The sequence below is a fragment of the Symphalangus syndactylus genome, chromosome 1 (assembly GCF_028878055.3).
Source record: "Symphalangus syndactylus isolate Jambi chromosome 1, NHGRI_mSymSyn1-v2.1_pri, whole genome shotgun sequence".
Lineage (NCBI taxonomy): Eukaryota > Metazoa > Chordata > Mammalia > Primates > Hylobatidae > Symphalangus > Symphalangus syndactylus.
The window spans coordinates 22,799,282-22,912,384 of record NC_072423.2 but is presented as its reverse complement, the minus strand read 5'-3'; the positions used below and the strand labels follow the sequence as shown (position 1 = coordinate 22,912,384).

Sequence of the window (113,103 nt, the reverse complement as noted above, 5' to 3'; positions counted from 1 at the left end):
TTTTCCATTCATACCTCAGCCTCTTCTAATCCTTGACTTTTGTCAAATTGCATTCCTCTGCAAACCAAAGCAAAAGAACATCTACAAGAGCTAATGAATACTCTACATGGTGTTTTTTCTTGTTTTTGCCAATGAATTTAAATGTGATGAATTCCTTTCTACTCTTCTTAATACTTAATCCTAGTATAAGAAAAATACCCAATCAGGTAAAGCAGTATATGTTATGTGACTGATTATTTTAAATTTATCTGGGATGTTTTACTGAGTATATATTTTTAAGCTACGTTGAATAAAACCCATTACATTTTGTAATTTCTTTCAAGTGTGCTGTGTATTATTTAATAAATATATAAGAACCATTTTATCAAATAAGATAGTTTTTATTCATTTATTTTTACTATTTTTATCTTACTTTAAGTTCTGGGCTACATGTACAGAACGTGCAGATTTGTTACACAGGTATACATGTGCCATGGTGGTTTGCTGCACCTATCAACCCATCATCTGGGTTTTAAGACCCGCATGCATTAAGTATTTGTCCTAATGCTCAAGTAAGATAGTTTTTACCATGAAATGTTTACTCATAGCACAGGCCATCTTCATTATATTTTATCTTATAAAACGATTAATGTTTTAATCTCCTATTATTAAGATCTAAGATTCTATCTAAGGTGCAGAGTCAATAATTTTAAAAAGTATTTTGCCTACCAAATTGTTGTCCTGAATGAAAGACCACAGAAAAATCTTTCTTCTCATTCACTTCATTAAGAGATGCAACTATGGTAAAAATTAGCTTTTATGCTTAATAATTATTTATCAAAATTTAAATATATGTATTTTCAATTGTATACTAACAACAAGTATAGTGATAACTAAATCCAGATGAAACTTTTTAAACATTTAAAACAATGACCATGGGCCATAAGAACATTTTGTATTTAAGTGCATGTACCTACTTTCATTTCAGAGAAATATGGCAGGGTTATCAATAAAATACTCTCAAATGTAAAAGTATATTAAATTAGAAGAAAATTCTTTGGAGGAAATGAGGTGGAAATACAACACTAGGGTAAAAGGAATGATGCAAAATATCTGAATGTTCAAGAGGTTTTTCATGTGTATTTCTTAGGTTTTTCATGTGCATTTATTAATGATGGTGGATCTCACAAGGTTAGATTTCACTGCATGCATGTAAAGAATGATGGAACTGTTTTATTTTAAAACAACAGCACTCACAATTTGCCTGAATTAAATCATCTGCAATTATTTAGATCATGGGCAACATTTTAGCTATCAGCTTGGAAATGTGCAAGGAATATATGCTTTTCATAAAATAGACAAAAGTTATAGTGTGTTCTTGCGCAAAGGTTTCAGAGATCACCGGTACCTTATTGGTGTGGTGCAGCACATTGCTGGCCACACCGCCTGTGACACTGTGTGGCAGTGACTGCAATAGCACTTCAACAGCACAAGACTTCCTGGGGACAAGAAAGGGCTCTGGCTTTTTCACTTTAAGGCAACAGCAAGGCTGAAGATTCCTCTCCTCATCCCTAAAGTTATTAAGGGGGAGAATAACATCATTCCTCAATAGCATGGGGAAGGAAGTAATTTCATTTGATTATGAAAAAGAATGTGGACTTATTTAATGATATAGTTTTTGCTTAAGTTCACCCTGGTCTTTCCGATCAGAGATTCTCTATGTGTGATCTGTGGATCCCTGAGAGTTTCTGAGACCACAAGATCACAACTAATTTTATAATAATACTAAAAAACTTTTGCCTTTTCTACTGTGTTGCGATTTGTGCTTATGGTGCAAAAGTGATGGATAGGACTACTGTAATTTAGCATGAAGCAGGGCATTTTGGCTCCAAACTGGGCTGGTAGTCATGGATTCCTCACTGCCACACATATGTGAAAATGTCATTTTTCACTTCTGAATGTTCTTGATGAAGCAATAAGTATTGAATACTCTTGAATACACATCTTCTAATATTTGGTGTGATAAAATTGGAAGTATCTATAAACATCTTTAAAAAAACTTGGAAATACTTATAAGTTAGCAGGAAATTGCCAAAAAATGTATAAGGAAATTTTCTACCAGTTTCCCCCAATAACAATATTTTGCACAACTATAATACAAATAGAAAAACCAGGAACTGACATTCGTGCAATCCAAAAGACTCTTCAGAGGAAGAGAAGACCTTCTCAGGGTTAAAGGATGAATAGGAGCTTAACAAGTGGTTAAGTCTGAGATGGCATGCATTACAGCAAAGGGAGGAGAGACGCAAATTGTGTTAGGGGAAAAGGAAATAATTCTGTTTTGCTAAAGCAAGAAATGCAGGAAGAGACACTCGCAAGGGTGATGAGACTGGGAAGGAAAAATTGCCTAATGAAGGCCTCTTGTGTCATGACGAAAGACCTGAATTTTTTTTCTGAAGGCCCTGGGGGCCTATTGAAGGGTTTTAAGCATTTGGGTGGTATGACTAGATTTGTATTTCAGGATAGTAACTCTGGACTTTTTTTTTTTTTGAGAAACGAAGGACCAGTAACAGTAATAGGAAGCCCATTAGGAAGGTTTGCAATAATGTATCTATAGGTCATGAGACTTTGAGCTAACGCAATCCACAGAGGGAGGAATATTTAAGAACATCTAGACTTCACCTGTAACAATGGGGGATTACAGTTCGACATGAGATTTGGGTGGGGACATAGAGCCAAACCATATCAGGTCCATTTCTGGGATTTTTTTTTTCTATTCTATTGATCCACTTGTCCATTCCTTCACCAATAACACACGTCTTGATTAATATAGCTATATAGTATGTTTTGAAGTCAGGTAGTATCTGCCCTCTACCAAAAACTACTTTCCTTTTTTCTATAATATTATGTTGGTTAGTCTGAGTTTTTTGCATTTGTATGTAAGTTTTAGAATTAGCTCTCAGATATCCACAAAGCAATTTGCTGGGACCTTGATTGGGAATATGTTGAATCTATAAACAAGTTGGAAAGAAATGACATCGTAACATGATTGAATGTTCTTATCCATGAACATAAAATATCATTCCATTTATTTAGATCTTCTTTGATTTCTTTGATCAGAATTTTGCAGTTTTCTTCATCTAGGTCTTTTACATATTTTGTTAGATTTGTATCTAAGTAGTTCTTTTTGGGGATGCTGATATAAACAGTACTATGTTTTCAATTTCAAATTCCAATTGTACATTGCTAGTATACAGGAAAGCAATTGACTTTTGTATATTGACAAAACATTATTTTTGACACATTCTAATGTTTAAAACAGGTAAGAACACTGCACAAGGTATAAATATTCAGAGGTTCATTGGGATCAACAAATGGAGGAGACCACCAAATTGGAGAGGTAATTTATACACACAAAACTATTAAAGAACCACAAGAACCTCCTTCCATTCATTGTTTAACTGTATGGTGCTGACTTCAGTCCTACAAGAAATATTTAAAGTAAATTTTAGTGTGAGCAGAGGGAGTCTTTCTGGATGAAATCTAAAAAGACTAGTGCCAACCCCCAAATCCTCCCCATGCTCAGACAGCTAAGACTTGCAAGCTTTTCCCCAGGAGCTTCTTGACTGTGTATCTTGACTTTGTTAATGTCAATATCCTGGTTGTGACTATGTACTACAGCTTTGCAATATGTTACCATTGTGAGAAACTGACTAAACAGTACACAGCATCTCTGTATTAATTTTCACAATGGCACCTGAGTGCATCTTCAATTTTACCTCAAAATGAAAAGCTTAATTTAAAATAAAACACCTTTCTCCATAAGATCCTCTGGAAAAAAAAGGAAAAAATAAACCCGCCATATTGACATATAATTGATTGAAATGCTCAAATCTATCACTTCAGTCAATTTTGACACTAATATATGCATGCATGTAACCCATTCCCCTACCAGCAAATGAAACATTTCTATTGCCACAGAAAGCTGATTCTAACCATTTCCAGTCAACCCTCCCCGAAGAGCAACGACCACCAATCTGGTTTTCATATTCATGCATTATTTTTGCTAAAAAGTGTCTACTTCTTTGTGTCCTGGCCTCTTTCACTCAGCATGATACTTTTTATATTTGTCTATGTTGTTGTGTGCATCAGTAGTTTGGGGCTTTTTAATGCTGTGTATGTTCCATTGTATGGATGCAACGGAGTTTATTCATGCTTTTTCCTCTTGATGGATATCCAGTGTGTGGCCCTTATGTCTATCATAATTCTTGTAGAAGGCTTATTGTGGACATGTGCCATTTCTCTCAGCCTGTGGCTTGCTTAGTTTCTTAACTGCATCTGTTGATGAGTTTTATAGTTTTTTTTTTTTTTTTTAATAAATAGCCCTTTTTCTTTTAGTTTGTTTCAACTAGCAGATTCCTCTTGACTTACCTGAGGAAAATTCTCCAACTGTGTAGACGAAAGTAACGAGGCCTATGCAAGTCTTGAAGCATCCGCCCTTCCCGTACTTAGAATTGTTCATTGTAGTTGAAAGCCTCTTTGAAGGAATTGCTAGGTCATAGGGTAGATGCATATTTCACTTTTTAAGAATCTGGGAGTTTTCTAAAGTGGTTGAACAATGTAGTAGTGTTCTGGTTGGTCCATATCTTTGTCTACATTTGGTGTAGTCAATCTTTCTTCTTTCCTCATTCTAATGGTTGTGAAGTGGAATGTCTGTGTTTTTTTTTTAATTCGCACTTCTCTGCTGACTAATGATGTTGGACACATTGTTATGTGCTTATTGGCCATTCATATGCATTCTTTAGTGAAGTGCCTGTATAAATATTTTGCCTATTTATATTTAACTTTTTGAGTTGTACTTTTTTGTGCATTCTGTATACAAATACTTTTTTTAGGCCTGCATTGTGAATGTTTTCTCCCAGCCTGTGCCTTGCTTAGTTTCTTAACTGCATCTCTTGAAGAGTTTTATAGTTTTTTTTTAAATAAATAGCTCGTTTTCTTTCAGTTTGTTTCAAGTAGCAGATTCCTCTTGACTTACCTGAGGAAAATTTTCCAAGTGAATAAAGGTCTATGCAAGGCTTGAAGCATCCACGCTTCCAGTACTTAGAATTGTTCATTGTAGTTGAAAGCCTCTCTCTCTACCTCCTGAAAAATAAAAGAGAAGCATTGTTGATGGTTTTTCTTGGGTCTGTGCTTCATATTTTCCATTTCATTGCATATCTGAGTCTCTATCAAGAGCTAGTCTGACTAATGGAAAGTGCTCTTGGTGTTGTTTTAAAAAGTCTTGGTTTTCATAGGACATGACTGCTTTTGGAAGAATTGCTTTATGTCTGGGAAAGTAAGAATTACGGCATCTTATTGAAAAATACTGTCTTTGAAAATGTCCTGTCAGAAAATTGTGAAACATTTGCAAAAAATGGAAGTTGGTTGTAGTGATCACATTCCAAGGATCTGAGAATCCTGGTAGGTGGGAATGTTGCAAATCACAGCAAAATGCAGTTGCTAGCACATCCTTCTCACTTTACATTACTGATAATGTGTGGCTGCAGCCTTTGCAGGTAGTCAGTGAAGAAACCTTTTGTCTGTTCTTTATCACTTCCTTTCGAATTTTCCACATTGCCATTCTCAATCTTCATCTCTTGCCTCATCCCAGTGTAAAACACAACCCTTAACCTCATAAAAAGATGCTCAGTTCAGTGAAGCAAATGGTAATTGAGTGCTTACTAAATGCCAGAAACTTAGCAAAAAAGCACAATACTTGTCTATGAGAAATTGACAATCCAGGCAAAACTTTGAAATCTCCTGTATAAAAATATATTTAAATATGTATCCAAACTTCTCTACTCAGTCAAATAAATCAGGCAGATAGAGAATAAAAATATGTATTGCATAATGATAGGTTTTCTAATTCTTTGATGTACAACCTAGTCACAGGGATTACTGGAGTTTCAAAATTGGGCTTGGCCCTAGGAAAACTTAGGGCAGAAGGAATAGATGAGAATCCATACTTCCTTTGGACGCTTGGCTCCCTATGAAAACAAAACAACAAAACAAAACAAAACTTGAGAGCATTTCCTCTCCAAACCCACCAACATAGGTTAGATGTGTTAGATGCCTTTTGTTAGTCACTTCATATTCTGCCACCCTACCTCTTAATCTAGCTGCTGCTGAGGCCACCAGTTCTGCATAGGCCTTAAATAACTTTGTGCATTGCAACCTGGCAGCACTTCCTCTCACACCTTGCTTCCACCTCCAGGGCTTTGTGATGATGCTTTGGTGTGGATGTGCATACTTGACACTCAAGTGCGATCTGAGTTAACACCCATGCGACCATCCTTGACCAATGGGGATACAAGCCTGTAGGTATATGCTTCCCCTCTTCTTCCTCTGGGTGGACAGCTCTGAGGCACATTTTGTAAGATTCCTCCAAAAGTCCACGGATTCAGGTACCAGTGGCCAATTTTGTAAGAATTGTATTAACTTTCTTTCCATCTCTGTTCCACCCCTCTTTCTCTTCTGCTTTTATTCCCTGACACCACTTCCTAAATAAACTACATGCATGTGAGCCTTTATCTAGGACTCTGCTTTCAGGGAATCCAGGCTAAGACATTGGGGAGCAGGAGTAAATTCGAGGATAAAGAGAGGCAAAGAGTGTTATGCTAATAGATGTCCTTCCAACTGGAAGGAAAAATCAGAAATAAGTACTTCCTCTCCGACAGGGAAAATAACAGGAATACAATCTAGATCAAAGGCATAAAAAGACCTTCTTTGATGACCCCAATGCTTAGACAGAAAAAAAAGAAAAGTTAAGAAATTCAACCCCCTTTTCGCGGAATCTAAAGAGAGATGAAAAGAAAGTCGAAAGGTAGAAGATCAGCCCTAATAGTAGAGATGAGGTTTTTAAGCCCTGAAAGCCCCCAGCTGGAATTAACTCATGTCAGAAAACATGTGCTCTGAGCAGAAAAAGACTGGACAGATTTGGGATCCCTTTTAGTTCTGTGTAATTGGTTGTGTACAGTTATTTTACCTTGTGAGCAAAATGGGTATTAGGACTATAATTTTAGAACCATGTTTTCTGGTTCTCTTGTCTTATAGAACGGTTTAGTTTGAACTAAGGGAAGAAATATTGTGCACTGAAAATGAAGAGAAAATCACTGGCGATAAAGGAATTTCTTCTATCTTAAGTGGGGTGCAGTCTGCCATCGTTGGTTGGCAGGGGTATCAACCTGGGGAGGCTGGGCTGTGGATTGCATGGTCAGGACTGGTCTTTGGGAAGCTGGGCTTTTCTCATAATATTGATTCTGCCTACTACACACCCCAGACATGATCTGTCTCTAACTCTCATTCCTACCTCTAATCTGTAATTTTTCTTCCCCACTCCTGAATCATGACTCAGCCTCTGAATTCACTTTAGGTAGGGCTAGCTTGTTGCTCCCACCAAGCTTTCAAACTGAAACCACAGAATAACTCTTGCTTGAGTTATTACTAACTCCATAACTCTTGTATTTTTTTATGGGACAGGATTTACCTGCTAGTAGATTGCTGAAGCTCCACATAAAAACATATGCTCCGTGCAAGAGAGCCCAGAAGATCTTGGGATGAGTGTTCCTCAGGCCAGGAAGCATCTGCCACAGCTGGGATCTTTCCTATTGAGTAGCTTTGCACCATGTGCACCGACACTGGAGATCCCTGGAATTTTGTGTATGGCACTGCCAACTTGTTGGGTTGATGGCAATCTCCTTGACAGGCAGCTTGTTTTTCTTGAATAGAGGCCAGGCTTGTCAATGTTTTCCCTTAGTAAAACAGAAGGAGGTTAAGAACTGGGAGCAGGGCCTGGCATGGTGGTTCACGCCTGTAATCCCAGCACTTTGGGAGGCTGAGGTGGGTGGACCACGAGGTCAGGAGTTTGAGACCAGCCTGACCAACATGATGAAACCCTGTCTCCATTAAAAATACAAAAATTAGCCGGGTGTGGTGGTGCGTGCCTATAATCCCAGCTACTCAGGAGGCTGAGGCAGGAGAATTGCTTAAACCCAGGAGGCAGAGGTTGCAGTGAGCCAAGATTGCGCCACTGCACTCCAGCCTGTGAGACTCCATCTCAAAATAAATAAATAAATAAATAGAAAAAGAACTGGGCACTTCTCTGAAAAGCACTGGCCATCTTGGCAGTCTCTGGGGATATCATGAAAAATTTTATTTTTATTTTTTAATTTTTTAAATAGAGATCAGGGTCTCACTATGTTGCCCAGGCTGGCCTCAAACTCCTAGCCTCAAGTAACCCTCCCACCTCGGCCTTCCAAAGTGCTGGGATTACAGGAATGAGCCACCATGCTGGGCTCTGCGGATTTAAAGAAGCTCTTGATGGACTTCATTTTCAGGGCTGTACTTTCTAACCAGCAGGTGAAGAGCTGAATCACTAAGGACACAAATGAAAAGGGAGGGGCAAAATCTGAAGGCTTTATATTTCCTTTTGAGGGATGCAGCTCCGGTCTAACTTGCCACACCTTGAACTTCACCACTGGAAAGCAACAAAGGTAAGAGAAATGTTTCTGTACTTTATTATCTCAGCTGTGCTTGTTGTCAAATAGGACAATAAATAAGAATAAACCGTGGCATTCGGACAGGTTGCATAATGAACCAAATGAAGGAGCAACTTACTATTTAATTGAATATGACTTTTGCTGACCCCTTGATGAATACATTAGCATATTTGGATGCCATTGATAGTGTGCATTTAAAAATCTTTGAGAGATGCTGACTTGATTTCAGATCTTTGTTTAGTAAAATGGAACTCTATTGATATTTTCTACTTACTAGTGTTCATTCAAAACACAAGCTAGTTATGCATGCTGTGGCCTCGGTGTATTGAAACACTTCTTAGCTCCTTAGAAGATCTTAACTTGCTATGATAGCCTTATTAATCACTATGTGTTGGAGACAATTTCTTTCTTTTCCTGCCTCTCAGTTTCCTCTTATAGCTTTAAAATTAGTCTCCTAGGTAATATGTGTATTCTGTACATGCAGGTAAAATATAATGGTTTATGTTTATGTGAACATTCTGAAATTCCTACTATTTTTAGGAATGAGCATATGTGAAATTCACAAAGTTGTAGGGCAGAGAGTGAGAGTAAAAGGATAGCTCTGATTTAGGGAAAGAGAGATAGGTGCTAGATAAGTGGTCACAAGAGAAGAGTCTTGTGAAAGGGGAAGAATGTACACAGGGTATGGTACAGATTGTAAGATGCTGGTGTCTTAGCCACCCTTGGAGATGTATTTCCCCCAAAAGGACAGAACCAAGCCCTCCATCTGTTGCAGTCCTTTAGTGTCAGTATCCCTTCAGATAAGATAAGATGTGTTCCCTTCCACACATATCCCAAATAGAGTTGTCTCTTCTGGAAATCCCTCTTCTCAACCTCGAACGGCTACAGTGACAGATTTCCTTCTTTTCTTCATTTCTGTCATAACAACTTCCAGATGACACACCTCATTTGCTTGAAGAAAATTTTTTTTTTCCAAGACACAGCCAACTTTCCCTTACCACGCGAATGGGCTGTTTTGGGGGTCCATATACATCTTTGATAAAATTCTGGGTGACTTGGGACTTCTGCCTTCATGAGTTCTGCTTCCCTGAAATGGACTAGGCAACATTAATTAGACTAGTTGTAAAATATCCAGAATATTGGTTTCCCTAACAAGTATTGATTCCTGGGTGAATGTGGAAGACACTGACAATTTCACAGATGAATTTTCTCTGCCCTTAAAGAATGTTCAATGTAGTGAGGAAGACCAACATATTAAATGAACCAAAATCTATAAATCCATCCATACACACCTCTGCACATGCAAAGACAATCACCCAGATGTAGAGAGAATTGTCAATAAAACTAGTTAAATGTATGGTTAACATAGATACTCCATTGTGAAAGATCTCTGCAAACAGAAAGGTAGAATTTTGGAAAATGAATGAGGAAAGCCCATGCACTTTGGCACTACATTAATAATATAGTTAAAACTCTGTCTTGCCAATAAACAAAGTTCATTTGATATTTAGCATGTCTATTGGCAAGACAGAGTTTTAACATTATTGATTAGAATTTGAATTATTCTAATTCAAACTATCATTAATACAAAGTTCATTTGAATTAATTATAATTATGTATTGCCAATGATTTTTGAGAAAAACCTGAACCTGAAGTATTCTTTCTTGGTACTATGAGCTCAATGCTTGAAGAGCTGTAAGATCCAACTGTGAAGTGAGGCGAACATCATTACTCACTCTGCAAGACTCAAGATTCTGAATAACACACATATAGTACTGGCACATACATGAACCCTGTAAGTTAGCCATTTTCTTTACAAAGAAATTCTCACACAGCTGTGTAAGGGAGTAGGTGTGCTGATGTTCATCATGGCACTGTTTGTGGTGGCATGAAGAAGGAAACCATTTGAGCATCTGTCATTGGCAAATGAATGGGCAAATTAATATGGTGGAAGCAGAAGAATGCAGCAGTTAGAAGGTACGGACTATATTCCCAGAATAACATGGATGAATCTTAAAAATATAGTACTGGGTGAAAAGTATGTGAAAACTTCTATTTTTTTGTTTTGCTTTGTTTTGTTTTGAGACAGGGTCTTACTCTGTCTCCCAGCCTGGAGTACAGTGGTACAGTCACTGCTCACAACAGCCTTGACCTCCTGGGCTGAAGCAATCCTCCCACCTTAGCCTCCTGAGTAGCTGGGACTGCAAGTGTGTCCCACCATGACTGGCTATGTTTTAAATTTTTTTGTAGAGATGGGGTTTTCGCTACGTTGCCCAGGCTGGCTTCAAACTCCTGGGCTCAAGGGATCCACCTGCCTCGGCCTCCCAAAGCTTATGTTAAGTATTATCTAACATAACTTCATTTATGAAAATTTAAAAATGCGTAAGATAAAGAAATCAATGTTTTACAGGAGCACATATAAATAAAAGAATATGCCTTAAACAAATTATAAGTGGTGTCTATGGTGGTGGAGAAGAAAGGAAATGAACTGGGTCAAAGGCCATAAGTAAAGAAGAGAATCGCCTTGTAATCCAGTGATGGCTTATGCCAAGAACCAGAGCATGTGATGACCTCAACCTTGTACGCTTGTGGTTATAAAAGAAGAAACAAACAAATAAACAGACCAATAAAAGTGTCTGGCAAACAATAAGTGGCCTATCAGTGTATTCCAAACTCTTTTCTTAGGTGCTCTAGTAACTGCAGGGCTACAATAGTTATGATATGTGAATAGGCGATTTTATAACAACAACATGACATAAATTTAAGATAAATAAATTTACATTACATTCCAGAATACAACTCCACTAGCTTACTTAATTCACTAAAATGCAGAACATAGTGTGAAGAGCAACCGACTTGGATATACTTCACGATTGGAAGTGCTTTCATTATTAAAGTACCTAAACAAAGGGCTGTCAAAGACACTATTATTACCACACATAATACAGAGAGCTGTATTAAAATCACCTTGAAGGAAAACATAGTGTCAAAGGTACATAATTGTATTTTAGCAAAACAAGATGAGTAAAACCCTTCTGTTATATTTTTTAAAAACTGTCAAGAGCAAAGAAAAGTGTGGTCCAGGCTTGGTATTGTATTTTAGCAATTGTACTTTAGCAAAATAAGATGAGTAAAACCCTTCTGTTATATTTTTTAAAAACTGTCAAGAGCAAAGGAAAGTGTGGTCCAGGCTTGGTGCTGTATAACTGCTGGGTCCTGTTACACTGTGCTGGGCTTTCTGAGAACTGGAACGCACAGCATCTACAACTTAGTGATTATTTTAGGGCAACTGGTTTTGATTACAGGATTTGTGAATTTTCCTATATAAATGTCATGGGCCATTATTTTGAAAGTCCACAAGTGACATATATTCCCTTTTGGTCTCCCTCTGCCTGATAAAGGATGAAAAGCATGACATAAATGCCTAAATCGATGACAAACAAGGACATATCCCAGAGAACACATCTCCAGAAAGCTTAGCTCAGATATGTGCTGACTGGAAATAAGAGACATTAGTAACTAGGATAAATATGCATTGGCCTTTGTTACTGTGTCCTATACCATATATGCTTAGACTTGGATTCTAAAAGAGGGCAAAGCTGTAATCTAGAAGATGGGAGGTAAAAGAATCAAACATTTCTGTATCCCAGGTGGACTAAACAAGAGAATAATGTAACTATGCTACAGAAAGGTGAATGTGGAGTAAGTGGGCTAATTGGCCCTAGTGAACAAGGGTGTATAGAAAAACCCTTGAAGTGAGTTAGAATCCTTTTAGCTGCAAGTAACAGAAGACTCAACTAAAATGGCTTAAACAATAAGAAAAAATTATTATTTCACATGAAAAGAAATCTCAAGCTAGGGCAGATCCAGGATTGGGTAATCAATACACTCAATGGTGTGTTACTCGAGGATGCAAGTTCTGTCTGTCCTTCCTCTCTGAAATCCTGGCTTATCCTCTTAGACTAGCTACCTTACGGACACAAAATAGCAGCTGCAGTAGTAGACACATGCAGATAACCCAACTGTGAGAGGAAGAAGAGGGCTTGTTTCCTCTTGTGGATCTCTTCTTATCGGAAGCCTTTTCTAGAAGCCCTCCAGTGACCTCTCCTGTCTTTCTTGTAAGAATTATGGCACTTTCTGACTCCTACACTAGAAACTTGGGACATAGAATTTCCTCAATTGGCTTAGACTAATCCAGGCTTGCTCTTGGGGCCTGAGAAGGGTGAAGCCTCCTCTGAAGCACATGGCTGCATGAAATCTGCATCAAAGCAAGTTCTCTTAGCAAAAAACAAGGCAGTGAAAGAGAAGGGCTGAATGGTGGGCAACCAACTTTTTTTAATATGCTGTCTGAGAGAAGAAGAGAAGGAGAGAGATTTAGAAATTGATTATCAGAAAGATGATATGAACTTCCGACTAGGTGACATGAAGACCCAACTCCATCATGAGCTATGTGGGGTGTGATCTCTGATTTCTCATCAAGAGGCATGCAAGGCTTCTAAGGCCACAGTCCTGCCTATCTTCGACCCCACTGCCCACCACTTTTGGACTCTTATTTCATGCATTTATAATATAAAATTTATCTTTCAGGTGTTTGAATCTCTGCTCATGCTATTCCTTCTGACAGGAGTGCTCTTCTTACATGTATATACCTAGGTGACGCTTACTTCATTCTTCTAGAAGCAGCAGGGATATTATCTCCTCCAGGAAGGCTAACTATAATTCTCAGTTTGGGCTTGTGTCTCTCCTCTCTACTTGATTATGTGCAGACCAGCAAATCACATAGTACTTATCGGATTGAAATTCTCTTCTTCATTTCTTCCTTCCGCAAACATGTACTGAGTCACTACTCTATGGATTGTCTAGATGCTGGAATAAAACATAAAAACAAAACAAAGTCCTTGGTGTAATGTACTATAGAGGGAAGGGAATCAGATAATAAATACATATTTAGTAAGCCAGGTGGTGATATGTGCTATGGTAATGGAATGGAGGGATGTGGGCTGAGATTTCAAACAGAATTAATGGTCAGGGAGAGCCTTAGTAACGAGATGCTATTAGAACAGAGATGATTAAACTGCTGGAATGAGCCATTCAAATATCTTCAGGAAGAACTTCATGGAAGAGGAATAGAAAGTACAAATGCCCTGAGGTTGAACGTACTTGTTATATTGAAGGTGTGCAAGGAGTTTACATGGCTAAATTGGAGTGAGCTTGTGGGAGAGTTGTAGGAGATGAGGTCTGACAGGTGACCAGGGCCAGATCACAGAGGGCCTTGTTGGTCACAGTAAGGACTTTGGCTTCTTCTCTGAGTAAAAGGGAAGACAGTGGAGTTTTTGAGCAGAGGAGTACCTAACTAACTGATATTTTAAAAATACTAGTCTATCAAAGATATTATAGAGGAGGATAAAGACTGCAGTAGAAAGAAGATAGGAGATTATTTCAGTAATTCAGGAACACCGTTCATGCTGTTAAAACGGGGAAGCATGAGAAATGTGCAGATGGGGAATATTTCCAAAGATGGGGTAAACAGGATTTTTTCATTGATTGAATAAGAATGAGAATAAGAATAAGAATGAGAAAGTACTTAGGGATGATCCCAAGGTTTTTAGCTTGAGAAAGAATGGAAGAATGGAATTGCCATTTACAGAGGTAAAGAAGGCTGTGAGGGACACAGGCTGGAGAGAGGAGTTAGAAAACCAAGCATTTGCTTTTGGACATGTAAGTTTGAGATATATATTAGACATCCAAGTGGGGATGTTGAGTAAGCAGTTGGATATGTGAGTTTGGAATTCAAGGGCAGCATAAATGCAGGAGCTAATAGCATCTTAGTGACGTTGGAGGAATGAGGTTGGATGAGATCACCCAGGGTATGACTGTTCATAGAGAAGAGGCTCAAGATCTGAATTCTGTTTTATTGTGGTGTCTAGAGGTTGAGAATTAAGAACAATTCTGCAAAAGAGACTGAGAAGGAGCAGTCAAGGAGGCAGGCTGTGAACCAAGAGCTAATGATGACACAGAAGTTAAAGGAAGGAAGTGTTTGATGGCAATGAGGCTCCTGAAGAATGAAGTCTTCCTGAGAGCAGAAACTATTCTTGATTGTTTTTATAGCCATAGCCCTCTACAGTTAGCGGTGCTCAAACAATGTTTGTGGAACTGAATAGAATGAACTCTTCTTTCTTGACATATTCTTGTCCTAAGATAACATATATTCCAGCATCATCTTTTCTTCTCTTGGATTTTCCTTTTCCATTTCTATTTTCATAAACATGATGGCTGTGGCCTCCAGGCTGAGATCTCTGACCACTTTCTTATGGCAGGTCCTACTTGTTAGTATTGTCCTCCTTTCATGGAGGGATACAGGGAATGAGGTCCCACTGAGGCAATAAAAATGTGCTGGAAGGCCGGGGGCGGTGGCTCACGCCTGTAATCCCAGCACTTTGGGAGGCCAAGGCGGCTGGATCACAAGGTCAGGAGATCGAGACCATCCTGGCTAACACGGTGAAACCTCGTCTCTACTAAAAAATACAAAAATTAGCCTGGCATGGTGGCGGGTGCCTGTAGTCCCAGCTACTCGGGAAGCTGAGGCAGGAGAATGGCGTGAACCAGGAGGCGGAGCTTGCAGTGAGCTGAGATCGTACCGCTGCATTCCAGCCTGGGCAACAGAGCGAGACTCTGTCTCAAAATAAAATAAAATAAAATAAAATAAAATAATATAAATAAAATAAAATAAAATAAAAATAAAAAATGTGCTGGAAATTTTGCGAGTGCTGTCAACTTGTTTGTGCAAAAATGACTGAGGTGGAGATGTTCTCCTCCTGTGACACTGCAAAAGTGGGTAGTCTAGTGGGAAAATATCTCCACTGGCTGATAGTGTGTAGCTCAAGATTTTTTTCTGCACAAATTCCAGGATGAGGAATGTCTTAAAGCATGGAAATTCAGAATACAAAGATTCAATTTCTTTTAATCTTTTGCTCCAGAACAATTATAGATTATTTAAAAATATACACAAATGATAGTAAGATAGATTTTAACCATTGGCTGAAGGAATAGTAAATCTTCTGTTCATTGGAATGTAAAACTAATGTGAATTCCCCTCTCTAGCATTTACTAATTTCTCAGAAATTGTGATAAGGGTATGTAATTTTTCATGAAGCAGTGTGCCCTGATACTTAAACTCATGAAATACAATAATTGAACTCCAGATACCATCTGTAACTTGAAGTGATGTTCTGAGAATTTTTTCCCTTCTGTCCTCAGGCAGTCAGCATAAAAATGGGTTCTCTCAGCACAGCTAATGTTGAATTTTGCCTTGATGTGTTCAAAGAGCTGAACAGCAACAACATAGGAGATAACATCTTCTTTTCTCCACTGAGTCTGCTTTATGCTCTAAGCATGGTCTTCCTTGGTGCCAGGGGAGAGACTGCAGAGCAACTGGAGAAGGTATGGAATTCCCCAGAGATTTGTTCAGGACCCAGAAGTCTTTCATGCGCCCGCTGTGGGTCAGCAAAATTAATTCTATCTTTATACCAATAAAATTGCCATCTTGAGAGAGAAAAAGCACAATGAATAAATCATATTTCTTAAAAATTGATAATGGTTTGATTAATGAAGTATGCTGTAATGCAAACAATGTAATACAAGCAACGTGTGGCCTCTTTTTTACTATCAGTGGTGTCACAAATAAATTTCTGCAGTTTACTTTTAGAGTCCCTTCATTCAGTGATTGAAATTCGACAAAGGTACTATTATTGTCCTCTAGAAGGTTAAATTTATAATAAACAATGCTATTTTAGACATCACCAAGTTAAAAAGATTTTCATGAGTATGTTTGAACTTCATAACAGTTAGGAATTGTTATCCACACTTTACAGATTGAAAACTGAGACTCAGAAAGGAAAGGTGACTTTTCAGTTTATATAGGCTAACATTAGAGATTTTCCCATTACATATATTTTCATTGCAGTGGAAAGTCTAGGAGAATATCACTTAACAACTCTTAGGATACTTGCAAATCTTATTATTGTTTGTGCTGGGAAACCATGTAAGGTCTTACACAGCCCCAGATGGGTACTATCTTAGTTAACAGCCTAAGCACAGTAGGGACAGAAGGGTCTAGGGGATAAGAGATTAGTCCCTGGAGCCTGACAATGGTCTGAGGCAAGCTGTTTGATTTCTCTTAAACTTATAGTTTCCCTAACATAAAATGAGGGCAATAGTATCTACTCATAAAGTTGTTGGGAAGGTTAAATAAGATATGTAAAGACTTAGTTCAGGACTTGGAACACAACATTATTTTTTTTTATTTTTTATTTTTATTATACTTTAGGGTTTTAGGGTACATGTGCACAATGTGCAGGTTTGTTACATATGTATCCATGTGCCATGTTGATTTCCTGCACCCATTAACTCGTCATTTAGCATTAGGTGTATCTCCTAATGCTGTCCCTCCCCCCTCCCCCCACCCCACAACAGTCCCAGGAGCGTGATGTTCCCCTTCCTGTGTCCATGAGTTCTCATTGGGAACACAACATTATTAAATGTTAGCTATCACTATTGGTCTTGATCTAAAATAGAAAAATAGATACTTACAACTGTCAACCTTTATAGACTATACATTGCTTCTGATGCCAAAAGATCCTTTTTTTCTTTTCTAGGTGCTTCATTTTAGTCATACTGTAGACTCATTAAAACCAGGGTTCAAGGACTCACCTAAGGTATGATAATATTACTGAGTTGTCAAATGCTCTTTAACCTAAGAGAAGGATGAAATAATAGTCTGGATGTTGAGTAGAAGAGCTCCTTCTTTTGCCCATGAGGGAATCAGCTATGTGTCCCCCTTTAACCTTCCTGATGATAACTACAGCCTGTGGAGTTTAATATAATAATGATAATAGTAACAATAGTAAAGTTTCTTAGATTTTATTACCTGATTTATTGCCATCCTTACTCAAACTTTTTTTGTTCCTTTATGGACGGTGCCCTATGTTGAGTCTGCCAGTCTTGTCTATGTGGTGTTAGACTTTTCTGTCTAGAGTGGGACTGAGAAAGGACCCTGATGCCTGGCCATATAATTATGTACTGGGAAAACATAGCCTGATATTGCCCAATCCACATGCTCTGGGACTATGGTCTCTAGTTTTTTCCAGTAGAAGGATTCATTTTGACATCAAAATTATATAGAACTCTTACATGAAAATAGTTCTGTTTGATTATGATTGGTTGAGACAATACATAAATGCATATAGATTCACAGAACACCAGCTTCACGGAACCCAACTTACTACTAAAAGTTCAAAGTCCATAGTTTAGGGACTGCTTTAGGGAATGCTTTAGGGAATATAGGAATATTGCCTATAATGTCCATAAATTCTTAGCCATCTTTCAAATGCAACAAAGCTGCAGCTTAGCAGAATTGCTACCACTGAGAAGCAAATTAGTGTGTGAAATCAGTTCAGTGAAGGGCTGAGGTATTTGATTAAATGACCACATGAAAAATGGAGACGTAGAAAAAAGTGTGAAAGAGAAGAGAAATGATTCTGTAAGTACAAAGGCAGCAATAACACTGGAATTATTGCCCTGAATACCTCACTAGGATCTCTTTATTTATGAAAACTGCCTTTGAATTAAATCATTAGGACCAACAAGTACACATGTATTATGCAGTAACTTGCAATTCTGCACAGAGACTGCAACTAAAGTTACAGAGTGGTGAAGTTAATGTGCTAGTGAAAATCCAAGGAAGATAATGCTTTAAACTAATTTCCTTGTATTCATAGCCCTTTTATTCAGAGGCAAACACCTTGCTCTCTAGATAGCTATCATTCTCCAATGGCAAAAATCAAGCAATTTAATACACCATTCTTTGTTTACTGATGCTTCAGTGCAGCCAAGCTGGAAGAATTCATTCTGAGTTTGGTGACTTATTCTCTCAAATCAACCAGCCAGACTCTAACTATACCCTCAGCATTGCCAATAGGCTCTACGGGACAAAGACAATGGCATTCCATCAGGTAAGTCCATTTGGAAGAGTGGCCAACAACTTTCTTGGCATCCTCTGAATTTCATACCATAAATTGATGAAGAGTGGGAAGAGTCACATGACATTTATCATTAAGAGATTGACTTTGTGCTGACTTACAGTTTCAGTGAAATGGATTTATTGAAACTCTCATGTAAAGTTCCAAAATACCACATAAAAATGACTTCTTCAAGATCCCTAATGCTGTCTAAGAACCAAGGTCAGGGATGAAGCACAAAACAAAGTAGGTAAGAATCATCCCTGTGGACCAGAAGAAAAACAAAATCAATTTTTCATATCTTTTTCAGAGGTTCTTAATAGTGGAGTATCAAGAAGTAGTTGAAATTACATTGGACTGTGAGCTGAGAGACAGGAGTTCTGTTTCCATTTAGAATATATAACTTTGGGCAAGCCACTTCTATCTTTAAAATGAGAGGATTAGGCTTAGTTCTTTGTAGCTCCAATATTCTAACACCATTTATGCCCTTTCCCAACACTATAGTCGTATGTAGTTTTACTGATTATTTACTCTGTGCCAGTCATTCTGCTTAGCTCATTACAGGCATTGTCTCCTATAATCCTCACATTGTGCTAAGATATGGCTATAAAATTTCCATTAATTCTACAGACTGTGAAGCAGATTCTGAAAAGTCAGGCTGATAAGGGTCACAGAGATATTTAAATGGCAAAACCTAGATTTGACCCCTATCCAAATCCATCTTCCTGTTTTTAATTGCTACATCATTTTGTTATGACTGAGGTAAAATGCAAGCTTTTGTTTGACCAGGGTTATTTAAATGCCATCTGGGTGAAGCTGGATGAAACCATGAGTTTCTAATGTTCTTCCCTGGCCTGGTAGATCAGGTTATGTCTTAGATGTGACAAGCTTCTGATAGTCAGAATATTTGCAACTTGGGGTAGGTATTATAGACATTCAGAGAGTATTTTCTTTTACTGCCCTGGAAGCATATAGGGAATGATGTATGGAGAGTGTCTAGAGTGGCAGGGATTAACAATCATGGTCCTTTGAGCTGGGATGCCCGCTCTCATGACTTTGCCTTCTCAAAACAGTGACCCAGACATACCAGTAGATAAATGTGGATTTGGGATGATCATGATGACATCTGTTCCAGAAGTGAGAAGGTCCTCATTAGCATCATGAAGATTGTCTTGAACTATGTCATCAGAGGGACCTTGTTATTTCAGGATTCTGGCTGGGAAAACGTCCATCTCCTGGGCTATGGAGAGTTACTTAAGGTTGTTTCAACCACAATTGGATCCAGCTCAGGACAAAATTCATTCTGAGGCCCAGACTGTGCTCTTAGTTTATCAGGGGAACCCACCCCTGATAATTCAACATAGGTTCTTTTCTGTTTTCCCTATGTGTCGGCCAGTCTGAGAAATAAAGGGAAATAATACAAAAGAGAGAAATTTTAAAGCTGGGTGTCCGGGAGAGACATCACATATCGGCAGGTTCCATGATGCCCAAGCTGCAAAACCAGCGATTTTTTATTAGTGATTTTCAAAGGGGAGGGAGTGTACGAATAGGGTGTGGGTCACAGAGATCACATGCTTCACAAGGCAATAAAATACCACAAGGCAAATGGGGGCACAGTACCAGGGTGAAATTAAAATTGCTAATGAAGTTTCGGGGATGCATTGTCATTGATAACATCTTATCAGGAGACAGGGTTTGAGAACAGACAATCGGTCTGACTAAAATTTACTAGGCAGGGATTTCTTTGTCCTGATAGGCCTGGGAGCGCTATGGGAGACTGGGGCTTATTTCATCCCTTATCTACAACTGTATAAGACAGACATTCCCAGAGCGGCCATTTCAGAGACCTCCAACTAGCAACGCATTCTCTTTCTCAGGGCTGTTCCTTGCTGAGAAAAAGAATTCAGCAATATTTCTCCTATTTGCTTTTGAAAGAAGAGAAATATGGCTCTGTTCCACCCGGCTCTCAGGCAGCCAGACCTAATAGTTATCTCCCCTGTTCCCTGAACATCGCTGTTATCCTGTTCTTTTTTCAAGTTGCCCAGATTTCATATTGTTTAAACACACAGGCTTTACGAACAGTTTGTGCAGTTAACGCAGTCATCACAGGGTCCTGAGGTGACATACATCCTCAGCTTACGAAGACGATGGGATTAAGAGATTAAAGAAGACAGGCCTAGGAAATCACAAGAGTATTGATTAGGGAAGTGATAAATGTCCATGAAATCTTCACAATTTGTGTTCAGAGATTGCAGTAAAGACAGGCATAAGAAATTATAAAAGTATTAATTTGGGGAACTAATGTCCATAAATTCTTCACAATTTATGTTCTTCTGTCATGGCTTCAGCAGGTAGGTCCCTCCGTTTGGGGTCCCTGACTTCCCACAACATTAGTTAAGCTTTGTTTTTTTTCTACGCTAGGCACATCTTCCATATTACAAAGTCTTGTATCATTCTATTCAGTTCATGTTGGGGCATTGGGTCCCACTGGGATGTGGAGGTATGCTCCTAAGGTCTCAGAAATTGCATCATGGTAAACTCATTTGGGTCCATGTAGATATCACTGTTGTCTTTGCAGAAAGACAAAGGAAAGTTTCCAGTTCTGTAGAAATCTAGAGCCATGGGTGGTATTCAATAGTTGCTCCAGAATGCTACATGGAAGGGGCTTGGGAGTAAGAATTTTTGGTTAAAAGAAAGGGTAAGTTCTTTATACTGAGTTTGCACACCACTTTCACTTAGATAATATGTTATAAGTGAGCAAAATAATAAATTCCTTAAGATATTTTTGTTCACACTTTACATAAATTTGACAGAAATGCCAACTATCTACATCAGAGAATGTTTTTATTATTAATTATCTTTATGGCAGCTTGTGAGGAGACTGATATATATCATGGGAGCAACTTTCTGTTAGACCTCAGAACAGCAAGTCACTTAACCACTCTGCTTCTCAGTTTTCCTGTCTATAATCTGTGAGCAGTAACTTCCATGTCTACTTTGAAGAGGAAAGAGTAGGAATAGAGTCAGAAGGTGCTCATGTATTGCAATTTGTTATTTTGCTTTGAACACTTTAAAACTAAGAAAGCCAATCATATGACAGAAGTAACAACAAAACATTTCTGAACATTCCTTTTGGAAGGGTTTCAGATTTTGTTAAATTTATTTGTTTTATTAAAAATAAGTACATATGGATTCTGCTTCCTCTAAGACTTGTTTGTAGGAACTGCTTTTTTCTCTGCATTAGAATTTTAGAATACATTGAGTTGTAGATTTTTGTTTTCCTTACACTGCTTTTGAATTGTTGTTCAATTATCATGTCTTTTATAGCAATATTTAAGCTGTTCTGAGAAATGGTATCAAGCCAGGTTGCAAACTGTGGATTTTGAACAGTCTACAGAAGAAACGAGGAAAACAATTAATGCTTGGGTTGAAAACAAAACTAATGGTAAGGATAAGTCAATATGTGTCTCTAAACTCTGTGTTGTGTTGATAAGCAACCTGAATCCGCTTGCTAATGAGGAAGCTGGCTGAAGTCTGCACCTGACATAGGCAGATCAGCAAGAAAGGAATGGGGCCGTATTTTGGAATACCCCTTACAATTAGTTGTTCTAGAAGCTATACAAAGTGACTTTGCAAATGAACACCATTTCTATTTCACAAATGTGTGGTGCATTCTGCAATTAAAATTAATTAAATTTAAATTTACTTTTCACGATTAAAAACCCATATATATAGCTAAATATTTCTTAAATGTTTCTTAGAAATATTTGGTTAAGGAAAAATTTAAGGATATACGAAAGTAGACAGAATATATAATGAACCTATTTACCCATCACTCAATTGCAACATTTCTCACTAATGGCTGGCCTTATTCATGTAATCTCTCACCCTTTCTCCAACACTTCTTTAAGATTATATTGCAGCAAATTCTAGATATTATATCATTTTCCTACACGTATTTCACTTTGTTTTTCTAAAAAATATGGACAATTTTAATACAACAACTACAATATTATTACATCTGAAAAATTAAAAATAATCCTTTAATGTTAACTATTCAGTGTGTTTTCATTTTTCCCCAGTTGGCTCTTTTTTTTTGTTTGAATCAGGAACCAAATAACATTGACATATCACAATTAGTTAATACATCCCTTAAATCTTGATTTTAAAAATAAACTTTATGATCTAAATATACATACATATAGAAAAGTAAATTATTGTATGTGTGCTGTTTGATAAATTATCACAAAGTGAATATACTCATGACTCAGGTCAGCAAAATAAGACATTAGTTATTAGAAAGAGGCACTGCAAGGTCCCCCTTAAATCCTCTTCTAGAAAGAAGCCCCTTTTTTCCCAAATGTTAAGGCTTCTCTGACTTCTGTTACCACTTATTAGTTCCGCCTGTTTTTAAATCTCATGTAATCGGAATCATAAATTATGTGGGTTTTTTTTAGGCCAATACTTTGTGAGAGTCATCCATGTAATTACACTTTGCATGGTTTGTTCATTTTTATTAATATGCATTTCATTCTCAGAATATTCCAAATATACTTATCCATTTTACTGTTAATAAATACTTAGGACGCTTTTAGTTTGGATTTCTTATAAATAGTGCTGCTGTGAATATTTTCGATACATATCTCTGGTACACATACGTATGCACTTTTATTGGGTGTATACCTTGGAATGGAATTGCTAGTCATAGGCATATATATATTCAACTGTAGTAGATGCCAAGCAATTTTCTTAAGTGGTTGTGTCAATTTATTTGCCCAAACAAGAAATGAGAATTTCATTTGTCCCTCCTCCTTGCCAACACTTGGTAGTGTAAGTCTTGTTAACTTTAGCCACTGTAGTTATTTTAATTTTAATTTGCATTTCCTTCATGAATTATATGGTTGAACAATTTTTCATATGCTGCATATCCTCCTTTGTGAAGTTTCTGTTTAAATCTTTTGCCTACCTGTAAGAATGGTTTGTCTGTTTTTCTTTTTTCTGATAAATTTTTAGGAGTTCTTTGCACATACTGGATACCTATGTTGCAAGTAACTTCTATTATTTTGCATCTTATCTTTCTCATCTCTCAGTGGTGTCTTAGATGAATGGAAGTTTCTAATTTCAAAAGAATAAAATTTATGATCTTTTCCTTTATAGTTAGTGTCTTTGCACACATTTTTTGGATGATTTTAAAGAAATCTTGTCATGAAAATATTTTCTAGTTCGTGAAAATATTTTCATATGTTATTTTCTAGAAGTTTAATTGTTTTATTAAAGTCAGGATTCATTTTAAAATTAGTTTCATTCCATGTGGATGTCTAATTGCTATGGCATATACTTATTGAATAAAGAATTCTTTCATTATTACACTGCAATGTAAATGTTATCATAAATTAGATGACCATATATGTGTGAATCTGCTTCTGGGTTTTCCGTTCTCTTTCATTCGTCAGTTTGTTTATTCTCATGATGATGCCACAATTATAGTAGCTTTATAATAAGTCTTGGAAGCTGGAAGTGTAATCCCTCCAACGTTGATCCTCTTCTAGGGTTGCCTTGCCAAAGCTTGGTCCTTCGTATTTCCATATACATTTTAAAATTAGCTTGTTAAATTCCATGGAATATATCAGTTGAAATTTTAATAGGATTTACATAGAATCTATAGATTTGGAGAGAAAATACATCTTTTTTCAAATTCTAATCCATGACCATGAAATTTACCTCTATACAGATCTTCTTTAATTTTTTCTTTCAGTAACATTTTGTATTTTCCTATGTTGAAGTTTTGTATATTTTTTGATAAACTGATCCTAGGTGGTATTTGAGGTGTCTGGTGAATTTTGGGTGGTATCTATTATTTTGGTTTATTTGTTGTTGATGTATAAGTATATACTTTACTTTTGTATATTAACATTGCTGAATTCACTTAATAATTCTAGTTTAGCTTTATATTATTTTAGATTTCTTTTAGCATAAAGACAATGTTTTCTAATATATTTGTCTCCCATTATATCATTTAACAGTGACAAGCTCTCAATAGTATCTTTTTGATTGAGGAACTGACAGATGTCAAGTTTAGTAATAGGTGACCAGATTAAAATATGTATTATTCTATTATTTGTATTGTCAGAAAATGCTTTGAAAGGTGTATATATTTTTTCATATCTGTTAATTTACTTAGCACAGTGGTGTAAAAATATGCCTCATCTCTTGTGCTAACTCTAATCCACTGGTAGTGGCTGTTTGGGAAATCTGTATTGAGAGTCTGAGGCTTAAACTTAGGTTATTTGAAAAAGCCCATAATTGAGCCAGTAGACACTACCTCTGTGACAGTAGAGATTTTTGTCCATTTAGTTTTGTGTTATAGTCTGAGTTTAGTGCTACAGTGCCTAGAACAGAGCCCAGCATTTAGAAAATGCCTAAAACTTTTTTGGCACGAATGAAAAGATGATTAGTGTTGTCTGTCATGGGTGTGCATTAGGGATCCACATGTTATATATTTATGTAGAATATTAATGTTATTTCATCATTTATTTATATCTTTAGTTACTCTTTCATCCAAAAATATACATTGTACGCTTAAGTTTAGGTATTGCTATCACATGCTAGGATTGTGTTAGGCCTAGAATTTCAATGAAAATTAAAACCTTCATGAAGCTTAAAGCTGTTGTTCAGATATTCCTATGTTTCATATTGTATAACAGATTACATTCCAAACAGGTTTTATAAATTGCAATGTATCAAAATGCACCAAGAGGGCTGGATGTTTAATTTTGATCAGTTTTATTTACAAAGCAATTCCTGGCATAATTTTATGAATCTTGATTTTCAGATATGTGTTTACTTCAAGTGCTTTTGTATATATATTTGTAATACACTAATTCTAGTGCATTGAAAAAATAAGTATTTTAAAATACTTAATATATTTGCATGTAGTGAAGTGCTGGTAAGTATAAAGTCTTGTAAATATTAAAAGTAAGCCACAAGAAATGATTAAATAATATCGAAATAAGCAGTAATGTATAAGAAATCACTCGATATAACTAGGCGTAAGACAAATTGATCCATCACGAATACACTGGCTACTTCCTGGATGCCGTCTTCTGACTAAATAACAAAGCATTAAATATTCCCTGAAATAAACTTCATTTGACAAAGAAGCCTCCATGGCCAGGAAATGAAAGGAGTTCTTCTGGTATCTCAAATTTACAATTAGTCTTAAAAAGAAATGGCTCTAAATTTCTCATGACTCTTCACCTCTCTATTATCAGGAGTTCAAATCCAAATACAATTATCTTATTTTTTATACAAGGAAAAGTCACAAATCTCTTTGGAAAGGGCACAATTGACCCTTCATCTGTAATGGTCCTGGTGAATGCCATATATTTCAAAGGACAATGGCAAAATAAATTTCAAGAAAGAGACACAGTTAAAAGTCTTTTTCAGCTAAATGAGGTAAGTATTTTATTTTCAGACTGATGACAAATGTTGGAGAATACAATAATCATTTAAGGACAATTTGGAAAGATTTAATGATTTAGTGAAAATATTGGTCTAGGTTTCTGTTGTTTTTTTTTTATTGTATTTTCTATACATTTTCATTTTTCCTTTATTAAGTGACAATAACTTTTATCACAGAGCACCCAACTGGAGACCTGGGATACTAAGATTCTTTGGCAGAGAAGAAAAGCCATTCTTTTCTTAATGTTCTATTGGTTTATTCTTTCCATATATACTGTGGTTATGTTCTCCAGCAGCACACTAAGGCTCTCTGTGTTATTTTTTTTTATAGAGAGTTTCTTGAGGAAAGATTAAAAAGAAAATGATTTAATGATATATCCTTTTTTTTCCACAAAAATCATGTTAGCTAGAAATCCTGACTTGTTTTTGGTAGACCAAGCTATCTCTATATATTATTAGAACAATTCAGTCTCTAACCATGACTTATTTTAAATTAAAAAAATGGATAACCCTTGCAAAGGGAAGTAATAAGGAATCTACCTTGTAGTTTTATTTTACCCGTGCCTTTAGAGTGTTCATGCAGATATCCATGTTATGCAAGGTAATCAGTATACACACGTGTACTCACATATGTAAGTATACTACCTAATTATAATCTTTTTCTTCTTAACAGGGTAAAAATGTAACTGTGGAAATGATGTATCAAATTGGAACATTTAAACTGGCCTTCGTAAAGGAGCCACAGATGCAAGTTCTTGAGCTGCCCTATGTTAACAACAAATTAAGCATGATTATTCTGCTTCCAGTAGGCACAGCTAATGTGAAACAGGTAAAATTATAAGAATGCTATAATGCAGTTAAAGCATGTGTGCATGTTAACACACACACACACACACACACAGACACACTGTGTATCTCATGACATTAGTGTAGTCATTGATTCACAATCTAAGCCTTAGGAGGATTGTCCCAGGGGGTGTGAAAGTAGCAGGGAGACATATGTCCTCTGTCTTTCAGGACAGTGTGTTTATGGAGAAGAAGCTATTCTTACACGAGAAAGGCACATGGAAGCAGAAGTGATATTTTGTACAAATACACACAAGTACTGGTTGGTTGATAGTTGGGGGACATCTTTCTATAGTAATGAAGTTATAATGCTATTTGGGCTCCTAGTGTGCAGAAATCTGATTAAGCCATTTTACTCTCAAGGGCAGTATTTCTGAGCCAATTGTAACGTACTTTCACGGGCTAACCATTTTTAACATCTCAGTTTTGTGGAGAAATGGGCACCAAACCCATTAAGAAATGGTCATGGCAGTGAAAGGAGTTTGGATCCAACCCCCTTTCCCCAGCTGCAGCCAAAGCTGCCCAGCATAGAGCAGGCTGTGCTTCTAACAGCTGAACTTCTGGGAGCCTGCAGAAGCTGACACACATATGGGTGATATGGCCCAACAGTTATGGGCTTCTAAGCCAGGGAGTGCTGGCTTGAGATGAAAACACTGTGGCACAGGTGAGCAAGGTGTGTGTGTGTGTGTTGGGTAGTAGGGAAGGAACACTGTGGCACAGGTGAGCAAAGTGTGTGTGTGTCGGGTGGTAGGGAAGGCTTCTTGAAAGAGCAGAGTCAGGACGTACGCATTTGGATTAAGAAGTGAGACAGGTGCCAATTGAGAGGGAGCTGTAGTAACAGAAGTGCAGCTGTGGCCATGAGAACAGGTATGCTTATGGTTGTGGCCAAGTCAGAGGCAATCAGGTCCCTAAGGGCCTGTGGTTGACTGGAGTGAAAGACATTTGGAGGCATAATGCAGTTTGGGAGCAGTTTAGACTCTGCAGAAAGTTTTCTGGAAGTAGACTATGGGATTAGAATGAAGGGGTCAGAAAGGATTTCCTAGTACAGCAATTTCAGTCTGAGCCTTGCTGGATAAATAGGAGAATCACAGGGGCCCTGCTAAACCGAGCAGAGCAAAGAGCAGTGCAAATGCCTTAGAAGCAGGGCAGCATGAGCTGTGGCATGAAGTCATGGTCTCTTGGATGCGGGCAGAAAAGGGCAAAAGGAAAAGATACTTTGGAAGAAAAGCCACCTTTATTTTATGGTGGATTTTATATTGTCATGGTAGGCAGTAGTTGTCAAAACTGTTTTAAATTCTCAGATTAAAAAGATGGGATGTGACACAACATGGTGGTTTGGAGCTGTGGATAGGGCTGGCTGGAGAGTTCAATGCCCGAGGGGGGCGATGGAAAGGTTTACAAACAAATGATGAAACTGGACGGAGAATGAGAAGTCAGCATGCTGAGGCTGCTTTGGGAAAGCTGAGCATTGATGTGGGAGCTGACATGCTGGGCAGAGGCAGGGGTGGCCCGGAGTTCAGCTTCAGGAGCAGCTACCAGAACAGTGACAGAGAAGGGCACAAGAGGATGAAAGCTGTCAGAGTGCACGGGGATCCTGGCATCAGGGATGCCAAACAAGAATCACGCTCATAAAGGAGGGTGTCGTGAAATGTTTCAGATATGAGAACCCAGAAGAAATGGTTGAGTCCATCCATGAAACAGGACCATGACAACTTCACGGGCGATAGTGGGAGAAGTGGAGTGAAGCATGTATGCTGAGGGAATTGAGGGAAAAGACCGTAGGATACCTACTTGAGAAGCTTAATTATGAAATTTAGATGAGAAACAGACGACAGAAAAGGGAAAATGTGGCTAATGGTATGATTTCATTCCCAGGTAAGTAGACTGTATTAAAGGTAGAAAAAGTGATGAAGTTGAACCACTCACACTGAGAGTTATAAAAACATACGACATTTAATGTAGAGGTCATGTGTTTGACTCATGTGGGCTTGTCTGTGTTTTATCTCTTAGATAGAAAAGCAGTTGAATTCGGGGACGTTTCATGAGTGGACCAGCTCTTCTAACATGATGGAAAGAGAAGTTGAAGTACATCTCCCCCGATTCAAACTTGAAATTAAGTATGAGCTAAATTCCCTGTTAAAATCTCTAGGGGTGACAGATATCTTCAACCAGGTCAAAGCTGATCTTTCTGGAATGTCACCAACCAAAGGCCTATATTTATCAAAAGTCATCCACAAGTCATACCTGGATGTCAGCGAAGAGGGCACGGAGGCAGCAGCAGCCACTGGGGACAGCATCGCTGTAAAAAGCCTACCCATGCGAGCTCAGTTCAAGGCGAACCACCCCTTCCTGTTCTTTATAAGGCACACTCATACCAACACGATCCTATTCTGTGGCAAGCTTGCCTCTCCCTAATCAGATGGCGTTGAGCAAGGCTCAGAGTTGCAGATGAGGTGCAGAGACAATCCTGTGACTTTCCCATGGCCAAAAAGCTGTTCACACCTCACACACCTCTGTGCCTCAGTTTCCTCATCTGCAAAATATGTCTAGGATCTCTTCCAACCATTTCATGAGTTGTGAAGCTAAGGCTTTGTTAATCATGGAAGAAGGTAGATTTACGCAGAAAGCCTTTCTGGCTTTCTTATCTGTGGTGTCTCATTTGAGTGTTGTCCAGTGACATGATCAAGTCAATGAGCAAAATTTTAAGGGATTAGATTTTCTTGACTTGTATGTATCTGTGAGATCTTGAATAAGTGACCTGACATCTCTGCTTAAAGAAAACCAGCTGAAGGGCTTCAACTTTGCTTGGATTTTAAAATATTTTCCTTGCATATATGTAAATAGAATGTGGTGAGTTTTAGTTCAAAATTCTGTGTTGAGAATAATAAATGCATGAAATACCTCAAAGCTCTGTGAAGACTTGTAACATATGGCAGCGATCAAATGGCTTATAAAAGGATACTTTGAATGTGGAGAAATCTAATTCAGTCAATATTTCAGTGGAATTTTTGGCCAATTGCTTGAATTGAATTGAATTACACTACTGAATTGAATAATAGATTTTCTCCTCCTCCTTCTCCCCTTCCTTCTTCCTTCTCCTCCTCCTGCTCCTCTTCCTCCTCCTCCTCTTCTTCTTCTTCCTCTTCTCCTCCTCTTCCTCCTTCTCTTCTTCTTCTTCTTCTCCTCCTCCTCTTCCTCTTCCTCCTTTTTCTTCTTCTCCTCCTCCTCCTCTTCCTCCTCCTTCTCTCCCTCCTCCTCCTCCTTCTTCTTCTGCTTCTGCTTCTTCTTCCTCTTCTTCCCAATCCTCCTTGTCCTTCTGCTCTTCCTTCTCTCCCTCCTTCTCCTACCCATCTTCTTCTTCAGCAAGTAAAGGTTCAAAACAGAAAAAGGCATAAGTCAATCAGAAGATTTTTGTTTTAAAGGAAGCCTCCTTTTATACTCAGGATAACATGGAGCAGTAATCAGATAAGAGTGGCTATTAAACATTTACTGCTTTCTCAGTGCCTTCTTGGTGAATATTTTCTCCTGGAGCTTCCTCGGAAGTCTGAGTAGAGTGGAAGTCTCCCACTTCTAACTTCCCTAGCCCCATCTTAGAAGAGGTGGCTGGAGGTCAGCCACTTCTTCCCTCCTAGGTGGCAGGCAACATTCTTTTAGGATAGACAGTGGTGGCAGCTAATGAAATATTTTCCTTTCTCCTTGGGGCATTGAAGAATATGGCTTACTTTAATCTTCAATAAAAATATTATAAAATTGCAAGCAAGCAACAATCTCAGCAAAGTGTAAGACTGAAGAGTACCTACTTATAATAGCATGCAACTTCCTTGCTGCACTGAATGGCTGTCTTGTTGCACGTGGTTGTCCCAGTGATTGTCCACCAGGCCCATTTGTCACATGGCATAAAGACAAGAAGCTGTCCTGGCCAACATCACAGGATAATCCAAGAGTCCACAGGCACAGTGGGTTTAACTGTGGTAACATGGAGAGACATGAAGCAACAATGATGGGTGTAGGAAAAATAAGAATGGTTTTTGGTATCTACTTTTCACCCTAAACATTGTGAGGATGTCACCTGGAAGTGTGGGGGGTCCTCCGTTTCTGTCTTTTTTGAGAGAAAGGATTTGGCCAAGAGACAATTTAGCTAAGACACTAGAGAGTTTATTAAATGAGAGTACTCGCTAAGAGAGATGTGGGTTGTCCTGACTGGAAAACAGCCCATAGAGTCCTGTGTTGTGGTTTTTATTATGTCAGACTTTTTCTTGAAGTTCCCACTATATGTGTTCACCACTGTCAATTATAAAACATATATATATATCTTTATATAATCTATGTCTATATATCTTTATCTATCTATCTATCTATCTATCTATCTATCTATCTATCTATCATCTATCTATCTATCTATCTATCATCTGTCTATCTATCTATATCTCTCCATATATTAGGGGTGGGGAGAGACAGAGAGAGAGAGAGAGAGAGAGAGTTTAATTAAAGGAAATGGCTCATGCAATTGTGGAGGTTGGCAAGCGCAAAATCTGCAGAGCAGGCTTGATACCCAGGGAAGAATTGATCCTGCAGCTTGAGTCTGAAGGCAGTCTGGAGGCGGAGTGCCCTCTTCCTCATGAGACCTTAATCTATCTTCTCTTAAGGCCTTCAACTGATTAAATGAGGTCTACCCACACTATGGAGGGTAATCTGCTTTACTCAAAGTGTACTGATTTAAATGTTAATTTTATCTAAAATTGCCTTCGCAGCAACATCCAGACTGGTGTTTGACCAAATACCTGTGGATCTAGCCAAGTTGACACATGGAATTAACCATCACAGGCACCAAGGGGGTAGGGAGGTGAATTTTCACCCTTCAAAGAGCTAACAGAAACTCTGCCTCTGCCAGTATAAACAATGTAACAAACCAGCAAGGCCCATGGAAATAAGCCACAAAAGCAACCCTGCATTCCTCTCCTATTGTCCCTATAAAGCTGCTTAGAGGGAGACCCATCCCTAGCCCCAGCATGAAAACTCTGGCAGTCCTCATGGCTTTCTGGTTACACCTAAAATCTAGAAAATCTGTGATTGTTCCACATCACAAACATAACGAGAGATTCAGGAATTAAAAGATTTGGGCCCAGATAGTAATCTAAACCTTTACCATTCCCCGGGTGGTCTGGGGACCATAATGCTGGTCTCATGGGAGCTTGTTAGAAATGGAAGGGCAAAATCTCTGGCTCCAACCCAAACTCACAGAAGGAATCAGAGCCTGCAGTTTAACAAGCTCCCCAGTTGATTTGTGTGCACATGACAGTTTGAGAAGCACTGATCCTAACTGCAAGCCTAATTTAATGGTGCATCATTTTTCCCCCCACCAGCTGCAACAGGTGCAGGGAGAAGCCTGGGATCTAGAAGAGAGGGGTGGTTGTTCCCTCACCCACCTGCTATTTCTGACTCCTAAGGAGAAGCAGTAAGGGAGAAATTGACAAGGGAATGAGACAGCCCTGCAGATTTACAAGCTGGTGTCATGCTCTGGACCTGACATTTTGCCTGTAGGAGCTGTTGTGGGTTCCCTGGACAGAGGGCCTCTCTGCTCTCTTCCTGCTGGTGAGCTGCTGGCCCCAGTAACATTCCCCACAACCGTAATGATTAAGTTCCCTTCCCTTTTTGGCAGGATCTCTTCCTCTTGCTTGAGGTTTTTTGAATTTCTTGGCATTATTGGTTAATATTTTTCATCAGATTTATAGAGTGTTCAGTCATTATTTCTTTAAATATATTCATGTGTGTGTATGTACATATATTTTTGCTAAAGTCAAAAACTGAGATTACTTTTGCACCAACTTAAATACATTTTTCTTTTTAAAAATATTTTACTGGCGACAGAGCCTGATCCCATGGAAGCATGGTTCTGGGGCTTTGCTAGGATGGATCTAGATTAGCGTTATTTGAGGGCCGTGGCCAGCACACTGCAGCCTGAGGGCCAAGTCCTGCCTTCCACCTAGTTTTGAATAGTTTTGAAGCTACCACTGGTTTTGTGTGGCCAGTGGTCAGCTCTTGGAAGGAATAGCACTGTGAGCCGCTAAGACACACTCTGGTGTTCCCTCCACTCTCAGTTCTCCTCTCTGCTCCCCATCCCCAGTGCCTGCTTCCTCAGGAACCACATTATGTGGCAGAATCTCAGTCTATGAACTGGTGACTTACCAGAGACAGCCACACCCTCCAGAAGGAGAAAAGATCTGAATGTTGTTGGGGCTGAGAGAGAAACTGACCCAGGTGGTCGCACCCCTTCCCACCTGCCTACCTGGCCCACCTGGTCCCTACTCCTTGGGCAGGTCATTCTTCATTCCAAAAATGTTTCCAACTGGTGGCAGCTGGGCACAAAGTGGGTCACCTCCCAAGATAGCCTATGGGCAAACGGGGAGGGACAAGGTAAGAGTTTATTGAAGTATGTTTTGCCTTATGACCTGCACAAGTTTTAAAGAGTCTCATACCAAGTTTTGTTGGATTACCTACATATAGTCTAATGTCTCATTTGGAAGCCAGCACCTAATTTATTTTGGTGCCTCACTTAAACTTAATTTGTCATCATATTAGACTTGGCATTAGGTTGCATAATGCCGTTTACTTTCGTGGCAGACATATCAAAATCGTCAGTAACAATGATATCTCATGCTGATTGGAATCTCTGACCAGAAGTTATAGATATCTTTGATAAAGCAAATCTGTGAAACAAAGGCAGTTTTGTGGATAAAATCTTTTAAAATATGGAAGAAAAATGATAGAAATGGGGAAAAAATTAAGAAATCACTCATGTGTACAGATGCCACTGGCCTGAGTTTATGACAAGAGAAGTGGAGGGCTGAGAAAAGAGACTCCTAAGTATCCTCACTTGTGTTATTGAGTTAAAAGGAAGCTGGGAAAGATTCAGAATAGCCCGCACAATATTGAAGAAGAAGAATAAAGTCAGAGGATGGCTACCACCTGATTTCAAGACTTACATAAAACCACAGTAATCAAGACAGTGTCATATTGTTGAAAGAATAACAGATAGGTCAGTGGAACAGAATAAAGGACCCAGAAAGAGACCCACACAAATAAAATCAATTGGTCTTTGGTAAAGGTGCAAAGCCAATTCAATGGAGAAAGAATAATCTTTTCAACAAATGGTGGTAGAACAACTGGATATCCACATGCCATGAATAATCTAGAATCTGATTTTACATGCATCAGAAAAATTATCTCAAAATTGATCATACACCTAAGTATAACATGCAAAACTACAAAACTTCTAGAAGATGACATGGGAGAAAATCTAGGTGACCTTTGGTTTAGCAATGGCTTTTTAGATACAATGCCAAAGGTATGATTCATAAAAAAATGGGTAATTTGGACTTAATTAAAATTAAAAACTTCTGCTCTCAAAAGACACTGTTAGAATAAAAACACGAGCAACAGAGTGGAAAAAATATTTACAAAACACGTGTCTAATAAAAACAAAGCTGGTATTTAAAATATACAAACAATTCTTAAAATTCAACAATAAGAGGCCAGGCATGGTGGCTTATGCCTATAATCTCAGCACTTTGGGAGGTTAAGACAGGCAAATTGCTTGAGCTCAGGAGTTTGAGACCAGCCTGGGCAAGCAGAAAAACGCTGTCTCCCATCCCCCGCCCCCCACCAAAAAAAATTAGCCAGGCATTGTGACACCTGACTTAGTCCTAGCTGCTTGGGGGACTGAGGTGGGAGGATGAGTTGAGCCCAGGAGGTAGGGGCTGCAGTGAACTAAGATCACAGCACTGCACTTCAGCCCAGGAGATGGAGAAAGACCCTGTCCCCTCAACCACACACCCACACACACACACACAAAATTAACAATAAGAAAACAGCTAGTTAAAAATGGGCAAAATATATGGACACTGTACTAGAGAAGGTATATGGATGGCAAATAAACAAATGAAAATATGATGTACATTATTGGTCATTAAAGAATTGCAAATTAAAACCTATTAGGATGGCTAAAATCCAAAGCACTGACAACATCAAATGCTGGTGAGCATGTGGAGCAACCGAAACTATGTCACTCATTGCTTATGGGTATAAAAGGTGGAATTTTGGGTCAGTATCTTATAAAACTAAACATGCTATTGCCATACAATCCAGCAGTTGCACTCCTTGGTATTTACCCAAATGACCTGAAAATTTATGTCCACACAAAAACCTGCATACAAATGTTTATAGCAGCTTTATTCATTATTGCCAAAAACTTGGAAGCAACCAAATGTCCTTCAATACTTGAATGATTAAAAAACTGTGGTACATTTATGTAATGGAATATTATTCAGCAGTAAAAAGAAATGAACTACCTAGCCATGAAAAGACATGGAGGAACTTAAATGCATATTACTAAGTAAAAGAAGCCAGTCTGAAAAGCTGCATACTGTATGATCCCAACTTAGAACATTCGGGAAGGACAAAACTATGGAGACAATATAAAGATTAGTGATTGTCAGGGGACTGGGGAGAGGAAGGGAGGGATGAATAGGTGAAGCACAGAGGATTTATAGGGCAGTGAAACTATTTTCTATGACACTGTAATGGAAAATGCATAACATTGTACAGTTGTTAAAACCCATAGGATATACAACACAAAGATTGAACTCTAATGTAAACCATAGAATTTAGTCAACAATACTGTATTTAGTTAATAGCTATCTAAATTACTAGTAATATTAGTTCATCAATTATAACAAATGTACAACACTAATGCAAAATGTTAATAGTAGGAAAAAGTGGGAGGGAGGGACTAAGGGAGTATATGGGAACCCTATATTCTCTGCTCTATTTTTCTTTAAACCTAAAACTTCTTCAAAAAAATTAAGAATATTAATTTTTTTGGCCGAGCGTGGTGGCTCACGCCTGTAATCCCAGCACTTTGGGAGGCCGAGGCGGGCAGATCACGAGGTCAGGAGATCTAGACCATCCTGGCTAACACGGTGAAACCCCAGCTCTACTAAAAATACAAAAAATTAGCCAGGTGAGGTGGCAGGCGCCTATAGTCCCAGCTACATGGGAGGCTGAGGCAGGAGAATGGCGTGAACCCCGGGGTGGAGCCTGCAGTGAGCCGAGATGTGCCACTGCACTCCAGCCTGGGTGAAAGAGCAAGACTCCTTCTCAAAAAAAAAAAAAAAGAATATTAATTTTTTCTTTTCTTTTCATTTCTTTTCTTTTCTTTTCTTTTCTTTTTTTTTTTTTTTTTTGAGATGGAGTCTCATTCTGTCACCCAGACTGGAGTGCAGTGGTGTGATTCTTGGCTCACTGCAACCTCCACCTCCCAGGTTCAAGTGATTCTCCTGCCTCAGCCTCCAAGTAGCTGGGATTTCAGGAGTGTGCCACCATGCTTGGCTAATTTTTCTGTATTTTTAGTAGAGATGGGCTTTCACCATGTTGGTCAGGCTGATCTCAAACTCCTGACCTCAAATGATCCACTCTTCTCGGCCTCCCAAAGTGCTGGGATTACAGGCATGAGCCACCGTGCCTGGCCAAGAATATTGATTTTTAAAGAAGGAAATTGGGAATTTTGTGTGGGCAGAGCGAGATGGCAGAATAGAAGCCTATACCACTTGTTTCCCCTGCTGGAACACCAAATTTTAATAACTATCTGCACATAGAAAAGCACTGTCATGCCTGGGCACGGTGGCTCACAACTGTAATCCCAGTACTTTGGGAGGCTGACGCTGGTGGATCACCAGAGGTCAGGAGTTTGAGACCAGCCTGGCCAATACGGTGAAACCCCCATCTCTACTAAAAATACACAAAATTAGCCGGGTATAGTAGTGGGCACCTGTAATCCCAGCTACTCGGGAGGCTGAGGCAGTAGAATCGCTTGAATCTGGGAGGTGGAGGTTGCAGTTAGCCAAGATTGTGCCATTACACTCCAGCCTGGGTGACATGAGTGAAACTTAGTCTAAAAAAAAAAAGCACTGTCACAAGAACCAAAAATCAGGTGAGCAATCACGGTAACTGGTTTTAACTTTGTATCCTGGAAAGAGGAATTGAGGGGGGCAGGAGAGACAATCTTGAATCGCTGATGCCACCCTTTCCCCATGCAACATGGAGAAAGAGTCTATGCCCTTGAGGGAGGGAGAAGGCAGCAACTTGGGATTTTACATTGAATTCAGTACTGCTCTATCACAATAGAGAATAAAGCTTAGCAGAGAATAAGGCCTTGCTGGGCTCAGCCAGCTCACCCTTGCACGAAGTGAGCATTTGGACCAGCCCTAGCCAGAGGGGATTCGCCCATCCCAGTGGTTGGAACTTGAGTTTCTTGGCAAAGCCTTGCCACCACAGGCTGAAGTGCTTTGGGGTTTTAGGTAAGCTTGAAAGACAATGTAGGACACAAGGACTGCAATCCCTAGGAAATTCCTCGTGCTAGGCTGGGCTCACAGCCAGAGGTCTAGGATGGCACGTGACCTAGGGAGACACTAGCTTCTAAAGGAGTGCCGGTGTCACCCCTCCCCTGACCCCAGGCAGTGCAGCTCACAGCAACAAAAGTGATTCTTTCCTTCTATTTAACAAGAGGAGAACAGAGAGCAAAGAGGACTTTGTCTTGCATCTTGGATACCAGCTCAGCCACAGTAAGATAGGGCACCAGGCAGAGCTGTGAGGCCCCCATTCCAGGACCTGGCTCCTGGACATTTCTAGAGACAACCTGAGCCGAAAGGAAACCTGCTACCTTGAAGGGAAGGACCCACTCCTGTCAGAATTCATAATCTGCTGACTAAGGAGCCCTTGGTTCCTGAATAACCAGCAGCAATACTCAGGTAGTACGCTGTGGGCCTTGGGCTCTGAAATGTGCTGACTTTAGGTGAGCCCAAGCGCATCCAGCTGTGATGGCTATAGTGAAAGTCTCCATCTTTTTGAGAAGCAGAGGGAAAAGTAAAGGGGGACTTTGTCTTGCACCTTAGGTACCAGCTTGGCCACAGTGGAGCAGAACAACAAGTAGGCTCTTGGGGTCCCTGAATCCAGAACTAAGCTCTTGGACACCATTTCTGGATCTACCCTAGGACAGACAGGAGTTGACTGCCCTGAAAGGTGAGTCCCAGGCTTGGCAGCATTTATCACAAGTGGACAAATGAGCCCTTGGGTTTTAAGTGAACATCAGCAGTGGCCTTGAAGAACCTGTGTGGATCAGTGGTGGTGATGACCACAGGGAGAGGCTCCTCCTCTGCCTGTGGAAAGGGGAGGGAAGAGAAAGGAAGTCTTTGTATTGTGATTTGAATGACAGCTTAGTGGCAGTAGAATATCAAGTAAGTTGCTAAGGTTTTTCACTCCAATCTCTGGCTCTCAGACAGCATCCATGGACATGCCTGCAGCTTGGAGGAACTTGTTGCTGTGAAGGAAAGGGCCTTGGGCAATACCCAGTGCTATGTTGGCTTCAGGTGCTGACCCACCACGGTCTCAGTGGTGGTGGCCACAAGGATGCTTGCATCACCACACCCTCAGTTTAAGATGGCTCAGTACAGAGAGAGAGAAAGAGAGACAGAGAGAGAGAGACAGATAGATAGAGAGAGATGGACAGAGAGAGAGAGACAGAGAGACACACACACACACAGACTTTGTTTGTTTGGGAGAACGTAAGAGAAAAGAACAAGAGCCTCTGTCTGGTAATTCAGAGAATTCTTTCAGGTCTTATCCAAGACTGCCAGAGTGGTACCTCTATGAGTCTGCAAAACTGACAGCATTATGGGGCTTCAGGTCCAATCCCTTCAAATACCCTGAAAGCTTCCTCAAGGATAGCCACAAATAAGCTCAGACTGTAAAGACTACAGTAAATACCTAGCTGTTCATTTCTTAGACACTGACAACTATCTATAAGCATCAAGACCATCCAGGAAAGCGTAACTTCACCAAATGAATGAAATAATAAACCAGGGACCAATTCTAGAGAAAGAGACATATGTGAACTTTCAGAGAGATAATTCAAAATAGTTGTTTTGAGGAAACTCAAAGAAATTCAAGATAGCCTAGAAAAGAAATTAAGAATTCTATCCAATAAATTTAACAAAGAGATTGAAATAATGAAAAAGAATCAAGCAGAAATTCTTGAGTTGAAAAATGCAATTGCCATCATGAAGAATGCATCAGAGCCTTTTAATAGAAGAAAGAATTGGTGAGCTTGAAGACAGACTGCTTGAAAATACACAGTCAGAGGAGACAAAAGAAAAAAAGAGTAAAAAAGAATAAAGCATGCATACCAATCTAGAAAATAGCCTCAAAAGGGCAAATCTATGAGTTATTAACCTTAAAGAAAAGGTAGAGAAAGAGATAGGGGTTTATTCAAAGGGATAATATCAGAAAACTTCCCAAATCTACTGAAAGATATCAACATTCAAGTACAAAGTTATAGAACACCAAGCAGATTTAACCCAAAGGAAACTATCTCAAAGCATTTAATAACCAAACTCCCAAATGTCGAGGATAAAGAATCTTTTTTCTTCCTTCTTTCCCTTCAACCCTTTTTTTTTTATTATACTTTAAGTTCTAGGGTACATGTGCACAACGTGCAGGTTTGTTACGTATGTATACATGTGCCATGTTGGTGTGCTGCACCCATTAACTTGTCATTTAGCATTAGGTATATCTCCTAATGCTATCCCTCCCCCCTCCCCCCACCCCACAACAGGGCCTGGTGTGTGATGTTCCCCTTCCTGTGTCCATGTGTTCTCATTGTTCAATTCCCACCTATGAGTAAGAACATGTGGTGTTTGGTTTTTTGTCCTTGCAATAGTTTGCTGAGAATGATAGTTTCCAGCTTCATCCATGTCCCTACAAAGGACATGAACTCATCCTTTTTTATGGCTGCATAGTATTCCATGGTGTATATGTGCCACATTTTCTTAATCCAGATCCTAAAAGCAGCAAGAGTAAAGAAACAAATAACATACAATGGAGCTCCAAAATGTCTGGCAGCAGAGTTTTCAATGGAAACATTACAGGCCAGGAGAGAGTGGCATGACATATTTAAAGTGCTGAAGGAAAAAAATCTTTTATTCTAGAATAATATATCCAATTAAAATGTCCTTCAAGCATGAAGGAGAAATAAAGACCTACCTAGGCAAACAAAAGCTGAGGGATTTCATCAAGACCCAACCTGTTCTACAAGAAATACTAAAGGGAGTTCTTCAGTCTGAAAGAAATGGATGTTAATGAGCAAGAAGAAATCATCTGAAGGCACAAAACTCACTGCTGATAGTAACCACAAAGAAAAACAGAATAGTGCCCTGCATAGTGGCTCACGCCTGTAATCCCACCACTTTGGGGGGCTGAGGTAGGAAGATCACAAGGTCAGGAGATTGAGACCATCCTGGCTAACACAGTGAAACCCTGTCTCTACTAAAAATATAAAAAGTCAGTCGGGCGTGGTGGCACATGCCTGTAGTCCCAGCTACTTGGGAGGCTGAGGCAAAACAATCACTTGAATCTTGGAGGCAGAGGTTGCAGTGAGCTGAGATTGTGCCACTGCACTCCAGCCTGGGCAACAGAGCAAGACTCTGTCTCAAAAAAGAAAAGAAAGAAAAAAAAAGAAAAAAATAACAGAATAGTAAAGCTCTGTAATTGTGGTGTGTATACCACTTTTCTCTTAAGTAGAAAGATCAAATGATCAAACAATCAAAAATAATAACTTTTCAAGACATAGATGGTATAATAAGACATAACTAGAAACAACAAAAAGTTAAAAAGCAGGAGGACAAAGTGAAAGTGTAGAGTTTTATTAGTTTTCTTTGTGGGTGTTTGTTTATGCAACCAGTGTTGACTTGTCATCAATTTAAAATAATGAGTTATAAGATAGTATTTGCAAGCCTCATGGTAACCTCAAAAAAAATACAACAAATACACAAAAAATAAAAATCAGGAAATTAAAGCATACCACAAGAGAAAATCATCTTCACTAAAAGAAGACAGGAAGGAAGGAAAGAAGGAAGAGAAGAGCACAAAACAACCCAAAAAGTAACAAAATGGGGGGAGTTAAGTCTCTACTTATCAATAATAACATTGAATGTAAAAGAACCAAACTCTTCAATCAAAAGACGTAGAGTGGATGAATGGATGAAAAACAAGACCCAATGATCTGTTACCTACAAGAAACACACTTCACCTATAAAGATACATATAGACCGAAAATAAAGGAATGGAAAAAGATATTCCATGCCAATGAAAACCAAGAAAGAGCAGGAGTAGCTCTACTTATATCAGACAAAATAAACTTCAAGACAAAAACTGTAAGAAGAGACAAAGAAGCTTATTATATAATGCTAAAATGGTCAATTCAGCAAGAAGATATAGCAACTGTAAATATATATATGCATTCAATACTGGAGCACCCAGATATATAAAGCTGAAGAGAAACATAGACTCCAATACAATAATAGCTGGAGACTTCAACACCCCACTTTCAGCACTGGACAGACTATCAGACAGGAAATCAACAAAGAAATATCTGACTTAATCTGCACTGCAGACCAAATGGACCTAATAAATATTTAGGGAACACTTTTTCCAATGGCTTCAGGACATTTTTCTTCTTCTCAGCATGTGGATTATTCTCAAGGACAGACCATATGTTAGGTCACAAAACAAGTCTTAAAACATTCAAAAAAATTGAAATAATATCAAGCAACTCCTCTGACCACAATGGAATAAAACTAGAAATCAATAATAAGAGAAATGTTGGAAACTATTCAAACACATGGAAATTAAACAATGGGCTCCTATGAAACTACTACAAGAAAACATTGGGGAAATGTTCCAGGACATTTGTGTGGGCAAAAATTTCTTGATGAATACTCCACAACTACAGGCAACCAAAGCAAAAATGGACAAATGGAATCATATCAACTTAAAAAAAACTACTGCACAGCGAGGGAAACAATCAACAAAGTGAAGAGATAACCTACAGAATGGGAGAAAATGTTTGCAAACTACCCGCCTGACAAGGGATTAATAACCAGAATATATAAGAAGCTCCAACAGCTCTATAGGAAAAAAATCTAATACTCTGATTAAAAATGGGTAAAAGAGGCAAGGTGCAGTGGCTCACGCCTGTAATCCCAGCACTTTGGGAGGCGAAAGCGGGTGGATCACGAGGTCAGGAGACCGAGACCATCCTGGCTAACACAATGAAACTCCGTCTCTACTAAAAATACAAAAAATTAGCTGGGCGTGGTGGCGGGTGCCTGTAGTCCCAACTACTTGGGAGGCTGAGGCAGGCGAATGGCGTGAACCTGGGAGGCAGAGATCGTAGTGAGCCGAGATAGCGCCACTGCACTCCAGCCTGGGTGACAGAGTGAGACTCTATCTCAAAAAAAAGAGAAAAAAATGGGTAAAAGAAATGAACAGATATTTCTCAAAAGAAGACATACAAATGGCAAACAGACATATGAAAATGTGCTCAACATCACTGATCATCAGGGAAATGCAAATCAAATCTCATTCCAGTTAAAATTGCTTGTATTAAAAATTCAGGCAATAACAAATGCTGGCAAGGATATGGAGAAAAGGGAATCCTCATACACTGTTGGTGGGAATGTAAGTTAGTACAACAATGGAGAACAGTTTGGAGGTTCCTCAAAAAACTAAAAATTGAGCTACCATATGACTCAACAATTCCACTACTGGATATTTACCCAAAAGAAAGGAGATCAATGTATCTAAGAGGTATCTCCACTCTCATGTTTGTTGCAGTACTGTTCACAATAGCCAAGATTTGGAAGCTACCTAAGCATTCATCAACAGATAAATGGATAAAGAAAATGTGATACTTATACACAATGGAGTACCATTCAGCTATAAAAAAGAATGAGTCTGTCACTTGCAACAACTTGAATGGAACCGGAGGTTACTGTGTGAAGTGAAATAAGCCAGGCACAGAAAGACAAATATTGCATGTTCTCAATTATTTGTGGAATCTAAAAGTCAAAACAATTGAACTTATGGAGATAGAGAATAGAAGGATAGTGACCAGAGGCTGGGAAGGGTAGTGGGGGGTTGGGGAGGAGGTGGAATGGTTAATAGGTACAAAAATATATAGTTAGAAGAAACAGATAGGACCTAGTATTTGAAAGCACAACAGGGGTACTATATTCAATAATAATTGCATTGTTTATTTTATAATAACTAAAATAATATAACTGGATTTTTTTGTAGTGCATTTGTCCATTATGCATTGAGGGTATAAATGCTTGAGGGGACAGATACCCAATTTTTCATGATGTGATTTTTACACACTGCATGCCTGTACCAAAATATTACATGTACCCTATAAATACATATGACTACTGTGTACCCACAATTTTGGGTTGGAGAGGAAGTGGAGAGAAGCTCTCCTTGATCTGGATTTCAAAAAACAAAAGACAAGTCTTTATTTTTTTCCTCATTGTTCATGAATAGTATTTGTTTTTATCTCTATTGTTCTTATTTCTTCTGACATCTAAAGTTTTTGAGTCTATTAATAAATGTTTTTCCTTCTTACCGGACAAACACTGAGCCCCCAAATCCATGTTTGGTACCTATGATATTATAGTGACTCAGGAAAATTGCCGCTTCCCTGTGACAGCACTCATACCCACACCTCTAATGGACAGGAAGCACGGTGTTTTCCCACAGGCAGTCAGCAGCATCAAACCAGATTCTTAGTCACAGGGCACCAGTGGGGCATGGAAAGGGCATAGTGCACACAAAAGGTAACTTTAATGAGGTGTTTCTGCTCAGAGGCTCCTCCAGGGTAACTTGATGTAAATTTAAAAGACAAAGTGAAAAGAAGTCACCATTTGAGCAGTGGCACAGTAAGTGTCTGTGTACTTACTGCTCAGTCTAAATTTTTCCTTCTACTTCTAGATCTGTCATCTTTTTTTTCTTTTCTCAGAAATTTTCAGGAGCAGAATAGAATGGCAAAAGTGAGGACTTAATGGGGAGCACTTTCTGGGGACTAAAACCTCAGAAACTCCTGCCTTTGGAAAATCTATTTCCTTCCCCACATGTTGTCCCTTGAAATATCTGAATTAACAGGTGACTATATGCCTGGGATTCCTGCCTCGGTCCTGGTCTACTCCTGTTGTCCTGGTGTAATGATCAATAGCTTCCCATTTCACTCTCAAAAGTGAAATTCAGGCAATAACAAATGCTGGCAAGGATATGGAGAAAAGGGAATCCTCATACACTGTTGGTGGGAATGTAAGTTAGTACGACAATGGAGAACAGTTTGGAGGTTCCTCAAAGAACTAAAAATTGAGCTACCATATGACTCAACAATTCCACTACTGGGTATTTACCCAAAAGAAAGGAGATCAATATATTTGGAGGAGATCAATATTTGGAGGATAAATGATATGGTCACCTTACCTAAATACTACTGGATATTATGCCATGGTTGGAGGCTGCAGTATCTATTGGCCATTGGTTACAAAAGGCAGTAGGAAAAAGGGCTGCTAGTTAGAAGCCCTAGTTATCTTGGCAACAGCAACCCCCTGACACTCTACTAGTCACCCAATTGTGCGCCAGTGTTTATAGTAAGTTTTGAAATCAGGTCGTGGCATCCTCTGACTTGACTCTTCTTCAATGTTATCTTGGCTGTTCTGAATCTTTTCCAACTTCCCTTTAACTCAATAACACAAGTGAGGATATTTAGGAGTCTTTATTTTCTCAGATCTCCACCTCATTTTGTCATAAACTCAGGCCAGTGGCATCTATACACATGAGTGATTTTCTAATTTTTCTCCACTTTTATTATTTTCTTCCATGTTTTGAAACACTTTATGCAGAAAACTGATGTAGTTTTACACATCATACTCTCTTGACCTCTGTCTTCTTCCTGTGGTACCTTAGTTTTGTAGAGGAAGCTTCCTGTTTTATCCTATCCACTGATGGCACTTGTTCCTTCTTTGTGTCAACAGAGAAAGCAGAGATCAATGAGGTACCCGGCTCGGCCTCAACAGGACCCAAAAAGGAACATACACCTCCAGCTAACAATAGATTTACTGCTCAAGAGTAAATAACTTTTAAAGATTCTCATTTTAAAAATTCATTGACACCCTTGTTCAATTTCATTTATTTTTTGAGACAAGAGCTCACTATTTTGTTAAGGCTGATCTTAAACTACTGGGCTCAAGCTATCCTCCTGCTTCATTCTCCCAAGTAGCTGTGATTACAGGTGTACACCACCCTACCCAGCAGATTAATTTCTTCAACAAACATTTATTGAGCCCCAATTATGGCCCAGATACCATTTTAAGTCACAGAGATAAACAGTGAATAACATAAAGCCTCAGTCCTTGTCTTCATAAGGCAAGGACTTATATTTTGGCAGAGAAGACAGCTTTAGGGTAGTAATGACAATTGGGTAATCGGTGTCATGAGAAGACTGTTATAGGCAGGGTCCCTTTTAGTGGACCCAATTTCAAAGAGTGAGGGTTCTCTTCCTAAGATAGGGACCTGGTCAGATTTGTATTCTAGAAAAGTCATTTGGGCTTCCAGATGCTCGTATTTATAATGGGAAAGGTGCATTATAAACTGCATGAAATAAATCACAGAGGAGCATTTTACATGCTAGTAATCACTTTGGCAGAACTAGAACATTTTGAAGGTGGGGATAAAATACCTGTTCATGGTTTATTTTGGTTATGTGCAGACAGCATCTGTGATAATTTGGGTGTCACAGTGACAGGCACCATTAGATGTTTAACTGGGTGATGGAATTGTCCAGTAATTTGGATGTGAGTCATAGTCACCCACAATAACCATGACAAGACCATGCCAAGAAATCCCCAGCACGGTCTCCAAGCATCTTTGACCATCATTGTTGAAAAGTCTCATTGTTAAGAGGTAATAAGACTGTTGGGGGGCCAGGCGCGGCGGTTCACACCTGTAATCCCAGCACTTTGGGAGGCTGAGGCGGGTGGATCACGAGGTCAGGAGATCAAGATGATCCTGGCTAACACGGTGAAACCCTGTCTCTACTAAAAATACAAAAAATTAGCCAGGGTGGTGGCGGGTGCCTGTAGTCCCATCTAATCAAGAGGCTGAGGCAGGAGAATGGTGTGAACCTGGGAGGTGGGGCTTGCAGTGAGCCGAGATCACGCCACTGCACTCCAGCCTGGGTGACAGAGCCAGACTCCATCTCAAAACAAACAAACAAACAAAAATCAAAACAAAAAAGCAAACTGTTGGGTGGGAATTTACCAGACTGGGATTTGGCAGGGTTTCCAGGTTTTTTCTCTTAAAAATTTATTTTAGATCCAGGGGTTAAAAGAGTATATTGCCAATTGTTGCGGATTGGGCTTCTAATGTACCCATGACCCATACAGTGAACATTGTACCTGATAGGTAATTTTTCAATCGTTGCCCCCTTACCCTCCCCCCTTTCTGGAGTCCCCAGTGTCTATTATTTCCACCTTTACATTCACGTGGACCCATTGTTTAGTTCCCACTTATAAGAGAACATGCAGTATTTAGAGACTCCAGGTTCTACATCTGAGCCAGAGATTTGTTTTTGTAAATTCTGCTTTTTGTTAATTAAATCTTTGTATCACCCTTATAGCCTGTGTCTTCCAGACAACAACAAACTAATAGTCTGGATTAGATCCCACTGATAACTGTGTGTTCTTCTGAATCCCACTCTTCCTTCTCCTGGTTCCCCCAAACCCTCTCTGAGATTCACCACTCTTCCCGAACTCCTCATGCTTTACTCAGTGTAAAATCTGTTCCCATGTCCTGAGGTCACAGAACAGTGGTGAAGCCTATGACTTAGCTGACAGGTTCATGAAGGTCTGACCCTCCTGATGTTGCCATGTCTAGAACTGCTTCTGGCCAAATGTCCCTGATTTCCTGGAGCTGCTGTTCCTGCCCACAGGGCTTGAGAATTTGATGTTGTCAGGTATTTCTGGGCTCGTTGTAGAAGCTGGGGTGGCAAGACTCTCACCGTCTGTTGGCTGTAATCCCATTCTGTCATTCTAACCAGGGCTGACTTGACCTCCCAGTCTTGTTCAGATGGTGCACAAGTTCTTTGAACTGTTCCATGGTGCCTTTTCTCCCTGAGATTCAGCCTGTGGTGGGCGGAGGAACATGACCTGAGCAGACAGGCGGGTTGCTCGCATAATCACCCTTCATCTCCCAGCCTGAACCCCCGTCCTTTGGTCATGGACATCCTGACTCTGACTCCTCACTTGAGCATAAATTATTTCCAGGATGTTTCTTGTTTCCTCATGCAAATAATCCCCATTAGGCTCCCTCACCACTTCTTCATGTGTTCCCATGCCACCTGAATTCCTGCGTAATCGCAGGGGTCCATCTGGGACCCTGGCCATGCTCATAATTCCCACTTAGAGATACCAGGCTCTGAGCTTGAGCTTCTGTCTAAATTGCAACCTCAGTACACACTCTCAATCCCTCTTTGCTGTTTTACTTTTCTCATTAGCATTTACTTCTCTCTTGACATATATTTTACTTATTTATCTTGTTTGCTGGCAATCTCTCCCCACTAGAATGTAAGTGTCATGAGGGCAGGGGTTTTATATTTTTGTGTTGTCTCAGCAACAACAATTCCAGGAGCATGGTAGATCTTCGATAAATATCAGTTGAATGAATGACAGAATTCATTCTTTACCTATTTTGATGCTTTTAGTGCCTACTATGTTGTAGAATTGCAAAGTGAAGAGCAATGGCCTGAGTGAGATAAGCTGGGTGGGGTTAGTGCACTGAACTTGGCCCATGACAGAGCTCCACTGACAATTCTAACAAGATTGTTCTATAAGCAAGTTAAGGTGGCTTCAGGCTGCAGTGTAGAAAAGAAATGTTTTATTTCTACATACACGTTCTTTTCTTAGAAAGGAGATGAAAGAGCCTGTGTACTACATATATCAGATGGCTTAAAATACAACTTGTGTTGAGCTGGGTTTCCAGAAGATCTAAGCTACGGTTTAGAAAGGGGAAGCCCAGACTGTCTAACTGAATTCAAGGTGTTGATAACAGAGAGCTTATCTGTTTAGTGGTTGCTGATTTGTTAGGATGCGATTCACATCTTGTAAAATTGTTAGGGATGATTGGCCAAGCACTGTGGCTCACGCCTGTAATCTCAGCACTTTGGGAGGCCGAGGCAGGCGGATCACGAGGTCAGGAGATCAAGACCAGCCTGTCCAACATGGTGAAACCCTGTCTCTACTAAAAATACAAAAATTAGCCCGGCATGGTGGCGGGCGCCTGTAATCCCAGCTACTCGGGAGGCTGAGGCAGGAGAATCACTTGAACCCGGGAGGCAGAGGTTGTAGTGAGCCGAGATCCCACCACTGCATTCCAGTCTGGGTGATACAGCAAGACCCTGTCTCAAAAAAAAAAAAAAAAAGAATTGTTAGGGATGATCAAGAATCTTCTGACATCTCCAAAACAAAGTTTCCTAATATTAAATAAGGTAACCAGTTTTGCCAATTATTCATTGAAATTTTATTCAGCTTTTACATTAAAGTTATAATCCTTTTGTCAACCAGTGTGTATTGAGCTCCTCCTTGTGGATGAGGCGATAACACGGGATGAATAAAAGAAACAATCTCTCCTGTGGAAGTCCAGGATGACAACAGAAATAAGAGCTAACATTTATTGCAGTATTATAACTTCATGCCAGGCACCATTTTACATATCTCACTAATTTGGTTCCATAACTCTATGTGGCATGTCTTATTGCTATTTTCAGTCCAAGATGAGAAGACGGAGAATTGGACGATGTCAGTGGTTTGCCTAGATCACAGTGTTAGTTGCAGAGCCAAGATTTGAGCCTGGGAAGCCCCAGCTTCAGAGTCAATGTCCCGTCCTCTGTGCTATTGCTGTAGTAACACTCAGTACATTTGTGGGTGGGGTTAAATTTGCAGTTTAGAGACCTGAGTTCTAATTCTGATTCTCTATAGCTTCTCTTTCAGTCCCACAACTAAGCATCTTTGTTTAGACGTAAATCATCTAAAACCCAACAAATTTGAAAGATTTGTCCAAGATCACATAGGAAGTTAATAAATATAATGGTGAAGAAACTCCAGAATTCTTTTCTTTCTCTCTCTCCTTCCTTCGTTCCTTCGTTCCTTCCTTTTTTCTTTCTTTTTTTCTCCTTTCTTTCTTTCTCTCTCTCTCTTTCTTTCTTTCTTTCTTTCTTTCTTTCTTTCTTTCTTTCTTTCTTTCTTTCTCTCTCTTCCCTTCCTTCCCTTCCTTCCTTCCTTCCTTCCTTCCTTCCTTCCTTCCTTCCTTCCTTCCTTCCTTCCTTTCCTTTCCTTTCCTTTCCTTTCCCTTCCTTCCTTCCTTCCTTCCTTCCTTCCTTCCTTCCTTCCTTCCTTCCTTCCTTCCTTCCTTCCTGGAGTTTCGCTCTCATTGCCCAGGCTGGAGTGGCAATGGCACAATCTTGGCTCACTGCAACCTCTACCTCCCGGGTTCAAGCGATTCTCCTGCCTCAGCCTCCCAAGTAGCTGGGATTACTGACACCCACCACCACACCTGGCTAATTTTTTTGTATTTTTAGTAGAGGTGAGATTTCCCCATACTGGCCAGGCTAGTCTCGAACTCCTGACCTCAGATCATCTGCCCACTTCGGCCTCCCAAAGTGCTGAGATTACAGGCATGAGCCACCGCGCCCGGCCTGGAGTTCTTATTTCTTTACACTTGATAGACAGACACCAGATTGTGTACTCATTTGAATCCCACATTGATAAATTTGAATGTTATTTGAAAGCTGTAGAGAACACTTGATATTTCTGATTAAGGAAATGAACATATTTAATTCATACATGCTAACTGGCAGGTCAAAACCCATGGAAAGATTTTGTACAGATTCTAGTGAACTATGGATGGCAGTTTACCATCCAAACACTAGATAGCAGACTCAGTTGTAGGAGGGGGAGGAGGATGTGGTAGGCATATGGTATTTAATTTCTAAATCTTATCTTGGATCCTCCTGGTAAAATAGTTTATGGGGTATTTCACTTAGGCATTATAAATATCTATCATTACAAATTTCTACTGATTAAATTTTCTTTCAGTATGAATGTAAGAGCTCCATTTTTCCCCTTTATGTATTCGTTGTCTGCCAAATCTATAAAAGGAGTATACATCACAGAGTAGGAAATTTGGCCACCTCATTCATGACCGCTTCTAGAACAGTATCTGGCTTACAGTAGGGGCTCAAAGATATTTGAAATTTTATTCGCTTTATTTTTTCATGTTCTGAGCACATCATTTTTAAAAGCCTATTTTAATTTGAAGAATCTTTGTCGTATAAAAAAGCAAACATGGTACGAAGTGTGGCCTTATATCTTTCAGCCCATTAACCACAACATTAACATCTTACATAACCATAGTACAAATATCTAGAGTAAAAAACACTATTGGTACAACTGTATTAACTTAACACCTTATTTGAATTGTACCCATTTGTGCCCCCTACACACCAACTAATGCCGCCTTTCTGGTTCTGGGATCTTACCCAGAATTTCCCGTTACATTTAGTTACTATTTCTTCTGAGTCTCCTCCATTTTCTAACAGTTCCTTGGTCTTTGTGTTTTGTCACCTTGACAGGTCTGAAGAGTACTGATTAGGCACTTTATAGATTGTCCATTAGTATTGACTTATCTAATTATAAATGAGGGTATGCATTTTTGGCAAAAACTCAGGACATAATATTGTGTCCTCAGTGCACTGCATCAAGGTATTTACAGTGTTGGTGTGTCTCATGGTGGGTGATGTTTACCTCAATCACTTGGTCAGTTTGATGATTGCTGATTTCTCCAATGCCAAGTTACTTCCCCCCAACTTTGTAGTTAATAAATACCTTTGAGGAGATTCTCTGAGACAATGCTAATTCTGCTTTTCCTCTTGCCCTCAAACTTCAGGGTCTATTTTTGCTCTATAATTATGCTGTGTTCTCTATTTGGCCAAATTGCTATTCTGCTGGCTTCATTTTTCATTCTTAGATGGTCAAGAATGTACATCTACTCTACACCTACTATCTGTTGACCAGTTTTAGATATAATATTTTTTACTGATGGCTAATTATTTTCCCAGACCAAAGCTTTCTTCACCTCAGTTTTAATATTTCTAAAGTGAGAAGCTATGCTCTGAAAATACTGGGAGAAAATGCCAACAATAATTAATGGAATAGGTTCTACACTCTTAATTTCATTGAAAATATAAAAAGGCCTATTTACAAAAATTTATACAGTGGTATAAACATGTAAAAATACAGAAAACCTCAAAGAAATAGCTTATTAATACTTCTTCCCTCAACTCTAAACTTTGTTAAAATTATGCAAATATTCTTCCAGAATTTTCCTATGTGTATATTCACATATATCTAAATTTGTATTTTAGGAAAGATCATATTATTATACCATGTTAAGTTTCTTTTTGTATTTAACATATTCTGAGCATATCTCTCTCAATAAGCATTCTCTATACAATAATTATTAAGTGCTGTACTGTATTCATTTACAGGATATAGCAGGATTTATATAAATAATTCCTTATTAATGTGTATTTATTATTTGCTTAATTTTTAAAATTGAAATACAGGAGACAAAATTTAGGAATAATATTTGAGGGTTACTTACTTCCTTGATTCTTCATATCCACCTTCTAGGCTTTCAATGTACACTGTCTTCATGAAGAAAGTGTATAGGATCTGGAACAAAGACACTACTGAGGTTTCTTAATCAATTTTCTAGACTCACAGTCATGTCAATAGTCTTGGAAGTCTTGACAAAGGTCTAATATCTAGAATCTACAAGGAACTTAAACAAATTTCCAAGACAATAACAAACAACCCCATCACAAAGTGGGCAAAGGATACAAACAGACACTTCTCAAAACAAGACATTTTTGTATGCAGCCAACAAACATGAAAAAAAAGCTCATCATCACTGGTCATTAGAGAAATGCAAATCAAAATCACAATGAGATACTATCTCATGCCAGTTAGAATGGTGATCATTAAAAAGTCAGGAAACAACTGATGCTGGAGAGGATGTTGAGAAATAGGAATGCTATTACACTATTGGTGGGAGTGTAATTTAGTCCAACCGTTGTGGAAGACAGTGCAGTGATTCTTCAAGGATCTAGAACTAGAAATACCATTTGACCCAGAAATCCCATTATTGAGTATATACCCAAAGGATTATAAATCATTCTACTATAAAGACACATGCACACGTATGTTTATTGCAGCACTATTTACAATAGCAAAGACTTGGAACCAACCCAAATACCCACCAATAATAGACTGGACAAAGAAAATGTGGCACATATACACCATGGAATACTATGCAGCCATAAAAAAGAATGAGTTTGTGTCCTTTGCAGGTACGTGGAAGAAGCTGGAAACCATCATTCTCAGCAAACTAACACAGGAACAAAAAAGCAAACACCGCCATGTTCTCACTCATAAGTGGGAGTTGAACAATAAGAACACATGGGCACAGGGAGGGGAACACCACACACCGGGACCTGTTGGGGGGTGGAGAGCATGGGAAGGGATAACTTTGGGAGAGATACCTAATGCATGTGGGGCTTAAAACCTAGATGACAGGTTGAGGGGTGCAGCAAACCACCATGGCACATGTACACCTATGTAACAAACCTACACATTCTGCATATATATCTCAGAACTTAAAGTATAGTTTAAAAAGAAAGAAAGTCAAGATTTTGCTTGCACATACTGAATTTTAAGGCGACTAGGTTCTTCCCATTTCTGAAATTTGACACTCAGTATACAGGTGCAAACCATGAAAGAAGCAGAATATGCAGCTAATTTGGTACGAATTTCTATTGAGAACTGAAACAACTGGATTATAACATAGAACTAAGGTTGGCTCTAGAAAATACTTCTCAAGAGTAGTCCAAAGTAGTTGCTGTAATTTATACTTCTATAAGCAATATATGAGAGTTCCAGTTCCTCTACATCCTCAGCAACATTTGTATTACCAGTCTTACTAAAAATACTCACTTTAATGGATGTGCAGTTGTACCCTACTGTGGTCTTGATTTGCATTTCTCTGGTGACTAATGATGTTGAGAATTTTTTCATAAGCATTTGGACATTTGGATTTTCTCATTTGTGAAGTTTCTGTTCAAATTGTTTGTGAAGTTCCTGCTTGACATTTTCTACTGGGCTATCTTTTCTTTTATTATTGATTTGTGGAAGTACTTGATACATTCTGGATAATAGATCTTTCTCAGAAATATTTATTGCAAATATTTTATTTATTTATTATTTATTTATTTATTTATTTATTTATTTATTTATTTATTTATAGGAAGGGTCACGGAGCTTCCATGTCCTCCCTGGGCATGCCAACCTCCTGAAACCTCCACCACCTAGAAGCTACCTGGGAGCTCTACAAATGTATGTCTTTTTCTTTTCTTAAAGGAGATTTTTTTTGATGACCAGAGGTTCTTAATTTTAATGAAGTCAGTTTATTGATCTTTTTCTTTATAGCTACTGCTTTTTGTGATCCATTAACATTTTTGTCTAAACCAAGTTGATGAAGATATTCCCCTTCTTCTAGAAGTCTTGTTGTTTAATCATTTTTCTTTGGATCTGTAAGCCATCTGAAATTTATTTTTGTGACCCCTGTAAAATATGGATTAAACTTCATTTTTTGAAAAAAGTATGGATATCCAGTAGATCCAGACCATTTACTGAAAGACTCTCTGTCCCTCTTCCTTTACTTAATGGTGACTTTGTTTGAAAGCAACATGAAATTGGCTGGTCTGTTTTTGGCCGCCCTCTTCTATTCTGCTGCTTTGTTTGCCTATCTTTGCACCAATATCATAGTGTTAATTATTGTGGCCTTATAGTTGGCATCTGCTAATGTAAGGCTCCAGTTTTACTTTTAAACTTCAAGATTGTCTTCATTATTCTTGGCCTTCTTTCTTTCGATATAAATTTTAGAATCAACCAGGCAATTTACAAACACATATACACAAAAAAACCTGCTAAATTTTGATTGGAATAGCAAAAAAAAAAAAAAAAAAAGATGGAAAATTTGGGAGAATTGACATGTTTATAATATTGAGTGTTCCATTCCATAAATATGATATATCTATCCTGCTGTTTAAGTGTTCCTTCATTTCTTCTGGTTAATTATATTCTTCAATTTTTTTTCTGGTCTCTCACATACTTTGATTTTTCTTGATCCCTTTATAAATGTCATAAGTAATTAAACTTTGCTAATTCACTGTTGCAAATGTCAGGACAGAAGAAGTGATTCAGGGTCATGGGCAAGCCTAGTAGGGAGAATTTGTTTCTGTGCAGCCACTTCTCTGTTTTGATTGTTTTTGTTTTATTTTCCTTTTTTCTTGTGGTGTTGGTTGTTTTCCAAACCCTTGATCTAGGTGCAGAGTCCTCTGTAGCTAGGTATCCAGTTCACTTTTAACTGTAACAACCCTGCTTTATTCACTAATTTATAACAAGCCACATCGGGAATTCATTCTTCCAAAATCTTGCCAACGATGAATGTCTTTGCACATCTGGTTTTCAACGCCACTTTTGTCAGTCAACTACTCACTATAAAGACATGTCTTGTCATCTCAGGAAATCCCTCTTAGGGGCTTTTTTGCCCTTATATCCATCTGAATTTCTAGGATCCATTGTCACTCTGCCCTCAAATCCCATAACTTTATAAGCAAAAGAGATTCCATATGAAGCTATTCTCAGTTGGTCTTGCTGCCTGCACCATCTTCCCCACATGTCCATCCTTCTGTTTTCATGTTCAGGTGTGGAGGGCAGGGCTTCCATCGCCTGCTCCCTCAAGGTCATTGCTTATTGTAATGGTGATTTGCAAGTGAACTCTGGTTATCTTTCCATGAAATTTCTGGTACTGACATTATTCCCTTATGAACAGTGATGGAAGTTGCCCTTATTACAAATTTTATGTCATTTCTAATAACATTATATCAGGAATAGGAATGAGGTGGGTGAGAATTACATTTGTGTTTCCAAACCTCATCTTCCCCCCACAGTTTGAAATGGTTTTACTAGTGAATATATGAGAGTATAGTGATTCATATTTATGTCTGCATACTCACGAGGCCATGACTGTATTCAATATCAAAGTTAAAATGGCAATATTTTAATAAGATAGATAAAATTTGTATTTTATGATGATGGATTTGTATTTTAAGATGATGGAGCAGTGAAAAAAATTAAAGGTCTTTTTCTGAAAGGTAATGCAGGAACTGTTAAGGTGTTTACAATGCATATTTGTCATCATGACCAACCCAAAATAGTACCTAAAATGCAATTAATTAAGCACCTACTCATCAAGTGCTTACCAGGTTTCTTGTAGTATGTTCAACACAATGTAGATTTTAAAACAGCATGACTTGGTTTCTGCGCTTAGGAAAAGATTTTGCACTAAATGACTTATAAGTGAAATAAGTAGTGACTTATGAGTGACAATCTGAAATTATACAGCAGTGGAAATATTTAGTAAAATCGTATGATAAAAGAATATTATTAAGAAATAAAGAACTCAATATAGGCTCATAATAATATGGAAGATGATGGAAATGATGGAACTTTGGGTGGCCTTGAGTAATAGGCAATATATGGATAGGTGGAGTACTCATACATCCTGGATTTTCCTGTCTCAGCCTATTATTATAATAATAGCTACATTTATCAAGTGCTTACTATGTACTAAGTACTTTACTTGTTACCTATAATCCTCTTAACCATGACGTTATGAAAAATTTCCCCATTTTTCAAACAAGTGAAGCAAGATACAGAGTGGTTGAAGAGCCTCTTGAAGGTCACATGGGTCCAAGATGGGGAGCTGGGATTGGAACCCAGGTTTGCGTGGCTCTAAGCCTTAGCTGTGACACACCACCTCATGTATTTTGCATCCAAGGGCACACTTTCTGGAAGGTATATCTTGAGTCTGTCTCAGACTATCTGGTCTCTGCTGTGTATGTGGGCTGTCAGTGTTTCTCAAGAGCTGTACATTGCCACTTGATATTGGTAAAAACCATCTGTATGTTGCAAACTTATCATGAGATCTGTGACTTGAGACACCTCATCTTTCAGAGAGACCATTTGAACCCTAGTCAATGACTGCTATGGCAATAGAGAAAACCCAGCATCTAACCTTGGTCCTGGGTGGAGGATTGGATTGTCCAAAGTCTGTTCTCCTGGCTGTGGCTCCCTCCTGTGTCCTTCCCTGGTTCTAACCTGCTGGCTCTGATTCCTGACTCTAAGGCTACAACTTGCCCTACGTCCAGGCACACACAGTTGGAAAGGGAATGTGAAAGGATAATCTTTAGAATGTTTGCTTCTCTGGTTTGTTGGTCAATGGAAGGATGAGCAACACAACACCATGGGGCACTCCTCTGTGCTTCCTGCAGAGTCGGGAGATGCTGAGGGCCTTTCTGAGCTGGACAGAAAAGCCCCTGTGGAGTCTCTTCCTGATGTTCCATCCATGATTTTCCTCTTTGTGCAGTCTGGGATGAAGGAGGGACTTTTCATTCAGTGCTGTCACCAGTGCTGCTGCTGTCATCCACCTCTCCCTTGGGAGTTGAGCCAAAGGGAAGTCTTGGGAATTTTCCCTGAACCTTGGTATAGGTGTGCTGGGAGGAGTGAGAAGTCTTAGGAGGTAGGAGGCAGGAGGAACTGAAGCCCAGCTGTGAAGGCCACAGACTGCAGTGAGAGGAGGTGAGTGGCTTTCTTACTTATGCTGGGTTATTCTAGGCTTCTGAGTATGCTTAGATTCCCTAAGATGGATGGACAGCCCCTAGTGCCTGAGGTGCTGCATGCCCTGAGCATTTACCTGCTGTCAAAGTAACAGCTTTACCTCTGGCATCTGGGGTTCTGGCAGACACATACCCTTTTCCAGGGTAACCACAGCCGATCTCTGTTCTCCACATGGTTGTTGTAGACTAATATTGGGGATTGGAATGACAATTGACGGCAGCATCTGTAACAACATATTTAATAGAGAAAATTCAGCTTTATTCCTTACCTTATGAAAAAAAAAAAGCCTACCGACTGCTGAATAGACCCCTAAGCTTATAAAAGATAGCTCACACACCAACTGTATCTACTACCTGTGTCTGGGCTTTCTATCTCTGGTGTCACAGGCCTACTGATTAAATATATGTGAGTGAATGAATTGATATTTATAAGCCAGTTTTACTTTTTTATTAAGCAAATGATCCAGAACCCAGGTGACAAGTTACATGCCAACTCCCAGGTCGATCACAATACAACCATGATGATAATTCCCTAAAAGGTCTGCTATGTGTTGGACATTCCTTGTTGATTATATTTTTATCAATGATATTTGGCAACTTTAGCAACAATTTTGAGAGGTTTGAGGTTTCAAAAAAACTTTTTTAGTAATATGAGGCACTTTTGAGTACTTGATAGAATGATTCAGAATCAGAGGTTCTCCAACAAATCCCAAACTATGTATAGCTGAGCTTTAGAATATCTCCATCTTATAATTGTCTTCTACAATGACTTACAACCTTGACATCTCTGCTAATATTTTTGCCCTCAATATAAACAAACCAGAGTGTGGGCTGCTCATGGGAGGGGAAAGGATTCTAAAATCTGTGGCTGATGGAAAAGAAATGGTAACAGCAGGACATCTTGTATTTAATCATAGTTGTATCTGGAAGATTTTCATCCAAAGTCTTTGGCAGGGTTTTTAATGCTAATATATAAGCATAGTAGTTTATTTACGTTAATAAATAAAATCGCATTGATTTCTTGACAGAATTTAAATAAATCTATTCTGGAAGATTTTTTAAAGAGTTATAAAGTCTACCATTTGTCTGAAATGTGGTTTAGAGATTGATAGAGGATAGAATTAGGAAGAAATAAATTTCACGCCAAGGGAATATGTAGTTTCATTTACGTTGAATGAATGAAGGCTGGGTTCGGGTTTGTTACAAAATGAAAACAGATTGTCTTCGTTCTTGGAGAACTAATCAGATTGTTTTCCTGTCTGAACTTGGTCTCGTTGCCATAGGTAATGCTGAGGAGAACACCGGTAAAGAGATAATCATAAGAGGCGTTCAGTAGGTACGAGCCCTGTAGTCTAAGGATGTTCCCTAGAGGAGCAAAGACACTGGTCAGAGGTAACACTAGTCATTAGGGTGGTCCCGAGAGAGACTCAAGTTAGGAGGGCAGGCAGGACACTCAGGTATCAGTCCCTCCCTGGGAGCCCCGCCCTCCACCCAGCAGACCTCCCTAGTCTCTCTCCTTCCCTCTGCCAGATGGAGTTTCAGCATCATTTCCACTCCGAAGCTTTCTGTATCTCCTTCACCTCTTCAAGCACTTTACAAATACCTCCACCATCACTGTTTTCACACTGTAGTCTGATTTTCAAATTTATTTCTAGATCATGGACTTTGAAGGAACAGGCAGGGAAAATGTCCTAACAATTTTCTAGTGCCCAGCATTGTTTAAACTGAGGTCTTAAGTTGAGGTGGTGTTTCAGGCTATAGTTACTTCTATTTCTTCTGAAATGGATGAAAAATCCATTTTTCATGGATTCTTTTCATTTCATGTCCTCCTTGTTTTCAATTTTTCTTTATGAGGAGTCAAGAGCAATTTTTGGATTGCAGGAGGCATGAATAGGGACAAAAATTAAAGACAAACATGAAAATGAGCTTATTTTCTTTCTACTGGCCTTCTTTTTTCGTAACTAGCTTGTTTCAGTAGCAGACACTGAAGTTTGAGGTTTAGCTGAGCAAAATTCACTTGAAAAAGTATCATTTTAAAAGGTGAATTAGGCCGGGCGCGGTGGCTCACGCTTGTAATCCCAGCACTTTGGGAGGCCGAGGCGGGCGGATCACGAGGTCAGGAGATCGAGACCACAGTGAAACCCCGTCTCTACTAAAAATACAAAAAATTAGCAGGGCGTGGTGGCGGGCGCCTGTAGTCCCAGCTACTCGGAGAGGCTGAGGCGGGAGAATGGCGTGAACCTGGGAGTCGGAGCTTGCAGTGAGCCGAGATTGCGCCACTACACTCCAGCCTGGGCGACAGAGCGAGACTCCGTCTCAAAAAAAAAAAAAAAAAAAAAAAAAAAGGTGAATTAGTGAGGCAAGCTATGCTTAACAGATCTGCAATCTGAAGAATGTTTTAAGTCCCTATTTAGGCCAGGTTCAGTGACTCATTCCTGTAACCACAGCACTTTGGGAGACTGAGGTGGGAGGATTGCTTGAGCCCAGGAATTGAAGACCAGCCTGGACAACATGGCAAGACCCTGTCTCTACAAAAAATTAAAAAAATTAGCTAGATATAGTGGTGTATACTTGTAGTCCCAGCTGCTTGGAAGGCTGAGGTGTGAGAATTTCTTGAACCCAGGAGTTTGAGGCAGTAATGAGCTATGATGATGCCACTGCATCCCAGCCTAGGTAACAAAGCGAGACCCTGTCTCTAAAACAAAAACTTCTATTCAACTGTAGACATTAAATGAATCATTTCGTGAATAAAAAGTATAAAGTTCTTATATAAGGTCATTACAGTGAGTCAAGAACAGTGGAAACAAATAGTAGCAATGTTCATTGATATATAAATATATATATACATCACTTACAGCATAATACAATATAATATAAATATTATATATAGGATTTACACACACACACACACACACACTCATATATGTAATATATTTAGTGTTTACATATGAACTTTTGAGGTTTAAAAGTAGGTGCTTTTCCTCAATGTACACAGGTATTAACTAACAAGAACATGCCTTAGCAGATACAAAGCCAAGGCCAGAAATGGTTTCTTCCACATGTTTTTACCTGTTTCAATCTCAAATTGTAAACTCTACCATGTACCAGATACCAGAAAATCATTAGACTGTGTGAGTGTGTAAAATGTTTGGGCAAACTGGAATGGATTTTCCTGGATATCACGGAGTAACTTGTCTTTCTGTCCATGGAACACTGAATACCAGTTTGTGAGTGGTTTAGTTCCAGACTCATGTGCAGGACTCAGCAGAGGGATCAAGTGAGGACACAGCAATGCATCAATAAGCCCAAACCAGTCTCTTATTAAAGGTCTTTGAAAGCCACACAGCCATTCACTCTTATCCAACAGAGTGGGCCCAGGTCTCCACTCCATCCTGGTAGAGATCAGGGTGGAGGATATGTGGAGGTTCCCACCTTCATGCTCGGCATTATTTGAGAAGAAGATTCTGTGAGATTAGAGTGCATTAATAAGCATCTGGATCATCTAGGGTGGGAAGGCCTGGCACTTTATTTTCCTCCCATATTTCTGTCCTGTATTTTGGGTTTTGCCAGTTGTTTCCAGGGTCTTGGGGTAGCTTGTGTGTGTGTGTGTGTGTGTGTGTGTTTTCTGTGAATAGAAATGAAGAAACTTATAAAGACTCTCATTTCTTTGTAGTTGGCAATAAAGTAAATTAAAAGCCTTCCTTCACTCAAATTCTATATACCTTTTCCTATTTCAGTTGCTGTCACCATTTTTGAAAGTTTCTATTCCATGTTAAGAGTTAGTAGTATATGAATGTCTTCTTTTGAGAAGTATCTGATCATATTCTTTGCCCACTTTTTGTTAGAGTTGTTTGTTTTTTTTTCTTGTAAATTTGTTCCTTGTGGTTTCTGGATATGAGAACTTTGTAAGATGGATAGATTGCAAAAATTTTCTCTCACTCTGAGTTTCACATTCTTTGTCTAAGAAATTCAATCAGCCACAAAATGAAAATTTAGCTCAGGTTTTCTGATTCTTGTAAAGCCAAAAAATGGTGTGCAAATCCTCTCTCATCCATTACAACATGTATAGCCCTCAAAAAGCAATTGAATAGCTTGAAATCTCAATTCTCAGCTGCAAAATGGGAATCAAAAACTAAGTAGTACTAATAATATAAATGCTTGTGAAAGTCAAGAGAGATGCTAATTTGCTATTATCTGTTGCTGGATTTAACTGGTGCAATAAACTTGTAAAGTCAGTTACAGATCTGCCAAGATTTAACTGTGCTGTTTGACAAGGACTTTAGGGTAGGGGTTGGCAAACTCTGGCCGTTCGTCCAAAACTGGCTGGATGCCTGATTTTACAAATAAAATTTTATTGAAACACAGCCATGTCTATTTGCTTACATATTTCCTATGTCTGCTTTAATGTCACTACTGAAAAATTGAGTTCTGATGGATGAATATATGGCCCACAAAGCCAAACATATTTACTATTTGGCTTCTTGCAGAAAAAGTTGACCAATCTCTGCTCTTGGGAGTTCCTAATGAAACACATTCTGTAACCTTCTACAATGCATTGCTTAATCTTTCATTTAACTGTAAGCACTAGCAGTATGCTAAACAAAATAATAGCAGAGACCCCCTTCAAGTCCAGAATCTAGTTTACCTTCCTTGGTTTTGCCAAGGGTTCCTTTCTTGATTGCCTATGAATCCCTAATCTGCTGCCTCAAGTACAAGTAGCTTCATCAGGAGGATTAGAAGGGTGTGTTGTCCTTCTATTTTAATAAGCATTTCTTCATACTTTGTGTTGCTGTCACATTGCCACATTCTCATGGTGCTTAGCTTCTCTGTATCTCTCTGTCTCTCTCTCTATCGCTCCTGCTCTCCCTTTTTCTCTCTAAAGTACATGCATGCATGCACAAACACACATACTGTATCATTGTCATTGCCAACTTTGGCCTATATAGCAGATAACAAAGGCATGATCAATGTGATCTTAAAATGTTCAAAGATATAAACCCCCAGAAATTTTTAGTAGCATTGTTACCATGACTTATCCCAATAACCAACTATGCCCAGAAGCAGACATCACCAACAGCAATGGAACAAATATCTTTTTCCTCAGATTCTTGTTCACTTTCTGCCTGATAGGACTTCAATTTTATAGTGACCACATTTTTTACTGTCTAGAAAAGATCAGATAATATAAAGTGAAGCAAAAATTCGTGAACCCTTTTCTTAAAGATGCTCTCTGATTCACTGAAGCACTGGGAAATCTACCCATGTGTAGAAACTAGTTCTAAATAAGAATAATGTGTCTATTATCAGCTGGTCTCAAATCCTCTGTATCTGGCCCCTGGAGAGGTAGCAGTTGACTGTAGAAAGATATTTCAGGGATATTTCTTATAATAAGAAAAGAATTCTTTAGGGCCTGCTCTCTCCAAAGGCCAGAAGGTCATATTATCTGGGTCTCTGCTATAAAGGTTAAAAAGGAAATCCTCATGACAATCTTGGTGATAGCATGTGATGGTCCCACCTCCTTCTAGCCCTCTATCCTCTCACCAAGAAGAATGAACACTGTGAGGGTTATACTCTTTGCTTTGGCAGAAAGCCCAGCTCACCACAGGCATCCTCACAGAGTCCAAGTGTACCAAAGTGTGAAGAGCAAGAACTGTGCTGAGTGGTGGGGTCCAAGAGTTTTCATATTAAGCCTTAAATATTTAAGAAGAATTTTAAAGGGATGTCAAGCCTTGAGTAGAATCATCACTAAATGTGGATCCACTTCTTGGTGAGTGGCTGTCAAGTAACTTTGATAATGACCCCCTAATAACTTTCTACTTGATCATATGCATGGGTGCATACATACAAAACAATATTTGCTCCTGCTATGAGTAGGCTTCATGATCTATCTTATTCTATTCTACTCTTCTGATCTATCCTATCCTATCTTATATTTTAATGCATCTCATTTTTGTTTTTTAAAGCTGGTGTTTAACTACTAAATGTATTGTGTTTTTCCAAGTGATTTGTAATCTGAACTTAAAAAAAACAGTGAGTAGGCAAGGGTCAGTAATGCCATTATCTGGAGCATTGTTGTTTAAAGAATTAAAATTGTTTTAAAATTTTCCAATTAAAATTGACAATTGGAAAACAATGTCTATTTTCCTTCACAGAAGAACATGACAAAGGAGCTTAACTGAGAGCACACAGGCCTCTCTGGGCATATGTAGTTTTTTCCTTCCAAAACCAATTTTTAAGAATCCTTTTCTTTTTTATTGTAGTACCAGGCTTTCCTCTTCCATTATTATTTTTTTCTTTCTATTCGTTTTATCCCTCTCTGCCTTTTACCAGTAGCTCATTGGGTAACTGGAAGGGCTCCCATATTCTCTCCTACCTCTGAACTGGGGTTTGGCTGTGTCCCCACCCAAATTCTCATCTTGAATTGTATCTCCCAGAATTCCCACATGTTGTGGAAGGACCCAGGGGGAGGTAATTGAATCAAGGTGGTTGGTCTTTCCATGCTATTCTTGTCATACTGAGTAAGTCTCATGAGATCTGATGGGTTTATCAGGGGTTTCCACTCTTGCTTCTTCCTCATTTTCTCTTGTCACCACCATGTAAGAAGTGCCTCTCACCTCCCACCATGATTCTGAGGCCTCCACAGCCATGTGGAACTGTAAGTCCAATGAAAACCTCTTTTTTTTTTCCCAGTCTCAGGTATGCCTTTATCAGCAGCGTAAAAACAGACTAATACAGTAAATTGGTACCAGGAGTGGGGTATTGCTGGAAAGATACCCAAAAATGCGGAAGTGACTTTGGAACTGGGTAACAGGCAGAGGTTGGAATAGTTTGGAGGGCTCAGAAGACAGGAAAATGTGGGAAAGTTTGGAACTTCCTAGAGACTTGATGAATGGCTCTGCCCAAAATGCTGATAGCAATATGGACAATAAAGTCCAGGCTGAGGTGGTTTCTGATGGAGATGAGGAACTTGCTGGGAACTGGAGCAAAGGTGACTCTTGTGATGTTTTAGCAAAGAGACTGGTGGCATTTTGCCCCTGCCCTAGAGATTTGTGAAACTTTGAACTTGAAAATGATAATTTAGGATATCTGGTGGAAGAAATTTCTAAGGAGCAAAGCATTTGAGAGGTGACTTGGGTATTGTTAAAGGCATTCAGTTTTATAAGGGAAGCAGAGCATAAAAGTTTGGAAAATTTGCAACCTGACTATGTGATAGAAAAGAAAAACCCATTTTCTGGGGAGAAATTCAAGCTGGCTGCAGAAATTTGCATAAGTAGCAAGGAGCCTAATGTTAATCCCCAAGATCATAGGGAAAATGTCTCCAGGCCATGTCAGAGACCTTCATGGAGGCCCCTCCCATTGCAGGCCTGGAGACCCAGGAGGAAAAAGTGGTTTTGTGGGCCGGGCCCAGAGTCCTTGTGCTCTGTGCAGCCTGGGGACTTGATGCCCTCTGTCCCAGCTGCTCCAGCAGTGGCTGAAAGGGGCCAACATACAGCTCGGGCTGTGGCTTCAGAGGGTGGAAGACCCAAGCCTTGGCAGCTTCCATGTGGTGTTGAGCCTGCAGGTTCACAGAAGTCAAGAATTGAGGTTTGGGAACCTCTGCCTAGATTTCAGAAGATGTATAGAAATTCCCAGATGCCCAGGCAAAAGTTTGCTGTAGGAGCGGTCCTCTCATGGAGAACCTTTGCTAGGGCAGTGCAGAAGGAAAATGTGGGGTTGGAGCCCCCACACAGAGTCCGTACTGGGGCACTGCCTAGTGGGGCTGTAAGAAGAGGGCCACTGTCCTCCAGACCCGAGAATGATAGATCCACTGACAGCTTGTACTTTGCGCCTGGAAAAGCCACAGACACTCAACACCAGGCCATAAAAGTAGCTGGGAGGCAGGCTGTACCCTGCAAAGCCACAGGGGCAGAGCTGTCCAAGACCATGGAAACCCACCTCTTGCATCAGCATGACCTGAATGTGAGACCTGGAGTCAAAGGAGATTATTTTGGAGTTTTAAAATTTGGCTGCCCTGCTGGATTTCAAACTTTCATGGGCCCTGTAATCCCTTTGTTTTGTCTAATTTGTCCCATTTGGAATGGCTGTATTTACCCAATTCCTGTGCCACCATTGTATCTAGGAAGTAACTAACTTGCTTTTGATTTTACAGGCTCATAGACAGAAGGGACTTGCCTTGTCTCAGGTGAGACTTTGGACTGTGAACTTTTGGGTTAACGATGAAATGAGTTAAGACTTTGGGGGACTGTTGGGAAGGCATGATTGGTTTGAAAATGTAAGGACATGAGATTTGGAGGGGCCAGGGGCTGAAAGATATGGTTTGGCTGTGTCCCCATCCAAATCTCAACTCAAATTTTATCTCCCAGAATTCACAACATGGGACCCAGGGAGAGGTAATTGAATCATGGAGGCCAGTCTTTCCTGTGCTATTTTCATGATAGTGAATAAGTCTCACAAGATCTGATGGATTTATCAGGGGTTTCCACTTTTGCTTCTTCCTCATTTTCTCTGGCTTCCACCATGTAAGAAGTGCATTTCACCTCCTGCCATGATTATGAGTCCTCCCCAGCTATGTGGAACTGTAAGTTCAATTAAACCTTTTTCTCTTTTTCTTCCCAATCTCGGGTATGTCTTTATCAGCCATGCAAAAACAGACTAATACACCTGGCATGTCCTGCTGGGGCCACTTCTCTGTCTCCTAGGCCTGACCCAATCCAACTTATCTTTCAGGTCTACATTTCTGTAGAAAACTGTTCCTAATTCTTCTAGGACTCAGTGACGTCTATTTCCAGGTTGTCCAAACAGCATCACTTATGGTACTTTTCATGCCACCTCGTAATTGCTTGTGGGTTGTTTCCCTTAGTGGACTGTGGGCCCATGGAGGGCAAGAACTGGGTCTTCTGCTCCACAGTAACCCTGCACTGTGGTGCAAAGCCCAGCACCCACCAGGCCTGTGATCAAAATTCGTTCAGTCAGAGTGGTTGAATGAATCTATTGATTGGAGGGAGAAAAGGCCACTGGATGAAGGATTTCAATGGGCAAATTCATTAAAATTAATTCTACTATCCTTATCTTCTTTGGCTTAATGTGCAGGCTGGTCTCTAAAATAAGATTGTGATATTTTTCTCTTATCTTTGGAGAGACAGTCTTTGTAGGTTGATTCAGAACTCACTTGCCCAGAACATTCCACTATTATTGAGTCTGATTTACAGATTATGTGCATTGGTATGCATATCAGGTGCTTGGAGACACTGAGGCCTCCTGGATATGCTTATGAGATGAAAGGAAATGGGAAGAGATTATATGTATTGAGGATTCTAGCTGCAGGCACAGTCAGGAGAACTGTGTGTGCCAAGGATCTGATTTGCCTAATTTCCGCCACCCCCATGACATCTCTGGGGGAGTGACGAGAGCAGAAAACTAACAAGAGTTAGAAGGCCTGATCTTTGTTGACACATTTGATACTCACTTTTTCTGTGGTTTTGAGCAGTTTTTTAATCTCTGATTTCCATGTACAAATGTTTATGAGAAGAGTCATTTAATGTGATGACATCTTTCATGAGAGTCAGCAATGCCTTCTGGATTCATTTTTATTTGTTGATCACCACTATTTGATCATAAAACAGGAGTTACATAAATATAACAAGATAATATTTTAAAGTAAACATTAAATTTAATTACCTGCATCTTCATAATATTAGCAGATAATTGTGGATTAAGACATAGGTGACATTTGCCTTGAGGTTAGGTTATATTCCTATTTTTAGATTACCTCAGTAAAAGGGGGGTTTCAGCTGCTATAGTGTAGCGTAAAACATATTCCTTTAACTGTGGGATTTGGGTGAATTAGGATTAGACTACAAGGTAGATGAAAATCTTGCTCTGGACTGAGATTGGGCACCATTGCTAATATTATATGAGCCTCTGCTTTTTGTAATCAGAGTGTTGACATAATTTTTCTGAGTTATTACAGGAAATTGTTGAAAATTCTATATTTCTACCATGTCTTGTGCTTCAACTTTCCTGCTACTATTTTTTAACAAGCAGAAATGGTATGCTAACAAATGGAAACAACTAATACATCGTCCAGAAAGTAATTTAGTCACTAGAATAAACTGTTCTTAGAATTTCTGCTGTTATTATATAAGTATTTAATAATTTTCAATCTAAAATGGTTTTATGTTGGAGCTGGTTTAAATATTGTTAATATTTAAGAAATTGGTAAGTAATCCACCTTTCACTTATGAGACAATCTAAAAATAGTTTTGTCTTCTTTTAAAATAATTCTGATGAAGTCACAGCCAGAAGCTAAGTTTGGTAGTGGTCAAATTCATCACGTGCTGCCTAAAGGATGATACTAATCCAAAAATTAAGTATCTGATGTTAAAGTGTTATGGAAATATGAAGCACTTACAAAGAGTACCTTAAATAATAAAGAGTCAGAGAAGGAAGTTAAGGGCTAAAGAATGAGTTTCAGCTTTCATTGATGCCTTTGACTTGGGTTTAATGAGGCAGAAATTATTGGCCATTGGGTAAAGAATATTGCAGCTACTTTTCTTTATTAAAGATCATGTCCTGTGAACATGCACTAATTACTTTACTAAATCAAGGAAATTTCTAATGTCTTAAATCCTAACATTTCACCATGCTATTCTTTGAGAATTCCATGACTTGGGAATGCATTTCAGGCCAATGGACCCAGAAAAGAACAAGTTTGACCTGTGTAACTAAATGGGTCACTGTAGAGAATTGCATTACAATACAATTGTATAGTATTTCCCAAGTTATGAAAACAGAAACTCTGCATGCCATTTCTATGGTATGAGCTAAATCAGAGGCAGGCCCTAGAGTGAAGCTTACTCAACCTTCAGGGAAAAGAAACAAATTTTCCCAAGAGTTGAATTCTTGTAAGTGATTATTAACCTGATTGGCTTGGGTGAATTTTTCTCAATCACTTACAGCCATGGTTCCCAATATCTTGGGCAGAATAATGTGAGGGCAGTGGGATTTGGTTTGCTAAACTAAGAAGGTGTTACGACTCAACTGTTCTGTGGGCCTTAGCCCAATTACTGTGTCTGGGGATTTCAAAAACAAATTGTTTTCTGACTGATTCATATTCAAATAAACATATGAGTGACAAAGTGGTTTGGACTTTTCTTGAAGGAACTCAGGTTTCTGCTTATTTGAGCACTGACTGTCCCTATCCATGTGGCTGCTGAGTGGAGAGTCAAGAGGAAACTTCTCACTCATCTCTCAGGAGGGGCTGTTCCCAAGCACCAAGGCTATTCTTAAGTAACATGTGACTCAATGTGTTTTTAAAATCATAGAAATTAATAATTCCACTATACTCTCTAGTCAGATATTTCTCTCAAAAAATAAACACTGAAATATACTCTTATTAAACAATTTTAATTGGCAAAAAAAATGCAAAGATGAATGGAGCAGAGTGTAGCTCAGAAATAGACTGTTAGATAGTTAAAACAGCTTGCGATGCATGGGTATCACACATCTTTTGGGAAAAGAGAGCTTAAAGAAATAATAGTGGTATATTTGATTAATCACTATTATTATTATTACATATGTATATCATCACCTCATATCTAAAAATTACAGAAGGCAAGAAAATAAAACAAAATAAACTACCGGAAGAGGTGAGTAATTAGGCATTGGATCACAGAGTAGGAAGGGAGTTTCTAAACATAAATCAAAGAAAAAATGATATATTTTTCACTATGTAAACATATAAATTACATCTATGTAAAAATTATCAACAGAAATTTAAAAGGCCATCAACAAATTGCAGAATTTATTTATGACAAATAAAATCTTCTGAGCTCTCTGTGATTCGTTTTTTCCTTCATAGTCGCCTCCCACAACCGTAGATTCAACTATGTGTGAATAGCCAACAAGCACCTCAAACTTAAGTCCCCAAATCCCATTCTCTGCAATATTCCACATCTTAGAAAAATGTTACAAACTCTTGTTCAATTACCAAAGCCATAAGTCCAGATGTTACCTTTTTTTTTTCATTTTCTTCCCTTTCCTTATAAAATCCATCAGTGTAGTCAGTGTAGCCTGAAGATTCTACCTCCTAAATTTATCTGGAGTACAGTTTCTCCATCTCTGATGGCACTCCCTGGTCCACATCAGTATTATTTCTGGCCTGGTCTGTTCAAATAACCTGTCTCTTGTTTGTTTTGTTTCCACTCTTGTCTATCTCTGATTTGTTTTCTAGAGCAGCTAGAGTGTTATTTTTTAAAAAAGTAAGATAAGAATAAGCCATCTCTTGCTTAAAATCTTTCACTAGCTTCCCTTCCCATTTAGGATAAAATTCAAATTCTTTCTGACGGCCTATAGCCTCTACACAGTCCCTGGTTTTCCTCATCCTATGCCACTCTTTTTGCTGTTCTTTCTTTCTAGAATGCTCTTTCCCTTCCTCTCCTGCTTATACACTGCAGCTCCATTCTTATATTTTAGATCCTGACTTAGATTTATTTCCTTAGAAATGCCTCCATTGACATTACAATCTAAATAAGTGATTCCCATCCCATTATTCTCTTTCTAGAAACCGATTTTTTTCCTTCATAGCACTTATTATTTATAGCGTGTGTTTAATGTATTAGGATTAATTTGACAGGTTTCAAATAGCTGAAAAACAGCATTTTCTCATGTAATTAGAAGTTCAGAGTTAGGTAAGTGGTTGCTGGTCTTGCCGTTAGTGGCTCAAGGCTATCAGGACAGATGTCTCTGTAATTCCTTCGTTCTTTCCTTCAGTGTCGCTGCCCCCAATCACAGGGATGTTGCTCTGCCTCCTGCATCCTACATTCCACGGAAGGGCAGTGAAGAGCATAGGATAAAATGGGCACCTAACAACTGTGTAACTCCTCTCTTGGAAAAGTTTCCTGGAAGCCTTAGACAGAAGCTTCTACTTGCATGACTATTGGTCAGAATCTAGACACATGTTCCTCCCCATCTGCAAGGGAGGAGGGAATTTTTTTGTTTGTTTTTAAACTGGGCGCAATGGCTTCTCCCATTTCCCATTAGTTTTCTTTCAACTAAACAAAATTTAGTTTCCTTTAAAAGAAAAAGAGGGAGAATGAATATTGGGTATTAACATTCTTGGCTACAGTGTGTATGTTTGTTTACCAAATTCCTGTTTTTCCTAACTTTTAAAAGAAGGAATTATGTTTTATTTTTCCCAGAAATGTATATACCCATGGCTTACATTTGGGTAAGCATTCAATAAATTGTTGAACAAATAAAACTTACTGAGAATCATGGCATAGCACTTCCTGAACTTTCCAGTTCAGGGATGCTATGTTGAGGTGGTCTAGTTTGCACTGAAGGCTAAACTTTTGCTCATGCCCTTGGGGATCATTTTGCAGGAATGTTCTTCTGAAATTATCTTTCTCTTTCTCCTTCACCATTTATTAGTTTTCCACTAGATGATTCCCAAAGCAAACAAGATGACTCATTATCTCCAAACTTAAAAAGATATATCTATATGCTGATTGCTACCTTCCCAACCCAGCCCCAACCTCTTTCCTGAACTGGATAAAACCATCTGTCTGACATTACCATCTAAAGGCTGCTCAAACATAACATTATCAAAACAACTTTCAATTCCCTCTAGTCATCTGCATTTTGGTAAAAAGCAAAGCATCTACTTAGTTATATAAACCAAAGAATCTTGAAGTGATTCTTTTTTCTACTTCTTTCATTACCTTCCACATCCAATCAGCAAGTTCTGCTAAACACACTTTCAACTTTGCATAAATCCATTACTTTTCTCTATCTCCACTGTACATCTCTGGTTAGCCTTCTCCTGTCCTGTGCTGAATAAGAGTAGAGGTTGTCATTCCAGGCCACTCTTGCTGGATAACCATGGACCTACACAGGTCCAGTTGGGGACTGTGATGTGAAAGAATAGAGGCAATGGAGAAAAAAAATATATGCAGAGATTTCCCCCACATTCACTGAACTTTTTTTTTTTTTTTTTTTTGAGATGGAGTCTCGCTCTGTCCCCCAGGCTGGAGTGCAATGGCGGGATCTCTGCTCACTGCAAGCTCCGCCTCTTGGGTTCACGCCATTCTCCTGCCTCAGCCTCCCAAGTATCTGGGACTACAGGCGCCCACCACAACGCCGGGCTAATTTTTTGTATACTTAGTAGAGACGAGGTTTCACCGTGTTAGCCAGGATGGTCTCGATCTCCTGACCTCGTGATCCACCCGCCTCGGCCTCCCAAAGTGCTAGGATTACAGGCTTGAGCCACCGTGCCCAGCCTCACCGAACTTTTTAGAGCTCTCTTTTCTGCTACTCAAGCCAGAACCAGAGGGCTTCTCCTGGATTTCACTCTGTCTGCTTCACAATACTCAATTCAGAGTTCCAGGGTGGGCTGAGTTAAATAAATAAATGTATTTATTCAGGATAGGAATAATAGAGGGGAAAAAACTTAAACTCACCATTATCTTGTTTGTATTTTGAATTCTGTTCTTCCCATATCAGTCTGTTGATATTTACTTTTTAGAGTTTTCAAATATCCATCTACATATTCTGTCCAGGTCTCATAGTTGAGTCTGTGGGAAATAAAAGAAAGACTGTTTCCTCCCTCACCTTTTCCTTGGAGAGTTAATGGATTATACTAACAGGCTTTCTAATATTGAACCAGCCTTGCATTACTAACATAAATCCTTCTTGGTTGTGATGTATTATAATTTTTATGTATTGCTGGGTTTGATTTACTAATATTTTATTGAGGATTTTTCCTTTATATTCATCAGGGATATTTTTCTCTAGTTTTCATTTTGTATTCTGTCTGATTATAGTGTTAGGGTAATGCTGGCCTCATAAATGAGTTGGAAAGTGTTATTTCTCATTTTCTGGAAAAGATTGTGTAATATTGGTGTTGTCTCTTCTCTGAATATTTGGTAGAATTCTCTAAGAAAACCATCTGGGACTTGAGATTTCTATTTTTGGAAGGTTTAAAACTACACATTTAATTTTTGATAAGTATAGAACTATTCAGGTTAGTTGTTTAATATTGGGTGAGTTTTGGTAATTTGAGGTTTTCCACAGCTTTGGTCTAGCTTTTCTAAGTTGTTAAATTTATGTGCTTAAAGTTATTCCTAGTGTTTAAAAAAATTCTTTTAATATCTATGAGGTCTGTGAAGTCTGAAGGTCTCTTTCCTTCCTGATACTGAGAATTTATATTTTCTCTTTCTTTTTAGCGACAGTCTTGTTAGGGGTTAAATCTTATTGATTAATTTAGGAAATTATCTTCTGGATTAATTGATTTTCTGTATTGTTTTTATTGATTACTGCTCTTTTCTTTATGATTTTCTTGTTTCTGTTTGTTTTTGGTTTATTTTGCTCTTGTCCTAGTTTCTTTAAGTGAAAGTATAGATTATTGGTTTGAGACTGTTCTTCATTTTTTTTATTCTGTGGATCATTCTACCCTTTTTTTCTTGCTTATCTATAACCTTCTGCTCCAATAGTGAGAAAATTTGACTTGCACCATCTTTCATCCATTTATTTAATCATTCCATTCCACTGTACATGTGTAATGATATCAGAATTATTTACCTACACTCCTGTGAGAAACACCTTTATTGACAGGACCACAGTGCTTATGTGCAGTTTCTTCTGCCTTTAGTCTTACAAACTCCACTCATTTCCAAGGTCACTTAGGTTCATGCCTTTTCCCTTTCAGTGAGTTTGTTTCATATATTTGTAATATAATTAGATCTTTATGTTACATTTTGCATATCTTTCTTCCTATTAAGATTTTGAAAAGTCAGCTTTATTGAACTACAATTGTGCATAATAAATTGCATCGATTTAAAATGTAATTCAATGAGCTCTGACAAATGCAAAAAATAATTGCCACACCCAGGAAACCACTGCCACCATCGATTCATAGAATGTTTCCATCACCCCCAAAACTACCCAAGGTCCGTTTGCCATCTGTCCTCCCTCCAGCCCTGGCCCCAATCTACTACTAAGCTCTTTGTTACCATAAATCAGATTATGGTTTTGTTTTAGGGATTTTGAGATTCATCCACAGTTTTGAGTGTATCAATAATAATTTGCTCTTTTAAAAGAAGGACTAGTATTCCATTGTTTGGATATACCACAATTTATTTTTATTTTATTTAACACCTGTTGAGGAATATTTGGTTTGTTTCAAGTTGTTAGCTATCGTGAATGAATGAAACTACTGTAACACTTGTGTACAAGCACTTTTGTGCAAATAATCTTTCCTTTTCCTTGGGAAAATAACTTGGATTTACACCTCAATGACATAATGTTAGATGTTTTATTGGTGTCTCACAAGCCCTTGAAGAGAGATGAACAGAAAATTTGAAATTAAATGAAAAAGAAAAATTGATTGAAAAATTTCTGTTGATCTCTCTAAAAGTTTCTTTATTTTTTCCATCATTTTCATTAGTACATTTTGATTTTTATTACTGTATTTTTTATTCTAAAATTTCTATTTGCTATTACTATCTATTTTCTATTTTCCCACTTATTATAAAAGTGTCCGAAACCACTTGTTAGAGCCTTTTTATAATAGCTGCTTTAAAATCCTTGTCAGATAATTCTAAAATCTGTCTCATCTTGGTGTTGACATCTGCTGATTGTCTTTTGCCATATGAATTGAGATTTTCCTGGTTTTTGGTTTGACAAGTATTTTGTATTATGTCCTGGACATTTTGAGTATTATATAATGAGACTTTGGCTCCTGTTTAAATCTACTTTTTAAACAGACAGCAATGGTTTTAATGATAATCGGTGAGTTCTGGTTTTAATGGCAATTTAATTGTCAAAATCTTTGTAGTCCTACTCTCATCTGCCCTGTTTTTGCACTACCCAGCAGTCAATCTGAAACTATATCATAATTTAGTCAACAAAGCTTTTGCTCTATTGATTCTGTTCATTTTCACAGATTAATGGAACAGTGGTGAACTCAGGACTTCATATACAAATTTAAATCATTCTTTTCTCCATCTCTCACTTCTTTGTGATTGTCCTCAAACCCTCTACCTGGGAGGGGAAGGGGTGCTACATTTTTGCTAGTGTCTACTTTCTTCAGGGTGGTAGTTGACAGGATCCCACCCCACGACTTTGTGCACACAGTGTGAGTGGAAGGGGAAGGGCTTTGTTATCTGTGTCTGCAGTCACCATCAAAGGATGGAGGCAGGACACTGCTGCTTCTGCTTGTGTTTGCTTAGTGTAGAGTGGGATTGTCATTATGGTTCTACCCTACAGTTTTTACAGCAACCAGGCCAGTGGGGAGGATAGAGGGTGTTGCTTCTCTTGCGGCATCTGCTTGTAGTGCGGTGATTATCATCCAAAGGATTCTTCTTCTTCCTGGACCTCTGGTTAGAGAGATTTTATCCCTGCCCCTATCAGTATTATAGCTGCAGGGTGTGGTTCGCAATGGCACCTAGGCTGGAATGTAAAGGAAAACAACAACAACAAGAAATGTAAAACTAGGTGACCCCTCAAGTCCTGAGATTCCTAGCCAGTCTTCCTTCTTTTCTTCCCCTTTTAGAGTTTTCTCATAGTTACTCTACGGCTTTTGTCCAGAAGTTTTAGTTGTAATTAACAGGAAAGAATATGGTGGAGTGTGTTTTTCATATCTTGACCCAAACTGGAAGCTATTGTCATTATTATTATTATTAAATTCTTGTAATTTCAGTTCCTATTTTACCTTTTACTCAGGAATTTATGACAGGATTTTTACTATCCATGTGAAAGAAAATGTTGTGAGTTTTTCTGCTCTTGTTGAGAGTAAACTCTAGTTTTATTGAATATGATCAGAGAGTATTGTTTGTAATATTCTTCCTTTGTTAAAGTTACTGATATTTTCTTTGTGACTTATATGAGATGAATTTCTATGCATCAACCATGGGCATTTGAGATGAATGTATTCTCTACTATTAGGATATAGAATTCAATATATTCATATTTAACATAATGACTATGTTGTTTAAATCTTTTACAACCTTACCTTATTTTATTTCCAGTCTGCACATGTGCACACACACACACACACACTCACACACTCACACAGAGAGATTCCATAAAATTTTATTCATCTTCCCTGGAACAAAGGGGGCTGATAGTCTGAGAAGATGCTGCCAGAGTGGAAGGAAAACTGAACTTCCAAAAGATGTGCATGCAGTTTGCATGGTAGGGTGGGGTGGGTGGGTCACACGGCACTGGGTACTTTAGGAATGGGGATAGTGTGAACATGTACAAGAAAGTAAGAGACAAAAGGGAAAGGGAGGCATAATTGTGGTGAGGAAACAGTGCATTTGGAGAGAGATGGAAGGTATTTAGTTGCTGATGTGAGTGAAAGTCTGGGGATGGGAAGAAATATTTTAAAAGAATGTAGGAAGGACTTTTGATGTTGGCATGCTTTGTGAAATCGTTAGGGAGGTCTCTTTAAGGAAGCCTAAGTGAATGAAATGGGATTTGTGTTTTCTTTGAATACGGTTTCCTGCATAGACTGGATCCTGGTGGTTCCCAGTTTTTATTCTCAGTTTTTACTTTTATTTTATATCTTATTTATAATGAAATTGATAGAATTGTAAATGAAATGACCACAATAAGATAAACTCTTAATAGTTTCCTAATCTTACTAGACTTCCCATTAGTTTATACTTATTTCATGTGTTCTTATGTGTTTCGCATACAAAGAACATATTGTTTTTTTCTTAAAGACAGAATTGATACATGCTATTGCAACCTCTGCCCATAAATTAAAGGCATCCTTCTAAGGGTTCGCATGGGTTGGAAATTTATTACTCCAAAAATAGGAAACTACTCTGAGTTGAAAGCGTTTACTTTTGTTTTTGATAAGGTTATATATGGGATTCTCTGTTTCTCATAGACCCTTATGAGAACAGATAGACTGTGATTTTTTTAAGCAGATTTTGTGGGGATATTTATGAATAAGTCAAGATAGTAGCCATATTGTCTTCTGACTTCTAAGGATAAGTTTAAAAGGATGTAGTGGGAGACAAGCCCAGAAATGATCAGGAAGGCTTCATGGTTCAAAAAGAAAAAAAAAAATCATAGGCACCCTAGGATCTATTTCAACTGCTTCTTTTTTTTTTAACTTTTATTTTAAGTTCAGGAGTACATGTGCAGGTTTGTTATATAGGTAAACTGCATGTCGGCAGGGACGTTGTATAGAGATTATTTCCTCTCTCAGGTAATAAGCATATACTTGAGGGTGGAGGGCGGGAGAAGGGAGAGGATCAACTGCCTCTTATTTAAGAAAGACACAACACAAACTTTCTGAACCCTACTTTTCTCATGTTGTAAAATGGGAGACTTCAACTTAAATAATGTCTAAAGTTTCCTTTAGCTTAGTATCTATCTATTAAGAAAGGAAAAATTGGATATATATTTACTTTCAAGGCCACTGAATTTGCATATTTAATTAAAATTAAAGTGAGGATTTAAGCATCACTCTGCATATGGAAGAATATAGGTAGAGGTTTTAAAGCTCCCATTTACAAACACAACAATAATTTTAAAGGATAAGAAAATAGAGGCTTGTAGGAAAATTAAATGCATCATTTATATTTAACTTTGCCACTGAAACTGGTCAAGGTAAAGCTTAATAAATTTAAAGATTCAGAATATTTACTTTTTCATGACAAATAATGACATTCAAAATGTGATGATAAAATAATTTAGGAGATGAAATGGGACCAATTATTGCATTTCTTTGGGAAGCTGAAATCCTGAGGTAGAAAGTGAACTTTAATTTGCTTTTAAATTAGATTTGGATTTTGTTTAGGAAACTCTCTGTGTTTGTTCATGAATCTCATAGAATTAAAAAGTTCAAATAGAAAAGGTAGCACTGATAACAATAGTGATTCTTCAAGACTTGATTCTTCAAGAATTTATCATTTATTATTCTGTTGGTTGGGGCCATGATAACGTGATGAAATGATGTAGCACAAATAAGTGGAAACCAACAAGGTCTCCAGCAGTTGGAATTCTGATCAGAGAGATTATAGGAAGTTCCACTGATTGCATTCATTTAAATGCATGAGGAGAATATTATATCATGTTATTTATTGCCAAGTGAAAGCTGAGATTATTCATTTCAAAAGCAAAAGAGAATCAGAAGAAGGAGGAGGAATTATAGCAAGAAGAGAAGAGAGGGTAAATATTTACATGTAAACAAGAGACACAGAGTAACTGAATTCCTTTATGTCCTGCCCACAGTAAAATGACAAAGAATACATCAAGAAGTAAACATAGACCTAACATGCAATCACTTAGAATGAATTCATATGATAGAATCTGCAATTAAGCCATGGAACTTGCTACTACAAGATTTTATTCAAATAAATAGATAGATTACAAAGGTTAGATTTGGAAAACAGAGTTTATATAAAAATTTCAATGTCTGGAATTTGGACCAACAAAGAACATATCAAGCAAACAAATAAAACACAAATGACATCAGCTTCCAGGGAATAGGTTTATATATTTTAGGATGTGCAAAGAATATCCCTAATTTGGAACATTAAGTATACCCAAGTCATTTCCATTTTCTGGGCACTACACTAAATCTAGCACCCCTTACCATGCCCTCGCCATTAGTATTCATCACCAAAGAATTCTTGAATCTTCAGCCTAACTACAGAGCTCTATGTAACCAGAGTTCACAGCCTTCACTACTGACACCTTGTGTAATCCTGAATTAATCCCTAGTAGTTTCCTTAAACCCCTCTCATGTGGAAGCTCTTCATTTCCCATGTGCACCTTAATTTAGGCCAGGAAGAGAAAATGACTTTTCTTCTGGCTCTTTGCCATCATTTTTAAGGCATTTTTCTATTGTTTTCTTTTACTATTTTTCCTCCTTTGAAGCCCTACACATCTACATCTGCTCCTTCTTTCCAAGCTTGGTCATGACTACCTGCCAAGCTCCAAGCTCTTCCTTCAGAACCCTCCAGGATTTTGACATCTGTACCTCAGTTTTTTCTACCAGCTTGTCCCTGGCCTGAATGCTCACACTGGATACCATCTACTGTCTAGCCATTTAACCGGTTCTGCACTCCATTTTGTTGGGCACCCCTGGACATTGTTACCTTTTGAAAATGGTCCACTTTTGAAATTCTGAGCTCTTTACCTGCAATCACAGCCTTTGTGTACTCCACCCTCCCATTAAACATGTTTAATAACACTTTGTCTTCCAGTGTAATGATGTCTATAATCTTAAAGTCCATCAAGCCTTCTTAGTTTCTTTTATATTCAGCCTATAAAGGCTCACCATGTTCACCAGTTACAAGAGTTTGGGGGTAGGAACCTGATGTATTGATGTCCATGGTCCTGAAACAATCTCTGGAAGATTGTGAGGAGGGTCCTGCCCACCTCTTTATTATGCACTGTCCAGGCTGGTCTTCATGGTCTACTATTTCAACTGCACTCTCGTTAACACTAAATTCTAGCCCACCACATCTGCATTCATAATTTGCAACCTAACCATTGATTTTTCTCTACCTTGCTCTTGGACTTCCAATTACGACCATAGAAAAATCACATCACCTTGCTAATAGCTCCTCTACAAATATTGAATTTCTTGTTGCAGCTGGTTGTCTGGCCTTTCCAAGTCTCTATAGAAGTCTGGATTATTGTTATGCCTATCCTTTAAGTGTGGGAATTTCCCAAGGGATCTTCCCAATGTTTTTCCTCCTTTTTGCTTTGGACTCTGTCTGGAAGTCACATCAAAGGTTTTAGCTGCCATCTAGATGTCAGAGACCCCAAATAAGCATCTTTATCACCAGCCACTTCTTTTATATACAGACTTAAGTATTCAACTACTTTTTCCAAATTTATGCTCTATGGGTATTTCAATTTCACTGTATTCAAAACCAGACTTGTTATTTCCTCTTTCCCCATCATTCATCCTCCTCCTGCTGAATTCTCTGTCTCTTACTGACATCATTATCAGACAGCTGAGCCTAAAGTGTCCCCACCACTCCACGCCAGATTATTAGGTATTTGCTAACTATTCTCAGAACACATCATGTACACTAATTCCATGGGCGTTTGCTCATGCAGCTCTCTCTCCCTGGGATGCTTCTCATCTTCATTTTCCCTGATCCAGATCAAATGCTAGCTTATTTGCGAGGCCTAATTAGGACTCCCACTTCCAATTATTTCTTCCTGAGCACTTCCATTTGCTTGCCTTTCTGTCCTATCACTTGTTTCATTTTACCTTAGCACATTTCATTAATTCAATAACATTTATCAAGCCCCCAGTGTCTTAACAGACCCTATAATATACAATGGGAAAGAAATAGGAATAAGTCTTGGTTTTTGGCCTGAAGGAGTTTATATCTCCTAGTATCTAGAATACAGCCTTATAATTGTGGGCACACATGTATTGAATTTGAGTTAATTTAAGAAAAAAAATCTTGAAAAAATGGTAAAAATTGTTTAGGTAGCTGGAGAACTACCATGAATAAAACCTTTTTGAGATTGGAAGTTGTGACATCGAATCTATGTGGAAAAAACACCACTTTTCTTTTAGATTTAGCATGAAAATGACTTGTGAAAAGGCAGTGCTTTCCCCTAATTATAATAATTATTTATTATTTTTAGAAAGATGGGGTCTGGCTATGTTGCTCAGGTTGGTCATCCCCTAATTACTTAAAAATCACTCCCTAGTTTTATAGGACACCTAAATTTTGGAGAAGAGAATAACTTTGGCTCCAGATAAGACCACTTTGTTTTATTTTCAAGGCTTTTGATGGGAAAGGTGGACATTTTAAATTTATTTTATATTATGCCTTTAGAGAGAAGGAATGGCTAGTGGTTCATTTGGAAAAAATGAGGGGAGAAATACTTCGGATAAAGCCTTCAAATAAAAATTTACAGATAGAATATTTAGTGGTGACAGTAGAAAGGATTGAAATGTATTTGGGTGATATGATGGTTTGGTAGCCTCACAAAGTGTCTCCTTACACTTGTTCATTTTAATTGAGTCAAGGAACCTACAAAAAGAATGCATGAGTAATGATGGATATGGTGGGTGAATGAGGAAACATAAGAGTCTCTGTTATTCAACTGGTCCCAAGGATAAGCATCTGCCACTAGAACTGATTAGATGCCAAGCAATAGAAGATGCACGGACAATTAGCATCCCTGCTAAGTGCCTGGTAGCAAAGTATCATAAGAGTGAGGAAGGGCTCTTCTTCTCATTTCTTCATGGGACCAAGTGATGATGCCGACCCTGTGGCTTGGTGTCTATGAGGGCACAGGGAAATAATATTCTTGGCAGAGACACTGGTGCTCTCTGAAGACTGAGAACATTGATGAGGGCCCAGAGCAGGAGAAGAGAAGCACAGAAGACCCGTGTGGTGGCTGCAGCTGAGGAGCAAATCTGTTTCCTTGGGAACCCTTAAACTTCTTAGCAATCTTCAGCCCTGGGTAAGTGAGGACAAGAGACAGTAAACGTAGGTTATTACAGTTCATGTTTCCTCATCTATATGCATGAACTGGCAAGGCCAATGGAAATTTGGATTATCATTGTATGGCAAGGGAGAATAATTAATGTAACACGCCAGTCCACATGACTGCTTTCTTCTCAGACTTATGTCACTTTGGGATTGGTTAATTGTAAATCAACTGTTGCAAACACAGTAGTGGGAGGGATGTCTGAGTTAATGTGAAGAAGAAAACAATGGTGAGTAGAGCCTTAATTATGGATGACTCTTGGTAATTCCAAGAAGATTATCCAGTATGTGTGTCACTTGAGTCCCTTGCCTTTTACCTATTCACCATTTCACCACTTGAAAGTAATTTATATCCTCAGTAGGTAAGAAATAGAAAGGATGTGGGATTCAAAATATTCAGCCTATGAACACTGCAATTAGAATATGGAGAACAGGGAATCCATTTGTAGGCTTTTTTTTTTTTTTCATATTAACAACCTTCTCCTTCAGAAAGTTCGCCACAACTGCAAAATCAAAATTAAATTTCAGGGATTATCTGCAACTTTACTTTTCTCTATGATTATACTACTCATAAACAATCATGGAGGTGAGCAATAACTACTCTATTTGATTTTGGATAAGTTAACAGGACCCCCTTCTTCCTGGAAAAGAGGCAAAATTGCACAAAATTGAGAGGCGAGCAACTGTAAGATGATGGTACCTTCTAATTCCAATAGCTTTTTACAATAGAGAACGCAGTTACTTGGATAAATGTTGGCTGTATTTTTGAAAACACTCAGGCAGAAGGACCAGGCTTGCAGTCACTTCCGTGCATAGTAGGTGATGGTAGGTGCAACATACAGCTCAACCTCATGATGCTAGGGCCAGAAACTGAACTGTGTTGTTGCCCCAGTGTGGCATGTTCTGATTGCAAAGGTGTAGGCAACCAACTGGGCCCAACCTGCCTTTCCCTACACCTCGCCACTTTTCAAAGTGCAAACCCACTTTAACAAAGTCTAGCCTGTATTATAGGAGGAAGGATCTGGGTGGTGCAGACGTGGCTTTCCATTGCCAGATCAGAAGGGTGGAGGAGAGGCTGGCAGGATGACAAGAATGAATGAACACACCAAGTTTCAGCTCCTATCTAAAGCTGCTCAGTTCAGGTAAGCATTTAGAGAAGCCAGGTGCAATAACTGACAGGGCAAATGTTTCTCTGGAAAATTCCAAGCCAGAGAAAACTGGGAAAAAGAGGGAAGGATGGAAAGCAGTACAAAGAGAAGCCAGCTAAAAAGATTAGAGGTCCAGATGAAAATCTAAGATTGGAGAATGATAAAAAACACTGTGTGAGATTCTATTTTAGGTCATTATGCCAGGGAAACTTACACAGGATAGGGTTGAAAGAAATTAGGCTATGAGTGGCAAGTTGCAATAAAATGGCACCCTAAACTCACAAAGTCACTGTTGTCACTGCTATCTTGCCTTAGTTGATTTGATGTCTAGTTAGTCTATTTGCACATTTCTCACAGAAGAGTATGTTTTGACCCAGGCTGACAAATACTGTTGATTCTGAAACTTGTTTTTATGGTTACGTTGAAACCATTGTCATTATAAGAAACAGAGATGGGAATATTGCCTCCTCAAATCTGATTCACATACAAACTGAATGAACTACATAACAACCACCTTAGTCAGATACTATTTTGAAACCTGGTTCAAAACCTAAATGCTTATAAGATTCTTGAGAGACAGTGCTGTGCTCTGAGTCATAGGGAAGCCATCCCAGAAGCCAGGTCTATTCATCAATAAGCTGCTGCCTGTGCAGGGTGCAGGCTGCACCTTTGGACAGCCTTTAAAACTGAATTCTCTGAATTTTAGAACAAATTTTTGTCTAGAAATGCTGACTTTGGTTCATTAGGTAGTGGTAAAACAGGCTCCCTTCGAAGCTCTCCTTCATCACCTTCCTAAGTGCATGGGGGAAAATACCTAGGGCTCAACAGCCTTGAGAAGTGTGGAAACATTTTCTTTGTGAGTGAGAACCGATCACCTAGAGAAAGGAGATCAGATTCCCATCACTGCTTCTGGGTATCAGATGCTAGCGTGAGTACAATGTTGATTTGCATATCCAATTACTGATTTACATTATTGCTCTTATCTTCTGTTGTAGGCAAGAGGTAAGTTCACTAACGAATCTCAAGGAAGACGTAAACGGCCAGTGATCATGCTCAGAGGACTGAAATCTCTCCAGGTCGCTTCCTTGGAGGGATGCTTTTCTGGTGGGGCAGCTTGTATCACCATACACAAATGTGCTTGGGTTTGGATTCTGCTGGAGAGAACACTGTGACCCGTGGTCTCTTCCTTGGGCTATGTCAGTCAGTCTTGGACTTATTTTGCATCCTATTCTTTACCTCACTGACGCCTGTGTATCCTCGGCTTGGTGTCTCAGCCCATTGTCCATCAAAACCTGCTATCAGGAATAGATCAATTATCAGTTATACACAATATGCCATGACCCTATCTCAGAGGCATTTGGTCATTTGGCTTCATGTTTTTGTTGTTGTTGTTGTTGTTGAGTTTTAAAATAATGAAATACAATGTGGCTACATAAAGATGAATTCAATAGATGCATAAATTTAATAATAGAACATCGCCAGAACCTCTAAAACCTCCCTCCCCATTCTTTTACCAACAGAACCTCCCCTCCCACTAGAGTTAACTAACGCAGTTATACCCTTGGCTTAGTCTATCCACCCATGGAAGCATCCATAAAAAAACAGTTTTGTCTGGTTTGAGCTTTTCATGAAGGGCATCTTACTGTGTGTATTCTTTCGTGCCTGATTTATTTGCCTTCTAAACCTTACTTCTATCAGTGGCGTGGGAGCTGATGGCTACTGCCATGGTGATTTCAGACAGCCTTGAGAAGATGAGGGTAGAGTTTTGTGGTCAGAAACCTTCTTGTGTGCCTTAAGATAGTGCGAATTGAAAGACCATGTCCTGATGTGAAGCATAGTTTTTGGGTGTACTAGATAAACCAAGGTCTGTGAGAAGCTCTGGTAGACAAAGGGAAGAAGTGGGTCCCAATGGACGTCTAATGAGGACTGGAGGGTTTAAATCATTACGACTATGATAATTTTATTCACAGTTGATCTATAAAGTGTACTATGATATACTTTTCACAATGTAAGCTTTCTCTGGAGTTAATAATTATCAAATTTGCTCACTTTTTGGATATTTGTTTGGTTTCTAAGTTCGTATCACTAATGTATTTCTTTTCTGATGGGGGTAGATATCCCTCTCCATGTGTTCAATGTGTTCTTTTTTTGTTTTTTTTTTTTTTGAGATGGAGTCTCGCTCTGTCGCCCAGGCTGGAGTGCAGTGGCGCAATCTCGGCTCACTGCAAGCTCCGCCTCCCGGGTTCACGCCATTCTCCTGCCTCAGCCTCTCGGAGTAGCTGGGACTACAGGCGCCCGCCACCACGCCCGGCTAATTTTTTTTTGTATTTTTTAGTAGAGACGGGGTTTCACCGTGGTCTCGATCTCCTGACCTCGTGATCCGCCCGCCTCGGCCTCCCAAAGTGCTGGGATTACAAGCGTGAGCCACCGCGCCCGGCCCATGTGTTCAATGTGTTCTAATGCATCTCTCCCTCTGATAGCATACTCACCTTAGAGAGCTACAAACAGTCAGCATACTCAATTTTAGCATTAATCACACAATGAAAATAAAGGCAGTATGGGCAAACACTTGTGGGAAATAATGTGTAAGATAAAGTCAGAAATGCTGTGTAAAGTACAACCGTACTTCTCCTGAGAGGGACAGCTCATCTACCTCCCTTAAATACAGTGTTCCCCAAATACAGCATAAATGCCATGCTGGTGATTATACACATACATAGCAACACACACATATCTATGTGTGCATGTATTAATGAAAATGAAATTGGTGTGAATTTTTATTTTATGGATGAGAAAAGGCCCACTCTATTCTATAGCACTTTGCTTTCTTCACCTCTCTGGGACTGCAGAGCCACTCCTCTATGACAGTTGAATTTATAGATGTCAGAATATGAATTATTTCAGGTGGGGCTCAGTCTTGTTCATCAAATACCAAAATTGGAGCAGGGAGGAATCAAATAAACAACAACAAAAGTCAGTAATTGAATTTCCACATGTAAGAAGTGCCAGTTGTGCCTTAATGTAGGGATATCTAAATTTACTACATAAAAATACTAGTGATATTAAATATCAGATGAAATAACATTTCATGCTAAAATTTGATTCATTAAAAATATCTATTTGACTACTTTGAATTAGAGCTGTAGCTAATATTCTACAGACTTCTTTTAAATTGCCCTATAAAGCACCTGAACATATTCATTTTAACGACATTATTTAAAACTATCATGGCCATCATAAAAAAAAGTAGGGAGTGTCTGAGTCAGAGGCTTTATATTTCAGAGTAATGCAAGGAACTCTTTCAGACTCACCCAACCAGCGGCCAACTTCCTCTATGAAGACAGTAAGGTAAATATTTCTGAAGTCCATAATTTCAAGTCTGGCCAGATCCTTTGAAAAAAGACACACACACACACACACACACACACACACACACACACACACACAGAGAGAGAGAGAGAGAGAGAGAAAGAAAGAGAGAGAGAGAGAGAGAGAGAGAGAAATAAATCTTGGTTACTTTGTGTCTGAGACATTAAACTCATCAAACAATATCCAGATCGGATATTGGTCCTCTTGTCTGCTTCTCCACCTTACAGCTTGTCTATGACTGATTTAAGTGGTGTCATGGGAGAATGGCATGGGAATCGGATGCCAGCTGAAAAATTTATATTCCATCTTTGAAGAGATAAGTGGGGATTATGTGCAAATCTAGATTCTATATTTCCTGTTTCTTATTTAAGGCATTATAGGTTGGAATATACTAAATTTTGAGATTAGAATTGAACTCTTTTAAGTGCATAATATACTAATTTGATTAGAGGTTTATCAAAATTTGAAACTAGGTTTTTAAAAGAAATACAAAGATTTTAAAATATTTCTCCCAGTACTATCTGTATAGCATTGTATTTGACTTATTGATAAGAATAAAAATTAATCACATTCAAGGGATTATTCATTTCTTTCCTATATGTATATCCTAATTCAGTAAATATAAAAGCTTTTGTTAAAAATAATGTATCACGAACTATAATTAATTTTCCATGTACAGGCAAAAGTATCCTAAGACTAGATAATACTTTTATCAAGCATTTAAGGCATATAATTCATCAGTTAGGTGTAATAAGTTTAGGTCCATAAAATAGTATCATAACTTTATGTTTTATTGAATGTGTTTTGTGCCTGAATTTTCTTATGCTTTATTTAAAAACTACTTTTTGCTTTTTATTAAACTTTAAAAAGAAGCTATAGTGAGAAAATATCTATTTTTATTGTTGTTTTGATGCAAATAATATATTGGCTAAAGGATGAAAGGGATAAAAAAGTTCTCAGATTAAAATAGACCATAAGGAATCAAATAGGCTTCAGGCTGCCATGGTCTTTTAGACCCTCAAGTCTGAAGTTTGGGATGTGAAAACATCCATGAGCACTTGCTAATTTTTGTTAACTTAAAATTATAAATTAATTGCATGCTTGTTTGTTAAGCTAAAATATTTATGCAAGAAACATAAGAATATAATACATTTTTAGCAAAATGAAAAATCAGAATATAAAGCCACGTTCTTTTATGGTTTGAAAAGAATTTTCCTGCATTGCCATGTCCAGACAATGAAATACTGAGTGGTGTCACACTGACATCTTCTTTAGGTAGCTTTAATGTGGTTGTTTTCCTTCAATTTCCTTAGTTATTTAACTGGCACTCAAGTCAATTGGTAGCTGTTGGTGGCTTGCCTGAACTTAGTTTATTTTTGTTAATGTTTTATCTATTTAAGTTGCTTTGAAAGTATTTATAGGTGAAAGGAAAAATCACGTTTTGGTCTCATGCTAATTTTTATTTATGTGTCACCTGATGAAAACTTGGGGGTGTAAAACAATCAGTTCAGCCTTAAATATAATTGTTTATTTGCCAGTGAGAATCAGACTTTATATCAGAAGAGGAGAAACAAATCTTACTTTTACTCCTGGAACTTAAACAGTGCACCTGCATAGAGAAAGATAATAAAAATAATTATGTGAAATGGAACATACTTTTTGGTATTTATTTTAAACATACATGAACATGTTTGTACAAGAATGTTAAAGTAAATATACTATTTAGTATCACCTATCATTTTAAGAGTTATGACTTGAGAATTTATAATTATCTAGGAATATCTTGGCTCATGTTTGTCTGTCGTGATTTTTTTTTTCTAGTATGGTTTCTCTGCCATAAAACTTACCTAAGCTAAACATTTATGTACTCTGTATCCTGAATGAATACATTCTTGTGTAGCTTCTCTTTTCTCCAATAAGATTATAGTTTCATCAATAATTTACCATGGAAATAGGATGCCTGAAAGTTTAGAAAATGAAAATTCGTGATTAGTGCTTAGAAAGTAATTAAAGAATACTATTCAAAAATATAAAAAATTTTTTTTGCCCCAAAGGATAAAATATTTAGGCATAATTTGTAAAACAACAAGAAGAATTGGAACTTGAACAAAGAGAAATATACCTTAAAGTATATTTTTGCACTTTGGGAAATGATAGCTTCCAGACCCCCATTGGCCCGTGCAAGCAGGTTTCTAAACAGGGTCATTTAAAAATCTTTCAGGTCTTATTTTAAAAGCTCTAGCTCACATTTTATGAAAACATTAAAATACACCCAATCTTCTATTAAATATAATTTTCACTGTAAATCCTTTGAAAGGATTAATATGACTTTGCTTTCAAAGTGACTTTCCTGAGAGAAATTCATTTCATTTCCTACTGTCTGATTTTCAGCAACCAGCATGAAGCCTTGGAAATTCTTTAGGATGGAGAGAATCTAGCACACAATTTCCTTCTAAAATTAATGGAATTCTTATGACTACTAAATTAAATGGAAAAATCAACATAGATTTCATTTTCATATATTTAATTGTAAACTTGTTAATTTTGATCTTATTTTTTCATATTTTAGAAGGAATACTTATTTTTAGGTCTCAAATATGATTTGAATCCCTTAAACATTTGAGGGCCTTTGGCACTGCTAATATCATTCACTGTATAAAGCTGCCCTTTTCCTGCCAACTCGCATCCTGTATACCCAGCCCTAACTTTCATTGTTTCTCGTCTCCTTTGTTGCAAAGTGTTTCTCCTGTAGCTTTAATCACAATTGCCACAACCTTTTACCTGGGATTACTTGGATTAGATATAAAATTAACATACATTTTTTTCTGGGTAACTTTTGAAAGAACACAGGTGTTCTTTCTTAGAGTAAAGATATGTGTGGTGTGAATTATTTTCTGACCTTATGTGCCTAGGATGTAACTGAGGAGTATGACTTATAATGAATTCTATATAGCTGAATTTGACCCTGAAAAACAGCATCATGTAGGGTGTCATGCCTCAGTGGTGTTCTCTGTGCTTGGAATTCCAAAGTGCAGAGTGTGGGTCCCTCAGGGACATTCTTTCTGGAAATGTTTGCTGTCTTTTAGGACAGAACAGGCTATTACCACTTCACAGAGAATGGTAAATGCAGCAGCTTCAATTCATTGAATGTCTACTCTGGATCATGCCTTATACTAGAAAAGTTTTTTTTTTTTTTATTTTTTAACTCAAACTCCCATTTGACATAATAAAATTTAAAAAACTTGTTTTAATTTCATTTGCAATTTTAAAAGGCCTTAAGTATTTGCAACTGCGACAAGGCCAACACAATGGCAATTTTAGAATGTTCTTCTTTCAGACTGCATGGCTCTCCCTCCTTGTGACCCCCTTCCTCACCCACAACATGCCAGTCCCCAGATGCCTATGTGTGCTCTTCTTATGGGGCAAAAGGTACAAGGAAGCATGATTTTCTGTTGAGAATTGCTATGCTAGATCCTGTACATAGATCACCTCACTGAACAAGATGAAACTTAGAAGTTCAGAGAAATTAAAGACTTGACCCAGTTCACACAACTAACTATTAGCAATAACGTTGAGACTTGGACGAAGTCCCCTAAGGGTTTTTGACTCCTGGTATCTGCAACACCTGGCACCTGCCACACCATCAGATGTAATATCATTGGACATTCATGAGGAATAATTTGGAGAATTCATGTAAGTTCATTTAGTCTGAGACAACTCCAAGCTTGATTTGAGTTGTGGAGAAATTCTGCAAAAAAAAAAAAATTACCCAAGTGGATCTCTGAAGAATTCCATGGTGGTGGCAGGCCTCTGTATTTCAGAAACAACATCATGAATTTGAAGATAATCTCCAATTTGTTACTGCACCCTGGGTTCTCTAGGAAGAAACAGGCCTATGTATTGAAAAGTCTTGTACATGTTCTTGATACATGCTCTGATAACCACATTTTGCATTCCAAAAAAATCAGAAAATGGTTTTAAACAAATTAATACACTTATGGGACCAATGATGCATAATACTTAAAATTAAGACAGTTTTGAAAAAAATAGAATGTATGATTGTTCTAAGAATGTACGATTGTTCTAAGAATGTACAGAGGCCTTAATGGAAAGAATGGGTTAAAAATGATGTGTTAAACCTCAAAAATTTAACATTGTATTGAATTACAGCTAGTTTAGAAAGCAAAGGCTGTAGTGTCTCAAGTAGGCTGTCTAATACTGTAATATTTACTTTCGCTCTATTTCAGTTCAGAAATCTGGGGTGATTTGAGAAATAGCGAGCCCCATGAATGTGTCTGCTTGGGGGTTGGAAACAGCCCACTTACAGGCCACTGAGGACAGAAATGTCCACCAACGAGAAGAGATAGTTTTAGGGTATTAGTGACAAGGATACTGGGCCAAGGGAATTTTTCCCTTTTTGTTAGAGTTATTTGATGATTACCTCCAAGGCTGAAAAAAATGAAGCTTTAAATTATAAAAAATAAATAAATCTAAAAATATAATATTCCTAGAAAATGTATCAGGAACTAATTTCATTTCCTCATTGTCCTCTAGGCTGCACTCCATTTCGCAATGGCCTCCCTTGCTGCAGCAAATGCAGAGTTTTGCTTCAACCTGTTCAGAGAGATGGATGACAATCAAGGAAATGGAAATGTGTTCTTTTCCTCTCTGAGCCTCTTTGCTGCCCTGGCCCTGGTCCGCTTGGGCGCTCAAGGTGACTCTCTCTCTCAAATTGATAAGGTCAGTCTCAGCTTTTGCAGTTAATCATCGGGACAAATTGTTTTTCCCACGAGAACGTTTCGTTGCCATGGTCCCCTTGTTAATGGAGGTCATCATGAGGCGCGAGGTGTCACATCTTCACACATCTCCACGAGGCCTTGGGTGTGAAGAAAGCACACAGCTTGCAGTACTTGTTTTTGAGCCAAGAGGCAGCAGAAATATTCCAAGCACTGCAGCTTTGATGTTTTCCCTTAGTGCAGTGGTTCTCAAAGTTTGTTTCCCAGACCAGGACATCAGCACCGCCTGGAGAACTTGTTAGAAATGCAAATGCTGGGCCGGGCGCGGTGGCTCACGCTTGTAATCCCAGCACTTTGGGAGGCCGAGGCGGGCGGATCATGAGGTCAGGAGATCGAGACCATGCTGAAACCCCCTCTCTACTAAAAATACAAAAAAAAAAATTAGCCGGGCGTGGTGACGGGCGCCTGTAGTCCCAGCTACCAGAGAGGCTGAGGCAGGAGAATGGCATGAACCCGGGAGGCAGAGATTGCAGTGAGCTGAGATCGCGCCACTGAAATGCAAATGCTGGCCGGGAGCGGTGGCTCACGCCTGTAATCCCAGCACTTTGGGAGGCCGAGGCGGGCGGATCACGAGGTCAGGAGATTGAGACCATCCTGGCTAATATGGTGAAACCCCGTCTCTACTAAAAATACAAAAAAACTAGCTGGGCGTGGTGGCGGGCTCCTGTAGTCCCAGCTACTTGGGAGGCTGAGGCAGGAGAATGGCGTGAACCCAGGAGGTGGAGCTTGCAGTGAGCCGAGATAGCGCCACTGCACTCCAGCCTGGGCGACAGAGGGAGACTCCATCTCAGAAAACAAACGAACAAACAAAACAAAACAAAAAAGAAAGAAATGCAAATGCTTGTGCTCTACCCCAGAAGTACTGAATCAGGAATTATGGGTGTGGGGCCCAGCACTCTGGGTTTTAATGAGCTCTCCAGGTGCACATGAAAGGTTGAGAACCACTGCCTGAGTAGATACAGTTGAGATAGGAGAGTTAGAAGGAGATTCCAATGACATCCCAGTTTAAGCACTGGTTGCCTGGGCACAAAAACATCATAGTACATTCCAGATAATAGCAGCCTACCTGAATAGTCCTCACATTGTCATCATCACCACCTTCACGGCCACCTTCAAGGAGTGCTTATTAACACACCCTTGCACACAGCTCTGGGCGCACTTTATAGGGAAGTGGAATGGTCAAGGTTTCCCTCCCTTCTCAGAAAATTGCCACTGAAACTCAGTAGCTCAACAGCAAGTGAGATGCCAGGTCCAGGCTGCATGCAGAGGCCTTGATGTCGTCCCTTTCTGCCCCCACCTCCCTGTGCCCACCTCTTGCCCCACTATTCCTCCCATTATTTTAGTTCAGAAGGGCTTGCCAGAGGAATCTGGTGCCTGTTGTAACCTGTCGTACCTCAGTTCATATGGAAAACCATTTGCGGAGATAATTTAAGCTAGAATAATTCCTTCCTTTATCTGAATAGCTCAGTAAATATTAATTGCTAGAGAACAACTACAGAGTCTTAGACTGCCGTTTTTTTCAAGCACTAGAGCGGTTTACAACCTAGTACATAGGATACCACACTTTAATGAGACGATAGTAGCAACTATCTGCTGAGAACTTCATCAGTGTTCAGGATCTGGGATAAGCCCTAAGAATATGATCTTATTTGATATTCACGTTGACACACTGAAGTGGGAATATTATCCTGATTTTATGGAGGGGTGACCTTACCGTGTGCTGGTAGATGGCAGACCTGAGATTCAAACTCAGGACGATCTTCTACAACTAGTCTTCTCAACTTTGGCACTACTGACATTTTGGGCTGGATAAATCTTTGTTGGGAGGGGCTGTCCTATGCATCATTTAGCAGCATCCCTGGCCTCTCATCAACAACTACTAGCAGCATACCCCTCCCCTATCATGACAACCAAAAACATTTCCAAGTATTTCCAAAGAATACCCTCAAAAGCAAAACCAGTCTCCAGTTGAGAACTGCTCTGAAGCCACCAAACTAAAATATAGCTCAAAGTACATCATTATGAAGCTTCAGTATTTTAAAGTCAGTATTTTGATAAATAAATATAAAGCCCTTGAAAAACATTCAACAGATAAAAATGTATTCATTCATAAAAATGCATAATGTTTCAGAACCAAGTGAGATGACTTGGTATCAGGGAAACACAGCCTTGGTTCGGGAGTTAGAAGATTGGGTCCAAGTTCTGACCTTGGGAAAATCATTTCATCTCTGTGGGCACTAGTGTCCTCACTTGTGCATGGAGGATGTTTATTTGATGATAAAATGAATAAAGAAAAAAACCTTACACTGTCATTGTGTTAGACAATGATATGCAGGCGCCATGCCTATGACTTGTCACTGTTCATTGTGTTAGACAATGATATGCAGGCGCCATGCCTATGACTAAAGCTTGATTTTAATGCAACAGAAGACACAGCTCTTACCTACTGTGTGCTTTTATGTCAGGAGAAATCTTTCAGCTCCTGTCTGGTACACCTTCTGAGGTCTCCTTGCCCCGCACCTCATGCCTGGTGGGCCAGGGTCAGCAGCTCATGAGTCATGGTGAACTGAGAGAGCTGCTGTTCTGCTGGAGTTTGCTCTGTACTCTTTACTGCCTCATCAGTTACTCTCATGTGTGACTTTTTATAACTCTTACTATTATGATCTTGCATGAAAAAATATGTAAGAGGAGAAAAGGCAACTACAGACACAAAAACATTCATCTAATTTATCTGCACACATTTTAATCCTCTGTAAATGTCTTCTAGGAAATTAATTCTCAGCTTCTCCCCTGCTTCAGTTGGTTTCTCATTACAACACTCGACCCTCGACACCATGAATCACACATTTCTATTTTAAATGAATCCAGGCTCAATTTATGGCTTCCATTTGTGTGTCTCTTTTAAGCATTCCCATGGATCTGTGTTTCTTTTTCTTTTTGACACTCAAAGTGTCATAGCTTGGCCAGTAGATATCTCTTTAACCCAATCTTTTTAAACAATTCTTCCCAATAACTTTAAAATATTTTTGCTTTCTGACAAGACGTTCTGGGCTTGTCTTGAGTTATCTTAGCTTGAGTTATCTGGGCTTGTCTTGAGTTGTCTTAGCTCCAGAAGGAGCTCAGCTATTCCTCATGAAACTGTGGCTCATTTACTCTATTAAATATATATTATAGAGTAAATATATATGTTTACTTGATTAAAGTCAAGAATCAGTGTGCTTGAGGTTCAATGCAGTTGAAGTGCCATGAAGGCTGCTCACCATTTGAGTGAAAGAGCTGGAAAAGCATATTTACTGACAAAGTCATGGGTTCAGACTCATGGTTTTTTTTGTTGTTGTTTTTTGTTTTTTTTGTGTGTTCTTTTTTTCATTTAGATCTAATAATGCTGTTCTTTCTTACAGTGTTTGAATATAAAAGTATTAAAAAGTGATTTTCCTATTTCGTAAGCTACTTACTCCTCTCTTCTCTCACAAGACATTTCCATTGAAATGCATTATACACACACACACACACACACCCCCACACATTTCCTTTGAAATGCATTATTTTATATATTATATATAGTTTGGATTACACATGTTTGGATTACATATGTATGAGAGCCATGTGTTTGGACTTTCTTCTCTCTTGCAAGATGTTTCCATTGAAATACATTATGAAGTATATACATATACACACACACATATATATATTTTTCTAAAGTCATGTTTGGATTACAATATTATTTAAAAGTTGTACAAATTTGAATTTTCTAAAATGCAACTGAGTTTTACAAAAAGCATTTAAAAATAATCATTATAATATATTACGTATTCTACCACTCTCTAAGAAGAAATAATAGTTTTATAATTTGGCATGAATATATGGGTAGAAGCCCAAGGATGATTCATAGTATCCTTTTTTTTAAAAAAAATCCTTAATCCAAATGTCCTGAAATTGCTTAGACTGTATAGACCCATGATTTTCCTCATTGCCATCATCTGAATTCATTAACCAGTTATCAGAAAAAAAAAATTCTGATTTCCCTACATAAGCACATGAGGGAACATGAAAGTATAGCACACTTTGTATTTCAGATAGAAACACCAAAGAATTCGATAAGAAAAGTAAGAAGAGGAAGAATTGTGATAAACAAGCCCTTTGAAGTTTCATCTATTATTTATCACACATAAATATTTACTGCAGGTTGAATATTCCCTACCTAAAATGCCTGGGACCAAGTGTTTTGATTTTTGATTTTTTCCAATTTGGGATTTTTTTAGATTTCAGCATATTTGTTTATACATGAGATGGGATAGTACCCAGGTATAAACATGAAATTTATTTGTGTTTCATATACAACCTATACATATGGCATGAAGGTAATTTTATACAACATTTAAAATTTTTTTTTAATGAAACGGAGTTTTGACCGTGACACATCACATGAGGTCACGTGTGGAATTTTCCACGTGTGTCATGTTGATGCTCAAAAATTTCAGAATTTGGAGCATTTTGGATTTTGGATTAGGATGCTCCACCTGTAGCATCATTATGCATCTTTAGTCATGGTAGTTTTACCGTTGAATCTACAGTTTCTTGGATTTTTGTAAAGATAAAAACAGATACGTATCATTTCAATATTTGACCCTTCCAGTTTACTAAGATTCAATTAGGAATATCAGAAAATCAACCAAATTCATATCAAAAGAGAGTAGTATCAGTAATGATCAAAGAATGATGTTATTTAAACTTATTAAAACTTTATTCAAAAAGTTAAGGAGAATGACTTCTGGATAGTCATATAATTTTAAAATTATTGCCTGGGTGCCACAAGCATTATCTCAGAGAAGATATTAGTATGTTTGAATCACTTTAACATGGTATTTTATATTTTTGTTCCATGCATGTATTCCTAAATAATTCTTTCCAGTGGTAGCTTTAGGACTATTAAAAAAAAAAAAAAAAGAACTTCAGGGAGTTGTTAAAAAGTTACAGTCTGTCTTAAGAGAAATTTTGGCCAATGGGAAGGCGAGATTCTTTTCTCTGCAAGGCTTCACATGAATTACTAGGTTCTTTTTACAAGGTACAGTCACAGGCCATATAATGACATTTTGGTCTATGATGGACCACATATATGAGGGCAGTACCATCAAATTATAATGAAACTGAGATATTACTATTGTCTAGTGATGTTGCAGCCATCATAATATCATAGTGAAATGCATTACTGACGTGTCTGTAGTGATGCTGGCATAAGCCAACCTACTGGATTGCCAGTTGTATAAAAGCCCAACACATACAATGATGTACAGTAAGTAATGCTTGATAATGGTGACTATTACTGATTTATGCATTTACAATACTATACTTTTAGTAGTTATTTTAAAGTGTACTCCTTCTACTTATGAAAAATAAAAGTTAGCTGTGAAACAGCCTCAGACAGACCCTTCAGGAGTGATTCCAGAAGGAGGCATTGTTATCATAGGAGATGATGGTGCCATGCATGTTAATGCTCCGAAGACCTTTCAGTGGGACAAGATGTGAAGGAAAAAGACAGTGATATTGACAATCCTGACTCTGTGTAGGCCTAGGCTAAAGTGTTTATGTCTTACTTATTCACAAAAAAGTTTAAAAAGTAAAAAAATTAAATAAATACATCTCACAGGATAAGAATATAAAGAAAAAATATAACTGTACAGTTGTATGATGTCTTTGTGTTTTAAGCCTAGTGTTGTTACAAAAGAATCAAAATGTTTTTTAAAGATAAGAAGTTTATAAAGTAAAAAAGTTAAAGTAAGCTGAAGTTAACATTATTGAAGACAAAAATATTCTTTATAAATGTAGTGTAGCCTAAGTGTACAGTGCTTGTGAAGTCTACAGCAGTATACATTAACATCCTAGGCCTTCACATTCACTCATTACTCACTTGCTGACTCACCCAGTGCCACTTCCTGTCTTGCAAGTGCCATTCATGGGAAGTGCCTATACTGTTTTACCAGTTTTCATCTTTTATACAGTTTTTTACTATACATTTTCTATTCTTAGATGTATTTAATACACAGATATTTACCACTGTGTTACAACTACCTACAGTATTCAGTACAGTAACGTGCTATACAGGTTTGTATTTGGGAGCAATAGGCTATACCATGTAGCCAAGTTGTATAGTAGGCCATGCCATCTAGGTTTGTGTAAGTACACACTGTAACATTCACACAATGACAAAATCACCTAACGATACATTTCTCAGAAAGAATCTGCATAAAGTGATATATGATTGTAATAAGTAGAAGGTTTAAAACTTTGACCAGCAGACATCAGTCAAATTATATTTTATAACTTATATTTATAGAAATGTACATAGCCATTTGTATTTTGCTCAAGACATTATATCATAATCAAATATGACTTCCAATATGTTCTCAGCCTTTACTGTTTAAACTTTCCTCCTTGAACTGTTTCAAAGATTAGAGAGCTGGTCTCATCAACTCCTGACCCCTCATTTTAGGAAAGAAGGATACAAAGGGACCACCTAAGTTCAAGCCGGCCACTGCTCATGTCTCTCTCCATCTTATACTGAGATGATGGACAGTAATGACTTCCATTTGAAACTTTTCATTTTGGGAGCCCTGAGAGACAAACTTCATCTATTTTCTGACATAGGATGAAACAATTATAATGATATAGTCCAAAGTATAAAGACACATGCTTTTATTTCCTTTCTTATAGTAGTCCAAATAAATAATTCCATGGAGTGGAAGGTCCCTGTTAAACCTTCCTTTCCTCGTGACAAGTGACCAACCCCACTGTTCACCACTCACTGTTCACCAATGAAGTCGCAGCTGCAATAAAATTGACTAAAAAACTGAGGCAGGATTGTTTAAGGATACAGAGTACCCAGCATATTCTCTCTCTGAATTCTTTCTCTCAATTGAGAAGAGATAACTGCCAATTTTTTTTTTTTTTTTTTTTGAGATGGTGTCTTGCACTGTCCCCCAGGCTGGAGTGCAGTGGCTTGATCTCAGCTCACTGCAAGCTCCACCTCCTGGGTTCACACCATTCTCCTGCCTCAGCCTCTGAGTAGCTGGGACCACAGGCGCCTGCCACCACGCCCAACTGCCATATTTTTTAAGGCATTGAAAATCCACGTTGGCCAAGAGCAGAGATGTTGCAAAGATGCAAGATTCTCAAAATATAGTGAAAGGTTGAAGATTAAAAGACTTCTTATGTTTTCATCATCTTTTCTTCATCGTAACTGCATAAATGTTCTTGTAGACTTATATGACAGGTCTTTCAGTACCATATGCTCACAGTGACAGTTTATCTAAAGACTAAGAAAGCTCTTCTATAAATCAAATGCTGATGTTCCTATGGGCTGTTGAACCAGAATTGTTCAAGGGTCTCTGTCACACAGTCACTGCAGGTTCTAGTTAAAAATTTTGGATTTTGAATTTTTCCATAGGTGAAAACATGCCATGCATATTCACTATTGAAATAAAAATCACTTATAAATAATTAGGTGATCAAAACTACAACTTAATAACAGCAATGACTTCTTGAACTTTATTGTAAGTATTGACATTTCTAAACTGAAAAATATTAAGCTTTCCAGTTTTATTATATTATGAATTTAACAAATTTTTCCTTAAACTAAGCCCACTTAATATAAAAATCCCCAAATTCAACACATTTAAAATTTTATAAACCTCCGTAAAATAATTTTGAATTAAAGGAGCAGAGGTGGCAAGTGCTGAAAAGTTCTCTTCCTTTGTCAGAAACCACCACGGTGAGGTTGATGACAGCAATGATGGTGGGATTAGTTAAAAACAGTCAGCTTTGGGGAGGAAGGATTTAATAACTGTTATTCTGTATATACACTGCTATGAGAAAAATCCTCTATCAGACTAATATGGTCAAAATTATGCCTGATACACAAAATATAGTTTTTAAATTTGGTTGGTACAAATGAATACCTTAACTAAATTTGTATAGTGCCTCTTTTGTGTGAGACAATGTGTAGTTATAAACAATAAGACAGAAATATAAGGGATAATGTTGAATATTAGAGATAATACAAATTCTAATTATGAGTTTGTATTCTCAATAAGCTGAAAGTTAGGGGAAGCACTCCATGTTGAAAACTCTGTAAAACGTGGGGTAGGGAGGGAAGGGGAGAAAGAAAGAGTTTTAATTGTTCATATGGATTTGACCCAGCCATCCCATTACTGGGTATATACCCAAAGGATTATAAATCATTCTACTATAAAGACACATGCACACATATGTTTATTGCAGTGCCATTCACAATAGCAAAGACTTGGAATGAACCCAAATGCCCAGCAATGGTAGACTGGATAAAGAAAATGTGGCACATATACACCATGGAATACTATGCAGCCATAAAAAAGGATGAGTTCATGTCCTTTGCAGGGACATGGATGAAGCTGGAAACCATCATTCTCAGCAAACTAACACAGGAACAGAAAACCAAACACTGCATATTCTCACTCATAAGTGGGAGTTGAACAATGAGAACATATGGACACAGGGAGGGGTACATCATACATTGGGGCCTGTCGGTGGGTTGGGGGGGCTAGGGAAGGGATAGCATTAGGAGAAATACCTAATGTAGATGATGGGTTGATGGGTGCAGCAAACCACCATGGCACGTGTATACCTATGTAAAAAACCTGCACATTCTGCACATGTATCCCAGAACTTAAAGAATAATAAAAATAAATAAATATTTTTTAAAAATGGTGATGACATAGAGTTTTAGAGCCTATTTAAGTAAAACAGTGCTTTTTTACATAAAATGACATTTCAAGAAATTTAGGAATAATCATTGGTAGGAAATGTTGATAGGTTCCATGATTCCAAAATTACAAAAAATAAGAGGAGAATCTGGTAAGTAAAACTTAATAAATACTAAATTAACACCTGAATTGATGACCTAATTCGTATTTGCCCAAATGTTAAAATTATAGCTGCCCGGTCACTTCAGAAAGAGGCTTATTCATTCCATAAATCACAAAATAGTCCACAGGTATTTTTATTTTTATTTTTTTTGAGACAGAGTCTTGCTGCTGCCCAGGCTGGAGTGCAGTGGCACTATCTCGGCTCACTGCAAGCTCTGCCTCCCGGGTTCAAGCCATTCTCCTGCCTCAGCCTCCCGACTAGCTGGTACTACAGGTGCCTGCCACCACACCCAGCTAATTTTTTGTATTTTTAGTAGAGACGGGGTTTCACCATGTTAGCCAGGATGGTCTCAATCTCCTGACCTCGTGATCTGCCCGCCTTGGCCTCCCAAAGTGCTGAGATTACAGGCGTGAGCCACCCAGCCAGTCCACAGGTATTCTGAGTCACACCATTGTATAGTGAAGATGGTGGTCACATTTCACTGACTATATTGAAAACTGTAGAGTTCCGCTGCTGAAATATGATTTTCATTCAGTGTCAGACTGGGAGAGCTGTGCACTGAGGCATTAATATCCGTGTGTGGACTGACTACCAGACAAGCATGATTTAATTGGAAGCGATATCACTATAGCATTTATGTAAATTGACACAAATTCCAAAATCCTAGTAAACCTAAGGGAAAATCAAGTTGTGGTAAAGAAAGAAAATGCAATAAAAATTAAAACCAAGGATGCCTGTTGATGTGCATTCAGAGTCACGGGGAGAATCTGCTCTAAGACACTAATGAACTTGGAATGGCAATTAAACATATTTATTGGGAAAGAATATTTTTATTTTTAAAACCTCTTGCAAACTGTTCTCGTAACCTCTGATTCTAATGATTGCTTTCCTTGTGCCCTGTTTACAGTTGCTTCATGTTAACACTGCCTCAGGATATGGAAACTCTTCTAATAGTCAGGTAAAGAGAATATGTTCTTATATACCCAAAGGACTACAAATCATGCTGCTATAAAGACACATGCACACGTATGTTTATTGCGGCACTATTCACAATAGCAAAGAGTTGGAACCAACCCAAATGTCCAACAACGATAGACTGGATTAAGAAAATGTGGCACATATACACCATGGAATACTATGCAGCCATAAAAAATGATGAGTTCATGTCCTTTGTAGGGACATGGATGAAACTGGAAACCATCATTCTCAGTAAACTATCGCAAGGACAAAAAACCAAACACCGCATGTTCTCACTCATAGGTGGGAACTGAACAATGAGAACTCATGGACACAGGAAGGGGAACATCACACTCCGGGGACTGTTGTGGGGTGGGGGTAGGGGGGAGGGACAGCATTAGGAGATACACCTAATGCTAAATGACGAGTTAATGGGTGCAGCAAAACAACATGGCACATGGATACATATGTAACAAACCTGCACATTGTGCACATGTACCCTAAAACCTAAAGTATAATAATAAAAAAAAAAAAAGAAAAAGAGAAGGTGAGCCAGGTGCAGGGGCTCATGCCTGTAATACCAGAACTTTGGAAGGCTGAGGCTGGTGGATCACTGGAGCCCAGGAGTTCGAGACCAGCCTGGGCAACATGGAAAACCCCATCCCTGCAAAATATACAAAAATTAGCTTATAGTCCCATCTACTTGGGGGGCTATGGTGGGAGGTTAGCTTGAGCCAAAGAGATGGAGGTTGGAGAATGTGGAACTAACCTTTTAAAGCAAAGAAACATGCTTTATTCATATTTCCAGATTGTAAATTTTTCAAGTAAAATTTTTGATAATTTACTTGTTATTTATTACTTTAGTAATATTTTATTTGCATATTGGCCATATTTGGGCAAGAAAGGATGAAGTTAAATGTTTTGCCTTTTTCTTTGTATATTCATAGACAACTTACATTGGTAAAATTAATTAATATATGTGTTATGCAAAATCATTATCTTCTGTTAACAATTTTAAGTCCAAGTACTTAGTAAATTATTTCATTTGATCACAGACGCTATTTTGAGAAAGGGTAAGACATAGATGTATGTGGCCTTGTTTGCTGTTTTTATAGTATTTAAAAAAATTCTTTTATGGTATAATTTGCCTGTTTTATTTTATGTGTGAGATTATGCATATCTTTTCAGTCCAAAAATAAATTTTTATACATCTTTTTAATAACAGCCAGGGCTCCAGTCTCAACTGAAAAGAGTTCTTTCTGATATAAATGCATCCCACAAGGACTATGATTTCAGCATTGTGAATGGTCTTTTTGCCGAAAAAGTGTATGGCTTTCATAAGGTAAGTGAAACTGCCTTTGTTAGAAGGACCTGAATCTTATTAAATCCATTATCTGAACAAAAGCTTGTGTCTTTCTACTGAGCAATACAAAGATGGTTTTGTTTCTCATTGCTACTTATTATGTTCTCAGATGTCTTGAAAATATCATCACCATTTCCAAAGTTCAACTTTTTACCCAATTAATCCACATATTCAGGTTCATTAGACTGATAGGCTTCAAAACAGAGGAGAACGCGTCTATTGGTAGGGATGCTGAGCTATAAATGGAATGGAGGAGCAGTCAGCCCATTTAGGAGTGTCCATGGCAGGCAACACATTCTGGGCTCAAGCAATAATCCCACCTCAGCTTCCTGAGTAGCTGTGACCACAGGTGCATGCCACTATGCCCAGCTAATTTTTTTGTTGTTGAGAAAGGGTCTCTCCATGTTGCCCAGGTTGGTCTTGAACCCCTGGACTCAAGTGATCCTCTTGCTTCAGCCTCCCGAATTGCTGGAACTACAGGCATGAGCCATCTTGCCTGGCCAAATTTTATTTTTTATGTCACTTAAGTTTTACGTATTTTTTTAAGGACATAGACAAGTCTTAGAAGGAGATCAACATGACATACTAGTTGGACTTTTTAAAAAAGTATAAATGCTTAGTGGCTTCTAGCTCTTCTATAGCTTCTCTCTCTCTCTCTCTCTTACTTTTAGGCAGAGTCTAGCTCTGTTGCCCAGGATGGAGTGCATTGGTGCAATCTTGGCTCACTGCAACCTCTGCGTCTCGGGTTCAAGTGATTCTCCTGCCTCGGCTTCCCAAGTAGCTGGGATTACAGGCATGTGCCACCACGTCCTGCGAATTTTTTTTTTTTTGTATTTAGTAGAGATGGGGATTTGCTATGTTGGCCAGGCTGGTCTCAAACTATTGACCTCAGGTGATATGCCCACATCAGCCGCCCAAAGTGCTGGGATTACGGGCATGAGCCACTACATCTGGCCTGAGTTTCTTGGAAGTGGTAGAGAATAGCAACATCTACGTAACTATCCTGCCCCTCCCCACTGCTATCTTTATTCCTTGCTGACATCTTGCATGTATCAACCTCTTGCATGTATCAACCTTTCTAGGCCATGGACTACTTAAAATTACTCTTTGTGCGGTGGCTCACGCCTGTAATCCCAGCACTTTGGGAGGCCAAGGCGGGCGGATCACGAGGTCAGGACATTGAGACCATCCTGGCTAACACGGTGAAACCCCGTCTCTACTAAAAATACAAAAAATTAGCCGGGTGTGGTGGCAGGCGCCTGTAGTCCCAGCTACTCGGGAGGCTGAGGCAGGAGAATGGCGTGAACTCAGGAGGTGGAGCTTGCAGTGAGCCAAGATAGCTCCACTGCACTCTGGCCTGAGCGAAAGAGCGAGACTCCATCTCAAAACAAAACAAACAAAAAAAAACTGCTGTTTGTGTCAAAGTGGATGGATGAATGGATGTGTGGATGGAAGAATGAATTAATCAGTAGATGAAAAGAGCTGTATCCAAGGAAATCACACACAAAGCTTGCATTAGAGAGCTAGTCTTATCCTGCAGATAGACAAAGGACAACTAGTGAATCTTCATTATTAGGATGAAAATCCTGTAAACTTTAACAGAAAATCCACTAACAATACATGGTTTGTAATACATCTTTCTCTTCTAATTCTGAACATCTTTCCACAAAAATATATGTGTGTATATTCATTGAATTACTAATGTGTTGATAAATTAGATCATTATGACTTTTTTTTTATTAGGAACAGCAAGTATTTCTTAGGCAACTATTATGTCCAAGGCAATGTGCTAGGTACTGGGAATAAAATAATAAGCAAGGCATATATAGTCTTGACTTCACAGAATTTGCTGTTTTGTGAAGGACTCAGACAATCTCAAAGGTAAAAATGATGCATTATGATAACAGCTGTTAAGAAAAGAAATCAAGATAAACAGACTGTTAGAAAATGTAGGTGGGACCGGGCGTGGTGGCTCATGCCTGTAATCCCAGCACTTTGGGAGGCTGAGGCGGAAGGATCACCTGAGGTGAGGAGTTCAAGACCAGCTGACCAACATGGTGAAACCCCATTTCTACTAAAAATACAAAAATTAGCCTGGTGTGGTGGAAGGCACCTGTAATCCCAGCTACTCGGGAAGCTGAGGGAGGAGAATCACTTGAACCCAGGAGGTGGAGGTTGCAGTGAGCCGAGATCGTGCCATTGCACTCCAGCCTGCAAGGGGACAAGAGTGAGACATTGTCTCAAAAAAGAATTAAAAAAAAAAAAAGAAAAGAAAATGTAGGTGGAACTTAGAGAAGATATCTGTCAAGGAGAGACAGCCATACTTGGAACTAGAAAATGCGTAAGACATAATCAAGAGCTATATGGGCCATTTCAGGCAGAAGGAATGTTGTTCAAACACCTCTAGTGAGAGAGGACACATGGCATTTTTGAGCAACTGTCAGGAATGTGGTATTGTGGGACAGTAGAGTAAGGAGAAAGTGGCTATGACGTATGCAGAGTGGGCATCAGCAGAGCCTTCTCGGCAAGGTTCAAGGGCTTGGGCTTTGTCTTGAGTGCAATAATGTAGCCTTGAAAAATTTGCAGCAGGAAGGGATGACACAGGCAAGGGAAACTGGTTAGGAGGCTATTGAGTTATTTAATATGAGAACGCAGTGGTAGAAGGGTGGGCTTTATCCATTCTCTATTAGCCTCCTCAAATCCATTTCAGATAAACTTAAGTTTAAACAGAGTATTTGCCATACAAATTCAACTTCAAATACACCAGATCCCCTTCCAGTCCTATTTGCATATATCCCTATATTTACATACTCATCTCTGAGGCAGAGTTGAAACTTTGAATAAAGCAGTGGAAATAAAAAGTTCAAAAACACATTTCTTATATACTTAGCTGGTGATGATTTGTAAATACAAGAACTATATTCTTCTTTGTAGGACTACATTGAGTGTGCCAGAAAATTATACGATGCCAAAGTGGAGCGAGTTGACTTTACAAATCATTTAGAAGACACTAGACATAAAATTAATAAGTGGGTTGAAAATGAAACACATGGTGAGTATTGAAATACCTTATTTTTCTACAAGATTTGTCAGTTCTATATGTGAATACTGAGAACAAAAGCTAGGAGTCTTTTGTACATACAAGGAACAGCTCCTCCTAGTTCAAAGTAATGATTGCTGCTACTTAAAATTGCTTTAGTATTTGTCTGCAATGTGGTTTTGAATAATCTTGATAATTTGAATGCTTTGTACTTTTCAGAAGTTCAGTCTTTTACATTATCCCATTTCATTGGCAAAACCCTGCGGGACAAACATATTATTGTGACCACTTCATAAGTGAATAACAAGCTGAGTTAATTTGATAAATTAACCTCAATATCTCACCCTAGTTAGTGAACAAAAACTGAGTTATTATTTTCTTGTTTCTTGTTATTACTTTCAATGACCACATTATTATTTTCAATGACCACAGCATAACATTTCATTTAATAATCAATCTGTTTTTTAAAGATAGGGCTGATTTTCATACTTTATAATTGCTTTATGGACTGAATCTTATTAAAGTTATAACATTTTACTGTCAAAGAAATATATTTTCATGATATTGCTTTTCCCAAGGATGTATAATATATCTCTCATTTTAAAATGTTCTTTATTTACCAAAATAATTTATGTAACAAAGGTAGTACCTTCTAGAAAAAGTACAGCTCTTTATTGGTAAGTCTCTGTCACAACTAAAAACTGAATTCCAGCTAATGTTCTGGTTTAGTGAAAAGCAAATAAAGAAATTTATTAATCCTTGCTTTGTTCATCAACCAATTCCAAAGCTAGTAGTTGTTTCATTACCTAAGGGTTGGCCTTGATTTGTACTCTAAACATTGTACCTGTATTTACTGAGCCTGGCTGTGCCTCAGAAATATAGATAAATATATCTTGCACTTTTAAATGCAAACTTTCAGCAGCATACACTTAGTCCTGGGACTAAGAATGCAGTGTATAAATTTTCTTTTTATTCATTCATTCCTCATTATATTCATAGTGGGTTACTTTGATGTTTAGCCATCACATTTTTCATATACAGCACTTATAAATCAAGAGAAACTATGTAATTATTACTTTTCTAAAATCTAGGTGAGATTCTATTTAATATTTAATATAAGGGTATCAGATTGCTAACAACTTTTTCTATTTAGACTAGTTATTTATTTCTCTGCCTTCCTTTCTCATGCAAATCTATGCTAATTACTCTAATTTTTCATAAGCATATGTACTCAATATTTATTTGAGGAAACACTTAAAAATGTTGCTAATATTCTAAACAACCCTACCCAGGTCTTGAAGCCCACATCCTCTACGCAATACCAGAGCCATCCTTTTGAAAGGCAAATCAGATCCATCATGACCATGACCTTTCTTGTCTTTCAATGAATCCTGAGCAATTATTTTCCATCACCTTCAAAATAATCCAAAATTCTTACCAGACATTCAAGCCTCTTCATTATCAGGCCCTTGCTTCCAATCTTGCCAACCTTATTCTCCCCGACAAATACACCTTGCTCTTCCAGGCTCTGTGCCTTTGAATAAATAGTCTCTGCTTTATGGAAGCTCTTCCTCCTCCCCACTGTTCTTCAGCTAAAGCAGACAGCCACAGAAAAAGTTGGGTGACTTTAATCTGTGCTCCCACAGTGCACTGAGATCAGACCTCTATGTTACTGGTGGGTTACAACTGCTCTTTGGATGTTGACTTTTCTGTTCTGGACTGGGAGCTCAATGATGGCACAGGCTATGTCTTTCACATTTGTAATTCAAATATGCAGAATAGTGCATAGCATCCAGCAAAAATTTTATTAATGTGGAATGAAGGAGGGCATTACCCTTTCAATGGATTGAAGTACTGTAGTCACAAAAGGTGGCCTAGTCAATGCAGTAAAGGCACTTTGATACCTATGAGCAGGGACCCTGGGGTTGTCTTCCCGGGTTGGAATCCTATTGCTATCATTTTCTGGTTGTGTGTCTTGATCTCTTTGTGCCTTAGCTTCCTCAACAGGAAGTGGGAACAATAATAGTGCCTACCTCACAGGGATTATGTGAGGATTAAACCAAAGATTGCATCTAAAAGGCTTAGAAAGTGCTGGACACATTAATTGCTCATAGGTTATTCTTAATATTCTTATTGGTGTTATTCTGTGTTAAGAAAAAAACTTCATACCAATTAATGGTCTTTTAAATCATTTTTAAAATTATGTTAAAATAAACCTTTTTCCCTCAATTTTTTTTTCAAAAGGCAAAATCAAGAACGTGATTTGTGAAGGTGGCATAAGCTCATCTGCTGTAATGGTGCTGGTGAATGCTGTGTACTTCAAAGGCAAGTGGCAATCAGCCTTCACCAAGAGCGAAACCATAAATTGCCATTTCAAATCTCCCAAGGTATGTTGTCAATCTCCTATTTAATTTGGAACTTTTCCCCAATAGTATTCCTTTGCAGGACTGTGATAGTTACATAGTAAACTCTAGGTTCACCGTTTTTAACCCATTTCTTCTTTTGCATTACCAATACTATATGGTCAGTTGCTTTATAAAGCAAACTTGCTATTTTCCCTGTCATGCAGGCTATGAAACGCCACCAAAGGTGTCTTGTAAATTGGCATTCTTTAAAATGCATTCAAAATTGAAAGAAGTGGTATGAATGTATCTTAAGATATTATAATTGGAGGCCTATAAGAACAAATATGACCAGAGTGTATTTTTCATTTTTCATTATTTTTACCATGGAGTCTATATTTAAAATCATTTACCATCAATGATTTTCCTGAGTCACAGCAGGGAATGTGTTTTCTTTTGCAAGGAGAAAAGTTATATTTAGTAAAGTTAAGCATTTCCAAGTACAAGCCATATGTATTTCTTCACTTAGTTCTGTTTTTGATCTAAAACATCTTGTTACCAACCTTTATAAAACATATATTCTTGGGTTTTAAAATCCATTTGTACACAGTAATCTTAGTACAGCAGAAACAACAAAGCTCTTGCAGTCAGGAATGTTGTATTGGGGCCCCTGCCTTGCTTCACAGAAGCTGCATTCCTGTTTCCTGTGTTATTCTTTTTCTCCTAATTTCTTTTTATTTTAAAAAGCATTACTGTATCATAATATTGTTTTAAACACTCTTCCTGCTAGTCCACACACCCTATGTAATGTAGCTATAACAGACAGCTTGTAATGTAATATGCTATGGAATCTAGATCTCTGATATCAATGTTAGTTCTATCATATTAAAAATTGGTAACATAATCTCTCCAGCAGAACCCAGATGTGTGATTCTTTCCCTGCCCCAGTGAGACATCCTGTCTATCACATCCCAGTCCCCATGTGTGTCAGGCTCAATTCTGCGGACCTGTCTCACTAAGCGGGTAGATTTCATGTGTGTTCTTTCTGAGGATTGGACTCTAAGTCAAAAAAGGCAACCTTTCCAGAGAAAGAAGGACCTTTGGTTCAAGGACAAAGAATCATCTGTCATCTGTCCTCCTCATGTAGGATGTTTTTTCCTAAAAGGGGATATTACAGAAATGTTGACAAGTTTGCAGATCATAATATCACTAGGAGAAAATTTATTGTACCTCAATGGTGTCTCTAAATCTATAAATGATAGTCTCAAGATAAGAGCTACTTATTTTTTTGCCCTAGTGAATTTGAGGGACATTATCAAATACCTTGCAGGAATTTTTATTTTTCCAAGACCTCATGCTTAAATAGTGTATTTTTTTTTTTTTTTTTTTTGAGACAGGGTCTCACTCTGTTGTTGCCCAGGCTGGAGTGCAGTGGTGAAATCACTGCTCACTCTAGCCTTGACCTCTTGGGCTCAGGTGGTCCTCCCACCTCAGCCTCCCAAGTAGCTGGGACTACAGGCATGTTCCACTACACCCAGCTGTTTTTTTTTTATTATTTTATTTTTAGTAGAGATGCGGTCTCACCATGTTGCTCAGCCTGGTCTTGAGCTCCTGGGCTCAAGCAGTCGTCTTGCCTGGACCTCCCAAAGTGCTGGGATTACATGCATGAGCTACTGTACCTGGTCTTAAATTGTGTAATTTTGTTAGTACTAGTCTGTATTTTACTTCTGAGAAGACAAAAAAAACCTATAGCATTCATTTTTCATTTTAATGTTATTTAGTAAATTTTCATTACTTATTATAGAGACTTTTCAGTGAAAATACTAAGTACAAGGCAATGTTCCAAAGTGCCAGCTGTATTAATTCACATAATCCTCACAACAGTCTTGTACAGCAGGGATTATAGTCATTCCCATTCTATAGATGGGGAAATGGAGGAACAGAGAGGCACAGTAACTCACCCAGGGTCACACAGTTAGGAAATTTTAAACTCAAGGAATCAAACTTGAAGTCTTGGCTTTACCACTAAGATTTGCACCAATGCAACCACTATTGGTAACATGTCAGGAAAAAATCTGCAGGATCAACTGAGCAAAAATTTATTGACCAAGTACAATATTCTTATATGTATTTGGTTAATAAGTAAAATGAGGTGGGATTATAAATAATTTTTTGTGACTTGACTTTCAGTGCTCTGGGAAGGCAGTGGCCATGATGCATCAGGAGCGGAAGTTCAATTTGTCTGTTATTAATGACCCATCAATGAAGATTCTTGAGCTCAGATACAATGGCGGCATAAACATGTACGTTCTGCTGCCTGAGAGTGACCTCTCTGAAGTAAGTTACGACTGTCATTTTCACTACTGGGAAATAAGACTTTTAGGATACTGTTGATTCAGTTTTCATTGATAAACTGTAAGATTTCAGGGTATTGATATATTAGAGACTTACCTACTTATTAATTTATTTGACAAATATTTAAGGAGTACCTAGTATGAGCCAGACACCATTATAGTTGCTGAGATTGACTTAACTCAGTTTAGCATAATTTTAGTTGAGTAGTGATCAAGTTGGAACGCTTTCAAATGTCAGCTATGGAATTAAAAACACATGAGTTTAGGTCTTTTTGGTGTTTGGCCATGAATACAGTCTTCTATGTGTTATTGAAATTTTGCTAGACTGAGCATCTTTAGGCAGGTATGATATGATAGAGTCCTGAGCCTTTTAGAATTAAAATGTATGATCTCACTGTAATTGGACAAGAGGGTCTCCCTGCCTGCTGCACAGACAAAATCAATTCACTGAGGGCACAGCATTGTAGTAAAGAGAGTTTAATTGATGCAAGGCCGACCATGCCACATGGGAGATGAGGTCACTACTACTCAAATCAATCTCCCTGAAGGTTCAGAGGTTAGGAGTTTTCAAGGATAGTTTAGTGGGCAGGGGTCTAGGAAATGAGTGCTGTTGATTGGGTGGGGATGCAGTCGCAAGCGTGTGTAAAACTGTCCTCATGCACTGAGTCCACCTGTGGACTCTGTGGGGGCCACAGGACCGGTTTAGTCATGAGTCATGAGTCCAAGTGGAGTTAGTATCAGAAATGTAAAAGTCTGAAAAGACATCTCAAAAGGCCAGTCTTAGGTTCCACAATAGGGATATTATCTATAAGAGTCATTGAGGGAGTTACAAATTTTATGGCCTCCATAACAATGATTTGTTAATGTTTACTACGCCTACACTGTGGTGGAATTCAGGCCTCTTTCATAATCATAATCATGTGGTCTTTCATTAGTTTTACAAAGGTGGTTTAGTTTTGGGAAGGGCTATTATGATCCTTGCCTTACATTTAAACTATAAACTAAATTTCTTCCAAAGTTATCTTAGCCTATGCCAAATAATGACCAACAACAGCTTGGAGGTTAGCAGCAAGATGGAGTCAACTATGTCAGATTTCCTACTGTTATAATTTTGCAAAGACAGTTTCATCACTCCATGCTGCTGTGTCTCAAGTGAAAAGCAGAGTTTAGGGACTGCCCTGTGACTGATGTGGCAGGAAAAATGGACCAACAGTGCAATGGGAAGACGGTGGGGGCCATGCAAGCCAGACACCACCACTGAATCTCAGAGCCTGATCTTTTTTCAGCCCTTTTTCTGCTTTTCCTCCTCCTAAACTTGGCTCTTTGAGTTTGATCTGCAATCTCCGAGGACTGGACTCATCTTCCTTCTCTATTCTCTCATTAAAAAGGAATAGCAGGTGCCATTTATTGAGCACCTACTACATCCCAGGCTATGTGCTCTGAGCTTCATTTATATTATCTTGTTGGATGTTTATAGCAAGCACGTGAGATAGGAAAGGGAGGCTGAAGAATTTAATCAATTTTTCTGATAGATGCATATGTATAGATATGCATATTTGTGTGTATGTATGTTCACACACATATATGTATGTCAGCTACACTGAAAAGTTACAATACACTTAAAAGTATTTGTTTTGTTTTGACTTGGAAAATAATGAATATTTGCTGTGGAGTAACAGGACAGTGGACTGAATATAAAGAAACAGACATGCCTACCATCCAAGGGGCATTACTATGATTTAAAAACATGACTTTAAAGCTTTGGAATGACACTTTCTACATAGACAAAGATTACGGAATTTTAGCAATAACTTTCTTTCATTACGTTTTCATCTTAATTATTTTGACATGAGAAGCAAGAGAAATGTCATAAAATTGGTACTATTAAATACAAAATATGACCATATAAAATATTGGTCTTCATATTAAATCTATAATTCACTTGATAATCTTCATAACAATCAGATTTTAGCATACAGCAATTAGTTTAACTTGAAATAATCTGCAGCAGAAAAAGTAGCCCCAATAAAACAAGCTAACAATATAGTTTTGTTCTTGCACTTACTGTCTGAATTTTCCTTTTCCATAATAGATTTCCTAATAATGTTTGAATCTGACTATTATAAACCTACATACTATACAATCTTAAAAACCTGCATAATCCTTCACAACCAGATAACGATGAGGAAGTTGGATCTCGGTGCACTAAATGAAAAAAAAATTCCAACAGGGTAAAAATATATTACAGATCAACCACAAAACTGAATAATCAAAACAAAAAATTCAAATTAGACTAAATTTGACTGTACAAATTTAGGTCCTTGATAAGAATACAAGTTAAATTTAATATCAGTAAAAAGTTGTTTAGGATTGAAGTTGAGCCTGAATTTGAGAAGAAATGTCCTTATGTAAGATTTCTAAACAATGTTTATGAAAAATCTTCTTATTCTAAATTGAGAATTTATGATCAATTCTCAGTATTCAAGAGCTGGTGAATTGGCTTTGTGAATTGTTTGTGGGCAGCGATGCTGCTGGAGAGAGAGATAAGGACTCTTCTAGCTGTGTAACTAAGGTTGCTTGCTTTGCATTCAGGCATATCAAACTACATCCTCCTGCACTTCAGTTGCCTCATCTGTTGAGAACAAGAAATTGATTTGAATTCAAGCCTCCCAGACAGTATGGGTAACTGTACTGGGAGATATTGGTCACCCAAACCTTCAAGGCTGGAGCTCTGGGATCCTTGCCTCAGGCCACATAGGGTTTCTTTGGTTTACTCCAGTAAGCTGTGCAAACATTATTTTATCTGTCTTTCATGATAAGGAGATGGCTAGGAAATATTGATTTAAATGACCACTGGGCTCCTTTCTCCCTCTGATGGTCTCAAATTCCCAGGTTCCTTTACCTGTCTGTTGCTCCACTTTGGCTGTATCTGCTCATGGGTGAGCAGAGAGTGGAATTGCCCTAAGGTGCAAATAAATCATGCCTTCTCAAAGTAGAGCAAATTAAACATGGGATTTGTTAAAAAGTACTTGAGCTATTCATTTTGTTCATGTTCTGTTTCAAGACTTCCCAAGACACATTCATGTACTTGAACACAAATATCCAGGAAGCGATAATTATAGAAAACTATGTATCTTTGTAGCTATTGTTTCATCTGTCACTTAACCATATGATTCTAAATTATCTCTGAATTATTTTTACAGATTGAAAACAAACTGACCTTTCAGAATCTAATGGAATGGACCAATCCAAGGCGAATGACCTCTAAGTATGTTGAGGTATTTTTTCCTCAGTTCAAGATAGAGAAGAATTATGAAATGAAACAATATTTGAGAGCCCTAGGGCTGAAAGATATCTTTGATGAATCCAAAGCAGATCTCTCTGGGATTGCTTCGGGGGGTCGTCTGTATATATCAAGAATGATGCACAAATCTTACATAGAGGTCACTGAGGAGGGCACCGAGGCTACGGCTGCCACAGGAAGTAATATTGTAGAAAAGCAACTCCCTGAGTCCACGCTGTTTAGAGCCGACCACCCATTCCTATTTGTCATCAGGAAGGATGACATCATCTTATTCAGTGGCAAAGTTTCTTGCCCTTGAAAATCCAATTGGTTTCTATTACAGCAGTCCCCACAACATCAAAGAACCACCACAAGTCAATAGATTTGAGTTTAATTGGAAAAATGTGGTGTTTCCTTTGAGTTTATTTCTTCCTAACATTGGTCAGCAGATGACACTGGTGACTTGACCCTTCCTAGACACCTGGTTGATTGTCCTGATCCCTGCTCTTAGCATTCCACCACCATGTGCCTCGCCCATTTCTAATTTCATTGTCTTTCTTCCCACATTCATTTCTATCATTCTCCCCCATGACCCATCTGGAAATTATGGAGAGTGCTTAACTGGTAAGGAGAATGTAGAAGTAGCCCTAGGGATCCCTTTTGAAACCCTACAGTTATCACAGATATTCTAGCTTCATTGTAAACAATCTAGGAAATAAGCCCAGCTGCTTTCTAGAAATAAGTGTGAAGGATAAGTTTTCTTTGTTGACCTATGAAGATATTAGAGTTTACCTTCATACGTTTGAGTTTAAATCAGTGTATAATCTAGGTGGTAAAAAATATGAAATTGGGATTGGGGACCAACCAAAATATTTCATTAATGCTTTCAATTGACAAATTTTGGCCTTTCTTTGATAAGACAGTATGTACATAGTTTTTTCAAATATTAAAAATCTTTTAACTGTTGGCAGTTGTCATTTACAGAATCATATTTCATATGCTGTGTAGTTTATCAGTTTTTTCTCTATTTATCAGAATAAAGAAATACAACATACCTGTACAGTGTGATTGCTTTCCTCTGACCAACTGTAGGACAACTGGGGCTTTCTTTGTTTTCTAGGCAAAGCAAGCAAGCAAGCAAGCAAGCAAGCAAGCATTCTTTTATAATATGTTTGATTTGATTCAATGTGGCTCATTTATTACACATAAAATTGCTTATACAGATATATAGACTGATGAACTAATTTTAAATAGTAGGATTTAAATTCATGAGGGAAATGATTTGTGTATATGAATATTTATAATAAGCCATCTGTAATTTTATAAACAGAAGAAAAATAAATTGAGAATCAGTAGATCATGCTGAACTTACTTATGAGTTTGTAAACAATGAGTCCATTGAATTATATTTTCATCAACAAAGACTTTTACCTGAATAGGAACTGTATAAATCAGTGATAGCCTATTGCA

The 113,103-nt window shown here is 38.3% G+C and overlaps 2 protein-coding genes across 4 annotated transcripts; both read left to right on the top strand.

Annotated features, from left to right (window-relative positions):
- Nucleotides 1-15,776: 15,776 nt before the first annotated feature.
- On the top strand, nt 15,777-29,753 carry SERPINB11 (serpin family B member 11). Of its 2 annotated transcripts, XM_055292017.2 has the most exons (7): nt 15,777-15,959; nt 17,174-17,233; nt 18,401-18,529; nt 21,863-21,980; nt 25,848-25,990; nt 26,670-26,825; nt 28,853-29,753. In XM_055292017.2, the coding sequence occupies exons 1-7, from the start codon at nt 15,792-15,794 to the stop codon at nt 29,255-29,257; spliced, it is 1,179 nt and encodes a 392-aa protein (XP_055147992.2). In that variant the 5' UTR covers nt 15,777-15,791; the 3' UTR covers nt 29,258-29,753. The 2 variants fall into 2 exon arrangements, with proteins under 2 accessions (XP_055147992.2, XP_063494530.1); XM_063638460.1 differs by lacking the exons at nt 21,863-21,980; nt 25,848-25,990.
- A 26,720-nt stretch (nt 29,754-56,473) lies between these two features.
- SERPINB7 (serpin family B member 7) lies at nt 56,474-112,687 on the top strand. 2 transcript variants are annotated; one of them, XM_055291994.2, is made up of 8 exons: nt 56,474-56,556; nt 89,152-89,337; nt 99,202-99,252; nt 100,477-100,593; nt 103,549-103,666; nt 105,899-106,041; nt 108,187-108,333; nt 111,554-112,687. In XM_055291994.2, the coding sequence occupies exons 2-8, from the start codon at nt 89,170-89,172 to the stop codon at nt 111,950-111,952; spliced, it is 1,143 nt and encodes a 380-aa protein (XP_055147969.1). In that variant the 5' UTR covers nt 56,474-56,556; nt 89,152-89,169; the 3' UTR covers nt 111,953-112,687. The 2 variants fall into 2 exon arrangements, with proteins under 2 accessions (XP_055147969.1, XP_055147977.1); XM_055292002.2 differs by lacking the exons at nt 56,474-56,556; nt 99,202-99,252.
- Nucleotides 112,688-113,103: the final 416 nt, after the last annotated feature.

What these genes read in the sequence shown, in the direction of transcription:
- SERPINB7 (XM_055291994.2), top strand. Translation starts at nt 89,170, where the DNA reads ATGGCCTCCCTTGCTGCAGCAAATGCAGAGTTTTGCTTCAACCTGTTC. An exon ending in CTCTCTCTCAAATTGATAAG is followed by an intron (nt 89,338 to 99,201) that starts GTCAGTCTCAGC and finishes CCCTGTTTACAG; the next exon opens with TTGCTTCATGTTAACACTGC. An exon ending in GCCATTTCAAATCTCCCAAG is followed by an intron (nt 106,042 to 108,186) that starts GTATGTTGTCAA and finishes CTTGACTTTCAG; the next exon opens with TGCTCTGGGAAGGCAGTGGC.
- SERPINB11 (XM_055292017.2), top strand. Translation starts at nt 15,792, where the DNA reads ATGGGTTCTCTCAGCACAGCTAATGTTGAATTTTGCCTTGATGTGTTC. An exon ending in AGACAATGGCATTCCATCAG is followed by an intron (nt 18,530 to 21,862) that starts GTAAGTCCATTT and finishes TGTCTTTTATAG; the next exon opens with CAATATTTAAGCTGTTCTGA. An exon ending in GTCTTTTTCAGCTAAATGAG is followed by an intron (nt 25,991 to 26,669) that starts GTAAGTATTTTA and finishes TCTTCTTAACAG; the next exon opens with GGTAAAAATGTAACTGTGGA.